Consider the following 144,179-nt stretch of genomic DNA (forward strand, 5'->3'; position numbering starts at 1 on the left):
CAGCACCCAAGAAGGTAAAACTGACAATGTCTGTCATCCAAGCAAAAATTACCAGGTAAGCAAAAAAGCAGGAAAAGATGACCCATCATGAGTAGAAAAACCAATCAATAGAAACAGACTCAGAAATGACACAGAGGATGCAATTTGTAGACAAGAATATTAAAACAGCTATTATACTCCCAGTGTTCAAGACCATAGAGAAAAATAGGAGCTTGATAAAGATAGACATGGGAGCTATAAAAATGACCCAAATTGAACTTTCAGAGATGAAAACCATAATGTCTGGGGTGAAATGATTATGCAGGAATAGAAAAATTAATTAGGATTTTCTGTCTTTAAGGGCCAAAAACAATCTAGTAGCACAGACACATTACCCATAAAAATGAGCATAAGAAGAGAAGCACCAGGAGAGAAGCCTCACTAACTCTTCCAGCTGAGGAGAAGTTAAATAGGGCTTCAGGGAGAAACTAGCATTTGAGTTTGACCTTAAGGGCTTTCAATCAACAGAGACAAGGAGCAGTGTGGGCATTTCCTATGGACAGATTCACATAGGCAAAGCACAGAAAGGGAGAAACCCCCAGCAGGTCAATTGGACTAGGAGGTAAAGAGATTCATGTCTAGAAGCAGTGGGAGAGCAGGTTGAAAAATAAAGCTTGCCACCATTTATTGAGCAATTACAATATGCCAGGCATTGCTCTAACTGCTTTATCTACATATGCTTGCCTATCCTTGGCAATGTTATTGTTCAGCCTCATTTTGCAGCTAAGGAAATTGAGACCCGGAGAAGTTAGATAATTTGCTCAAAAACACACTACTAGAAAGTGCAATCTGGCTCTAGAGTTCAAGTCCGAGCTCTTAGGCACTATATTCTTCCTCCAGTGCTGCTGATCAAATAGGTTTGGGCCGGATGTATTTATAATTTTTTGTTGTTTTTGTCGTTGTCGCTGCTTCTGCTAGGGGAGCTTGAATGCTAGGCTAAGCAAGTAAATTTTCTTCTGGGAGGATGGGGTCCCACTGAAGTGTCATGGGTAGGGCACAGCAGATCTGTGAGGCGCTTTGGGAGAGTTCTTTGAGCTCAATTGGAGGAGGGAAAGGCTCAAACTCGGGGAAACAATGCTGTGGGGTGGGGACTGCAAGAATCCAGGTGAATGGCAGGGAAGGCCAGAGCTAGAGGAGTGCAAGGGATGGGAGAAAGGGGATGGATGGGAAAGCGATTTTAAAGAAAGAATTCATCTTCTGCATGTGACTGGGATGAGGGTGTTGCCCAGGTCAGCAAGGCCTACATATGAATCAAAAAAGATGGAAGGTTGATGCTGTGTGACTGGAAGAAGACAGATGCTTGCCACGGGATTCAGGAAGTGGAGCAGCCTCGGTTAGGGGCAAAGATGAAGACTCTGAGGCTGGCAGGAAGAGTTTGAAGGGGTGAGGGCAGAGCTCTGGGGGCAGTGGGAATGGAGCTGGGAAGTGGGGGATTTGGGTGTCATCAACAGCACTAAGTAGAGGCTTTGAGGGTAGAGGAGGAGGTCTGCAGTGTTGAGAAAGTGGAAATAAAAAGGAATCAGGAAAGATGTGACGAAGGGGAAGACAATGCAGTGAAAGGGCTGTGCAGACATTAGCTGGCAGAATTACAGGGGAAACCAGGGGTGCCTTGTCGGGTGAAGAACTCGCGAAGAGAGTGAAAGGTTGCTGTCACTGTCCAGTGCTGCAGAGAGGAGCCAAAGGAAGCCAGGCACAAGGCCCCGCAAGGCCATTGGTGCCATCTGGGGAGCCATGTCAGTGATGTCCCTAGCAGTGAAGGATTGGAGAGTGATGGAGAATGAGAAAACTGGAAGCACCAAAATTCCTCCGGGAAGAAATGAGGAGGCTAGGTCTGTTCCTTTAGGAGTAACAGGCTCAGAGACAGCTTATTTTGAATTTATTTTGTTTTTATTGTCTTTTTCTCCAGGGCATTCATCCAGCTATTACTGCCATTGGACACTCTACTGGGCAATGCACAGGCAACCCTGAGCTTGTAGGAAGAGGCAGACAGGAATCTGGCCAGAATTGTTGGTTCACGCCTGTCATCCCAGCACGTTGGGAGGCAGAGACGGGAGGATCACTTGAGATCAGGAGTTCAAGACCAGCCTGGGCAACATAGCGAGACCCCCATCTCTAAAAAAAAAAAAAAAAACAGAGTCTCACTCTGTCACCTGGGCTGGAGTACAATGGCACCATCTTGGCTCACTGCAACTTCTGCCTCCCATGTTCAAGCAATTATCTTGCCTCAGTCTCCTGAGTAGCTGGGATTACAGGTGTCTGCCACCACGCCCGGCTAATTTTTGTATTTCTGGTAGAGATGGGGTTTCACCATATTGGCCACGCTGGTCTTGAACTCCTGACCTCCAGTTAACTGCCCACCTCCGCCTCCCAAAGTGTTGGAATTACACTCGTGAGCCACTGTGCCTGGCCAAAATTGGTTTTTTAATTAGCAGGGCGTGGTGGTGCATGCCTGTAGTCCTCAGCCTGGGCAAGAGAGCAAGACCCTGTCTCAAAAAAAAAAAAAAAAAAGGAGTTCATGGGGAGCAGGAGATAAAAGGAACACAAGCAAGGAAAAGGGGTATGAGATAGGGAGGGAGGGAGTTGTAAACCACAGGAGGGCTAGAGTGTTGCATCTGAGAATAGAAAAGTCTGCAGGACAAGGTGCTCGGAGTGGATGAGGAAGGGCCTCCATTGGTCCTGTGGGCTGTGAGGGTCTCTAGGAAGCCTTTCCTGCCCACTGGACTCGCCCTAGGACTGTTGATGGAGTCCTAAGCACGGCTCGCTGGATGTATGGCTGTGCTCTGCGTGAATGAATGACGTCACCCATTCAGCCCAGCCTGCTCCACACGTGCTGTTTGTTGTTCTCGGGAGAGAGGGCGGTATCCAGCCCTAAGGTATTCCAGGGTGCAAGGAAAAGGCATGTCTGGGGCTGGAAAGAACTTGTCATTGCAAAATTTTCCTTGGGACGTGGAATTAAAAACTTTTGTCACTGACAAGGGTTTGCTCCTAATTTTCCAGAATGACTCAAATGTTTGCTTCAGACAATGACAGAGTGTATCTTGCTTGAATCATTGGAGTTCTGTTATTTTTGTAAGATGTGGGTGGGCAATATGACTCAGTATTTTTCCAAGAGATGTGAAAATTATATTGCCTATTTTGGATCATTTCATACAGAGACCTGGAACATTTTTCTCAAATTTCAAATCTTGGAGCTTGGGGAATTTTTGTTTTTGCTTTGTCTTTCCATCATATCAGATCTTTTCCAGATACAATTTTAAAGGAAAATTATTTAGCAATAGCTCTAAGTTATGAAGTATATTTTGAATGATAATTTATTTTTACTCAGTTGAAAGAAAAGATGTGTTAAAGCTGGTGGTGTGTTTGCCATCCTAACAGCGAAAATATTAGAGAACGTGGGATTAGCTGGAGACTTGAAAGTCATCTAATTCAAAACTTTATCTGGTGTGTGAATGAATATCCTCAGACTAGTTTTCCAGCTTCTGCTTGGACAAACTGAGTTCCTTTTGAATGCGTCAGATGATGGAGAGCTTGTTCATGCCAAATTAAAATCTGCCTCCCTGCAGCTTCCAAACCTGAGTTCCAGTCCTGACCCCTATTCTATGTGAACCCCTATAGAATCATTCTGTAGCTGAATGATCATTTTTGAAATACAGCTGTATTTTCCTTCTTGATAAGTCAGCAAGGATTCTTTTCCAGCAGTTTTTTTGGGAGTTGTTTTTGTTTTTGTTTTGTTTGCCATTAGTGCTAGGACAAGAGAAGGATAGGGCCCATAGGAAAAAGAAAGATGAGGCAGGCATGGTGTCTCACACCTGTAATCCTAGCACTTTGGAAGGCTGAGGTGGGTGGATCACTTGAGGTTAGGAGTTGGACACCAGCCTAGGCAAAATGGCGAAACCCCATCTCTATTATTAATATAAATACAAAAAATTAGTCTGGTGTGGCGGCACAGACCTGTAATCCCAGCTACTTAGGAGTCTGAGGCACGAGAATCACTTGAACCCAGGAGGCGGAAGCTGCGGTGAGCCAAGATCACACCACTGCACTCCAGCCTGGGTGACAGAGTGAGACTCCACTTCAAAAAAAAAGAAAAAGAAAAAGAAAAAAAGATGAGTCTAAGGGTATAATTCTTTTCTGATAGGTTTTAGTTGATAATGGTATTGTGGTCATGTTTAGAAAAGAGTTCTTATCGGGCCAGGCACAGTGACTCACACCTGTCATCTCAGCACTTTGGGAGGCTGAAGCAGGTGGGTCACTTGAGGTCAGGAGTTTGAGACCAGTCTGGCCAACATGGTGAAACCCTGTCTCTACTAAAAATACAAAAGTAGCTGGGTGTGGTGGCACACACCTGTAATCCCAGCTACTCATGAGTCTGAGGCAAGAGAAACGCTTGAACTCAGGAGGCAGAGGCTGAAGTGAGCCGAGATCGCGCCACTGCACACCAGCCTGGGAGACAGAGCAAGACTATTTAAAAAAAGAAAAAAAGAAAGAAAGATGAGCCCAAGGGTGTAATTCTTTTCCGATAAGAAGCCTGGAAGGGAAAATGCAAGGTCCTTGCTCTGCACGTTTATTGGTTTCTGGAGCCTGCCAGAGTGAGCTTAGAGAAGCCACCCACCCCACTTTTCCCCCAACCCTTGGGCTCAACCCCAGGTAGGAGTCATTGAGGGGCAGTGGAAACAGCCAGAGAGTTCTAGAGCAGAGGCAGAGGCACCACCAAGCTAATGAAGCTTAGGTTTCCAGGCCTCTCACTTGCTGGGGCTTCTTCCAGTGTTCTAGGAGGGGTCCTAGCAATGAGGTTATATAATCTCATTAAAAAAAAAAATTCAAAAGGCAGCTTAACTGCCGTTGGCTAAAATGGCTCTCTCCTTCCAGTCTGACTTACTCTCTGTCACATTTATCCTCCTCTTAGCGCTGAACAAGTGACCATAGGAACTGTGCGCATCCAGCTAAGGAAATTCGAGTTGGGTTTCATTTTGTTTGGGTTTTGTGGAATGTATTTATATAGATTGTCATCAAATCTGTGTATAGGTATGTTATGGCTAACTGTCCTGGAGCAGGAATGACTACAAGGCAATGGTACACTAGTAAATGCTTCACAACCAGATCTATAGTGTTTGCTAATTTCCGTGGTGTAAATACTCCCACTGTGGCCTATTCCAAGCTGTCCATGGCCACTGAATATGAAGTTGGGAAGAGCAGCACACCAGGGTATATAGTATTTCACCACATGAATCCAGTAGAATGTAAGTAACCCCAGGAGCACAGTGACAGTAAAATGTAGTGAAATAATTGGGAAGAGATGAGTTTTGAGTATTTGTTATCTTCATTTTTAGTATTATTTAATTTTAACTTTACAAAATTTAATTAATAATGGCTATGTTTAACAACTGCCTCCCAAAATTTCTGAAAAGCTAACAATGGACCTTCATGAGCTAGAATGAGCCAGCTCTGGCACACCTCTGTAAGCCAGGACCCCTCCTCCGCTGTGGGATTCGATTCACCCATGACATGAAAGTGGAGGGCAAGAGTTTGTAATTAGAGTTAGCAATGAGTCATTAGAAATAAAGTATGTGAACAATGAAGCAGAAGCAAGTTTTTAAATGTACAGAGCCAGAAGCTCACCTGTGGGAAATCCTTTCAAGCATCAGGTATGTATATTTGTACACAGAGGGTTTGATTCTCATTGGTGCCTAATCAAATGGAAGTTCTTGCCCATCAAGATTTTGCTTGATAATTAATTCTAGTGTATAGAATTACAAATGCCCTATATATGAAGCCTTTTTTCTAATTCCAGCACAGATTATTTTTAAAATTCTGTCAGTGGTGTCTTAGTTATTACTATGGTTTGGATGACTGTCGCCTCCAAACGTCATGTTGAAATTTGACCGCCAGTGTTGGAGATGGAGCCTAATTGGAGGCATTTGGGTTATTGGGGCGGATCCCTCAGGAATAGATTAACACCCTCTCTGGATGGGGGAGTGAGTGAATTCTTGCTCTATTAGTACCTACAAGAGCTGGTTGTTTAAAAAGAGCCTGGCACCTCCCCACCCACTCTTTCCAGTGTCCTCTCTCAGCATGTGATCTCTGCACACAACGGCTCCCCTTCACCTTCTGCCATGAGTGGAAGCAGCACGAGGCATGCTTCTTGTACAGCCTGTAGAACTGTGAGCCAAAGAAACCTCTTTTCTTTATAAATTACCCAGCTTCAGTTATTCCTCTGTAGCAACACAAATGAACTAAGACAGTTATCTATTGCTACATTATAAATTACTCCAAAATTTAGTGATTTGAAACCACAAATATTTATTATCTCACAGTTTCCTTGGGTCAGGAGTCTGGGCATGGCTTAGCTGAGTCTTCCAGCTCAGGGGCTCTTGCAAAGCTGCTGTCACATGTTTGCTGGGGCTGTCGTTGGCTTGACGTGGGGAGTGGGGTTCTTATCCAAGCTCACTCGTGGTTGTTGGCAGGATTCAGTTCCTTACGGGTTGTTGGACTGAGGGCCTCAGTTCCTCACTGGCTGTTGGCAGGATCCTTCATTTCCTTGCCATGTGGGCCTCTCCACAGGACATCTCACAGTGTGGCTGCCAGCTTCTATCAAAGTGAGAAAGTAAAAGAGGAAGAGAGAGAAAGCAAGATGGAAGCCACAGTCTTTTTGCAACCTAATCTCTTGCCAACTTATTCAGAATAAAACCACAGTCCTTCAAAAGGCCAAAAAGCCTGCATGACCTGCCCATCCCCTTCCCTGTCTGACATCATCCCTTGTAATACTTCCCTTCGCTTTCTCCATTCCAGCCACTCTGGCCTCTTTGCTGTTCCTGGAACTCACCAGGCACACTCCTGCCCCAGGATCCTTGCACTTGCTATTCTGTCTGCAATACTCCCTCCAGATATCCATGTGGCCACTCCTTCATCACTTCCTTACCTTTAACCATTTAGTCACGTTCTTGGTGATGCTTTCCCTGGTCACCCAGTTTTTAACTACAACATGTCATTCTCCCACCCTGGGCACTCCTTTGACCCTTTCCCTAACTGAAATATCTTTAGGACTTAACCACCTAGGATGTCAGCTTTCTGAGCTAGGATGAGAGTTCTATGAGAACTGTTTTTTGTTTTGTTTTGTTTGTTAAACTTTATGGCTACACCCCCAGCTCCTAGAAGAGGGCCTAGGATGTGGTTGTGATTAATTCCGTTGATCTGCCGATTTAGCAACCAGGAGATCATGAAAGAAAGTCAAGTTCATCCCGCCATACTGTATTCTACTGATCTCTCTTTCTTGCTCAACTTAGTTTTAGTTTTAGAAAGAATGTGTGCACACAGAAAAATTAAAATGATGTAGAGAGGTATAAAATGCAAAAGAAACTTCACACTCCCCTCCCCAGATTCTTCCCTTAGTCCTACTTCCCAGAAGCTTCTGTTTTCAAGATTTCCTGTTTTATTTTTTTTTGGTGGTTATTATAGAAACTGAAATTTGCTTATACCTTTCTTTCTTGATTTATCAGTGCAGAATGTGTCTATTAATTCCCTGCTATGAAAATGAAGAATTTAGGCCAGTTGCGGTGGCTCACGCCTGTAATCCCAACATTTTGGGAGGCCATGGAGGGAAGATCACTTGAGCTCAGGAGTTGAAGATCAGCCTGGGTAACATGGGTCAAAAAAAAAAAAAAAAATTAGTCTGGCGTGTTGGTGCATGCCTGTGGTCCTAGTTACTTGGCAGACTGAGGTGGGAGGATTGCTTGAGTCAGGGAGGCAGAGGTTGCAGTGAGCTGAGATCATGCTACTGTACTCCAGCCTGGACAACAGAGTGAGACCCTGTCAAAAGAAAGAAAGAGGCCAGGTACAGTGGCTCACACCTGTAATCCCAGCACTTTGGGAGGCTGAGGCGGGCGGATCACGAGGTCAGGAGATCGAGACCATCCTGGCTAACACGATGAAACCCCGTCTCTAATAAAAATATAAAAAATTAGCCGGGCATCGTGGCGGGTGCCTGTAGTCCTAGCTACTCGGGAGGCTGAGGCAGGAGAATGGTGTGAATCCAGGAGGCGGAGCTTGCAGTGAGCCAAGATCACGCCACTGCACTCCAGCCTGGGCAACAGAGCAAGACTCTGTCTCAAAAAAAAAAAAAAAAAAAAAAAGAAAGAAAGAAAGAGAGAGAGGAAGGGAGAAAGGAAGGAAGGAAAGAAGGAAGGAAATTTAATGCATCTGTAATGACCCATTTTCCCTAATCAGTTTTTATTAGATATTTTGGTTCTTCTTTAGTTCTTCTTTAGCCAGCCAGCAGGTTAGGGAACTCCTCAATTATCAAAGTAAGATTTATTCTAGGGATTTATTCTAGGAGAATAGAACTTTAGTCTGTTTCTATCCTTGTCTTTTACTCCTCCTTCTTCTCTTCCTTTTTCATATTTTACAACTTCAAATAAAATACTAAGATTTTTATTTCTCAATTTATCAAATTCTGGCAGTTCCTATTAACTCTCTCCTAAGGTAGACAAAGCAGTTTGCATACTTTTATTTCTTTTCCCTTTCACCTGCCATTTCTTTATTAGACTTTTTTTTTTTACATTATCAAGGTTTATAATATTTACATTCTGTTCTGTAACCATAATTATATTTTCCTGTGATTTGACTATAGATTGATTCTAAGAATAAAAATAATCTTAAAAGCTATTATAATATTATAATTATTTAAATATTAGTCACCATTGAACCAATAATGACTGATTCTACAGAGAAAAATATAATCCAATGTCATTAAAACTTAGAAGTGTAAAGAAAAATCACTTAAACATTAATATCTAAATAGCTCCCATTTTCCTCTTATCGTTTTTTATTTCTAGGTCATTTTCAGGTACCACTGCTTCTGGTATTTCATGCCACATTCTTTCTTGGAGTCCTTATTCATTTTTCCAGAAACTGCCGAAATAATTTTTCAAGTAAATTTTCTAAATCCTTCAAGTCTAAAAATATCTCTCTTTACCTCCTTGCCTTGATGGATGGTTTGTCTGAGTATAGAATTCTAGCTTCAAAGTCTTTGATTCTCAGAACTTGGAAGCAGGGCTGCCTTCATTGGCATGAGAGCTGTGCGCTCCAAGAAAGAATGTGGCATGAAATACAACAGGCATTGGTGGCTGAGAATGACCTAAAAATAAAGGAGCAAAAGAAAATAAATGGCCCCATTCTTAGAAGGGCCCCATGCTTAGTTTAATGCCCTGTTGTTATCATTTTGAACTACTTAATAATTTTTGAACAAGGGGTCCCACATTTTCATTTTCATGGAGCCCTACAACTTATAAAGTAGCCCTGTATTTATTTATTTATTTATTTTGAGACAGAGTCTCGCTGTGTTGCCCAGGCTGAAGTGCAGAGGCACAATCTCGGCTCACTGCAGCCTCTGCCTCCCAGGTTCAAGTGATCCTCCCTGCCTCAGCCCCCCTAGTAGCTGGGATTACAGGCAGGCACCACCATGCCTGGCTAATTTTTTTTTTTTTTTTTTAGTAGAGATGGGGTTTCGCAATGTTGGCCAGGCTGGTCTCGAACTCCTGACCTCAGGTTATCCACCTGTCTCGGCCTCTCAAAGTGTTGGAATTACAGGCGTGAGCCACCTGTTTCAAACACAGCCTAAAGTAGCCCTATTTGAAAGACATTCAAGCATCTAGCTATGTAAAGGTCTGAAATAGATAACATGCTTTCTTCTGGAAACTTTTGATATGCATACACATAGATATTTTTAATCATTAGGATTCTGAATTTTCACTAAGATGTCCCTTGCTATGGGGCTTATTACACTGTTCTTGGCATTCAGTGGGCCCTTTTACTCTGAAACTATTCATTTCATTCTTAAGCTTAGGTATTTTTCCCCCTAATCCTTCTTTGATGTTTTATTTCCCTTCTCTGTTTTCTTTCCTTGTAGAAATAAAAGATAAGTGTTGGACTTCCTTCATCTTTTATTGTATCAATTTTTCTCTCATATCTTCCATTTCCTTGCTTTTTTGAGTTATGTTCTGGAAGATGTCCTTGGTTTTATTTTCCAAATCACTAATTTGGTCTCTAGCTTTGTTTATTCATTATTCAGCTCATTTGCTTTTTAAAAAATAAATTTGGCAGTCATATTGTTTAGGTTCCTCAAACTTTATGGAGAATGATCAAGTCTTCTTTTTCATAACAGCTTGTTCTTCTTGCTTGAAATTTGCACTTAAGTTTCTCTGAGGCTGTTCATTATAATTATGAAAACAAAACAAAACAAAACAATTACTTCTCTTACTTTCCTGGATCATGTATCTTCCAGGGTGAGCTATTTCTTATTGTGTCTGTTTTTCAGGTTGGTTCTTTTTTATGCTGCTGATTTTCCTCACATGTCTTTTTTTGTACTTTTGTGTTTATGATGTAAGTTTCTGCTTATTAGTATGTAGCTGGGTTGGGCTTTTGCTGCAGTTTATCAACATGATTCTTCCCTGAATGGGAGCTCTGATTATGGGATTTAGGTAAGTGGGTGAAGAGCATTTACAGGCATTTTTCTAGTGTACTACCTGGGAAGCCAGCCAGCAGGTTAGGGAACTCCTCAATTATCACAGTAAGAAGGGATTTATTCTAGGAGAATATAACCTTAGTCTATTTCTATCCTTGTCTTTTACTCCTCCTTCTTCTCTTCCTTTTTCATCTACTTGGTGTCTGTCATGGAGCCCTGGAGTTACCTTAAGCCCTGCTGTATTTCTCTTCCAGCTCTCAGCACCCTTAGGAGCTCCCCTCAGACACATTACCCACTTTCTGTAGAGAGCAGTTCAAGCCTCCGCCCAGACCAGTGTTTTCAGTGTGATCCCAGACCAGTGGCATCAGCACGACCTGTGAACTTAGCAATGTGAATTCTCTGCCTCTCTGGGCCCTCCTAGAACTCTTGGGGTGGAGCTTAACAATCTGGGTTTGAATAAGCCCAAGAACAAGACCAGTGGCTTGAGAACTGGCCCTGGACAGAGCCCACTGCAGCTACAGCAGCTGTTTCCGAGCTGTAGAGGGGAAGCACACTTGTGGATGGTTCTAGAAGAGCTGTTTAGTGAGCTACCTTGGTGCTTACCCTGTGGCTCACCCTTTGCCTTTAAGTTCATTGGCTGGAGCTTGATGTTTCTCTGAGGCTTTCTTTTCCTTTCTCTTCCTTTTTTTTTTTTTTTTTGAGACAGGGCCTCATTCTGTTGCCCAGGCTGGAGTGTAGTGGCATGAACACGGCTTGCAGCAGCCTCGACCTCCTGGGCTAAAGTGATCCTCCTGCCTCAGCCTCCCAGGGAGCTGGAACCATAGGCATGCTTCACCATGTCCAGCTAATTTTTAAATTTTTTGTAGAGACAGGCATCTCGCTATGTTCCCCTGGCTTGTCTTGAACTCCTGGGCTCAAGTGATCCTCCCACCTCAACCTCCCGAAGTGCCAGGATTACAGGTGTGAGCCACTGTGCCCAGCCCTCTGAGGCTTTCTTGAGAAGACTCACAATTATTTTGGTGTGGTTTTTCTTTCTTTTTTTTTAAATCATTCAAATTCCATCTGCTTTTTTAAAAACAGCAATTTAACCATAATAATATAAGGATATAATTAATAAATTCAATAGTACAAAATGGCTTATAATGAAAAAAGTAGTCTCTGTTTGCACACTGCATGCTTGCCCAGCCTCCCCACCCCCTTGCCACCCAGACTGACTCCCCAGTGGCACCTACTTTGAACTCCTTTAGCCATTTTCTTGTTATTTAACTCCATATTGCTCGATGAACTATTTATAGGGCTCTTTCTCAGTGTCTCAGTCTTGGACATTACCTACTGACTTCCAGTGATCGTTATTGAAGATTTCACTCTTTCATGCCGTCTTCTCTTTCCATCCCTCTCAATACAGTTATATTACATTTTTTGGGGTGTGGTTTAAATTCATAGCCAGATTTTAAATGGGATTCACTAACAGAACCCATAGTGTGCTGTGATTGTTTCCTTTCTCTTACAACTTTCATTTGTCCTAAAGTTAAAATTGACTTTTTAAAATTTGCTTATTTTTCTGAGGGCTTCTTCATTAATATCCCCCAAATGCTCCTATATATCTGTCACACTGTTGTTAGTTATTTTTTCTAATGTTAAAAAGACTATTTTAAACAATTTATCAGTATCATCATCATCATCATCATTATCATTATTTTGAGATGGGATTTTGCTCTGTCGCTCAGGCTGGAGTACCATGGCGTGATCATGGCTCACTGTAGCCTCAAATTCCTGGGCTCAAGCAGTCCTTCTGCCTCAGCTTTGCAAAGCACTAGGATTACAGACATGAGCCACCACACTCTGCCTGTTTCATTATTTTTTTAATTCCTGGAGACCCTCCTTTTGGAGCCTTCCATCCTCTCCAATCTGAGATATTATTCTCTAGGTCTCTGCTCAGCTCTCATCCTGGGGTTTCTTTTTACCATTCTCCCATGTTTCATGGATCTTTGCAGGAAGTATTTAAGCAGCTCAGCGTAAAATCGCCCTTCCTAGATGTACTACTAAGTCCTGACCTTCTGTCCTAATCTCTGTGAGTAGGTCATTGTTTTGATATGTACAAGACAATTTACACCTAGTACCTAACTTTGTTCTTTTCTTAAAAAAAACAAAAAACAAAAAAAACAAAAAAAACCCCAGCTGTACTGAGGTATAATTGATACACAATAAACTGCATGTAATGAGTTGGACAAGGCAATGAGTTTGGACATATGCATATTCCCACGAAACCATCACCACAATCAGGGTAATAGACATATCCATCACCTCCAAAACTTTCCTTGTGTCCATTTGTCCTTGTGTCTTCTTGCCCAGGGAAGGTCATCCTACCCCTAACTTCTAGCTCCAGGATGGGGACTCTCATTCCTGCTCACAGACTTCCTTGATCCCAGTGGGCACCTCAGATTCTTGAATTTATTGTCCCTTGGATTCCACATCACTGTGCCCTCTTCAGCATATAGAGGAAAAATATAGACTGTGAAGTCACCCAGACCTGCGGTCAAATCTCACCTGCTCCTCTTACTAGCTGAATAACCTTAGGCAAATGAAGTCTTATTTTCCACATTAGAGAAACCAGGGATCATAATACCACTTGCATGAAGACTGTTGTAAGGATTAAATGGGACAATATATACTAAACAGCTTGGAGAGCTCCTGGCACAGGAACTCTGTTTTCCATTCTCTATTATATTGTCTCTGATCCCATTGCCAACACAGCTTTTTCTGCGTTGTCATCTGGTTTTACCATTTCCTTTGGACAATGTTTATTTGTTTGTTTGTTTGTTTATTGACAGGCTTACCCTTCTCCATGCATCCGCCCCTGGGTCTGACTCTCCAGCCCCAACAGCCTCCACCTCTCCCATACTTTGATACTTCCCTTTGGCCTCATTCAAGAACTTGGTCTAATTTTTTTTTTTTTTTTTAGACAGAGTCTCACTCTGTTGCCCAGGCTGGAGTGCCGTGGCGCGATCTCGGCTCACTGCAACCTCTACGTCCCAGGTTGAAGCGATTCTCCTGCCTCAGTCTCCTGAGTAGCTGGGATTACAGGCGCTTACCACCACATCGGCTGATTTTTGTATTTTTAGTAGAGACCAGGTTTCACCATGTTGGCCAAACTGGTCTTGAACTCCTCACCTCAAGTGATCCGCCCGCCTTGCCCTCCCAAAGTGCTGGGATACAAGTGTGAGCCACCGTGCACGGCCTGGTCTAATTTCAAACAGAGAACTTTTCTAGTCTGCCTAATCCTGCTACAAATAAGTGGGTCAAATCAATACTCGGTCACATGTCCATCTTTTTTGGTAGAGAGTATTTTCTAGCTCAAAGATGTCCACTGATAAGAGAGATGAAAACAAAATAGAAATGGAGCAATTTTGCTTTATTATCCACCAGTATCACACCATCTGCCCCAAGCATCATGCCTACACCTCTCTTGTTCTTTCTTCTCTTTCTAAATATAGATTAAAGAGTCCTTTTAGTTGTCCTTAACTTATTTTGGCAAGGCCCGGCTCATCCTAGGCTTTAATCTTCCTGACACCTTTTCTACAAGTCTGTGCTGCAATTCTGCATTTGTTCTTGATAGAATGTCCCTTTCTCTAAGTCCTCTGAAAATCTTGGCTTTTCAGAGCTCCCTGTGTACTTCATGCTTAACCCTTTGCTCACTGTTTTACTAATCATTTTCTTTTTGTGTGTGTGTGACGGAGTCTCGCTCTGTCGCCCAGGCTGGAGTGCAGTGGCGCGATCTCGGGTCACTGCAAGCTCCGCCTCCCGGGTTCACGTCATTCTCCTGCCTCAGCCTCCTGAGTAGCTGGGACTACAGGCGCCCGCCACCTAGCCCGACTACTTTTTTTTTTTTTTTTTTTGTATTTTTAGTAGAGACGGGGTTTCATCGTGTTAACCAGGATGATCTCGATCTCCCTGACCTCGTGATCCGCCCGCCTTGGCCTCCCCAAAGTGCTGGGCACAGTGGCTCATGCCTGTAATCTCCGTCTCAAAAAAATAAATAAATAAATAAAATTAAAAAGCAGGAATGATTTTTGCCTTTTGTTTTCTTTTCCTTCCTTCCTTCCTCCCTCCCTCCCTTCCTTCCTTCCTTCTTTCCTTCCTTCCTCCCTCCTCCCTTCCTTCCTTCCTTCCTTCTTTCCTTCACTTTCCTTTCTTTCCTTCCTTTTTCTTTCTTTCTTTCCGTTGTTTCTTTTCTTTCCTTCCTTCCTTCCTTCCTTCCTCCCTCCTCCCTTCCTTCCTTCCTTCCTTCTTTCCTTCACTTTCCTTTCTTTCCTTCCTTTCTTCTGTGTGTGTGTGTGTGTGTTTGTGTGTGTTTTTTTCTTTTTTGAGACGGAGTCTCACTCTGTCGCCCAGGCTGGAGTGCAGTGTTGCAAAGTCGGCTCACTGCAATCTCCACCTCCCCCACCACGCTCGGTTAATTTTTATATTTTTAGGAAAGATGAGGTTTCACCATGTTGGCCAGGCTGGTCTTGGATTCCTGAACTCAAGTGATCTGCCATATCTTTCATTTTCTCCATGACATCCAGCATAGTGCCTTACCTGAAACAGACCTCCATAAAATCCTATGAATCCAGTTTATCTCTGTTACCACATGAAAAAGTTGTCCTTTTCAATGCACTTGTTAAAATATCTTTAAACTTATTCTTTCTCAAACATGTGGAAATACAAACTTCTCTCTCGTAACTACCCCTGAATAATAGGGCTGACTATATATTAATGATGATTTTTAAGTACTTAAGCAAAAGATAGTTGGGAATTCTGAATTCTATCTCCTATATTATGAAGAAATATATTAATATTTAGTGGTATTTTACAGCTTTTGTGCAAATTAGAAAAAAAGTGAAAACTTTGAATTCCTTTTGGTTTAATTTCTTAATTAGAACCTATAAATGAATAAATCTGTGAGGCAATAAAACGAAGAGATAGGACTCACAATTTAATTAAATCTACAGATTTATTAGGCCATAAATTAGTTATCCATGGGTAAAAAGCTTTATAAGACATATATGAGGATTTTAAAGACAATGTGCAATATCTGAAGTTATTACATATGTATTTAGTGCTGCAGTTTTCAAGTCACAAAAGAATTACTTGGCACAATGGCTTATATGTGTAATCCCAGCAATTTTTGAGGCTGAGGCAGGAGGATCGCTTGAGGCCAGTAGTTCAAGACCAGCCTGGGCAACATAGGGAGACCCCCGTCTCTACAAAAAAAAAAAAAAAGAAAAAGCTGAGCATGGTGGTGTGAGCCTATAGTTCCAGCTACTACTCTGGAGGCTGAGGTGGGAAGATTGCACCCTTGCACTCCAGCCTGAGCAACAGAGCAAGACCTTGTCTCTAAAATAAAAAAATAAAAATAAAAAAAAGAAAAAAGAATTATTCATCGTTTGGATTCAATATGAAAGAGATTCTTTGAATTTTAAAAATATTGGCCGGGAGCAGTGGCTGATGCCTGTAATCCCAGCACTTTCGGAGGCTGAGGCAGGTGGATCACCTGAGGTCAAGAGTTCGAGTCCTGCCTGGCCAACATGGCGAAACCCCATCTCTACTAGAAATACAAAAATTAGCCAGGTGTGGTGGTGCATGCCTGTAATCCCAGCTACTTGGGTGGTTGAGGCAGGAGAATCACTTGAACCTGGAAGGTGGAGGTTGCAGTGAGCTGAGATTGTGCCACACTCTAGCCTGGGTGTTGCTGTGAGACTCTGTCTCAAAAAAAAAAAATTGTTTATTGATCATAAGGAGTGACTGTTGATTACCATCAATCAAACAGGGATGAATCACCCCCAAAATAAGAATGGAAAAAAATTTACTAGAACATGCCCAGAATTTTCCATTACAGTATTTATCAACTTTTTCTTTATACTTATAATATTGCTAAACAGACTGCCTTCAGTGTTTAATAAATGTCTGTGGTTGTTGATATAGTAGGGTTTTTTCCACTGTCTCTCATTCTATCCCCTTTGAAGATACGTATCTCAACCTTATTTATTGATAAGTACTACCTTGATGATTTTGTTTGCCTCTTGTAATGTGAAAAACCAAACATCTAACATTAAATAAATCAAAAGAAGAATCTACTTGAGTTGGAAGTAATATTTTCTTACATTTCTTGAAAGGTAAAATTTTTCCTATTTCATAAAGGGAGGTGATGAAGGACACAGAATTTCTTTCAATGTTTTGTCCTTTAGGACATCCTTTAGGACATCCTTTAGGACGAAACATTTTCTGATTAGCCCCAGTCTGGGTTAGGTGTCCCTCCTCCATGCAGCTGCAGCTCTTTGTGTTTTTCTCCACCACGGTACTGAGTATATTAGGTTGCAATTTCATATGTAATTGTCTATCCCTTTTGCAGAATGGGAGCCCTTGGAGGACGGAGAATGTGTCTTTGATCCCTGTGTGCTTAGCAACTATCATATGTTTATAGTGGACAATAATGACAAATGAATGGATGGATGAATGCATTTTACTTTTAAATTTAGCCAACCCCTCAGGCTAATAACAGATACACATACACACACACACACACACACACACAGAGATAGAGAGAGAGAAAGAGAGACAGACAGACATAATTTTCTGGATTTAATCATTATTAAACAATATGTTATTTACCCTACCAGGAGTTTTTGTTTTTGTTTTTGTTTTTGAGATGGAGTCTTGGTCTATCACCCAGGATGGAGTGCGGTGGCAGGATCTCAGCTCACTGCAACCTCTGCCTCCCAGGTTTGGCGATTCTCCTGCCTCAGCCTCCTGAGTAGTTGGGATTACCGGTGCGCACCACCACACCCAGCTAATTTTTGTATTTTTAGTAGAGATGGGGTTTCACTGTGTTGGTCAGGCTGGTCTTGAACTCCTGACCTCGTGATCTGCCCACCTCGGTCTCCCAAAGTGTTGGGATCACAGGCGTGAGTCACCACGCCCAGCCTCCCACTAGGAATATCTTCCCAAGCTACACTAAAGTGCCACAAAATTCAAAATGGGAAACCACGACTAGGGCCCACATAACTATTTTTGAGTAACTGGGTTGGCATTTGGAACCCAGAGACTTTGTAGATAATGTATGGAATGGTGTTTTGATAGACCAAGGCAATATATAAATTCAAAGCGTTTATGACCATGGGACAACTTTAAGCGCTAGATCCCTGATAGGTAAAACTTAAAAAAAAAATTGAATAGGCTTTATTTTTAGAACAGTTTTACATTTACAGAAAAGAACATAGCACCGATGCACGTACCCAGTTGCCCCTATTGTTAGTGTCTTACATTAGTCTGATATATTAATATTTGTTATGATTAATAAACTGATATTGATACATGTTCATAACTAAAGCCCATAATTTATTCAGATTCTCTTAGTTGTAACCTAATGTCCATTCTTTTTCCAGGATCCCAACTATGACACCACATCACACTTGTCATGTCTCCTTAGGTTCTTCTTGGCTGTGACAATTTCTCAGATTTGTCTTGTTTTTCATGACCTTGATAGTTTGAGGAATACTGATTGGATATTTTGAGAATGTCCCTCTGTGGAAATTTGTCCAGAGTTTTTTTCATGGATAGATTGGGGTAAATGTGGAACTTTTTATAGGAAGACAGTAGTTCTCAAATTTTTTCTGCTTCCACACTGATCACAAGTGTAGCGTACTCCCATGAGTAACATGTCTCATTAGATTAGGGATAGAGGGATGAGAGCACAGCCCTCGGAAGATTTAGGAGACTCTCTGGGTATGTATATATTAGTCTAAAAAAGTACCCTCTCCATCTCCATTTAGAAGAACCAGCCAGGCGTAGTGGCTCACACATATGTAATCCCAGCACTTTGGGTGGCTGAGGCAGGTGGATCACTTGAGGTCAGGAGTTCAAGACCAGCCTGGCCAACGTAGTGAAACCCCATGTCTACTAAAAATACAAAAATTAGCCAGGCGTGGTGGTGAGCACCTGTAATCCCAGCTACTTGGGAGGCTGAGGCGGGAGAATCGCTTGAATCTGGGAGGCAGAGGTTGCAGTGAGCCACTGCACTACAGCCTGGGGGACAGAGAATCGTTTTAAAAAAAAATTTACATCCTTATTTCATGATCCATTTAGGTTATAAAACTTAACAAAATAGTGGCCCCATAACATTTTGATCTCTGGAAGACATGCAACTTTAGAATATAACAAGAAAATAAACTATTGAGGTATTCAAAATAGGAAATAATCAATTATGGAAATATGATTTATTAAACTTCTGGCCAGACTCAAGAAAAAGTCTATATTTTTAAAATTATTATTATGAAAAATGTCAAATAGTACAATAAACATCCATAGACATATAATTAGATTTAACAATTGTGAATATTATTGTTTGCTTAATTCATCTTTCTCCTCATCCTCTCCTTTTTTTGCTGAATCTTTTAAAGCAAGTGCTGACATCATTTAAAAGCTTCAGCACGAGTCTTCTAAAAATGTCATTCTTCTACAAACCATGATAATGTATCATGCCAAAGAAAATTAGTGTTTCCTTAATTTCACCTAACATCCAGATTATATTACAATTTCAAAATTATCCCTCAAAGTGTCTTTTATAGCTGATATTTTAGAATCAGGATCCATCAAGCTTCATGAATTGTATTATTTAGTTACGTTTCTTAAGACTTTGATCTAGAAAAATGTTCCTCCCCTCTCTTGCCCTCTCTCTTTCTTTCTTTCTTCCATGTTTTTTTTTTTTTTTCTTTTTCTTTTTTGAGACCAGGTCTTGCTCTGCTGCCCAGGCTGGAGTGCAGTGGCGTGCTCTTGGCTCACTGCAACCTCCTCCTCCTGGGTTCAAGTGACTCTCCTGCCTCAGCCTCCCGAGTTGCTGGGACTACAGGCATGCACCACCACACCTGGCTAATTTTTGTATTTTTAGTAGAGAAGGGGTTTCAGCATGTTAGCCAGGCTGGTCTCGATCTCCTGACCTCGTGATCCACCTGCCTCAGCCTCACAAAGTGCTGGGATTACAGGTGTGAGCCACCACGTGGCCATCTCATTCCAGCTTTGACCTCCCAGGCTTGATCTGCCTGCCTCTGCCTCCTGAGTAGCTGGGACGACAGGTGCGTGCCATCATGCCTGGCTAATTTTTATTTTTTGTAGAGATGGGGTTTCGCCATGTTGCCCAGGCTACACTCTTTGTTTTAAAAATGACAACTTTTATATAAACTAAGCTAGTGGTTTTGTGAAATGTTTCGTATTTTGGATGAGTCTTATTTCCTTGTGGTATCATACAACTTGTTGCTGCTCTATCTCCTGAATTTCCTGTCAACTGGAAATTAAGTCTTAAGGTTTAATTGTATTCAGGTTAAACATTTTTGGCAAGGATACTTCCTAAGTGATGCTATGTACTTTATACTGTATCCTTTGTAATGCCTGGCTACATTGTGATTCACTGTCCTTTACTAATGTCATTTATCTGCTTTGCTTTCCTTTATACTTTCTCACCACTTTTATTAACATTTGCACTTTGAATGTGTTCAACATGACAGTCCTCTTTAATAACATCTTAACCTCGGTCTGTCAGTTTAGAATTTCCCCAGCTCCTGGGGTAGAAGCAAAGAAAATCAGGCTGTGAACAAAGCTGCTAAGCTCCGTGTGTTGGGTCCTGCTTCCCTGACTGGACTCCACTCTTCTTCCTCCCAGAACCATGATGCACTCTTTCAAGATCTACTCTCCATAGGCAATCTTTTCCACTCAGACATTATCCTTTTCCCTCCAGCTCAGTAAAATCAAAATTTCCCTGTCTTCCTACCACAACTTTAGCCAGGCTAGTTAGTTTGTGTAGTTAATCCGTTTTGTTAATCTGATGAACAGGTTACGGGGAGGATCAAGTACTATGTAAGAACAAATCACTCTCATTTAATGCATGTCAGTGGTTTAACGTAGCATTCCCAAAGTACATTCCCAAAATATGTTTTTTTTTCTTTTTTTTTTTTGAGACGGAGTCTCGCCCTGTCGCCCAGGCTGGAGTGCAGTGGTACGATGTTGGCTCACTGCAACGTCTGCCTACCAAGTTCAGGCGATTCTTCCGCCTCAGACTCCTGAGTAGCTGGGATTGCAGGCACCCGCCATCATGCCCGGCTAATTTTTGTATTTTTGTGGAGACGGGGTTTCACCATGTTGGCCATGGCTGGTCTTGAACTCTTGACCTCAGGTGATCCATTCGCCTCGGTCTCCTAAAGTGTTGGGATTACAGGCGTGAGCCATTGCGCTTGGCCAGTATGTTTGTTTTCTAAGGAAGAGAACAGCAGATGCGGTTGTGGAGATAGACCAGTATAATTAGTAGTAGGAAGAATTGTTAGTTTGGAGCAAACATTCCTTGTCAGAGAAATGAGGTTATATGAACAAGTGGAGTGTTAAAAACAAACAGAACAGCCTAGATTTGATGTGAAAATTAAGAGAGATCTGCGAGTATTGGAGAAACCACAAAGGGGAAAGGGAAAGGGAGTCCCACAGTCATTGTCAACTGATGCTGCCATGGAGCTGGGTGTCTTTCTTTATTTTTCCTTTTGAAATTCTATCCCCTACTTGTTTTTGAGATAATATTCTCCTAGTCTTCTCTCCTACTTCTTCAGCTGCTCTTCATAATAGAGCTGTCCTCTCTATTATTATTAATGAACAAGTAGCAAAATAATTATTCATAATTACAGTTAGTAGCTATAAGGCTTATCATATACTAAGAATTGTGCAAAGTATGTTACTTTAATGCACACAGCCCTGTGAAGCAGATATGCTTACCATTCCCATTAAAATGAGAAAACTAAAATCCAAGTGTTAATAAGTTGTCACAGAGATAGTAGGTTGTGAATCCAAAGCCATGAGCTTAATTATGATGTATGGGGCTTGCCACTAAAATGGTGGCATTATCCAGAGTTCTAGCCTTAATCCCTTTCTTCTCAAGATCAAATCTTTGTGTTTACAATTTCTCGAACCTTTCCTTACAGATCTGTATGCCTTAGAATGTTTTTATTCTTTACTGATCTCTTCATGTACTTTTAAAACTAGCCGCATTTCCAAACTGGAGATTAATTAAACAGACTGGGCAGAAATGCACAAAGTGATGCTAGTATTCTCACCAAATCCTATCAGGTAGCACGTGATCTTGATTTGTCCCATTATTGATGGCACTTGATCATTTGATTAAGATGGTATCTGCCAACCTTCTTAACACTGAGAAGTTACTCTAGTTCCCTTTGTAATTAGGAAGAATTTTGTTGGGAGATACTTTGAAACTATGAAAATATTCCAATGCTTATCAAACTTTGAATTTATGTATTTCTTTACACAGGTATAGTTTCCTATATTATTCAATGGGTTATAGTACACAATTATTTTTAACGTTGAAGTACAATTTGTCCTCGATTTGGCTGGTGTCCTTTAGACATGCCTCATTATTCTTTGAGCATGTCCTTATATTCTGATGCTACAAGAAGCTCCAGGTTCATCCTGTACTTTCTCTTCTCCAGTACTGGAATCAACTATTCTGCCAAGAAGAAAAATGAAATGGAGATTGGTATTTAGAAGCCAAGACCTGGGCTAGCTGTTCTCATTGTTTTCTGGTGTCACTACTCCCAGATCTTCTCAGTGGACAGGGTATGTACATATACACCTATATCTAGTTCTACAAATGGTGATAGGTTGATACCTCCGTTACTAGTCCACCACCCAAGTTTCCTCTTTTCTTATTTGTAATTCTCTTCCTGAACATCGAGAAACCTGGCTCCCATTTTCCTTAACATATTGCCAGTCATGTGTTGCATAATGACATTTCCGTCAGTGATGGACTGCATATTATGATGGTGCCCCATAAGATTATGATGTGATATTTTTACTGTCCCTTTAATTGACTGGGAAATTTAGAAACACAATTTCTTACCACTGTGTTATAAATCCCTATGGAATTCAGCACAGTAGCGTGCTATACAGCTCTGCAGCCTAGGAGTGTGGGCTACCTCACCTAGCCTAGGTGTGTAGTTAGCTACACCAAACAGGGTTGTAAGTACAGTCTATGGTGTTCACACAACGATGAAATTGCCTAACGATGCATTTCTCAGACTCATCTCTGCTGTTAAGCAACAGGACTGTATTTTTCTTTTGAGATGGAGTCTGCTCTGTAGCCCAGGCTGGAGTGCACTGGCATGATCTTGGCTCACTGTAAGCTCCCTCTCCCGGTTTTGAGCGATTCTCCTGCCTCAGCCTCCCGAGTAGCTGGGAATACAGGCACATGCCACCATAACCAGCTAATTTTTTGTATTTTTAGTAGGGACAGGGTTTCACTGTGTTAGCCAGGATGGTCTCAATCTCCTGACCCCGTGATCCGCCCGCCTGGGCCTCCCAAAGTGCTGGGATTTCAAGCATGAGCCACCACGCCCGGCCAACACGACTGTATTTGATCAGTCCTCTTGTACACAACTGTATCAGTTTATTCTTTCGTTGCTATAAAGAAATATCTAGGCCAGGTGTAGTGGCTCACACCTGTAATCCCAACACTTTGGGAGGCTGAGGCGGGTGGATCACCTGAGGTCAGGAGATTGAGACCAGCCTGGCCAACACGGTGAAACCCTGTCCCTGCTAAAAATGCGAAAATTTGCCAGGTGTGGTGGTGCACCTCTGTAATCCCAGATACTTGGGAGGCTGAGGCAAAAGAATTCCTTGAACCCGGAAGGCGGAGGTTGCAGTGAGCCAAGATTGCACCACTATACCCCAGCCTGGGCAACAGTGAGACTGTGTCTCAAAAAAAAAAAAGAAAAGAAAAGGAAAGAAAAAAAGAAATATCTGAGGCCGAGTGCGGTGGCACACGACTGTAATCCCAGCACTTTGGGAGGCTGAGGCAGGTGGATCACCTGAGGTCAGGAGTTCAAGACCAGCCTGAGCAACATGGTGAAACCCCTCTGTACTACAATTACAAAAATTAGACGGGCATGGTGGTGGGTGCCTGTAATCCCAGTACTCAGGAGGCTGAGGCACAAGAATTGCTTGAACCTGGGAGGTAGAGGTTGCAGTAAGCTGAGATTGCACCACTGCACTCCAGCCTGAGTGACAGAGCCAGACTCTGTCTCAAAAAAAAAAAAAAGGGGCCGGGCGCGGTGGCTCAAGCCTGTAATCCCAGCACTTTGGGAGGCCGAGACGGGCGGATCACAAGGTCAGGAGATCGAGACCATTCTGGCTAACACAGTGAAACCCCGCCTCTACTAAAAAATACAAAAAACTAGCCGGGCGAGGTGGCGGGCGCCTGTAGTCCCAGCTACCCAGGAGGCTGAGGCAGGAGAATGGCGTGAACCCGGGAGGCGGAGCTTGCAGTGAGCTGAGATCCGCCATTGCACTCCAGCCTGGGCAACAGAGCGAGACTCCGTCTCAAAAAAAAAAAAAAAAAAAAAGACAGAAAAAGAAATATGAGACTGTATAATTTGTAAAGGAAATGAGCTTAATTGGCTCGTGGAGGGCAGGCTGTACAGGAAGCATGATGCTGGCATCTGCTTGGCTTCTGGGGAGGCCTCGGGAAACTTATAATCATGGCTGAAGACAAACTGCATCACATGGCCGGGGCAGGAGCAAAAGACAGGGAGGAGGTACCACATATTTTTCAGTGAACAGATTTCTTGAGAAGTCACTCATTACCAGAGGGCCAATACCAAGTGGATGGTATTAAACCATTCATGAGAAATCCACCCCCATGATCCAGTCACCTCCCACCAGTCCCCACCTCCATCCAACATTGGGGATTACAATTCAACATGAGATTTGGATGGGGACACAGATCCAAATCTCTCATTGTTGCTGCTACCTCCTCCTCTGCTTGGCTGCCTTCTTCACACCCCTGCCTAGTCCCTCCATGTTAACATAGCAAGGCCAGGTGGCCCCCAGAGGACATCCCACACGAGGCTGCTTTGGTGCTCTTTAGCCAGACTCCAATAAGAGAGCTTTGCCTGCCTTCTCTTCACTGCTGTATTGTCTCAACAACACACACCTTCTACAAAGTACATTTAAAAATACATCGTCTTTTTGCTCTTTATAAAACCTCTGTGAGGTAATGAAGGCATTACTATCCATAATTTTTATTTCAACAGATCATCAGGGATCTAGTTCAGGAGAAATGGAGTGACTGACCGGAGGTCACACAGCTTCGGGAAAGCAGGACCTGAGTGCATGGGTCTTTCCACTCCAGCAATATGTGATGCCAATGCCAACATTACAGTAACTTTTTTTTTTCTCCAGTAGAAATATGTTTCAAGCTTACTCAGTGTGTGGTCAACTATGATTTCCAGCCTTTCCTTTTCCTGCTATATATGTGCCAAACAGTGATGTGACAGAAAAACGAATGGTTGCAGAACTGAGAAACTTAAAAACTTCGGTTACAGCTCTAATATATGAGACTTCAGGCAAGTTACTAGCTTTCCTCAACTATAAAAAGGAGACTAGGCATGACGCGGTGGCTCACGCCTGTAGTCCCAACACTTTGGGAGGCCGAGGCGGGCAGATCACTTGAGGTCAGGAGTTCAAGAACAGCCTGGCCAACATGGTGAAACCCCGTCTCTATTAAAAATACAAAAATGACCTTGGCGCGGTGGCGCGTGGCTGTAATCCCAGCTACTTGGGACGCTGAGGCAGGAGTATCCCTTGAACCCGGGAGATGGAAGTTGCAGTGAGCCGAAATGGTGGCACTGCACTCCAGCCTGGGCAACAAGAGCAAAACTCTGTCTCCAAAAAAAAAAAAAAGAAAAAAGAAACAAAAACAAAAAAGAAAAGGAGAATTAGATCAGCGCCTCTTTGCCTGGGGGTGGGTGACAGAACAACATTTCTTCCTCCCCTAACAAAAATTACCTAGGGAGCTGTGAGAGCTTTCCCCACTGACAGAAATGCCAGCAGAAATTCAGCTGCAAATACTCAATTCATTAATCCTTAACATCACTTCCAATCCACATAGCTATGATTCCAACGCAATCTTTTCTATTCAGTATTTGTCAGCTGTTTTTATTCTTCAGTTTATCACCTCATATTTGGCTCTCAATTTCATCCATTCAAAAATTATTGATGGCCTATGATGTGCCAAGTACCCTGCGCTCCGCTTTTTGTGGTATCCCTCTTCCGAGCGAGAAGTCGCTTAGAATTTTACCCCTATCTTCCCCACTTGGGAATCGGAAGGGTTCATAGCTAAGTCTTGTTATTTATAAGCACGCCGGTTCTTCTCCATCCCTCTCTCCACCAACCCCATTTCAAGGTTGGTCCCTCCCAACGGATGACAGTGATGAATTCCTCTTGGGGACAGCCCTCCCGCACCTAACAGTGGCTCCGTCAACGCTCTGGTCTCCTTGCTGCTCGGTGGGAATCCGGGTGGGACGTTTTCCAAAGTTTGAGTGGATTCCACGGCACGTTCCTTCCCTCAGAAAGGCACAACCGGCTCGGCGTGTCAGCTCGGCGGGACCCACGCCGGTGCGGGGCCGCAGCTCCGGTTCTCGCTGGGCTGCTGCGGAGGGCTGAGCGATTCTCCCAGCGTCGCGAGGCGACCTGGGCAGGAGGAAACTTGCTCGCTTCCCCTCTTCGGGACGCGGCGCCTCATCTGCCCTTGTGCACTCCGCAGAAACTTCCCCCGGCCTCGGCTCTCGCTCCGAAATAACCGAGCCGGCTCCTCGCACGCTCCCGCCGTCCTCCTCCAGCTGCGGCCGCGCGCCCGCCGCCACCGCCACCGCCGCCGCCACCGCCACCGCCACCACCGCGCGTGTCCTCACAGGGCCTCGGCTCCCTCCGCCTCCGCAGCCGCCTGCGTGCCCTTCAACAGCTCCCTCCGCCCGGCCGTCGCGGAGAGGAGCGGGGAGCGCGCGCCGGGGCCAGAGACGTGAGCGAGACGCACGGCCCCGCGCCGAGCGCCGGAAGCAGCCGGGCCTGGGCCTCGCGCGTCGCGCGCGCCCCTTCCTGCCCCTCCGCCAGCCGCCGCGGCCTCGCGCGCGCGCACTGAGGCGCCGCCGCCGCCGCCGCCGCGGCTGCTGCAGGAGGCGGCGCTGGCTGGCGGCTGCGCTCGCTCCAGTCGGCGAGCGGAGCAGCGAGCGAGCGTGTGTGTGTTTTTTAAAGATGGCCGGAGCGGCGGCGGCGGTGGCCGCGGGAGCAGCAGCTGGAGCCGCCGCGGCAGCCGTGTCGGTGGCGGTTTCGGGCCGGGCCTCGGCGCCTCCGCCGCCCCCGCCCGTGTACTGTGTGTGCCGGCAGCCGTACGACGTGAACCGCTTCATGATCGAGTGCGATATCTGCAAGGACTGGTTCCACGGCAGGTAAATAAACCCCCTCCAGCCCCGCAGCCGCCACCGCCGGCCACCGACCAACCGCCGCCGCCGCCAGCCGCCCGCTACTCCCTCGGGCCGGGCCGCCGCGCCGCGCCCAGCTTTCAGGGGGCCCCGGCGCCTAGCCCCCCGGCCGGGCAACGGGGCGCGCGGGGCCCCGGGTTCGCCGGGCGGGCTCCAGAGGGGAGCCGGTGAGCTCGCCCGGCCCGGGCGAAGAGTCGCCACAACAAACACGAACAAAGAGGGCCGGCGGAGAAGTTGGCAGGGGGAGCCTGGGGCGAGGGGACGCGGCCGGGCGGGCGCGGCGGGGGCGTCGGGCGGAGCGCCGGCCGGGCCCGCAGCCCCTCGCCAGCCCGGGCCGCCGCCGCCCCGCCCCACCGCGCCCGGGGCTCCGGCCCGGAGTCGCCGGCCGCACCGCCGCTCTGCCCGGCCGGCCGACGCGCCTGCCTTCCTTCCGGGCGGCGATGGGCTCGCCCCGGCCCCGCGTCTCCTCTGCGTCGCGGGTCCCTGTCGCGCCCCCTTCCCCGTCTTTATCAAACTTCCTGGGCCGGTAGGACGGGGGCAGCGGCGGGCCCGAGAGGCGACCGCGCCAGCCAGCTTGGCGGGGCTCCGCGGAGTAAACAGAGCAACAGATGAGGTACTCGCTGTTGGGGACTTGAAAGGTGCCGGGGAAGTTGGGGCCGGGCCCCCGGCGGGCGGCAGGTTGACCCGGGTCGCGGCCCTGGGCCCCCGCACACACCTGGGTTGCCGGGACTGGGACAGATGGAGTGGGCGGCGGGGGCCCGAAGGGAACGCTTCTCCGGACCCCCTGCGTCGCCCTCGCGCCGCGGCTTCAACTTTACAAAGAGTGCAGTTGTCGCTCGAAGCCGGCGACGCCGGGACCGCCTGCGGCTGTGCCCTGGGCGCCGGTGCCGGCGAACTTGAGTCGGCCGGGCGGACGCTCCCGGGCCGGCTGGCGACGGCAGCGGCAACGGCGGACGCTGCCCTCTGATTCAGCCGCCGCCGCCGCCGCGCTCCGGGTTTGACGTTTGAGAGCTCGGGCCGCCTCCGCAGCCAGGCCGCCGACTCGTGTGTTTTGTAATCAAAGTGTGAGGCTAATAAAGGGCGGCGCCACAGCCTCTTGACTCCGGCGTGGGAGGGATTCACAGGCATTTAAACAAAGAAACTAGTTGGGGTTGGGCTCCGAAAGTCCTTATTTGGGTGTTGTGGCAAAGCCTGCGGTCACCTTTAGTTGAAGCCGGTTTCCCGGGCCGCGTTTGGTGTTGTCTCTCGGCGAGAGCACGCTCACGAGTAATAGCAGATATGGTGACTGTGATTGTAGGAAGTGTCTTTTGATTGACAGCAGGACATTTAAATACAGCCTCCGCTTCCCCCTCCCCAATTTTACAGAAACACTACACGACCAGGCCAGATGTCTTAGTCTCCCTCTACTGGTCCAGGAAGAGAAAACCATGTAAATCACAATGTTCTTTGCAGTGTTTAGTGCTAGGTGTAGCTAAGTTTTACTTAATTTTCAAGTACAGTTTTCTTTAATCAGTTTTCAGGCTAGCCGATTCTCACAACAGAAAACAAGACACAACAAATTATCTCTTTAAAAGAAAGGCAGCGTCCTTGTTTTGTATAATCTTTAGCAGTCTTGGATATCCAATTCTATTTCCACATCCTGTTTCCAGAACATATTTTACGCAACTAGAATAAAGATTATCCGAACATTTAGGTTATATGTAGAATAAAATCAGAATCCCTGGTGATTATGTAAATGCTTATTTTTTTTCAAAGAACTGATTTTTGAAAATTGAGCGGTTTAAACTGCATAAAAAATTTGTCTCGGCAGTCGCGGTGGCTCACGCCTGTAATCCCAGCACTTTGGGAGGCCGAGGTGGGTGGATCACGAGGTCAGGAGATCGAGACCATCCTGGCCAACATGGTGAAACCTGTGGCCAACATGGTGAAACCCGTCTCTACTAAAAATACAAAAATTAGCTGGGCGTGGTGGTGCGTGCCTGTAATCCCAGCTACTTGGGAGGCTGAGGCAGGAGAATCTCTTGAACCCGGGAGTCGGAGGTTGCAGTGAGCAGAGACTGCACCACTGCACTCCAGCCTGGCGACAGAGTGAGACTCCGTCTCAAAAGAAAAAAAAAAGAAATTTGTCTCATTATGCAATGCGGATTTGATAGGCTACCGAATTTTAGACTAGAATTGTATTTATCTTAATTTAGGTCACTTAACACTATAACCATGAAAGGTCCCAGGTATTTGATGGAGAATTTTGTAATACATTTAAGTATACACTTGTAAATAGGGAAATTAAAGAGGAAATACAGAGGGCTTACGGGAAGAAGGGAAAGTAAGGCCAAAACAAATATGCCCTCTCTGCTATGACAAATAAATTCGTGTAACTTCATATCTGTGGAAGTGAGTCTAAAATAGGTTTTTTTGAGCCCAGGGTCTTTTTGACCATCAGTCCTTGAAACTTTTATGTGGTTCAGACGTCAAAAGTTAGAAAATTTAGCTATATTGTCCTGCCCTACAAAAGCAGTATCTTTTTAATAAGTTTAATTCTTTTTTTTTCTTTTTTGAGACGGAACATTGCTGTGTTGCCCAGGCTGGAGTGCAGTGGCGCAGTCTCTGCTCACTGCAAACTCTGTCTCCCGGATTCAAGTGATTCTTCTGCCTCAGCCTCCCGAGTAGCTGTGATTACAGGTGCCCGCCACCACGCCTGGCTAATTTTTGTATTTTTAGTAGGGACAGGATTTCACCATGTTGGCCAGGCTGGTTTCCAACTCTTGACCTCAGGTGATCCGCCCCCCTTGGCCTCCCAAAGTGCTGGGATATCAGGTGTCAGCCACCGTGCCAGGCCTACTAAGTTTAATTCTTAAGTATTGGTAATTTGGACTCTGGATGTTTTTCCCGTGGTATTTACTCTGATGTTTACTGTACCATGAAATGAGTGATTATTTTTGGAACACAGCAAAATGTTCCTTTATATTAATTATTAAACAAATATCATTTGCTTCCATGAGAATTGACCTCTAAAGGACTAAGATGTATCTTTACCATGCTTAGATTTCATTGAACCAGAGGTGGTCCATCTGTAGAGGAGTAAGGAAGAGTGGGTGGGAGGTTGGATACAGAGAATTGCCATTGCCTGGGTAATTTCTTGTTAACTTTATTTCTTCAAGTAGAAGGACTATTTTTAAACTTGAGGAATCAGTGAATTTTGATATATATAAATTTTAGTTTACTCTGCCTGGCATTTCTGACATAACGAAATCTGAAAAGTTGTTGCCCTAATTTCTTGTGACAGGGAAGGAAGGCCTGTCCTTGATGCTATTCTGTCAGGCTGCAGGGTGGATGGAACCAGCGTCTTCCAGGTCTGATGCTGTCAAACTTGAGCTGCATACCAATTCCCATCTGTCCATCTGCCTAAGCCTTTTTGCAAGTGAGAAAAGAACACTTGCCAGGCAGGGTACAGTGTATAATTGAACTCTAGGTGCAATGAGTTGAGGAATTAACAGGATTTAGCTGGGAATGTTCTGTGTAACCTAGAGATACAGTTCTTTCTCCCTGAGTTCTTGGTGGAAGTACCACCGGGAACATCTTTCCTGATAAGGCCCCGCTCCCTTATCTCCAGGCTAGATGTCTTTCTGTGATACTTTTATATCGTCATATGCAAAACTGTCTCACTGCCCTAATTGAATTGTATTAGAGTTTCTGTTTTCTTCCTGTTAGAATGTAAACAGCGTTGTTTATTAGTCTTTAATCACATTTTTTGAGTTGATAAAAGCAATATATTATAGAAAAATTGGAAAGTACAGAAAACTATAAAGAATACGAAAGTACGCATGTCTTCCAGTGATTACCACTATTTTATTAATAACGTGGTATGTGTATATGTATATTCTTTTTAAAAAACGAAATTGAATTCTTTCTCTGCATTCCATGTTACCTTTTTTCATTAATGTATACTTTTTCCTATATCTTTAATGTTCTTTGAAAACTTTTTTAGTTGCTACATTGTGTTTGATTTCACAGAAGTACAATATATTTGGAAATAATTCCCGTTATTTACTTTGTTTACTACTTTTTCTTGTGTTTACTAATGATGATATGATTGACATCCTAAACAAATTATTGTGGCCATTTAATTATTTCCTTAGAATAAATAAAACAAGTTAATACATATAAAACAGAAGAAGACCTGGCATGTACAATTTCTAAATAAGAAATTTCCTTGAACTAGTATTATTGGTCAAAGGGTATAGATGCTTGTAGGCTTCTTGTGCCTATTGCCAAACTGTCCTCCAGAAAGGTTATGCCGATTTATACTCTTGCCTGCAGTGCCCACTTTCTAGTTCCCTGCATCCTCCCAATCTAAGGTATTGTTAACCAGCCCTTACCAAGACAAGCAAAAACTGTTAAACTGTAGATGAGTCAGTATTACCACCAAAAGACATACCTCAAGCCTGTTCATGGCAGCATTTTTCATATGGTCTCCAAACTGTAGCAACCTAAATGTCATTAACAGTAGATTGGATACATTATAGTATAGTCATAAAATGGAATACCAAGCTATTAAAAAGAACGCACTACGGATGCACACAACATGAATGGATCTCACACATAATAAAGTTGAACACAGAAGCCCAGTACAAAAGAGCATACTGTTTGGCTCTGTTTATGTGAAGTTCAAGTACAGGCATAATTGGGGCTAGGAGTCAGAATAGGGTTTACCTTTTTGGGTGGGTATTGACTGAGAGGGAGTTTCTGAGGTGCAGGACATATGTATATACATATATACACACACACACACACACACACACATATATATATAAAATATAGAGAGAGGTTTTTTTTTTTTTTTTTAGACCGAATCTTGCTCTGTTTCCAGGCTAGAGTGCAGTGGCGCAATCTCGGCTTACTGCAGCCTCCACCTCCGGGTTCAAATGATTCTCCTGCCTCAGCCTCCTGAGTAGCTGGGATTACAGGCGCTTGCCACCACGCCTGGCTACTTTTTTTTTGTATATTTAGTAGAGATGGGGTTTCACCATGTTAGCCAGAATGGTCTCCATCTCCTGACCTCGTGATCCATCCACCTTGGCCTCCCAAAGTGCTGGGATTACAGGTGTGAGCCACTGCTCCCCGCCATATTCTTTATCTTGCTCTTGGGTGGCGGTTGTATGAATGTGTACAGATGTAAAGATTTTGTTGAGCTGCATGTGCACTGAAGTCCTTTGTTGTTGTTGTTGGGGGATGGGGGTCTCAGTATGTTGCCAACCCAGGCTGGTCTTGAACTCCTGAGTTCAAGCAATCCTCCTGCCTCAGCCTCTCAGGTAGCTGGGATTACAGATGTGCCATGTACCCTAAAAATTTGCCAATTTGTTAACTGACACAGTATTTTAAGATTTGTTTCTTGTTTCTGTCTTGAATGAGATTACCTCTTGTGTTTTGTCATTGAGTATGATGTTGACTTGGCCAAGAGTTTGTAGTGTACCAGGTGCTAGGAGTATAGTGTATTTGTGCTAGAAATATAGCAATGAGCAAAACAAAGTCCTTGCTCTCTTGTGACTTACATTCTCGAAGGCAAAGAGACATAGATATCGAATCTCACTTATCGAATGTTTTACAAAGTGCTTGGCACTGTTCTAATTAATTAGATGTTTGGTTAACTCATTGAAGTCTCACAGTCACCTTGTTGAGTAAGTGCTATTATTATCATCCCCATTTTACAGATGAGGAATCTGAGAGTTTTAGGGAGTTCAGTAACTTTCCCAGGATGGAAAAGCTGGAAGGTGAGAGAGCTAGCATCTGAGCTCAGGCAGGCTGACTCCAGAGCTCATGCTGTCAAGGGGGTAGGTAGTACTGAGTCTCCTCTTTCTCCTTGGCTGCAGCCAGCTTCAGGAGGAGAATTAGATGTGACTTGTCTGTCTCTATCTCAGGGGTGCATAGGTGGGACAGTTGTGACACGGTTCTGAAGAGAGATGCCTATAAACATTTTCCTTTTTTTAAGTCAAACTTATTTTCTTTAATGTAAATATGTAAAATATTATTATAACTGCCTTGGGGACACAGTATTTATAAAATAATTATTTGAAAAGTTTTATAATTTAACTCTGCTTTTATCCTTGTTATAAATGGATTTTTTTTATTAGAGTGTATTTTGACTTCTTAAAATTGGTTAGGGATAGGAAATATTTTACAAATTCGTTTAATATACATTTCCCCTTCATGATTAGTGTCATAAACTTATTAGGTGAACATGTATCTTCCCGTAAGAAAACAAAAAGCTCATTTATTGACTTCTCAATTTCATTGTTTTGATATGATAGTTTATTATAGAATAATGAGTATTTGTGTGTTTCACTTACAAGAGTTTTATAATTTATACACAGTTTTGCTGTTTGAACCAAAAATGTTGTGATTATGGGAGGCTTATCTCAGGCTACTTGGAGGCACAGGACATAGTTCTCTCATAAACTTTTTAAAAACCATTAGTTAGGCTGGGTACAGTGGCTCACACTAATCCCAGCACTTTGGGAGGCCGAGGCGGGTGGATCACAAGGTAGGAGTTTGAGACCAGCCTGACCAACATGGTGAAACCCTGTCTCTACTAAAAATACAAAAATTAGCTGGGTGTAGTGGTATGCACCTGTATCCCAGCTACCTGGGAGGCTGAGGCAGGAGAGTCGCTTGAAACCGGGAGGCAGAGGTTGCAGTGAGCTGAGGTCACGCCACTGCACTCCAGACTGGGCAACAGAGCGAGACTTCATCTCAAAAAACAAAACAAAACAAAACAAAAAACTCATTAGTTTGGGGTATATTTCTGCTTGGAATGCTCTCCTGTTCTGTATTTTTAGGTATGAAATCTAGTTTTCTGATCATCCAAGGGGAGGAATGCTTTTATATTTGAAGATTTGAAGTGGAGGCTTGTGAGTAAGAATAGAACAGGTATAGAAGAATTTGGTTATAAAGTGAGCGTTGGTTGATTTGAGCAATTTAAATTTTGAGATAATTTGTGCAGCCTTTGAACAGCTAGTGCTAATCTTAACTACCACCAAGTTTCTGGTCTTTTTTGAAAATTACATTTTATTACTGTAGTGATTATTTATTTTTCCCATTAATGAAAAGGTTATTTTTCCCATTAATTGTAGGTTGAATTAATGGTAACTTGTATGATTTTTGTGTCTATATGTGTGAGCCCTGTTTCCTTTTTATTGGAGAATAGTGTTAGAAACCAAGGTCTAGCATTAGTGAGTTCATTGTTTCTAGGCCTTCTCAGAGGACAGAGCTAGGAAATACACTAATTGCACACATGCACACACATTGGTCTTTATTTCTGTCTGTATATATTACGAACTGTAAGTTTCATAATGATACCTTTGATTCTAATATAACACCACAGGAATCATTTTAGCTTTCCCCTTTCCTTACTTGTAACTTTTTTGTGCAGCAGTGAGAAACTTAGCTGTCATTATCTACAACGTATTTTTACAGCCCTATAAAGTACTCTAAGAATTTGCTAACCTGTATTTTTGTGAGAAACAAATTTGCCAGCTAGATTACGGTATTCGTGTATATAGTACTTCTTTTATGCCTTTGGCCTTAGAGTATCTAATCAAAATACTGTTTTTCAAAGTTACTTAGGTCAGTTCTTTTCACCGGACTTTAATGTATGTTATTTACTGACAGGTTCATTTGTTACTACTTGTATTATATTTTGATGCCTCCTACATCCGGTTTTTTTTTTTTTTTTTTTTGAGATAGAGTCTTGCTCTGTTGCCCAGGCTACAGTGCAGTGGTGCGATCTTGGCTCACTGCAGCCTCAGCCTCCCAGGCTCAGGTGATCCTTCCATCTCAGCCTCCTCAGTAGCTGGGATTATAGGCTTGTGCCACTGTGCCTGGCTAATTTTTGTATTTTTTTTTTGTAGAAACGGAGTTTCACCATGTTGGCCAGGCTGGTCTTGAACTCCTGACCTCAGATGATCTGCCCACCTTGGCCTCCCAAAGTGCTGGGATTACAGGCATGAGCCACCACGCCCAGCCTCGTATTGCTGAGATACAGCTTCAGGTTAGATTGCTAAAAGTAGGATTGCTTAGTCAAAAGATAAATGTATATGTTGTTTTATTAGGATTGCTAGATTTTTCTCTAGAATGGTTGGACCAGGTTGCATTCCCACCAACAGTGTGAGAGTGCCTTTTTCTCTAGATCCTTGTAATCAAGATGTGTTGTCATGTTTTTAATCTTTGTCAATCCATTAGATGGAAAATGGTATCCATGTTTTAATCTGCATTTGTCTAGTTATAAATGAGTTTGAACATTTTTTTTTCTTAGTTTTAGGACCATATTCTTTCAAGAATCATCTGGTTACATTTTTTTTTTTTCTGATTCTATCAAGCTTTTAGTCCTTTGTCCCTCAATATTTAAGCACTCTTTATATATTAGGGATACTAGCCATTCGTGGCAAATGTTCTAAATATTCTCTTCCAGCTTTCAATTGTCTTTTGGTTTTGTTTATGGTAATTTTTTTGCCATGCAAAAAATTTTTTAAGAAATATGTAGTCATATTTATTAGTCTTTTATTGGTTCTGGATTTCAAGTCATAATTAGCAATCCTTTTTCCACCTCAAGGTAAAGATAATTTTTTCCTGTGTTTTTTTCTAATACTTGTGTGGTTTTATTTTTTAAGTTTGTATATAGATCACTAATCCATTTGGATTTTATTTTTGTATATAATATGAAATAGAAATAGAATTTTTTCTAAATAAAAACAAATTGTCCAGTTGTCCCAGTACTGTTTATTGAAATGTCCATATTTGTCCCAGTGACTTAAGATGCCAAAACATATGTATATATAATAGTCGTATGTCAAAGATTCTATATATACTTAGGTCTGTTTCTGCACTTTGTTTTATTCCGCTGGTTGATTTGTTCATTCATGTGCCAGCACAACAGTGTTTTAATTACAGAGGCTTTTATAGTATGGTGTAAGTCTGATAAGACCTGTCCCATCCTTGTAGTTTATTGTATTTGTTTTCAGTGTTTTTCTGGTTATTCTTGCAGGTTTATTTTTTTATATGAACTTTAGTGTCAACCTAATTTCATTCAAAAGCATTGTTGGGATTTTTATTAGGGTTACATTGAACTTATGAGAGCTGATGTGTTTATAATATTGAGTCCTTCTCTCTGAGAATAGTATTACCTCTTTTATTTATATCTACTTTCGTGTCAGGTGTGTTTTGAATTTTTCTTTTTACAGATTTTACACATTTTTAAGATTATTCCTAAGTAATTTTCTTTCTTAGTATTATAAATGAGATTTTCTTTACCATTTATTTGCTATTGTTATTGTTTGTGTATATGAAGCCTGTTTTTTTAAATGTTACTTTTATATCCTACTACTTTGCTGAAAAAATTATTTGAGTTGTATTATCATTTAGGGAACTGATATATAATATGCAAATAGAGAATTTCAGTACTTCTTTGCCCACTCTTATGCCTCTATTTGATTTCACTTATATAATTGCACAGGCTTATACCTCTAGTATAGTGTTGAATAGTAGTAGATAGTGGGTATGCTTGCTTTATTCCTCATTTTAGTAGAAATGCCTCTAATATTTCCTCATTAAGGAAGATACTAGCTTTAGGACTAATTTGTCATATTAAGACAGTATTCCACCAGGTGCAGTGGCTTATGCCCACCCAGCACTTTCGGAGGCCCAAGGTGGGTGGATGGCATGAGTCCAGGAGTTTGAGACTAGCCTGGGCAACATGATGAGCCCCTGTCTCTACAAAAAATACAAAAATTAGCTGGGCATGGTGGAGTGTGCCTGTAGTCCCAGCTACTTGGAAGGCTGAGGCGAGAGGATTGCTTGAGCTTGGGAGGTTGAGGCTGCAGTGAGCCATGATCCCACCAGTGCACTCCAGCCTGGATGACACAGTGAGACTCTGCCTCAAAAAAAAAAAAAAGGAAAAAAGTATTCCTCAATTTTATTTAAGTAGTTTTATCATGAATGAATGTTGAGTTTTATCAAAGGCTCCTTCAGCATCTGTGCAGAGAATCATATAGTTTTCTTCCTTAGATCTATTAATATGCATATACAGTAGTGTCCCCTCGTTATCTGAGGGAGACATGTGTTCCAAGACCCCCAGTAGATGCCTGAAACTGTGGATAGTACTGAACTCTAAATATACCATGTTTTTGCCTTTACATGCATACCCATGACTAAAAGTTTAACTTGTTAATGAGGCACACGGTAAGAGATTAACAACAATAACTGAATACAATAAAACATTACAACAATGTGCTGTAATGAAACTTATACAGTGTGGCGGTAACTTTTGCAGTTTAAGGTGCAGCAGCAAAACTAGCATGAATTTCTTTTGCCTTCTTCACAATTTTATAGATAGAATTGTTCTTACCATAGATCTTAGGAACTCAACATACTGTTTTTTTTTTTTTTCCTTTCCTTAAATCAAGAACTTTTACTTTTACTTTTCACTTAAAGGAAGCACTTTATGGTTTCTCTTTGGCATATCTGCATTGCCAGCATCACACCAGCCTCACTGCTCTTGCGCTTCGGTGCCATTATTAAGTAAAATAACGGTTACCTGAACACAAGCATTGATACCCCGACAGTTGATCTCATAACTCAGAGACTTGTGGGCAGGTAGTAAAACAGTCTGGATACACAAACAGTGGGATGATTCACATCCTAGATGGGATGGTGCAAGATTTCATCATGATGCTCAGGATGGCAGGCAGTTTGAAACCTAAGAATCGTCTATTTCTGGAATATTTCATTTCATATTTTTGGACCTTGGCTGACCAATGGTACCTGAAACCTTGGAAAGTGAAACCACAGATAAGGAGGGGACATACTTTTAAGTGTAACATACTTTTAAGTGTAGCTTATCATTAGCAACTATGAAGAACAACCTGGTGGGAAAATAGCCCTAACTAACTACTTGGTTTACTATTGGATAATTAAGTTGTATCTTAAGGATGCTTTGTAGCTAAATTTTAAAATATTATTCTGTTTTTAAACTTTAAAAAACACCACTGGCTGGGGGTAGTTTTTAGAATAAAAGAAAATCGGCAAATATAAGTGACATATAGTAACAAACACTGAACAGGTAAATGTATATAATAGGAGTCTCTAGAGCATTAATGATCCAGGAATTTCCCCAAAGCAGCATTTTCTAACCTGTGTTTTGTGAACCCCAGGGATATAAAGTATCCTGAGGTTCACTTATTTTAATTTGTCTTTTAAAAAGATGGTGAGTATTTTCCTTTTAAAATCAATTAGTTTGAGAACTTCTGAGGGTATATGAGTAACCATACATGGCATTGTTGGTGGAAATCCGTCACCTGATTGATCTATCATTCAGTTGAATGTTGCCAGCCACCATAGTCTTCTCGACTTTTAATTTTTCTTAAAAAGAAAATACCGGCCGGGGCGCGGTGGCTCAAGCCTGTAATCCCAGCACTTTGGGAGGCTGAGACGGGCGGATCACGAGGTCAGGAGATCGAGACCATCCTGGCTAACACAGTGAAACCCCGTCTCTGCTAAAAAATACAAAAAACTAGCTGGGCGAGGTGGCGGGCGCCTGTAGTCCCAGCTACTCAGGAGGCTGAGGCAGGAGAATGGCTGGAACCTGGGAGGCGGAGCTTGCAGTGAGCTGAGATTGCACCACTGCACTCCAGCCTGTGCGACAGAGCTAGACTCCGTCTCAGAAAAAAAAAAAAAAGAAAATACCAAACATATGTAGACGTAGACCGAAGAGTATCCTGTGCTTCCAGGTTCCATAAGCCTGCTTCAGTGAGTATCAATTCACTGCCAGTTTCATTACTACCCCCTTTCCTGGCTACTTTGAAGCAAATTCCTGATGCTACATCATTATATCTATGAGTATTTCAGCATGTAAACCTAAAAGATAAGGCCTCAATTTAAAAAACCTATAATACCTTTATTATAATTAAAAATAGTTGATAATTTCTTTTTTTTTTTTTTTTTTTTTGAGACGGAGTCTCGCTCTGTCGCCCAGGCTGGAGTGCAGTGGCCGGATCTCAGCTCACTGCAAGCTCCACCTCCCGGGTTCACGCCATTCTCCTGCCTCAGCCTCCTGAGTAGCTGGGACTACAGGCGCCCGCCACCTCGCCCGGCTAGTTTTTTGTATTTTTAGTAGAGACGGGGTTTCACCGTGTTAGCCAGTATGGTCTCGATCTCCTGACCTTGTGATCCACCCGTCTCGGCCTCCCAAAGTGCTGGGATTACAGGCTTGAGCCACCGCGCCCGGCCGATAATTTCTTAATAACATCAATATCTACTATCCACATTTCTAGTTGTCTCAAAAATGTCGTAACTTTTTTCACTATTTGTTTGAATCAAGATCTAAATAAGGTTCACACATGTGATTAGTTGCTCCATCTTGTAAGTTTCTTAATACATAGCAGTGATTCTCAACTAGATGAGATTTTGTCTCCCAGGGCACACTAGTCAATGTCTAGAGACATTTTTGATTTGGAAGTGGTAGAGTGGTTGCTACTGGCAGCTAGTAGGTAGAGGACAGGGATGCTACTAAACGTTCTGCACTGGTTAGTCCCACAGAAAGAATGATCTAGTCTAAAATCTCTATAGTGCTGTTGTTGAGAAACCCTGATCTATAGGTTTTTCTTTCAGGTCTTTAACCCTCTCCCCACCCTTGCAAACTCCTTATTGCACAAAGTGGTTGTTTATCCTAAAAATTTCCACTTTCTGGATTTTGCTGATTATGTCCCTGCAGAATCTTTTTGCTCCTCTCTTTCCTATAAATTGGTAGTTGACTCTAGAGAAGCTTGATCAGATTCAGGTCCCCTTCAACCCCCAAAAATTTCATAGGAGAGTGGTGCAGATTTCTATCAGGAACCTAAGCAGAAGGCATAAAATGTCTGGTTGTTTCTCTTTTTGTTATATTGGCTGCCATTGATCAATGCCAATACCCATTCATAGCAGTTGCAGAATGGTACCTTTATCATTATAATTATAAAATTTTATAACTGATAATTATAAAATTTCTTTTTCATTTGTTACTTGTAGTACTTCTATAAAGAGAAAATTTTCTTTTATCTAGTCTTTGGTTATCTAGTTGTTCAGTGTAGGAGAGGCAAAATTAAATGCTTGATTCTTTTCCATTATCACTGACTTTTTAAGTTAATTGATTAATTAACATCCTCATTGTTAAAGGATGAGAGCTATTATTTAAAGGAATATAATTTAATGTGTAATATTGAGTAATACAAAGAAGTTGAAAGACAAATATATAGAAAGATCCATGTCCCCTTTGACCATACCAACTGCCATTAAAAAAACAAAACAAAGACAATCTGGTAAGAGGGCCAGGCACTGCCGCTCACACCTGTAATCCCAGTACTTTGGGAGACCGAGGCAGGAGGATCACCTGAGGACAGGAGTTTGAGACTAGCTTGGGAAACATAGCAAGACCCCCATCTCTACAAAAAAGAAATTAGCTGGGTGTGGTGGCATGTGCCTGTAGTCCCAGCTCCTCGGGAAGCTGAGGCTTGAGTGCAGGAATTTGAGGCTTCAGTGTGCTAAGATTGTGTGATCTTGCCACTGTACTCCAGCCTGGGTGACAGAGCAAGACTGTCTCTTAAAAAAGACCTGGCGCCGGGCTTGGTGACTCACATCTGTAATCCCAGCACTTTGGGAGGCTGAGGCAGGCGGATCATGAGGTCGGGAGATTGAGACCATCCTGGCTAACACGGTGAGACCCCGTCTCTACTAAAAATACAAAAAATTAGTCGGGCGTGATGGTGAGCGCCTGTAGTCCCAGGTACTTGAGAGGCTGAGGCAGGAGAATGGCGTGAAGCCAGGAGGAGGAGCTTGCAGTGAGCCAAGATCACGCCATTGCACTCCAGCCTGGGCGACAGAGTGAGATTTTGTCTCAAAAAAAAAAAAAAACAAAAATCTTACTTTTTGTTTATTAAAATAACCTGGATATCTTAGAGAGCTTCTCATATCAGCTTGTACAGATATCTCATTCTTTTTAATGGCTGCATAGAATTCCATTCTGTGGATTTACCATAATTTAACTGGTCCTCTCTTGATGGATTCTTGAGTTGGTTTCTCTTTTGTTCTTATTACTTAACAATGCTGCAGGATATATATTTTTGTGTGTATGTTTATCTTTATTCTTGGTGAGCATTTGGGTATTCTTAATGTAAGTTTCTAGCATTATCCATTTTGAAGTTGTTTTTATCTGTAGTCATATTTTAAAATTCATGTTCTGTTGATCAAAGACAAGTGTAAAGAATATTGATAATGAAATAGAAGTTTGAGCTTAAATATATTGTACAAATTTAAGATTCTTATTTACTGGGGCTGTAAGTTGCATTCATCTTGACACAAAAATCAGTGTCAGAGAAAGTAAAATGATCTTATGTCCAATTTATATTTTATTATGGGGAAGAGGGATAAAACACTCTCAGAATGTTTTGTTAACATCCTCTTCCTTTATAATTTAGAAATACCATTTTTACTTGAGCACAAAACATAAGAATTTCAAACATCTAATATGGACTCCTGTTTATCAGTTAGTAATCTTTTTTTTTTTTTGAGACAGAGTTTCACTCTTTTTGCCCAGGCGGGAGTGCAATGGCGTGATCTTGGCTCTCCACAACCTCTGCCTCCTGGGTTCAAGCGATTGTTCTGCCTCAGCCTCCCGAGTAGCTGGGATTACAGGCATGCACCACCACGCCCGGCTAATTTTGTATTTTTAGTAGAGACGGGATTTCTCCATGTTGGTCAGACTGGTCGCAAACTCCCGATCTCAGGTGATCCACCCACCTCGGCCTCCCAAAGTACCGGGATTACAGGCGTGAGCCACCGTGCCTGGTCTATCAGTTAGTAATTTTAAGTTTGACGTGTGCAGTAAAATCATGAAGTTGCGAAAGCTGGGGGATCTTACACCGTTATAGATGATTTGGTATTTTTAATGTGCAAAAACTGTTGTCAGGTGAGTATTCACTATTTCACAAAGAAACTGGAATGTGGTCCAGTGTCGACCTTTTGATGAATACAGTATCCCTTGAATACTTTAATATTAATAAATATTAAATGGCTCACACCTGTAATCCTAGCACTATGGGAGGCTGAGATGGGTGGATCGTGAGGTCAGGAGATTGAGACGATCCTGGCCAACATGGTGAAACCCCATCTCTGCTAAAAATACAAAAAATTAGCTGGGCGTGGTGGCACACACCAGCTACTCGGGAGGCTGAGGCAGGAGAATCGCTAGAACCCAGGAGGCGGAGGTTGCAGTGAGCCAAGGTCGTGCCACTGCACTCCAGCCTGGGTGACAGAGCGAGACTCCATCCCCCCCGCAGAAAAACAGAAAAATGAAACTAAAAAAAGAAAATAAAATGGTCATGGAGATGTGACCTGGAGATATTTCCGTTGTCTAGAACCCTACAGAATAGTTAAAAAAAAAAAAACAAAAAACCAAAGGTCAGAACATGAAACAGTTTTGATAGCATTTTAACTGACCTGGTCAGTGATGGTGTGGGACCACTGGTATCCTTGAAACAGGGGCTTTCTGGCCACTTTCCATCAATGGCTTTGGAAACTTTCTGTGGGGACCACATGGGAGCTTTCCCCTCCAAGGACTGGGTTTGTGGGTTCATGGGTTTTTCCTCCTCTTTGTGAACTGCTAGAGTGCCTCACCTGTCACATACGCTACAGTGTAGACGTGTGGTTAGTCTTTTTCACTTTACTACTTTTTGAAGGAATCATGGGGCATAAACTATATGCAGATTATAAGAATTTTAGTCTTTTTACGTAATCTAACTTGTCACAGGTCTGATTCATATTCCTCTCTTACATTCTTCCTATTTCGGTACTTTTTTTAAAGGATAACTTTGTGTGCCTGGTGTTTTGAGTTACTTTCTTTTTTGTGCTAGCCTGTCCTTATTTTCTTTATATCAAAGAATCAAAGTTTTCTTTAGAGCCCGTGGTGACTGGGTGAACACAGTCCCTTCTGTTTGGTTCAGGGACATTATTCCTCATACCTGCTTTTCCAACCATCCAAATGCCAAGTAGTTAGCGCTGGACTCTACTCCCTTAATTTTTCTCTTCTTATCTTTGGCTTTGTGGGCATCCAGCCTGTAGTAGGAGAGGTCATACCCCAATCTGAACTTGATTTCTCAGTTTTCTCATTCTTTATCCCTTAAGCAATTGATTATTCTCGAAAGCTCCAAAGTCGCACACCGCTCTTGCTCAGAATCACCTGTTGGGGCTACCCATCTCTTCAGGAGTGTTACCACCTCAGCCCCAGGGGAACTGCTACTTGATTTACCCATGGTATTACATCCTGATTAGCCCATCATAAAGTTGAAAAATCCTAAATTGAACCATTGTAAATTGGAGACTGTCTGTCCTGTGCTTATCTCTTGCCGGTCTGCAGAGTGTTTTGTTTTGCAGCCCTACCCCTCACCCCAGGGCAGCAGCTGCTGATTCAGTCACCACCTCAGACCTTCTGAGAAGACAGAACAAAGAAAGACCCTGATACAAGCTTCTTCGGACTTCAAGTAATGTTAGGATATGAGTCACTTTTCTTCTCTTTCCTTCCCTTCCTCTCCACTGCATCAATGATTTTTTAGTTTCGTTTGCCACCATCACGTGTCAGGCTTTCATTGGCCACTATCATAGTTTCTACCATATCAATGTAACACTTTTGATACTTAATATTTTCTTTAAAACTGCTTTAAATGGATTTTCGTTTTAAAAATTTAGTTGCCTTAAACAGAGGTATCTGCTAAATCGTGTTAGTGATGCTCACGCTACATTTTAATAGGTATAAGAAAATACATATTTATTGAAATAAAAAGTATTATCTAAAATGTGCACCTGTAAGATTGTCAGAAGGGTAATGATGATTGATAGGCTAGTAGACACAGAGAAAGGGTACAGGTTTTTTTTAATGGAAGTCAAGGATTGAAGAACTTAAATAAGCAAATGAGAATGGCTATACAAAGCAGGAGGCTCAGCAGAATTTGTCCCACTGCCAGGACAAACTTCCCTGGCCTTCAGTTTCCCATAAAGCTGCCCTGTTGGCAATGATGGTGCTGATTGCATCTGGATCCCATCAGGTCCAGCCATTATTGTGGTTAAGACAGGTCCTGAGGTCCTCTTGATTCCTCCCTGTTTTCCTGGTGACACTGCCTATTCCAGGGATGTCAGAAACTGCCCACAGCCTCAGGACGTTCCTCAGTATGAATAGCAAGATTGGGTGAATTGATGATCAACTTCTCAGGAATCTCATCTTCCTAGCAGGCCTCAAGCCTGCTTGAAGTCTGTTCCTCCAGATATGCATAACGCTACACTTTGGGCCAAAGTTTGCCTTAGTGTTGAAACGTGTGTTCAGATTTAGGAAATTCCTGGAAACAATTTCAAGAAGAAAAGGCAACTGCTAAGTCATGTAGATTGTGGTCTTTGGTGTAGTTGGAAATTATCTTTAGGTGTATTAGATCCCATCTACTCATCCATTCAAGGGCCTGGCTTCAACAGTTGTATCCCTACCTCATCATTTTTTTTTTTTTTTTTGTTAGCATGCCAATTGTATGCATATATCCTTTATTTTAATTTTTAATTTTTATTTTTTTTCCGAGATGGAGTCTTGCTCTGTTGCCCAGGCTGGAGTGCAGTGGCATGAACTCGGCTCACTGCAATCTCCGCCTCCCGGGTTCAAGCGATTCTCCTGCCTCAACCTCCGGAGTAGTTGGGATTACAGGTGTGTGCCACCACGCCTGGCTAATTTTTTTTGTATTTTTAGTAGAGACAAGGTTTCACCATGTTGGCCAGGCCAGTCTTAAACTCCCGACCTCAAGTGATATGCCCACCTTGGCCTCCCCATGTGTGGGATTACAGGCATGAGTCACCAAGCCCGGCCTGTATCTTTTATTAAAAAAACAAAAACAAAAATCCTTTCTTGACATCCCTTTTCAGCTGCAGCCCTGTTTCTTTGCTACCTTTATAGCAAAATTAATCAAGTTGTTCCTACTTCCTGTTTCCAGTTTTTTGGTTTTTTTCTTCTCCTAGGAAATGAGAGAGGCCCCATTTTCTCTTTTACTCAATCCAATCAGGCTTTCATCGTTACCACTCTATTGAAACAGTTCTTTTCAAAGTTATCAGTGAGCATCACCTAACTTGGTGTCTGGGGAACCCCTGTGCTGATTTTCCTTCTGCTTTGCTACCCCTCCTTCTCAGTTCTTAGTGCAATTCCTTCTCGTCTCCCTGATCTTTTACTGCTGGGTACCCCACGGTAACTCAGTAGTTTTTCCAGCACTCATCTGTTTTCTTTCGTAGCTCTCTCCCCTGAACTCTAGTCTTTTTTTTTTTTTTTTTTTCTTTTGAGGCGGAGTCTCGCTCTGTCGCCCGGACTGGAGTGCAGTGGCCAGATCTCAGCTCACTGCAAGCAAGCTCCGCCTCCCGGGTTTACGCCATTCTCCTGCCTCAGCCTCCCGAGTAGCTGGGACTACAGGCGCCCGCCACCTCGCCCGGCTAGTTTTTGTATTTTTAGTAGAGACGGGGTTTCACTGTGTTAGCCAGGATGGTCTCGATCTCCTGACCTCGTGATCCGCCCGTCTCGGCCTCCCAAAGTGCTGGGATTACAGGCTTGAGCCACCGCGCCCGGCCTGAACTCTAGTCTTGAATATAAATTGTCAACTTCAGATCTCCACTTGGATGAATAGTAGGTTGGCCAACCTTGAGTGTATGCAGAATCAAACCCCACAACTCCCTCCCTTCTTGATCATCACTGCTGCTCCTGTAGTCCTCTTCATTTCACTTAATGGCAGTCCTTCATGTTGTTCAGGGCAGGATCTTTGGAGTCATCCTTGATTCTTCTTTCATAATTTGCACTAAATCTTTGGCCAAATCCTGTTCGCTTACTTTCAGAATCTCACTACTACTGGTTGCCTTCATCACTATCCTTTTGTAAGATGGGCTTATTGAAGTAGCCTCCTACTGGTCCCCCTCCATCTGCCCTCCAGAAACCAGAGTGGTGCTTTTAACATGTAAGTTGTAAGTTAATACTTAAATGAACTTTAGTGGAACACTTGTCCTCTTGAGGAAAAAGTCTCTGAAAATTCCCTGCTCATTGCCACAATTTCTTCCTTCCTTTTTAAATAGTTCCTGAAGTACTTCTGTCTCTGGGGAACGTCTCTTAAGATAGCTAAAATATTTTAATCCCTTTTGCCGAAAAGGCTATTGCCCTTTTTCCACCTGCTTCAGCATTTCAATTGTTGTTATTATTTTTTGAGACAGAGTCTTGCGCTGTGGCCCAGGCTGGAGTACAGTGATGTGACCTCGGCTCACTGCAACATCCGCCTCCTGGGTTCAAGCAGTTCTCCTGTCTTGGCCTCTCGAGTAGCTGGGATTACAGGTGCGCACCACCACACCTGACTAATTTTTTTTTTTTTTAATATATTTTTGGTAGAGACAGAGTTTCGTCCTGTTGGCCAGGCTGGTCTGGAACTCCTGACCTCAAGTGATCCACCCACCTCGGCCTCCCAAAGTGCTGGGATTACAGGTGTGAGCCACCACCCCCTGTCTCAATTATTTATTTCTTTGTTTGTTAATTAATTAATTAGAGTCTTACTCTGTCGACCAGGCTGGAGTGTTGTTGCATAATCACAGCTCACTGCGGCCTTGACCTCCCAGGCTCAAGCAGTCCTCACACTTCAGCCTCCCAAGTGGCTGGGACTACAGGCGTGCACCAACACGCCCAGCTAATTTTTAAATATTTTTGTAGAGTCAGAGTCTCAGTATGTTGCCCAGGCTGGTCTTGAACTCCTGGGCTCAGGCGACCCTCCCTCCTCGGCCTCCCAAGGCCAGGTTTACAGGCATGGGCCACTGTGCCTGGCCTCAGTGTTTTATGTAATGGTCCAGTCTCTTAAGGGATTCATGGTAGCTGAGCCTACCCTAGTTCAGCCTAAAGCTGATGCCACCCTCAGCAGTGGGACAAAAGAATTCACCGATTTTATTCATGTCTTTAGAACTGTCACATAGTGAGTTGCTAGAAATAATTATTTTTCCCTCCGGAGAATTCCTAAGATCCAAAGATGATTCTTTTCCTCCTATACAGATCAATTGTGGATTTCCTCATCAAGTTGAACAATTTTGTTCTTGATCTTTGTTCAGTAATTAAGTATTAAATATTACCCAAGTATTATTTACTTAACCTGTACCTATTTACCTATAACTATTTATTATACCATTTTGTGTATATTCTTGTTCAGTGTTTATCCCTGAGAGGATGCTGGCCTAAGAGAATAGAGAAGATGGTGAGTATGAAGATAAGCATATCTCTACAATAAATGTGAAAGTTAAGGGTGTGTGCATGAGAAGTTTGCGAGACTAGGCTTGTACATATGCAGCAGGCTCTGTAGGAGCCCCACCCGGATCCCCTGGCTTTCTCTCTTTCCATCTTTGTCTCTGTCTGGGGAATACATTCTTCTTGCTCAAAGCACCTTATACTTGGCCTGAGGGCGTTCTCTGGCTGCAGGAGCTCAGCAGCTTGTACTTGAAGCAGGTCTGAAATGCTGGGGCATTATGCCTCTGGGATAGCCCTCATCCATTATCTAGTGGGAGATAGTAAATAAATCCCTAACTTCCTCTCCCTTTGGGTGGGACCTTTCTGAAGCCCCTTATACTTAGTCTTCCAAATGTCCCCAAGGCTACCTCCCTTTCTGTGTCTCACTTTTCCATTCACTTGCCAGTGCTTCCAGGGACTACTTCCCATGTGAATGCCTGCAATCCCATCTCAGGTTCTGCTTAAGGGGAACTCCAGCCTTAAACCAGTAGGTAAATTGTTAATGAAAAGAAAGATCATAAGCAAGAGATACAGGATTTGAAAATAGGGTTTGGATTTCATTGATAACAGATTTTTCACGTGATGATAGTGTTTGTGTCTTAATGCCTGTATAATTATATGATTTCATTTACCTATATCTGTGTGCAAAATGTGTTATGAACATGGCTGTCAAAGTCATTGAATAGATCTCTGGTCCTGCTACCTTCAAGATTATTTGTGATATGATTTTAATTTGAAGCTGTTTGTTGTTGTTTTATTTCTCCCTTCCTTTAGAATCCCTTCTTTTTCAAAACACTAGAAACCGCCCATCATGCTAAGTAACCTTTTGCATGAGAACTGTTGCAATGAAGTGTTAACATTTCGCAGATTAATTGACATATAAGAAAACTAGCAACCACTTTACCATCTTTGGGGAATGATATGGTCTACCAAAATAAGATTTTCCTATAACTGAAAGTTCTACTTGTGAAATGTAGCTGTCCTCAGAAAAATTACTTAGGAGATTAAACTGCTTTAAATAGTGTAGTATTCTATTAAGAGCATGTCTGTCAAAATCCTTCTAAAAAGAGTTGACATATAATTTCGTTGACTAAGTATCATGGACCTCAGTTATCTTCTGTGCCATATGGGCTGCTGGACTGTTTGTGCGCTAAATTGCCCCACACCAGTTGCCATTTATCGATAGTGTTTTATTTCCTTCCTTGCGATTCTTTTTTCCTGTTGCCTGTTAGTCTGCTTTGACCAACTTCCACTGTCTCCTTCTAATTTTGTTTTCTTTTTCTTTTTTTTTTTGAGACGGAGTCTCGCTCTGTCGCCCGGGCTGGAGTGCAGTGGCCGGATCTCAGCTCACTGCAAGCTCGGCCTCCCGGGTTTACGCCATTCTCCTGCCTCAGCCTCCCGAGTAGCTGGGACTACAGGCGCCTGCCACCTCGCCCGGCTAGTTTTTTGTATTTTTCAGTAGAGACGGGGTTTCACCATGTTAGCCAGGATGGTCTCGATCTCCTGACCTCGTGATCCTCCCGTCTCGGCCTCCCAAAGTGCTGGGATTACAGGCTTGAGCCACCGCGCCTGGCCTAATGTTGTTTTCTTAACTGGAGCAAAATAAGATTTCCACGTGGGATTAGGCAACAGGTCTTCTTAAATTACCCACTCCGTATTCTGATACACAGGTGACAAAAGGATGACCGTAGCCAGGAATGGAGTCAAGCTGTGCAAAAGAGATTTGGCAAATATCACTTAAATAAACCTGACAGGCAAGTTTGGAATTTTTGAAATCAGAGTGCATGTGGTGCTAGATTATAGCTTTGAATTCTTACCCTAGGATAGAAGCTATGCCTGGTGGGTAAGGGTAGCCCTGGCTTCCAGGTAATTTTATTTAGAAGAAAATCATATGGCTGGCTTGGAGATATGTTATATCTTGCTTGTTATGTAGGTCTTGTATTTTGATCTACGTAAGAAGATTTGACTCAGTCATTAGACTTCAGCCTAGAAAGTGCCCTACAAATACTTGTTAATTATGTTGTAATAAGGGTAATTGGAGACAATTTGTTTCTTTTGAGGTTAAAAAGATAGTTTTAGAAAGTTTTAGTGTGTGATCACTTATTGACTTCTTTGGTTCATATGCATTCATTAACATGCTTTGTTAGTATTCAGAAATGCTTGGTAATGCTGTCACCATTTTAGTCCCCTGTGTTGATAACGGGGTGGTTTTACTATACACTTGGTTTATTGGTACTTTGTACCAATTGTAAAATTGCAAAACATTAAAAATGTTTTAATTTTGTAAATTTAAATCATAAAATTGTTAACAGTTACAATTATAAAAACAAATTTATAATAAACTCTTCACAGCCAGTAAGTCTGAAAATTAGCTTCTAAGGCAATTTTCCAAGGTGGAAAATAATAACCCATGAAGTGTTTTGTGGGGGAAAAAATAAGAGAGAGAGAGAAAGACCTGAGGTTGGGTACAGTATTTATCACTTATGCTCGATCCCCATCATGGAAATTCAAAGTGCTCATTAACTTGTTGAATTCACTGAGAAGTATTGCTGGTAAATAAAGGTGATTCGATCTCAGCCCAGTGTCTCCCTTATGTTTCTCTTATGAACTGTGGAATCTTTTTTGTGAATAACTTTGACTCCTGCAGGACACTGTTTTTTGTCTTTTTTTTTTTTATTTTTTATTTTAAGAGACAGAGTCTTACTTTGTCTTACAGGCTGGAGTGCAGCAGTGTAGTCATAGCTCACTGTAGCCTCAAACTCCCGGGCTCAAGCGATCTTCCCACCTTAGCATCCTGAGTAGCTGGGGCTACAGGTATATGCCACCTATACCTGGCTAATTTTTTTTTTTTTTTTGAGACGGAGTCTTGCTCTGTCGCCCAGGCTGGAGTGCAGTGGCTGGATCTCAGCTCACTGCAAGCTCCGCCTCCCGGGTTTACGCCATTCTCCTGCCTCAGCCTCCTGAGTAGCTGGGACTACAGGCGCCCGCCACCCTCGCCCGGCTAGTTTTTTGTATTTTTTAGTAGAGACGGGGTTTCACCGTGTTAGCCAGGATGGTCTCGATCTCCTGACCTCGTGATCCACCCATCTCGGCCTCCCAAAGTGCTAGGATTACAGGCTTGAGCCACCGCGCCCGGCCTACCTGGCTAATTTTTAAAAACTTTTTTTGGTAGAGATGGGGGTCTCATTATGCCTAGGCTGGTCTTGAACTTCTGGCTTCAAGAAGTCCTCCCACCTTAGCCTCCCAAAGTGCTGGGATTTTTAGACATGAGCTACTGTGCCTGTCCAGGGCACTTAAAAAAAGAAATGCTTTTTAAGAGAATGCTATAGAGCCAGTCCTTGCTTTGCAAGGTTCTGGTGTGCACTGATTTCAGTTACCATTAGATAACATTAGTCACCCAGGATTCAAGTTTCAGTCACCATGGTCTGTTACCTATGAATGCATAAAGTACAGACGTTTCTGCCAGTTCTTCAGTATGCAGATCAGAAATCACTGCAAAAATAACAGGCACGCGTCTGTTCTTCAGTTTACACACAGACAGGAGAATGTGTTATGCTGCCTCCTTGTCTCTCAGTATAAACTTACATGACCTGTTAGCAAAATAGATAATCGAAAGTGGGAAGTGGCCAGTAAAGATGAAACAGCAACAAAGAAACAAAAAGTGATAACTCTGGAAGTAAAATCCCATTGAGCATAAATGGAGTAATAAAATAAGTAACTGACAATGGGAACGCTGCCACTGCCACCATTTGCGGAACTCTAGACAGGCAGCCAGAGGCACTTAGTGAAGGCAGGCTAAATGTCATAATGTTTTAAATTATAGTGTACTAAAGAAGTATTAGTTTTACTATTTTTTCATTTCTCTATATATTATACCAACAGTAAGAGAGTTCTTAATGCTTTGACAAACATTTTTAAAGATCCCCAGAACAATTATAATTTCCCCCATTTATTATTAAAATCACTTGGCGTGATTTCAGCTTGCATGGTTACTTTTATGGTCCTGCTCTACCATGCAAAGCAAGGACCGCCTATATTTTTCTTACATTTGCCAGTCATCGATCATGTGACCTTTCATGGAAGTTAAGAATGACAAAATGGCCAGCACTTTGGGAGGCCAAGGTGGGCGGATCACGAGGTCAGGAGATCAAGACCTTCCTGGCCAACATGGTGAAACCCCGTCTCTACTAAAAATACAAAAATTAGCTGGGTGTGGTGGCACATGCCTATAATCCCAGCTATTCGGGAAGCTGAGGCATGAGAATTGCTTGAACCCAGGAGGCAGAGGTTGAAGTGAGCCGAGCCTGGTGACAGAGTGAGACCCCGTCTCAAAAAAAAGGAATTACAGAATGGACTTTGAGGAACCTGTAATGACAGATTATCTTTTGAATGGATCCAACATGTGAATAGGTTAAAAATCCTTCTTACACTTCATGTACTTTACATATTGCCCTGACTTTTATGTTTTGAAATAGAACGGTACAGAGCTTGCTGTCGACCTTTCCTGGCAATGCAGTGCCACCTATTTTGCTATTGATAGATACTTCTGATTTGTAATTGTATTGGAATTCTTTTTTTTTTTTTGAGACAAGAGTCTCACTCTGTTGCTCAGGCTGGAGTGCAGTGGGATGATCTCAGCTCATACTGTCACCTCCGCCTCCCGGGTTCAAGTGATTCTCGTGCCTCAGCCTCCTAAGTAGCTGGGATTAAAAGTGTGTGCCACTACAGCCAGCTAACTTTTGTATTTTTAGTAGGGTTGGGGTTTTACCTTGTTGCCCAGGCTGGTTTTGAACTCTTGGCCTCAAGCAGTCTGTCCTCCTTGGCCTCCCAGAGTGCTAGGATTACAGGTGTGGGCCACCACTTCTGGCCATGCATTAAAATTCTTTGAGATCTCTAGGTCATATATAAATTTCCACGTAGGATATTTGTTACCAGTTATGACAAGATTTTTGTGGTTCAGACCCGTACTCTAACTCATTGTTCATCAAGAATGAAAAAGCTTGCTAAGGATATTAAGTTCTCCTTAGAATGCTACCTTAGTTTCTGTTCCAGCAGAGAGGCCTTTAATATGAATGCTTTCTCTTGGCTTGACTTAGCTTGGTTTGTAATGTGTTTATTCCCCTTAGATGCAGGCCCTGAAGACTATTTATGAGATGAGAAAGGTTAGTAGGAAAACCCGATCTACTTGATTTGCCTTAGCTGACTCTTGTCCATTGTAGTTGATTCATCACTAAGTGTCCTAGATACATGTTTTTGCTGTTATCTTTTATCCCAGGGTGTGATCTCTTATTCCTATATATATATTCAATCTTCTATAGGTTTCATTAGGCCCTAGAAAATGTAGTTTTCTCTTCTATACTTGCAATGGAAAATAAAACTATCAGCTGGATTGGAGTGTTTTAGATGATTATTCATTCATCTTTAAAGATCGTATTTATTTTGTTTATAATTCATTTGTCTTCTTCGTTTACTAGAAGAATGTCAGATTCCTAATGTCAGATTAAGATAGGGACATTTAGGAACTACATGAAAGGAAAAGTAAATGGGCATAATATATACATTTGTGATGAATAATAATACATTTGAATAATATATACATTTGTTTCTGTACAAGAGGATTATACTTGCCTGACTGTGTCCTTTTTCATTGAAAAAATGTGTGGACATTTCAGAATAAATTCTTGAAAGAAAAAATAATCAGTTCTATACTTTCCCCCTCACATTCATTTTCTATCCCTTTATATTTGCAAAATTTATATTTAAATGGTAGCTCAAACGAATGTCTCCCTGATGTTCTTGGCATTCCTGTTTTGTGTCAGTCAGTAAATATTTTGTGAGAATCCGCTGTGTAATCAGCTTTAGGTAGATCTGTGGGCAGTGGGAAATTCTGAATTAAATATTACCCGTCTTTAAGGAGCTTAAAATCCAACGAAGCTTTCATAGGAAGACACTGTAAATTTGGTGTCTCACTAGCCATTATGCTAGAGTTTTAGATCAGTAGTTCCTCAGTGCCGTTTCTCTGCTGAGATTGCTGCAAAAGAATCACCTGGGGAACTTGTTAAGAACAGAGATTATTGTGGCCTGGCGTGGTGGCTTATGCCTGTAATCCCAGCAGTTTGGGAGGCCGAGGCGGGTGGATCACCTGAGGTCAGGAGTTCGAAATCAGCCTGGCCAACATGGTGAAACCCCATCTGTGCTAAAAATACGAAAAATTAGCTGGACGTGGTGGCTCATGCCTGTAATCCTAGCTACTTGGGAGGCCGAGGCAGGAAAATTGCTTGAACCTGGGAGGCGGAGGTTGCAGTGAGCTGAGATTGTGCCATTGCACCCCAGCCTGGGCAACAAGAGTGAAACTCTGTCTCAAAAAAAAAAAAAAAAAAAAAAACACACACACACAGAGATTATTGGGCCACACTCATTAACTTTCCCTGTAGATCAAAGGTGGGGCTCTCAGGAATGTGTTTTGCTTTTTAAAAATAAACAATGTACACTGCTGATTTCAAAAGGTATAGAGAAGGTTCTATGGTGAAAAACAATTCTCTTCTCCATTCTATATCCATTCAGTTTTCTTTCCCAGAGGCAACTGCTGTTACCAATTTCTTGCATGTCCTTCCAGACATATACCTTGCATTTACAAACATAGGGATGGGGGGATCACATACAAACTGTTAATGCACCTGACTTTTGTTGCTTTACAGTAAGCATCTCTTGGAGATCTTTCCATATTCCTACTTACAGAGCTGCATCATTCTTTTGAAAGGCTGCCTTGTAGCAGCTTATAAAAGCTGTATCGGGGATTCTAACGGACAGCCAGGTTTGGGAGCCACAGATAGACTGAGTGTTAAAGGGATTTAGAAAGTTTTCGTGTTAATTTCTTTTTTTTTTTTTTTTTGAGGCGGAGTCTTGCTCTGTCGCCCAGGCTGGAGTGCAGTGGCCGGATCTCAGCTCACTGCAAGCTCCGTCTCCCGGGTTCCCGCCATTCTCCTGCCTCAGCCTCCCAAGTAGCTGGGACTACAGGCGCCCGCCACCTCGCCCGGCTAGTTTTTTGTATATTTAGTAGAGACGGGGTTTCACTGTGTTCGCCAGGATGGTCTCGATCTCCTGACCTTGTGATCCGCCCGTCTCGGCCTCCCAAAGTGCTGGGATTACAGGCTTGAGCCACCGCGCCCAGCCTCGTGTTAATTTCTTATGTCTTGCACTTCATGAGGAACTGGACTCAGTAAACATTTCATTGTACTTCTTGGTACTAACAAGTTTTGTATAATGTTTCTTCTTATAGAATTCGCCAGTCAAAAATATGTGAAGGTAGTAGGGTGTATTTATTTCCGACGAGACCCTGTGTGGTGGTCAAAGCAGCTAGAAACAGGAAGATTTTCCCATTTTCCATCTCTGGGCTCAAGGTGCTTAGTGCTGTTTCACCTTTCCTTAGTGTTAAGGGAGGTAGGAATGGATAGAGAAGAAGATAGAAAGCAGGTAGTAGGCCGGGCGCGGTGGCTCAAGCCTGTAATCCCAGCACTTTGGGAGGCCGAGACGGGTGGATCACGAGGTCAGAAGATCGAGACCATCCTGGCTAACACGGTGAAACCCCGTCTCTACTAAAAAATACAAAAAACTAGCCAGGGCGACGTGGCGGCGCCTGTAGTCCCAGCTGCTCGGGAGGCTGAGGCAGGAGAATGGCGTGAACCCGGGAGGCGGAGCTTGCAGTGAGCTGAGATCCGGCCACTGCACTCCAGCCTGGGCGACAGAGCGAGACTCCGCCTCAAAAAAAAAAAAAAAAAAAAAAAAAGAAAGCAGGTAGTAAATTACACCATAAAACTTGCTCTGCCAAAGGAATTATTTTTCTCTATGTGTCTTTCACTCTGATACCTATATTTAAGAGATGCATATAAATATTCACATCTGTTGTAGAACTTCACGTACATACTGTTAGGTATTTATATACTTCAGATGTATATTATGGATAGCATACTTGTTGCCTTTGTTAACTTAAAAACATTGCCAAGGAAACCTTTATGAAATTGATACTGTTAGCCGGGCGCGGTGGCTCAAGCCTGTAATCCCAGCACTTTGGGAGGCTGAGACGGGTGGATCACGAGGTCAGGAGATCGAGACCATCCTGGCTAACACGGTGAAACCCCGTCTCTACTGAAAATACAAAAAACTAGCCGGGCGAGGTGGCGGGCGCCTGTAGTCCCAGCTACTCCGGAGGCTGAGGCAGGAGAATGGCGTGAACCTGGGAGGCGGAGCTTGCAGTGAGCTGAGATCCGGCCACTGCACTCCAGCTCGGGTGACAGAGCAAGACTCCGTCTCAAAAAAAAAAAAAAAAAAAAAAAAAAAAAAATTGATACTGTTTATCATCATGGCAAGTTTTTTCTTCCCTAAGATGAGTTACAAAGTTCTTATCAAATTCTCACATCATACTCATTTTGGGATGACATTTATTTGCTGTATCACAGTTTATAAATAAAAGAATAGTCTTTATCTCCATGAAAATAGCAGATATACTGGGAACTGTTTGTATCCTAATTTCCTTAGTCTGTGTAGACATTCCTCATACCCAGCTAGCTAGGCAGAAAGTAGGCTGAGGAGTAAGAGAGTATTGACTTGAGAGGTTCACTGTCCTGTTCACCACAGGACAGTGAAAAGTAAATATATTTAGCTTCTTGAATATTTCAGAAATGTAAAGCACCTCCTCCTTCTTTAGAACATTCTAATAAAAATTATTACCTTCATGAAATAATGAGTTGTGCTTATTTGTAAGGATGCATTCACCATTTGCATTTGCAAATGGTTACTCTGTGTCCAAGATGTCAGGCAGTAAAGAGAAAAATAACAAGAATTTATGTACTCGAAGCAAATAATGTATCACCATACAAATCATACTGCTGTGTATATTTCACATATTCATTGTGGGACAAATTTAATTAGAAGCTTGTCAACAGGATTTTTAGCTTTTTGAGGGGTATGTTTTGTACCATTGAGTGCACATCTTGGCTCTTCAACCCCTTATTTCCTCTCATGTTCTTTGATCAATTCCTTTTTATGCTCTCTTTCTCCCTTCACCCTTATTAACATAGATTCTTTTAGTCAGCTGGTTGGAAATAACTCTGGAAGCCCTGGGACAGTTGGAAGCATGAGCCCTGCTGTTGGAGGTGGGAAAAGTGAACCATAAGTGAACCTTAAGAGATTATTGCGAACCAAAGGAATTTCGTTCAGAGTATGCATTTAGTTCAGACCCCTTAAGCATATAGTGTGCCACTAAATGGCTTTAATGTGTCAATTATATAATCTTCACAAAAGTGGAAACATGCCATAAAGAAGCATGCTCAGTTTATAAAGAAAGCATTTAATTTTGTGGGAACAGTTTTATGTCAGCAAGAAAATAATAGAAGTTGGGTTTTTCTGAGCCACACGTTTAATCGTACATTACCGGTTTGATTTTTCACTGGAAATAATTCATATAAATTATAAATTTTTACCTTAGCTGATATCTGGTAATGAAGTGATATATCTCAGGGTTAAAACATTGTATAAAACTATTAACAATTTAAAAGTGAAAATGCCAATTGGCATCCTAGTATTTTTAGTAAGAATGTCAACTTATTAAGCCGATTAGTGAGCCTTATTTTTACTGGCTAGCAAAATAAGATTTTTGGACAACAAAACCATTGTTCTATAGTTTCATTCTAAGCCTTTTATGTATATTAATTTTCGTAAAAATCATTTGAGGGAGTTGCTGTTACTATTTCCCATCTTTACAGATGAGGAGACCAAAAAAAAAAAAAAAAAAAAAAACCCAGATAAAGTACGTTACCCAAAGTCACACAGCTTACTAAGTGGGTTAGCTGGGATTCTAACACAAGCAGACTGACTCGAGAGAGAGAGATTTTTCTCAAGTCCACCATCTGAAATTAATTAAAAATGGAAAACAAATTCCCTTTTTTTTCTTGAAGCATAGCCATTTGAGCCTGGTGTGTGCTCTGAGGAGACATTATTGAAGAAAAAAGATATAAAGTCCAATCACAAAAGCCTAGTTCCTGTTTGGGTTCAAACCTCATAGCTAATAAACTGTTGATTAGGGCATTGTTGGCTGACTGGAACCTGGTAGAGCCATGGTAATAATAATAATAGCTGCTGTTTATGACTTAGTATGTTTACTGTGCCATTGCTTACTGTAGGCTTAGTCCCATGCTTTACATACTGACATACATTGTCCTGCTTAATCCCAGGGGAATGCCTGCTCCTCAGGCAGATGAAGAAACTTGTTCCAAGTCAAAATAAATAGAGCTGAAAATCAAGTCTTTCTAATTCTGCAATCTGTGCATCCCATTGAAGCCAATTGATACTTGTTTATCTGGTTATCACGGAAGTAGTAGACTGAGGAGACCTTGCCTCTCCTATAGCTGTTGCCCTAGACCTAAACTGACCCCAGAATCAAGATAGGAAAGGAAACATGAAGAGCAAGCTGTCGGCTATCCTCTGTATTCCCCAAGTTAATTCACCTCAAAGCCCACTCCCCATCCTCCTTTGTTAATAGGACTTTAGGGGTACACAATGACTCAGTCCTCTCATTATGTCACATGTCACAGTGAAGAAATTGAGTAGTTAGGTGCTTTGGATGAGAAGGTAAATTTCTGATACACAGGTGAAAACTTGAAGCAAAATTTCAGATGTATGAATTTCATTACCACAGCCTTCTACTATCTAAGGAAAGATGAAAGTTGTACTTTACATGTTGAAAGATCTTTCCCTTTTTATCAACTGTTGCCTTTAGTTCCTGTAGAAAATTCTTTAAAAAATTCAAACAGAATAGAATTTTAAAAAACTTTGCCACAATGTATTGGTTTTGAAGTAAGGATGCAGCACAGTTAATAGTCAACAAAAATGTACTGTGATCATCTGGTACTTGGTATTGAGAGAGAAATCTTAAGGAGCTCAGTTCAGGGAACAGGGTATAAAAATTGCTCAATATTAAACAGTGTTAGGCCATAAATCAGTGGAAATGTGTTTGTTTGTTTTTTCCCTACTCTTTTGTTTTGATAGGAAATGTGTATCAGTAAAATGTCAAAGAACTTTCTGTGGTGTGATTAAGTGAAGTATCATCAAGGAGGAGGAATTTGGGCTTTGAAGACTAGGTAGTGTAAGATTGTTCAGTGAAGAATGGGGAGAGTATCTGAAGCAAGAGGAATATCTAATGAAGTCCGCTGACAGTAAGATCTGAAGGAATTTGGCCACCCACTCTTCTAACACCAAGAGTAGAGAATATAAATGAGAGTATTATCCGAGAGGAAAAAAGAGAGTGTTTGGCTGATCCTAGGAATTTCGGTTAGTCATTAATTCAATTCAGTTCTCATCAAGTGTCAAAAAAAAAAATGCCAGCTTAGCAACAATTTCAGAAAATTAAGACAATGGAAAGTGCTTAAAGTTGTCACTGCCCCACTCACCAAATGGCAGTGAGGCTGTTGTATAGATGGAAGCTATTCAGCAAAGGTCAGATTGTCACCCTGTAGGAAAACACCTCCCTTGTGCCCTCACACACAAAGTGGTCTAATAATCTGAACATTTTGCTGTTAGGAAAAAGTGTGACAGTCTGTATATGAAGGAAAGTTTTACAAGAGAAATAAATGGAGTGGAAGAGACTGAAGAAGGTTATGTGTCAGGTTTGAAAGTGATTCTTAGAAAATTTGCTTTCAGAGTTGTGCGTTTTGTGTGTCCTACTGCATTTGCTTTTAACATATCTGTTATAGCTATCATGATTCTAGCAATTTTTTAGTAGGGAGGCAGTGAGTGAAGGGTGGAGTGGGTGATCTAGAGAATGGGGAGAAGTTATGCCTCCCTCTGAGAGAGAAACGGAAGTGTAGGCAGTAGTTCTTTTTGGTTCCTTTCAAAGACCTGAGGTAATTCTTGGTTTAGGGACGTTAACTTTCTGTGTTTAATTTTATTTTTTAAATTATATTTTGTATGGTTAATTTAAATGGACTGTTTTTCAGATTTACTGGTTTACCAGATTTACTGTTTTTATTGATACACCAAATTTACTATTGTGTTGAAATTCAAAATAAATGTAGCTATAAATGTTTTACCAGTTGATTAGAACTGACCCAAACCTGAAGCCTTCACTGACATTTAATAAAACATTATATAGGATGAGGTGGGATGATGAGTAGACACTAGAGAGAGGAACTCATACATCATTGAAGATTAATAGTCATGTTTAGCCTGAGGTATTCTTAACCAATTGAAATGTCCCTTTCTCCCCTTTTTTCCCTAACCCTCATGGGAGTCATTCTGATTTATGTATCTTAGATGTTCATGGAGAGTTTATGATATGCTGGTTTAGGTTTTTCAGGATACATCTAACATTTTTTTCTCTAATTCTTTTGGTGTTACAACACTTCTTAGGAGTGAGGAATGTGGCCATGGTCAAGGTGAGACAAGACAAACCAGGGGTTTCTATAGAAAACGTACCAACTTGACATCTTTTAACATTGAGTTTCTGTTTTAGTGGGAGTATGTAGCACCTATTTCTTTTGACACTTAATGAACCTTACATTTAAAATCAGGGAAGTTTGGTTTTGAACTTGTTTTATTGAATGCAGAGATAGCTCTCATGCATCTTTTCACTTATCTGCAGTGATCTTTTTGTTGCCTCACTTGAGCCACACACTGTTTCCACACTTGAATCTTATCACTGTTACAGATGATGCTACCTCAGAAATGCCAGATTCTGAACATTCTACTCTTTGGGCATAATCTCTCCTCCTTATAGGTCAGTTGCTCAAGCATGCCATGGACTTAGTGCTGGGAGCCATTGAGACCCCTCAGATCATCTCACCATTTTCTCACTACCTTCTGTCTTCACATCTTTTTTGACTGCTTACATTTCGTCATCCTTTAATTTCCTTGTAAATATCAGGAACTCCTTTTCTGGTCTTTACCTACAAAAACCCCGACTCTGGATGAATCCAATTTCCTACTCTGGGTCTGCACTGCATGGGTGAACATTGTTGAAAAAAAAATCACATAAATACATAGAAATGGTTTTAATTAGACTGTTTTTGCATCATTATACCTGAGGCTGAGTCATTTATAAAAAAGAGGTTTAATTGATTCTTGGTTTTATAGGCTGTACAGGAAGTACAGTGCCGGCATCTGCTCCTGGTGAGGCCTCAGGAAGCTTTCAATCATGGCAGAAGGCAAAGGGGGAGTAGGTGCACCCATGGTGAGAACAGGTGCAAGAATGGGAGGGAGGTGCTATACATTTTTAAACCAGATCTCATGAGAACTCACTGACTATCCCTAGGATAGCACAAGACATTCCTGAGGGAGTCTGCCCCCATGACCCAAACAGTTCCCACCAGGCTCTACCTCCAACATTGTGGATTACATTTTAGCATGCGGGGGATGTGTGTGTGTGTGTGGTGGGGACAGACATCCAAACTGTATCAGGTTTGGAATTCATTGTCTGTCTGGAATCTCAGGTGGATTTGGACTCTCAACACTAGCTAGCAATGTTATTGTGTTTCTTAGTCTTTCGTTCTACAAATCAACCCTTTTATACTTCCGTCTCTACCTTTTTCCATACTCAGCTGAGTGTCTCACACTAAACTTAGCTGAGAAAAATAGAAGCCCTTAGACTGTAGTATGAAGACTAGTTTATCTTCTTTTTCGTTTGTCCTGTGTGCTTTTGGTGTCAGATCTAAAAAACCATATTCTGATCCAAGCCCTTGAAGACTTACTCTTTTCTTTTTTTTTTTTTTAATTTTTATGTATTTTTTGAGACGGAGTCTTGCTGTGTTGCCCAGGCTGGAGTGCAGTGGCTCGATCTTGGCTCACTGTGAGCTCCGCCTGCCGGGTTCACGCCATTCTCCTGCCTCAGCCTCCCCACTTGCCACCACGCCTGGCTAATTTTTTGTATTTTTAGTAGAGACGAGATTTCACCATGTTAGCCAGGATGGTCTCGATCTCCAGACCTTGTGATCCTCCCGCCTCGGCCTCCCAAAGTGCTGGGATTACAGGCGTGAGCCACTGCGCCCAGCCGAAGACTTACTCTTATGCTTTATTTCAAGAGTTTTATAGTGTTAGCCCTTATCTTTCTCATCCATCTGAGTTAATTTTTGTATATGGTGTGTGATAGAGGTCCAAACACATTCTTCTGCATGTATGTTGTCCCATACCATTTGCTGAACAGACTCTTCTTTCCCCCTTGAATGATCTTGGGACTCTTGCCAAAAATCGATTGGCCACAAATGTAAGAGTTTATTTCTGGACTCTCAGTTCTATTTGGTATGTCTATCCTTATGCCAGTACCACACTGTCTAGATTACCATAGCTTTGTTAAGTATGTTTGAAGTCGGGGAGTGTGAATCCTCCGTCCAGTGATTCTTAACCTTTTCTTTGGGTTACAGGAAACTTTTTGAGTTTCTTCTAAGAAACTGTGGACCAAGGGAATTGTATGTAAAGATATATAAAATTTTGTATAACATTTATGTATTGAATTGGAAATTTATAGTCTTTCAGTTAAAAAATGAATTTTTAAACAATTAGCATATTCACCTTTTGCTTTCTATGGGAAAAGTGATGTAAGTCCATATTGGACAAATAAAGTAAACTTGTGTTCTACTCAAAAGTAAAATGTAATAGCTTGATTTAGTTACGTGGATTCAGTATTCAAGCAGCAATGTCATGTTATTTGTTAACATCTTTTGGTTTTGACCTTTTGGGATGGCGGCACGCTCTACTCAGACTCTCAAAGACTTTACAGTAGCAAGTGTCCTAGAGTTCTCTCAGGTGAGAGTGGGCTTGTTTTTGCATATCCGGAGGTCTCTGATATATTGCTCTTGATATTTTGTTGTGGTTATTAGATTAATACATTTCAAGATTTTTGCCTAATTTTTACATGGTTGTGGATAGAATTTTAGTTGTGAAAGTATTTAGTATTTTAATTGTGTATTAATTTTGTATTGTGTGTTTTTATTTAGTATTTTAATTGTGGAATAAGAATAGAGGAAGCATGTCTAAAACATACATCTAGAGTTTAATCAATAATTATAAAATACATACCCATGTAATAATCATCTAGAACCTCAGGACACCACTTGCCATCCTTTCTAGATGACAGTCCTCAGAGGAAACCACTGTCCTTTCAAGATCCATCTCTTCCTTGTTTTTTAAGATTGCTTTATTATCCCTAAACAGTATACTTCAGCTTTCCCTAGTTTTGAGCTTTCTGCGTTCATAGAATATACCATATGTACTCTTTTGTGTCTTTTTAAATTTTAACTCAATGTTGATTAACTTGTAGAATTCATTCATTTATTATGCGAGTTTTTTTATTTTTATTACCATATAGAGTTCCGTTATGAGAATATACTGTGGCCGGGCGCGGTGGCTCAAGCCTGTAATCCTAGCACTTTGGGAGGCCGAGACGGGCGGATCACGAGGTCAGGAGATCGAGACCATCCTGACTAACACGGTGAAACCCCGTCTCTACTAAAAACTACAAAAAACTAGCGGGCGAGGTGGCGGCGCCTGTAGTCCCAGCTACTCGGGAGGCTGAGGCAGGAGAATGGCGTGAACCCGGGAGGCGGAGCTTGCAGTGAGCTGAGATCCGGCCACAGCACTCCAGCCTGGGTGACAGCGCGAGACTCCGTCTCAAAAAAAAAAAAAAAGAGAATATACTGTATCCATTTTGTTATTTGTAGACTTCACAAATAATGATTCTATAAGCGGCTCTGTATAGGTAGGTATCCTGATGCACATGTGCCTGAGTTACTTTCAGTTGTGTTTACCTAAAAAAGGATTTGCTTCGTCATGGAATAATCATAGAGCATATGATTCTTCAGCTTTAGTGCAAAATTGTTCTCCAGCATGGCTGTATCAAACTCTCAGTTTAAAGTTCCTATTGACCCACATCATCTTCAACACATGGTATCATCAGGCTTTTTAGTTTTAGCGGGTCTGTTGGGTATGTCGTGGTATTTATTGTGCTTTTAATTTATATTTCCCCCAGTTATAAGGTTGTACACCTTTTTATGTGTGATTCAGCCATTTAGAGTTCCTTTTATGATGTGCCTATCCAAGTATTTTGTTCATTTTTCTGTTTTTTTTTTTTGTATTGATTTGTAGGAGTTCAGTATATTCTGGGTATAATTCCTTTAGTGGCCACCTGTATTGTAATGTCTTCTGCTGCTCTGGCTTATCATTTCAGTCTTTATAGTTTAATGAATTGGAGTTTATTTTAATATGGCTGAAGTTACCAGTTTTCACCTTTATGGACAGTGCTTTTTGTGTTTTAAGACAATCCTTCCTGTCATAAAGTCATAAAGATATTTTCTATATTACGTTATACAACCTTTGTACTTTGTGTTTTATGTGTGTTTAGGTTTATCATCTACTTTGGAATAATTTTTATGTTATGAGATAGATGTCTAATTTTATTTTACTTTAAAGAGATATATACATATCTTTTTTATATATAAATATATATCATTTATGGATATATAAAAATCAAGCATATTTTATACAAATATCTTTTATATAAATATCTTATGTGTATGTTTCTTTTTATTTTAACAAAGATATATATATATATATAATATTTTTTTTTTTTTTTTTTTTGACTGAGTCTCACTGTATCGCCCAGGCTAGAGTACAATGGTGTGATCTTGGTTCACTGCAATCTCCGCCTCCTGGGTTCAAGCGATTCTCCTGCCTCAGCCTCCCAAGTAGCTGGGATTACAGACATGCGGCAACATGTCTGGCTAATTTTTGTGTTTTTAGTAGAGGTGGGGTTTCGCCATGTTGGCCAGGCTGGTCTCAAACTCCTGACCTCAAGTGATCTGCCCACCTTGGCCTCCCAGAGTGCTGGGATTACAGACATAAGCCACCCCACCAGGCCAATATATCTTTTTTAAAATAAAAAGATACATGTATATAAGATGTTGATATAAAAGCTATATAAAAAGTGTCCAGGACCTTATATCGAAAAGTTTGTTCTTGCTGTATGCTCCTCCGTGCCCTCCTGTTACACATGAGTGCACACATATACATGGATCTGGTTTTGGGCACTGGCATCTGTTTCATATTGCCTTGATTCCCAGAGCTTTAAAATAAGTCTTGATACTTTGTAGAGTTTTAGGGTGGTGGGTTTGTTTTGTTTTTGTTTTTGTTTTCTGTGAATGCTTTGCATATTCTTGGCCCTGTACATTTCCATATTAATTTTAGAACCAGTTTGTCAGGTTCTACCTATCTGGATTGGAATTAAATTGAATCTATAAATCACTTTGAGGAGAATTAATGTCTTTACATTATTGAACCTCAAACCCATGGTCATGGTGTATATCTCCCTTTATTTAGGTTTTCTTTAAAGTCTCTCAGTAATATTTTATACTTTACCCTAAAGAAGCCTTGCATAGTTTTTGTTAAATTTATTCCAGTGTACTTGACTTTTTTTTTGAGATGGAGTCTAGCTCTGTTCCCCAGGCTGGAGTGCAGTGGCGCCATCTCCCTCACTGCAAGCTCCGCCTCCCGGGTTCACGTCATTCTGCCTCAGCCTCCCGAGTAGCTGGGACTACAGGCGCCCGCCACCACGCCAGGCTAATTTTTTGTATTTTTAGTAGAGATGGGGTTTCACCATGTTAGCCAGGATGGTCTCGATCTCTTGACCTCATGATCTGCCCATCTCGGCCTCCCAATGTACTTGACATTTTTATGCAGTTGTACATGGTATGTTATTTCACTTTTTGGCTTTATATTGTTGGTATATGGAACTAGGTTTTTTAATATACTAATCTTTAGCAATCTTTTTCTTGATTCTTATGATTTCTCTATAGATTCTTTTGCATTTTCTGCTTGCGTAACCATAGCATTTGCAGATGATAGCTTTTTTTTTCTAATCCCTATACCTTTTAATTCTTTTCCTTATTTTACTGTACCAGTTCCATCCTCCAGCACAGTGTTCACCGGAAGTAGTAATAGGAGGTGTTCTTGCTATTTTTTTTTTTTTTTTTTTGAGATGAAGTCTCACTCTGTCGCCTACTGCAATCTCTGCCGCCCGGGTTCAAGCAATTCTCCTGCCTCAGCCTCCCAAGTAGCTGGGATTACAAGCGCCTGCCATCGTGCCTGGCTGATTTTTGTATTTTTAGTAGAGATGGGGTTTCACCATGTTGGCCAGGCTGATCTTGAACTCCTGATCTCATGATGCACCCACCTCGGCCTCCCAAAGTGCTCGGATTACAGGCATGAGCCAACACACCCGGCCGCTGTATTCTTAATCTCAGAATGACTGCTTCATGTTATTTGCATAGGATGTTTTAGAAGTATCCTTTTCCACATTATGGAATTATCCTCTAAGCGCTATAAGAGGTTTTGTTGTTTACTTTTTTTTTTTTTTTTTTTGAGGCGGAGTCTCGCTCTGTCTCCCGGACTGGAGTGCAGTGGCCGGATCTCAGCTCACTGCAAGCTCCGCCTCCCGGGTTTTACGCCATTTTCCTGCCTCAGCCTCCCGAGTAGCTGGGACTACAGGCGCCCGCCACCTCGCCCGGCTAGTTTTTTTTGTAGTTTTAGTAGAGACGGGGTTTCACCGTGTTAGCCAGGATGATCTACGATCTCCTGACCTCGTGATCCGCCCGTCTCGGCCTCCCAAAGTGCTGGGATTACAGGCTTGAGCCACCGCTCCCGGCCTGTTGTTTACTTTTTAATCATACGTAAATGTTGACTTTTATCAAATACTTGTCCTGAATCTTTTTAAATGGTCATATGATTTTTTTTTCCTTTAATCTAATAATGTGGTAAGTTTCACTGATTAAGATTTTTAGTGTTAAAAACCACCTTGTGTTCTTGGGATAGACCCAACTTGATATTTGCATCTTTACTCATAAATGAGGGTGACCTATAATTCTTTCCAAGTTTTGGTACCAAGAACTTATGCTGTCAGGAAATGAGTTAGGGAGCAAATCCTTTTCTGCTACTCTCTGGAGTAAATTTGATATAATATTAGATTTATTTGTTCCTTGAATATTTGATAGAACTTGCATTTTTAAAGGTTTTTTGTCTATTCTTTTTGTAACTTCTTGAGGTAGATACATAGCTCATTAATTTCAGCCTCTTTGTTTCTAACAGATGCATTTAGAGCTATATGTTTCTGTTTACAAGTTCTTCATCCCACAAATTGTGTCATATTGTATTATTGTGGTTCACATTTTAATATATCTTTTGACTCATTTTATTGACATTTTATAACAGGTGACATTTACATAATGGTTGAGGATTTTATGACTTATTGTATTGTTTCTGATGTCTCTACTGCTGCTAGGAGAGAATTACTTTGAGTATAATATGTTCTCCCTCATGCTCACTTAGCAAGTTTGTAGAGAACAGAATAAAATTTATCTTTATATGTGTTTCTCTGCTCTACAAAAATGTGTTGGTGAGGCGGTTGTACATTTCTCAGCTAAATTCCATCCACTGTATTATAGTTAAGTGAATATTTTCAACTTACTTACATATTGATTTTGTTTTTCTTTGTCTTAGCTGTGTTGGAGTAGAAGAACATCATGCTGTTGACATTGACCTGTATCACTGTCCCAACTGTGCAGTTTTACATGGTTCCTCCTTGAGTAAGTACTAGGTGCTTAAATAAAAATTGACATTTCAGAAAAATCGAGATTTCAGACTTACATGTACATGTTAATACTTTAATGATACTTTGATGAGTTATATTATACCCATCAAGAACTGTAGGGAAAGATTTTGCTCAAGGTATTTAGGTTGTCGTTTTTGTCTCATTAAGTCAAAAGATTAAGGGGGGGAATGTACTGTCAGTCTTAATTGCCTGTGCAGAGTCCCCAAACTCAACTACATAGTTTGATATCTTTCAATTTGAGAAGTGTGGTTAAGTAAAATTTTTCTGTTTCTGGAATCTGATTTCGCTTGTTTTGCTCTCTTCACAAATAGAAGATCTTTAGTAGTATTTTGGGAGAGTATACAGATTAAGACTTTAATGCACTCATATGCCTTATATTTTAAGGAGAAAATGAGAGCGTTGATAAGCTAAAATATTACTTATATTTTCTGAATTTGGTTGCTATATTGAGTGTGGCCTGGAGTCCTGCCCAGCCATCCTCTCTGCCTGAAACCCCTTTCTGAGCTCTGAGGAAGTAGAGATACAAGGACACACCAGACCATGTTTCTGACCACACTCTTGTTCCTAAGAAGGGAGAGCAAAGCCAGGGAAGCCTCAGGCATCTTTTGAAGTGGACCAGCATCACACCTAAAATGATATCTATTTTCAGCTTTTTACAGATGCTTCAGAATCTTTTACAGATGCTTCAGAAGAATACATTGAAATATTGCTATCGTGCAAATATGAGAGAAAAAGGCTTGGATTATGTTATATATATATATATTTTTTTAAAATTTGAGACAAGGTCTTGCTCTGTCACCTATGCTGGAGTGCAGTGGCGCTATCATAGCTCACTGCAGCCTTGACCCCCTGGGCTTAAGTGATCCTCCTGCCTCAACCTCTGGAGTAGCTGGGACCACAGGCATGCTTCACCACGCCCAGTCAACTTTTTGATATTTTGTAAAGACAAGGTCTCACTTTGTTGCCCAGGCTGGTCTCGAACTCTGTCTCAGACTCCCAAAAGTGCTGTGATTACAGGCATGAACCACCACACCTGGCCTTTAATAACTATTTATTTTGACATTTTAGGCTGCAGACTAGCATTTTTATATTCACAAAATTAAAGGGAAAACTATAGGCTTTGTCATTTTAAAACCTTTGCCTGAACATACCTTGATATACACACTTGGGTTGGTTTTAGGTAACTTATATGACCTCTTTATTTTACATGCAGCTTTTTCCCCAGTACTTTTTTCCAATAGAGTAGACATTTATATAGAGTTACATTTTTTCAAAAGAGACTTACTGGCACCTGACTGCTCATTTGTTTTGTTAGAAATATTAGTAATGTTTCTAATGTCTTTGTAAGATACTTAAAAATTTAAGCTACTTGAATACATTAAAGTATTTCCTTTTAAAATAGAGGCTATTCCTTTTGTTAAGTATAGAGCATAAAACTTGAGGTTAGCAAATTGGTGGAACTGTTACATGTGTAATTGACTAGTTTATTGTCATAAATGTTTTTAAATGATCTTTGGCTGGCTGGCACTGAGTATGTGATATATAACTTGAAATAATTGTTGACTGGGAGTAACTCTTGGAGAAGGTAAATAAATAATATGGTGGTGTTATCTCAAGGGAGACTTAACTAAAATTTATAGCAGTTTTAGTTTAGAATTTAAGTATATAGTCCCAAAATGAAATTTGAATTTAAATTCTGTGAAATATTAAGTTACTATGAGGCAGAATAATGTGATATACTCCATTTTTTATTTTTCCTATATGATTTAATTTTGTAAAAAATGTGTTATACTTGCTAAATTGATTACACAATCCATAATGGATCATGACTTCACTTTGAATAATTATGCTTCAGAGAGAAGTTTGCCTATGCTTCTCATCCCTGAAGAACGTAAGACCAGGCATTGGCTATCTTCTGGGCAGACGTCCAACTCTGAGTACTTACAGGGAAAACGCCCAAAATCCAGTCATCTGTTTTATCTTGATTTAAGGCTCACCTTCCCTCCTCCTCATCTTCTACCCCCAACTTGGTTAATCCCTTTTGATCCCTTTCCCTCTGCTATTAAGCCTCTCTCTTTTTTTTTTTAATTCATTTTTTTATTTTTTGAGACAGAGTCTTACGCTGTCGCCCAGGCTGGAGTGCAGTGGTGCAATCTTGGCTCACTGCAACCTCTGCCTCACAGGTTCAAGCAATTCTCCTGCCTCAGCCTCCTGAGTAGCTGGGATTACAGGTGTGTGCCACCGTGCCCGGCTAATTTTTGTATTTTTAGTAGAGATGGAGTTTCACCATGTTGGCCAGGCTGGTCTCGCCTCAGGCTCTCAAAGTGCTGAGATTACAGGCTTGAGCCACTGTGCCAGGCCTATTAAGCCTGTCTTACTTGCTACCTGGGTTTCCTGTTGGTTTCAGAGATCCCCAGGAGTCCTTATTATTGATACCATTTAGCTAGTATAATAACTACTTAATATGGTGAATTTAGACTTGACCCTCTTAATGGGAATTAAGAACTGTATTTGAGGGCAGGTATCAAAAAACAGCCTACAAATAACTTAAATATATATTCTCTGTCTTGTTTAGGCACATGCAATCCAAACACAAAATTTTCTCCTTTCCCTTTAACCATTACTAAAATATTCCTTCACTGGCCTCCTTCCTTTAAGAAATTCAGTCAGCTGTTATACAGTGGCTGATTTTATGGTTAGCATGTTGACCCAACAGGACAATTGTATCCTTCTGTTAACCTCCTCCAAGTCAGCACATTTAAAAGGAAATGATAGTGATTGGCAGCTTATTATATGGTAGGCACTATAGTGGGTAAGTAAGTACTTGACCTATGTTATCTTCTTCGATATTTGTAACAACTCCATGTGAGAAATGAGAAAAATGATCTAGCTAGCCCTTTTATGTAGCTATTTGGCAGAGTTGGAGTTTGAACCCCTAGCAGTCTAATTCCAAAGCTGATGCACTTCACTGATTAATCTCTTCTGCAAAAATGAAAATTAACTACTGGGGTTGCTGAGGTAGGAGGATTGCTTGAGCCCAGGAGCTCGAGGCTGCAGTGAACTGTGATTGCGCCACTGTACTCCAGCCTGGGTGCAAGAGGGAGACCCTGTCTTAAAAAAGAAAGAAAATTTAAAAATACAGTATCATACTTTACCTATCAAATGGGCTGCTTAAAAAAAGAAAACAAAAAAAAAGTACTGATGCCCATTGTTTACCCAGGGGCATGAAATACACTTCTTATGTAATACTGGTAAGGAAAGTAAGTTACTAGTACCACTTCTTTGGAGGCAGTTTTGTAATATGTAGCAATTATCTTTAAAATGTTGATCTTTCTTCTAGCATTTCTTAGAATTTATTCTGAGGAATTAATCAGGGAAACAATATATACAAACATGAATCTCAACTTTGAAGAAAGATTCAGAATGAACTAAGTGCTTAAGAATCAAAAAAATGATTATAATATGGTATATCTATCTACATCTTAAAATTGTAGTCTGTTTTAAATATTTAATAAGGAGAAAATGCTCATGATATAATAAGAAAGATAAGCAGGATAAACATTGTGATCCCAGTTGAAGATAAAATGGAGTTATGGGCTGGGCTTGGTGGCTCACACCTGTAGTCCCAGCACTTTGGGAGGCCAAGGTGGGTGGATCACGAGGTCAGGAGATTGAGACCATCCTGGCCAACATGGTGAAACCCCATCTCTACTAAAATACAAAAAAAACACTAAAAGCCGAATGTGGTGGCGCACGCCTGTAGTCCCAGCTACTCAGGAGCCTGAGGCAGGGGAATTGCTTGAACCTGGGAGGCAGAGGTTTCTATGAACCAAGATCGTGCCACTGTCCTGCAGCCTGGCAACAGGGTAAGACTCCGTCTCAAAAAAAAAAAAAAAAAGAAATGGAGTTATGTATCTATATATAGCTGAAAAAAAATCTGGAATTAAATACACTCAAATTTTAGGTGTGATTTTAAATGAGAAAAAATAACATGCAAAGGATGCCTTAATGGAATTTCCTAGGAAGTTTGCTTTGTGATTCTAAATTTTTCTTGTGAGTTTTTTTGTTTTTTTCTAGTGGAACTTACCCTCTTCCATATTGAAGATTTGGCTGCCATAAGTTACTTGGGAATCTTGTTTTAGACTCTTAAGATAGGAATAAGCCTGATTTCCACCTTTGTTAATTATTGTGACTTCTTATCCACATGAGGACTCAATGTTGTTGTATTACTATGGTCTTTGTAAGGCAGGAAAGGTTTAAAATAACTTGGAATCATAAAGTTGTTTTCCCCAAAACATTATTGTTACGAAAATGTTCAAACATATAGGAAAAATTGGATGAATTTTACAGCAAGCACCTATAAGCCTTATCATCTAGATTCTACTGTTAACATTTTCATTATATGCTCTACCACATGTCTATCCATGTAACTATTCTGTCTACCTATTTTTTTTTTTTTTTTGGATGCATTTCTAAATAAATTGCAGACGTCAGTACATTTTCCAGAATCATAGAGGTTTTAGGCTTAAGAGTAATTTTCAAACTTAAAAAATAAAAAAACTGATTTAAAACTGAAATTGTACATTGATAGAACGAACGCACAAGAGCTGTAGGTAGTGCCACTCTGCTGGAAAGAGGAATGAGGTCCAGAGATCAACCCTTGGCTTCTTCTCCATCTCCCCTTTGTGAAGGATTCTTCCACACAGTTTGAAAATTAGCAGTTTAATCCACCCCTTAATTCCTACATTGAGGAATCTGGATCCAGCAGTGTTAAGTGACCTGCCCAAGGTTGCAGAGAAAGCTATTGGCTGAACTAGGAATCAAATCCAAGTCTTCGGATTTCGATTGCTGTGACTACTCAAGGTCATAGCCTTCCAGAGCTGTAGAATTACAGGGTCTTAGCATTGGAATGAATGAAGTTATTTATTTTGTCATCCTACCCGTCTTTCTTTAATTATGACTCAGTTACCTGCTCTTCTTTATGTCAGTGTAACTGTGCTTATTTGGGGAGTAAGTCTTCACATGAAAGAGGGAGGAATGATGCTATTAGAATACATTTCTGATGTGAGATCAAGGCCCTGTCCTGAGAAAATGATTTGGATTATCTGGATAATCATACTAGGACCTAATGTGCTGATGAAAATCATAATTGTATATAATTTGGAAATTGTATAGTATCTGTAAGTGTGGACATTATAAAAGGCTCCATCTGCTGATTTGAATTCCTTGCTTTAATTTTAAATATTTTGAAATAAAAAGAGTAGGTTTTAAAAATCCACAGTTAATTGTCTGTAATTGCAGCATTACATTGAGCAAAATTCTCAGGCCTGGAAATGCATTAAAAACTTGAGTGTTTTCAACCCCTCCATCCTCGAGATAAAACACTAAGGCATGGGGCTGGCTGCAGAGCAGCCTTAGGACCCTGGGACCAAGGGGCAGACCCTGCCCAAGGATGCAGGCCTAAGCCAGGCCTCACACTCACAGTGTAAATGTCTCTCTGGCCACCATGCGTTACATGTATCTGTGTAGATATGTGGGGAGGCTGTGCACACGAGCGAGGGGTGAGTGGCCGTGGCTTTGGGCAGCATACACACGGTTAGCCGTGCATGCACTTTGTGGCCCTTTGGCAAGGGTCAGAGGGTACTGGAAGTGGGAGGGGGCAAGGTCTGCTATCAGGAATTACTGTAAAAACAAGAACTGGAAGCTCGTGTTTCTGGTACTGGGTAAAATGATTCTACCCCTTGGGAGAAGGATCCACATTCGCCCTAGTATGATGGGCTCTTTCACCCCACTCCTAGTCCCCTGGGCGTGGGAGCAAAATTGTGGTCTTTCCTAGGAGTTTGAATGCCCCATATTTGTGTCCTCGCCAGCTCTTTGGCCACCTTTCAAGCCCCAGTGTTCAAGCTCAGAGGATGAAGGGGCATCTGAAGGGTCCACGAGATGGGGCCCTCACCAAACGCCTTGGCCGCCGGCCGGCAGCCCTCTGTGATGTGTGTGCAGAGTGAACAGAGGACTCAGGTTTCAGAGGAGCTAGTACAGAGCACCCTCACCCTGTAGAGTTCATGCACTCCCCATCCGTGCTACCTACCTCCCCATTTCTGTTTCGGTTTTAAGACAATGAAGCAGCATTCACTGGGTGTAACATGAAGGGATAAAAATGAAGGAGAAAGAGAGTTTGGGATGGGATGTCTAAGGCAGGAGTTGACATCAGGCAACCAAAGAAATGAATTTTGGGGAGGAACACAACTCCCATCCCAGTTTCCTTCCCATGGCTGCATGTTAAGATGGATGCATGGAGAGACCATCTGCCTGGCTCCCTATCTTCATTCTCCACGCAGCTTGGTGATGGCAGGTCTGGATTTGGATTTCAGAATCCGAGCTCCGGGCTCCACTCATGTGGCAGCAAGACTGCTTCGTTCCAGCGTTTAGAAACACACCTGTATTTGGTTCTCAACCATGGGAGCACTCGCTGCACTGGTGGGAGGTGGTTGGGAAAGTTGCAGGAAAACCTTTGTCTTGTATCCTTCTGACCCATGGTGGAAATTCATGCCATAGATTTTTAATGTTCTGCGCAGCTGGGAATAGACATGGTACTTACCTTAGAGTTTTTCAATTGATCTCAATTTGATATGGCTTGTGATTCATTTTCTTAAGCCAAATATATATAAACGTATGTGGTCTTAAAAAAAAACAAAAAAAACGAGTGTTTTTAATGTATTTACAATTGTTATTTCTGATTATGTTGGATATAATGATTAGAAAGCACATAGTATCACCAGTTACCAAAATCATTTTTTTAAAATCTTTTAAAAATCCAGTGAAAAAGAGGAGGAACTGGCACAGGCATGACTACACTGAAATTGATGATGGTTCCAAACCAGTGCAAGCTGGAACTAGAACTTTCATTAAGGAATTACGCTCTCGAGTCTTCCCAAGGTATGGAAACTTACTCTGATAAAAGAAAACGTAAGAATGTAAGAATATCGTCTCATAGAGTGATATTACGTAAAGGCAATGTTTTCAAACAAAGTTTTCAATGTTTTCAAACTTTATCCTCAGCCACCTTTTCACCTTTTTACTTCCTTAATGAAATAGAAAAGTATCAGTACATTCCAGGTAATAGAAGGAAATAAGTAAGCATATTTTCTTGGAACTTTTGTTACATGTATATGCGCACTGGGTCACCCTATAAAAACATTTAGGTGTGGGCCACAGTCCAAAAAGTTTGAAATACGCTAATCTGAGGGAGTTGTTCCCAGTACTTGATTCCTTATGATATGCAGCTGCTGCCTGTTTTTTTTTCTTTTGCCTCACCTTCTCCTGTTTTCCCAACTCTGCTTTTTCTCCATTGCTTTTATATGCATCTCTGCCCTAGGTCCACCAGAAGCACACACAACCACTGCAGGAGTGGGCTTTTTGATTTTTTAAAAAATAATGGAATATATTTGAGTTGTCTGGCTCAAAGAGAGTAGAAAGCATTATAAAGCATTTAATCATGCTAATTTGGATCATTTCCTGCTCACTGCCTGACATCTATTTCAAGCGATAATGCTTAATAGACTTTTACACAAGATCATAGCCAGGCTTGTTAAAGAGGGGAAGCACAATTTAAATTTAAATCACAGTATCACATGCAGCTTATTATGGAATTATTCAGATCCTGAAATGATAAAACCCCTGCTATTTCTCCTCAGTCTTTAGAATTCCTCTCTAGCCCCCTGCCCCTTAATCCTTACACAGAATCATATAATGATAAGCATCTACTGTTGGCTCCCTCAGGTCTGTTGAGAGATAGAAAGAACACATATTTAAAATGTAGTGTTTCCACATGGTTTTTGTGGTGTTAAATACCCTATTCTCAAATATTCTTTTTTATCAGTTTCCAAGTTGTAGGAGAAATGTTTGTGTGTTTTCTTTTTTATTGGCTCATGCTTGATTGGCACCTAGGCCCAAAGTTTTCAGTCTGGTTCTGTTGGTGGGCCTAAGAGAGGTTTGTGAGCTCCCTAAAATGAATGGTATGTATAATTTAGTGTCAGTTGGGAGTGTCCATTTCTCAGGGAGAGGAGCTATAGCTTTCTTTTTTTTCCAAATATGTTTCTGACACAAAAATGTAGTGTTAAAAACACTGGCCTAATAATTTATGTGACTTGACTGCCAGTGACCACAAATGAGAACAGGTTATAGAGATGATCACAAATGTCCAAAATGTAATTACCATTAGTTCAGGATCTTTGGGTTTTAATGCCATAAAGCTTTATATCATTTCAAACCATAGTAGAATAGCAATGATTGTTAAATTACACATACTTGATATGATTAACGCAGAAGCATATAAAATGAATGAGTTATCTTTCCCCTCTCCTATTTTAAGACTTAGTGTAAGTTTTTTGAGACCCTTTTCTACATAAAAACATTAAAACATTTATGTATATGGATGTATGGATATATATAATGTTCTTAAAATGGGATTATGTTATGCATAGTGTTGTACAATTTGCCTTTTTTACTCTTATATTTCATAGATATCCTTCCATACATATGCATAGATTTGCCTCACTTCCTAAATGCTGTGTAGTATGCAGTAATCTATAGGTACTATAATTTGCTTAACCATCCCCATATATATTTAGTTTGTCTCCAGATTTTCCTCTTGCAAAAAATGTACCTATATTTTAAACACTTGTCATTATATATGTTTGATCAAAAGAGGAAGTAAAACATCAAACATTTGAGATCAGGGAATACAAGTGATTTAAAATTCTCCTTTAGATTGAAATTGAAGGAATTATTTAATCCTCAGAGGTTGGGGGAAGGAAGGACAGTTGTGGATGCTTATTGGGGAAACTGAGAGGTAATACAGAGCTCCAGTTCAGAAGATGAGTCAAGTGAAGAAGAACAAGAATATCTAGGAGAGGACTCTCAGTTTTCTTAGACCTTAGACTTGCCCTTGCCTTATGGAAAGGATCGGAAGATCGGAGCCCAGTAATTCGGAGAAGCAGCATCTCCTTTTTCTCCTGTCTTCTTGCCACCTAGGCAGCAGATGACATCAGATAGTTAAGATCTGATTGTAGAAGTGGAGACTATTGTGTTTTAACCTTTAAGGCAAGTGTCCCACTTAATTTTGAATGTATAGCAGCCATATCCTGTGAGCAATTGGGAGATAAAAACTGGAATGCCCCATTGGAAGAGATCTGGTGGGCAAAGGGACAAACTACACTTATGTTAATGTAATGCCTGTAATCTGTTGGTCATCAGAGAGGGCAGCTGGAGATCCAACCATTCTTGGCTTAAAGTTATTACCTGGTATTAAGACTTACTAGGCCCAGTGCAGTGGCTCACGCCTGTAATCCCAGAACTTTGGGAGGCCAAGGTGGGCAGATCACGAGGTCAGAAAATCAAGACCATCCTGGCTAACACGGTGAAACCCATCTCTACTTAAAAAAAATACAAAAAAATTAGCCAGTCATGGTGGCAGGCGCCTGTAGTCCCAGCTACTTGGGAGGCTGAGGCAGGAGAATGTCCTGAACCCGGGAGGCGGAGCTTGCAATGAGCTGAGATCGTGCCACTGCACTCCAGCCTGGGCTACAGAGCGAGACTCCATCTCAAAAAAAAAGACTTAACTAAATACTGGTTGTAACGGATCATTTAAATCGGTAGTTTTCAATGGGAGCATTTTGGACACTTGTCTCAGTGGGCAGGGACCAGGGATGCTAGTCATCTTCCAGTATGCAGAGTAAGAATTAATTGTTCTATGTTCCATTAGACTTTAGATAGTTGTGTAGAATTTTATAGTCAGATAAAATCTGACTAGTTTTTGTTTTTATTTATTTGTGTATTTATTTATTTTTGAGATGGAGTTTTGCTCTTGTCACTCAGGCTGGAGTGCAATGGCGCAATCTCGGCTCACTGCAATCTCCGTCTCCCAGCTTCAAGCGATTCTCCTGCCTCAGCCTCCCAAGTAGCTGGGATTACAGATGCCCACCAACACACCCAGCTAATGTTTGTATTTTTAGTAGAGATGAGATTTCACCATGTTGGTCAGGCTGGTCTCGAACTCCTGACCTTAGGTGATCCACTCACCTCAGCCTCCCAAAGTGCTGGGAATTACAGACGTGAGCCACCGTGCCTGGCCTGACTAGTTTTTATTCTAATGCACACTCTACCTTTTCTTCTTCCAAATTTCTACGCAGCCTGTATCAAGTGGCTTCTGGTGTTTCACTTAACTTAAATCTAACCATTCATTACAACTAGTTGTAAGCATCCTATTATTTTATTATGTCTTCTAGTGTAGTTTACATACTGAAATACAGGTTGAGTATCCCGTATCCAAAATGCTAAGGAACAGAAGTGTTTCAGAAACGATTTCAGACTTTTTTTTTTTGGATTTTGGAACATTTGCATTATACTTAGCAACTGAGCATCCCTAATCTGAAAATCTGAAATGCTCCAATAAGCACTTCCTTTGAGCATCATATCAACGCTCAAAACATTTCGGATTTTGGAGCATTTTAGAGTTTGTATTTTTGGATTAGGGATACTCAACTTGTACATATTTTACTATAAACTAGGTTGGTTTTTTCTTTTTGCATTTAGAGGACTTTATATATATTTCTAATTATATGTATTGAATTATGTATATTATATTATAAATTTTAGTTTAGGATAGCAAAAGGAGATTTATAAAACATTTGTCGTTAAAAGAAGAATGAGATATGATAGGTTAAGATCCAGTGATATAGATAATCCAGTATATGAATTAACCCATCACCACAGTATTTTTTTTAAACTGAACTTACCAATAAAAATGACATTTTTATTCTTATGTTTTTCCTTAGTGCCGATGAAATAATTGTAAAGATGCATGGCAGCCAGCTGACACAAAGATATCTGGAGAAACATGGATTTGATGTCCCTATTATGGTCCCTAAATTAGATGATCTAGGACTCAGGCTCCCTCCACCTACATTTTCTGTGATGGATGTGGAACGTTATGTAGGTACGAACTTTATTTCTTTAAGTACCTGGGAAAACGTGGTAAAAGTAAAAATTATAGTCCTGGTAGTATTAAAGGTTAAATGAAGAAATGTCAATTTAGTTTAGTTTTCTGCTCAGAAAAGTGAGACTCAGTATCATCTATATTGAAAACAAGTTTTTCTCAGCAGACCTACAACTGCCAGAAAAACAGAATGACACATTTTACTTGTTCCTATTTACTCAGCCTCATCCTGCTGCTTTCTTTTGTGCCATTAAGTTTTCTGATACTTGCTTAGGGAAAATAATTACTGAGGGATAGATATAGATACCAGGAAGAAGATATTGGAAAATTGGATTGATTGTAGGCATTTGTAGAATACAGGTGCAAAATTCCCAGATCCCAGTATACCAGCTGCACAGTTAGTCCTCTATAGTCTGCTTTGTGACCTGCTGCTGCTTAGAGGAAAGGTGGTAAAAAGAGCAGATCATTTTTAATCCTGTTTTTATAGTAATGACTTGGTAAATATTGCCATTTAATGATGTCTGGACTTAATTTGTGATTTTGAAAATTTCCCAAAGAAACAGAAAGACATGAGAAATAAAGGGGGAAACCCTTTACTCCTTGCCACGTTGTTGACATTTTCAGTCATTTCATTCATTCTCATGATATTTATAGATAAAGCTGACTATATGTAGATGTTACTCCTTGTCAGCAGTAGATAGATAATGTTTGAGATTAGATCCCAAATCTATTTTGACTCAAAATTGTATATTTACTACATTATCTCCTCAGCATGGAATATCTGAGAACTTGTCCCTTTATTGAGCCGTTGGTTAACAATTCTCATAGATTATTGTTTCACTGAGGAAATCTATCTAAATATTATAACTTCACATTCAGCTAAATTTGAATATTTGACAAGTAAGAGGACGGGGCTAAGGATTAACCTGAAGCTATTTGCGTAGATAGCAACTGCAAAACAAATAGCTAGTGTAATACATGTGCAGGGAAGAAATGCTCAAACTGCTTGATAGCTAACTTTTTGGTACTGCAGAGCACTTCAGTTAAATACTATAAACAGAACCGTGTTACTTCCTGAAGATAAAGAAGTCTATAAGGCAAGACTTTCTAAACCTATATGAAGTTGCATTAAAGTAAGAAAATGGCATTTATTTGTTTTTTTATTTCAGATTGGTTAAGTATTGCCATATTTTGAATTCTACCTTATCCCATAGTCCATTGTCAAACGATTTGTGCTTCCTAGTGTAGCAGTGCAGTGGTCTGTAAACATTACCTCGTGGATTTATACGAAAACTGTAAATTAATCACAATTTGGAACTCAGGCCTTCAGACACTGGTACTAATGTGAACTGATTTTTGCTTCCCAATCACTGATTTTTTCTTGAAGGAGAGTATAAGAAGACAATACCAGGAGGGCAGAAAATACCCTGGTCAAGTTGTATGTTAATTCCCCAACAAGTGATGTGTTTTTTTTGAAATGATAGCCTTAGAATATTTTAAGTGTTACAAAAGTGAAAGGGAAAAGTCAGTCTCCCCACTTTATGCCTGAGAAAACGGAAATCCAGAAAATGTTGCACAATTTCTACATGCCAATGTAATGTATTTCTTGTCATTATGAGCTGTACACCAAGATACCATTGCTATACAGAAAGCTTTATAAGCCGTATACATTTTTATGTTCGGTGTAAATTATGCAACTCTGTCTTACTGCTTTCCTTTTCCTCTGAAAAATTGTCCCTTTTTTCCTGAAAGGTCCAATTGAACTTGAGAAACTAAGAGTATAGGGAAAATCTTTGTCTAGACTACGTAGTTTTATACTTGATTTAAATATCATACTAAGTTAAAAGATTTTTTGATTAAGGCATCTGCTGATGTAACTCTTAAGTCCAATAAGAAGACTGTAATTTTTCTCTGCAGGTGGTGACAAAGTGATAGATGTCATTGATGTGGCGAGACAGGCAGACAGCAAGATGACACTTCACAATTACGTTAAATACTTCATGAATCCTAACAGACCAAAAGTGTTAAATGTGATCAGCCTTGAATTTTCAGATACAAAGTGAGTAGTTCTGGGCATTTTGGTTTGGCATTCTGAGTGTTAGCTAAATGTAGTTTAATGATGTATTTATTTTAGGAAGAAACATAGTTGTGACTTCTAAAGTTGTCCAGTGGTAGCAGTGTTATAAATTTTGCATTGGGACGCTCAGAGATGTTTAGAAATAAGATGTATTTTAAACTTGTGGCTGGGCACGGTGGCTTATGCCTGTAATCCCAGCATTTTGGGAGGCCAAGGTGGGTGGATCGCTTGATGCCAGGAGTTCAAAACCAGCCTGGCCAACATGGCGTAATCCCCTCTCTACTAAAAATACAAAAATCAGCTGGGTGTGGTGGCACATGCCTGTAATCCCAGCTACTCAGAGAGGCTGAGGCATGAGAATCTCTTGAACCTGGCAGGACAGAGTTTGCAGTGAGCCGAGATCACGCCATCGCACTCCAGCCTAGGCAACAGAGCAAGACTGAGTCTCAAAAACAAAAAACCTGTGTTTTAAACTTTTAAGTGTTGTTGTTAACCTTAAATTCCATTTAATTATTTGGTTTGGGAATAGATGGGAGAAGCAGTTTTTAAGAATTTTTAATTGGCATGATGTGGGTATGTGTGTGTGTTTCTTTTTTAAAAGGATGTCTGAATTGGTGGAGGTCCCTGATATAGCCAAAAAACTTTCCTGGGTGGAAAATTATTGGCCAGATGATTCAGTCTTTCCCAAGCCATTTGTTCAGAAATACTGCTTAATGGGAGTTCAAGACAGCTATACAGATTTCCACATTGACTTCGGTGGAACTTCAGTCTGGTACCATGTCCTCTGGGTAAGATTGGGGTATTTTTTGTTCTCTCACTGACAAACAGCCCTAGTTTTTCAATGGTATAGTCATTTCTTATAAATGTTACTTGTAAAAGGGGAAGTTTTGTTTTGTTTTTTTACTTTTTAACCAGGAACTCTCACTTTGCCTTTAAACGTACGATTTTTTAAAAAAATCTCAAATAATGGAAGAGTCATGACTTCTAAATTTATATTAGATTTACTTTCTGCCCTCATCTTTTAAGTTGGTTTCTTTTAGCCTTTTGTCTCTTTTTGATTCTTTTCCCCCTGGTTAATCATCCTTTAATCTCTGAATTAAACGTCTATGAAGGAGCAAAATTACAGTAATAATTGCTTCTGGCCTTAATATTGGGCTAGGATAGCTTGTTGGATAAGTCAGGAATGCCATAAAAATACCAGTTCTTGGCTGGGTGTGGTGGCTTGCACCCATAATCCCAGCACTTTGAGAGCAGGCCAACCCAGGAAGATTATTTGAGCCCAGGAGTTCAAGACCAGCCTGAGCAACATAGTGAGACTCTGTCTCTAAAAATAAAAATAAAGTAGCCAGGCATGATGGCTCATCCCTGTAGTCACAGCTACTCAAGAGGCTAAGGCAGGAGGATCACTTGAGCCCAGGAAGTTGAGGCTGCAGCATGCTGTGATCACTCCACTTTACTCCAGCCTGGGCAACAGAGCGAGACCCTGTCTCTAAAAATAAAAATAAAAAAATTAGCCAGGTGTGGTGGCTCATGCCTATAGTCACAGCTACTTAAGAGGCTGAGGCAGGAGGATCACTTGAGCCCAGGAAGTTTAGGCCGCAGTGCGCTGTGATTGCACCACTGCACTCCAGCCTGGGCAACAGAATGAAACCCTATCTCAAAAAACTGAACAAACAGAAAACCAATTCTTTTCAATTTATATTCACCTTGCTTTATCTAGAGCTGCATTGTTCAAAACAGTTACCACTAGCCATGTGTGACTAAATTTAAATAATTAAAATGGAATGTAATTAAAAATTCAGTTCCTTGTTTATACTAGGCACATTTCAAGTGCTCAGTAGCCACATGTGGCTAATGACTACTGTATTGGTTAGCACAGATACAAAACATTTCCATCATCACAGAAAGTTCTATTGGAGAGTACTGATGTAGAAACTCAGTCTTCATCTATATCAATGCTTGTGCCTCAGCAATGTTCTGGGCTATATTTGATGCTGGGTCCTTGGGTTCCTGGTTTTTTTTTTTTTTTTTTTTTTTTTCATGAAGAAGCAAAGAATTAGTTTACTAAAGGAAGTTTATTTATAGATTTTTAAAAATAATCATTATACTGTGGATCTTAGTAGAAAGGGCAAAGCTTGCGGAGATGACCGTGGGCCTGTCAATACATATTTACTTCTCTACCAGACAATGAGAGGAGGCCAGTGGGATGTTTGTGCTTCTCTGCCCTCCTGTCTTGCAGCTATTTCTTCAACACTTTTTTATTGACTCCTTGTCAGTCGAGAAGGGGAAGCTTTAAACTTGAAAATGTTTACTAAGGGCAATAGCTACTGATCAGGTGTGTGAAATACGTCTTTTGAACCTAAAAACAGTCTGATAATTATCTAATTTAATTTGTATCCTTGTATTGGGAAATTGCATCAATGTAGGCTAGCCTAAGTGTGGCTTTTCCTTTTTCAAAAATAGTATGATACTTCCTTTTAGGGTGAGAAGATTTTTTATTTAATAAAGCCAACAGATGAAAATTTGGCACGTTACGAATCTTGGAGTTCATCTGTGACCCAGAGTGAGGTGTTCTTTGGAGATAAGGTGGATAAATGCTACAAATGTGTCGTAAAGCAGGGACATACCTTATTTGTTCCTACAGGTAAGGTTTTCATCCCATCCCCTACTCACCATGATTGATAGTCACATAGAGTTGGCTTTTAATTAGAACCTCTGATTTTAACATGTTTGGAAAGTAGTTTTTATCACATTTGTTAAGAAATAATTCTGATCTTGGACTTTTTAGGTTTTGTTCCTTAGAGGTTTTCTCTTCTAGTTAGGACTTCTTTTGGCATTGTATTTATATCATTTGCCTTCATTTTTATTTTTATTGAGAAAAAATTCGCATACCATAATATTCACCCTTTTAAAGTGTACAACTCAGCGGTTTTCAGTAGATTAATAAAGTTGGGCAAACAAATGTCATAAAAACTACTTTCCAAACATGTTAAAGCCAGAGGTTCTAATTAAAAGCCAACTACTAATTCCAGAACATTTTCCTTGTCTCAAAAAGAAACCCCGTACTCTTCAGCAGTTACTCTCCATTCCCACCTCCCCTGAGCCCTTGGCAACCACAAATGTACTTTCTGTCACTGTGGATTTGCCTCTTTGGATATTTTATGTAGATGGAATCATACAACATGTGGGCTTTTGCATCTAGCTTCTTTCACTTAGCATATTATCTTCGAGTCTCATCCATGTTGTAGCATGTATCATTACTTCATCTTTTCATGGCCCAGTAATGTTCCTTTGTGGGATATACAGGTTGAGCATCCCAAATCCAAAAGTCCAAAACCTGACTGCTCCAAAATTGAAAGCTTTTGAGCATCTGCATGACCCTCAAGAGGAAATGCTTATTGAGGCATTTTGGGTTTCGGATTTTCAGATTAGGGATGCTCAGCTGGTAAGTATATAATGCAAATAGTCCAAGATCCAAAAAAAAATCAGTACTTCTGGTTCCAAGCATTTTGGATAAGGGGTACTCAGCTTCACCATCTTTTGTTTATCCATTTACCAGTTGGTGGACATTTGGGTTGTTTCCACATTTTGGCTGTTTGAATAGTGTTGCTTTGAACATTTATATACAATTTTTTATGTGGAGGTATGTTTTCATTTCTCTTGGGTAAATATAGCTAGTAGTAGAATTGCTGCATTACGTGGTTTAACTACATTTAACTTCGTGAGGAATTGCTGACCCGTTCTCCAAATGGCTGCACCATTTTACGTTCCCACCAGCAGTGTATTTGGAGTCCAGTTTCTCCACGCCATCACCAGTGCTGTAATTGCCTTCTATTCTAGTGGTGTGATGTGTCATGATTTGGATTTGCATTTCCATAATGAGTAATGATGCTCAGCATTTTTCTTGTTGGGCATTTGCATATTCTCTTTGGAGAAATGTCTATTCAAACCCTTTGCTCATTTTAAAATAGGGTTATTTGTCCTTTTTAATTGTTGAGTTTGTAAGCATTCTTTGTTCTGTGTACTAGACCCATATCAGTATGTATGATTTGCAAATATTTGCTCCCATTTTGTGGGTTATCTGCTCACTTTGTTGATAATGTCCTTTGATGCACAAAAGTTTTTAATTTTGATAGTCTTAACTATGGTCAGCTCTCCATTGCTGTTAAAGACCAAGCCTGTAAGAATCTGGGCTGCTGTCCCAGGACAGTTAGGAGGCAAGGGGTGTGTCTTGAGAGACCCTCAAAGAAAGGATTGAGTATCAGTCTTAGCTGTAGTCTCAGGTATAGGTATCAAGTCTGTCATTTTGAGATGTAAATGAATGTAGAGTATAGACTGTCCAGACCAGTGGTTTTGAGAATTATATGCTGGTTTTGGTGACCCTAATGACTGTAGAGTTCACAGGGATCTGTCCCCACAGGCTCTGCTGAAAGCCTTGCCTCTGGTATATATAATAATAATGGTGTGTTGAACAAATGAAGACATGCCTTAGAACTACCAGAATATTTGCCTAGATAAGTATCAGTATTTTCATTGTGAATGGGCTGATTGACATTGTGAATGCCCCTCCCTTAAATCTTCCTACTTTTTGCTTTTATGTTAAGTATTTTGTTGTACCCTCTTCAAAATCATAAATTGACATTCATAGAATAATTTTTTTTATTGATTTAATATCCTAACTAGAATATAAAGAAGAAATTAAAAGGCAATTTATAATGAAATGCTATTTCATGTGCCTGTTTAGGCACGGCAGCATTAGAGAACGGAATGAAATGGTAATTGCATAAGGAAGGAAATCAATCTAGGTGTGTGTTAGTGGCAACACGAATTCTATCAGTAGCACTGGTGTAGGTACTGATACTTCCTGGAATATCAGAATCACCTGGAGGACTGGTTACAACACAGATTGCTGGACCTCATGGCCAAGGTTCGGATTCTGTGGAGCTGGAGTGGGCCTGAGAATGTGCATTTCTAACAAGTTCTTGGCTGATTCAGGTGCTGCTGGTATGGGGACCATATTTGGAGAACCACTGCTGTAGGCAAAGTGATTTTTTTCCCCAAGGTAGTCAGCAACTGACAAGCTTTCAAACAAACTACAGTACAGTTTTTGTATTTCAGGAAATTGTGCCAAAACCGTGAAAATATACTGTGTGTGCATGTCTGTATATACAGATATATATGACATATAATAATGGAGTTCTAATTTCTAGGCTGAGATAGTTAATAGGACAGGCTTTGTACCTACGTGAATGCGCAGGAAAATTTGACAGTCCCGAATGATGCAGGACAATTTCATTTTGTGTGGAACTGTCTCACATGTTGCACTCCTGGCTCCCACTCACAAAATGCCAGTAGTGCTCCCAGATCATTGAGACAATCAGAAAAGCCCCTAAACGTTCCAAAACATCCTGAACAGGCAGTACTGCCGCTATTGAGAACCACTGATGTGTAGGATTTGGAGTTGGCACAGACTTCTAATTTGTGGTTTCAACGTCAAGCTCAAGGCTTTGTGCCTTTGAGCACAGAAATGGGCACACTTGAAAGTGAGTCCTTTGAGGGTTTTTGTTTTGTGTTACAGTTCAGTGAGGGGTCAAAAGATGACAGATACAAAGAAAATGGGATTTGTGTATTTTAAAAGCTAATTTGCATACAAATATGTTTGTATATATTTATTTCTGGTGAAGTCTTTAAGTCTGCCAACACTTTTTTCAAAAGTTAGATGTCATGTCTTAGAAATGGTTCTCACTTTGTAAGCATTTGTATGGGAATACAAAATATCATTTTTTGGTAACACCTATATTTGTAGGACCATAACCCTTCATAATTAAATGTGGGTGATCTACCTTTTCCTTCTTACAGAGTCAGGTCTCAGGTTGACTCCTCTGATCCTCCTCAGCTTAGTCCTTTCAGGGCACTGATTTCAGGATGACACCAGGACAATGGAGTATCCCACCAATCCTCGTGTGTTCTCTAACGGAAAATGTGCTTTTCTAAATCAAACCAGATTTGGCTGGTCTGAGAGTAAAATCTTTAATATAAAATTGGGTTGTGTTTTTAAACTAAAAAACAAAAACAGGCTGGGCACAGTGGCTCACACCTTAATTTCAACACTTTGGGAGGCCAAGGTGAGAGGATCACTTGAGGCCAGGAGTTTGAGACTAGCCTGGGCAACAAACTGAGACCCCATCTCTATTTTTAAAAAGAAAGAAGCAAATACACTAAGAACTACAAAAACCTTCACCTTATTTCTCAAACTCAGCATAGAGCCTAGCATATAATAGGCATTTACTAAATATTTAATTAAATCTATGTATTGTAATAAACATTAACTTCTCTAGCACTGAAATATGAAATAAACTGATACTGATATTTTGAGTTACTTCACAGGTAGATATCCTATTTGTTTGGTTTACATATTGAAAAATGACTGCTTTATATATTTTTAACCATTTCAGGGTGGATCCATGCTGTGCTGACTTCTCAGGACTGTATGGCTTTTGGGGGGAACTTCCTGCACAACCTTAACATTGGCATGCAGCTCAGGTTTGTGTCAGCATTTACATGACCTTTTATCCTTTTTAAAAATAGGATAATCTTTTTTTTTTAACTTAAAAAAAAATCAATAGCATATTTTATTTGAGATTCCATGGAAATAGTCCCTGAGATATTATTAATAATAGGAGCTTTTAACAAAAGTAGTATTTTAAAATTTTGCCAGGAGGATACTTTGCATTTCAAATCTAAAGCAACAACAACAAAAAGGAACTTACTCAGATAATACTCCAAATTTCAAAATTTTGTGAAAATGTATGTGTTCTCCTTTGGCTATTTTTGCAATGAGGGAGATGAGTAAAATCTAGTCAGACTGAGATGTGACGTATGGTACTAGAAAAAAGCAACCCTAAGTCAGGACTGCTATCGAAACACCTGCTTTCATTTTGCTGCAGGAAAAGGATTAATAGCTGTTTCTCCCCTGTATGAGAATTTGACCTTTGCATAACTCTCTTCCCCTGATAGTCTAATGAGTGTTGACTTTTACTAGGTAACACTGCTTATGGTAAAAATGATTCCTGATTGATAAACTGCATCAGGACTGGGAGAACTAGAAGTACCTAGTAGGGAGCCATGTCTTTGGACTTGCCTGAATGTGGTAACTCTTGTAATTTGACACACTCATAGAGATCCCTAGAAGCTATGCATCTGTGTGTGGCGTTATTACAAGAGAGAGTGGCTCTTACAGGGCATAAGGCTAAGCAGCTTTAAACAGCTCCCACACCTACCAAGTGTGGATCTTGTCTTTTTGTACCTGAGCTGTCCCTGAGGGAGGGATGGCTCCTGTGTAATTCGTGCCAAGTGTGGTCTTGAGCTGGAATACCTAGTTGAGCCTAAATAAAACTTTTGGGTGAGTATTGCACTGTTGTGGATACATGGAGCTGTTTTCTGAAACACACAGTTTTATTTTTTGTAGTAGAACCCTCGTAAAAATCTCTTTTGTTAAAACTAGGATACAAATCTAAAGGTGTGATCTTGATCTTCTGTGAAGTCCATTACAATTCTTAAGTATACCGTCAAATTCCTTAAAGTCAGAACCTGGATAAGATCACAATTCAGTCTTGTCCACATGTGATGTTGCTAAGAAGTGTAAAATACTTCATTGGTCTTATAGATCATGACCTGCTTATTTTCAAGTTGGTTACTTTTATCTAACTTTGAAATGCTAATATTAATATTAAATATTTCTTCAAATTCATTTAGGTGTTATGAGATGGAGAAAAGGCTAAAAACACCAGATCTTTTCAAATTCCCTTTCTTTGAAGCCATATGTTGGTTTGTAGCCAAAAACTTGCTGGAAACCCTGAAAGGTAATTAATAATTTGCATATTTGTATATGATATGATGCATATTATTTGTCAGTTCGCTCATAGCCACCTTACAGAAAGAGTCCCTTTTCTAGTAGAGTATGGATGTCACTCTATTTTGTTTTTTAAATATATGGTTTTCCCCCATCCAGGAACCTTTTTAGCAAGTTAGAGTCTCTAGTCCATAACCTGACAATCTATGTTCTTAAAAATTTGTTATAAAAGACCTGAATCAGAACAATGTAGGTAATATTAGAAATGTTCATTCCATCTAGTACTCTAGAAGCCTGCACACATTATCAAGCACGTAACAGTGCCTAACTCTCAAAAATGCAGTTTATTTCGAGAGACTGTTACCTAACATATGTTCCCCAAATTTGCTTTTAAGAAAGCAAACTAGGCTGGGCACAATGGTTCACTTCAGTAATCCCAGCACTTTGGGAGGCCAAGGCAGGCGGATCACCTAAGGTCAGGAGTTCAAGGCCAACCTGGCCAACATGGTGAAACCCCGTCTCTACTAAAAAAAATACAAAAATTAGCCGGGCATGGTGGTGCATACCTGTAATGCCAGCTACTTGGGAGGCTGAGGCAAGGAGAATTACTTGAACCCAGGAGGCTGAGGTTGCATTGAGCCGAGATGATGCAATGGCGACAGAACGCAACTTTGTCTCCCCCCCCCCCCCCCCGCTCCAAAAAAAGTTCAGGTTATGATTTTGTAGTTGAAGAAAAAAAACCTTTTTTGAACTTGTCTTTATATTTGAACTCACTTTTTAAAAGGTGGAATTTCAGACTTTGATGTTTTAATATTTTGGTTTAATAATCTTTGAGCACTCAAGTTGGAGACTGATGTCACTTGCTTCTGTTTTCTGCTTTTCATCCTCTTGTGCTAGTGAGAATAGTTTGTCTGCTTTTTGTGTTGTCTAACTTTTGTAGTCAGTTTGTAAATAGTGCTACTATTATAATTGACAACTCTCAGAATAGACATAAACAGATTAAACAGTAAAGTTTATTCTGAACATTTGCTTCTTTTTCCATTTTAAAGTTAAACAAGAAGAAAAGGTAAAATGAAAAGAAATAACCAAAAATTTACTTCCCAAGATAGGCTGTACAGAACTAAAATGATAAAACTCATATAACAATGGTACCCTAAACCCCCCCCCCATAGCATAGCGCAGAGATGTCCTGGCAGCGCTTCTGGTCTGTGGAATGGGGGTAGAATCCCATGCATGAGAAGGGGACAGGTCCTTTCTTCACAAGACCAGTTTTTGCTCCAGAAATGAATCCTTGTCATGAATCGCCGACGCATTCCGTGTTTTCAGTTATTTTTCTTGGCTGTAGGAATGTCACAGTGGACTGTGGAGTTGTCATACGTAGTTTTCAGTAAAATACTGGACAATAGAGTTTATAGTCTCCTATTTAAGTGCAAGCCTAGACGGACAGGAACACTTTTATGTACTTATAAAAACACAAATTTCCTCGTTTTGTGGAAATAAATCCCAATTATTGAACATTCTGGTTAAGAGATTGGCAATTCTATACTTGGTTCAGGGTACTTTCTCCCCTCTTTTCTCTCTTCCTGTCCCAAGACTCCAAGTTCCTGTCTTGTGGTTAGCTAGGAGAAACTATCCACGAACACACACACACACACACACACACACACACACACGCCTGTACCCCTGGAGTGATGCACAGTGGTCTTTTTTCCACTAATGTCTAAGAGAAGCTCATTCTTTAACTTCTTAAAACAATTTAAGAGCTTTATCTGAAAGACAAAATCTTGCCATTGCTCGTGAAGCCATAGGAGCAATTTGCTTAGTCTTAGAACTGTTTAGTCTTTGTGTTAGGCCATCAAAAGTTCAGAAACATTGAGGTCTGATTGAAAGCATGACTCTGTACATTAAAGACTTTTTTAAAAAGGATTATTAGAAAAGGATATTTGTAGGTTGTTTTAAGATGTTTCATTTTATTAGCCAGATCAGTATAGAATACCTGGCAATCACAGTGATTCAGTCCAGTCTCATCAAGGCAAAAACGAAATGATCATTATAGCAATTGCCATCGTTTTAAGCATTCATCCTGGAAACAGGAATAGTGGTCTTGTGACCCCAAATTATGTTGTTCTTTTATCCGTAACCTTTTTACTTTACATTGTGGCCTATTGTTTGCCAGCTCTCAGACTGTTCTAAGGCTTATATGGTGGGTTAAATGAGGTTGAATCATCTGAAACTCTTTACTGTGTTTGATGTCAGTGATAGTAAAATAATGAACCAGTTTGGATTTGTGTAAGGAAATTAGCCTCTGTGCAGAAGCAAAATTCTTTGTTTCAACTTAACTGAATTTTGGACCACATCTAATATATTTTGTTTGTTTTAGATTATCGCAATTTGATTAAAAAACTCAAAACATTTTTGTTTATGTGTATTTATATTTACTTTACTCTGTTATTAAACTAGTTGATTATATAGATCACACACACGTTCATACTGTGTAAAGAATAAGGCTGTTATTACTCAGGTAACCACTACCCAAATTAAGCAAAAACAGCCTTGCCAATACCTTAGAAATGCTCTGTTACCTTTTCATTACACCTTTTTGCTTCCCTTCTAGAGATAACCATTATCCTGACTTTTGTGATAATCCTTTTCTTCAGTTTTACCAAACCTATGTTATAAACTAAAATAATTTAATTTTCAACATTTGTAAACTTCCTATGAATAAATTCATACTGGTATTCTCTTGTAACCTTTTACTTAGCATTGTTTGTGAGATTGATCCATGTTTTTGTGTGTGGCTGTAGTTCTTTTTCATTGCTAGAGTATTCTGTTGTATGAATATACTGTGATATATATATATATATGTTATATATATATATACACATACACTGATCTGCAAGTTTGACATTTTGGAGTTATTTTTGGTTTTTGGCAATTATGGAAGACGCTGCTAAGAAGTTCTTGTCTTTGTCACCTAGTGCAAGAATTGCTCCAGAAAACAGGCCTAATTGCTAGGTCATAGATAGAATTTAGTAGTTGCTGCCAAATTGTTTCCAATTCCCATTTCCATGGCAGGACAAGCAAGTTCCCAAAGCTCTATGCTCTGGCCAACACTTGGTATTGTTAGGTTATAATTTTTGCAAATCTCATGGATATAAAGTAGTATTCTTTGTGCTTTTAATGTGCATTTCCCTGATTTTTAATGGAATCGGGTAGTTTTTTTCATATGTGTATGGCCTTTTGGATTTTCTCTTTAACTGAAGGACAAAATTTCTTAAATGTAAAATAGCATTTTTTTCAACTTTTTTATGGTTAGTGCTTTCTGTGCCTTGTTTAAGTAGTTCTTTCTTATCCCTAGGTCTTGCAGAGATCCTTGTTTTCTAAAAGCTTTTACTTGTGTTTTGCATTTAGGCCTTTAACTCACTTGGAATTGATTTTTTCTTTTTCTTTCTTTCTTTTTTTTAATGGATGGTGGGAGTATATTTTCACTTGCTTTTGTGTAAATATCCACTTGTCCCAGCACCATATTTTGAGTAATCCATTCTTTTTCTGTTCTTCATAAACACCGGTCATCTCCTGTATCGTGTGTTGATACCTGTGTAGATCCTGGGACATACACACACATACTCACCCACCCTTCTGTTCCAGTGGGCTAGCAGTCTGTCTCTCCACCAAGCACACTATCTTATTAATCTTTGATAAGACTTGATATCTGGTAGGTCCTCCTTCTTCAAGTATGGCTTCGCTTTTCTTTCCCCTTTTATTTTTATATAAATTTTTGAGTTACCCTATTACAAGCCAACACCACCCTACCAAACGCAACCAAACAAGTAAATAATAACGTGGAGGTTTTTTTTGTTGTTGTTGTTGTTGTTGTTGAAGGTGTTAACTCTAGAGATCAATTTGGGCAAAATTTGATGTCATAAATACTGAGTTTTCTAAAAATGACATGGAACATCTCTGTGTATTTAGATCTTTAATGTCTTTTGGCATTTCTTATTTTTTCTTCATAAAAATTTTGCATAGATATCTCTTGCTAGATTTATTCCAAAGTAGTTCTTTTTGTTAGTGCTATTATAAAAACACATATCATTGTATTAGTCTGTTCTTGCATTGCTATAAAGAAATACCTGAGACTGGGTAATTCATAAAGAAAAGAGGTTTGATTGGTTCAGGGTTCCTCAGGCTCTACAGGAAGCACGATGCTGGCATCTGCTTAGCTTCTGGGGAGGCCTCAGGAGACATAACTATGGTGGAAGGCAAAGGGGGAACAGGAGCAAGATAGGGTGAAGGGGGAGGTGCTGCACACTTTAAAACAACCAGATCTCACAAGAACTCAATTGTCACAAGAACAACACAAGAGGATGGTGCAAAACCATTCATGAAGGATCCAGCCCCATGATCAAATCACCTCCCACCAGGCCCCACCTCTAACATTTGGGGATTACAATTGAATATGAGATTTGGGTGGGGATGCAGATCCAAACCATATCAGTCATTACTATGTATATACATATGGTTGAACTTACATGACATTTCTGTTTTTTACTTCAAATATAGTCAAATATTAGCAGTTTCATATGGTTAAACTTACTAACTATGTGATACTGGAATATAGAAGCAGTTACTTTTTATACTGATTTTAGCAACCTTGTTAAAATCTATTCTTTAATCATTTATCTGAGGCTTTTGTTTGCTTCTCTAATACACAGTCATATACATCCGCGTTGAATAATGATAGTCTTGTTCCTTCTTTTCTAATATTTATATCTTTTTTTTTTTTTCATTGCTTTACCGGGTTGTCTAGGACCTCCAGGGAAATAGTGAATAGAAATGGCAAAGGTGGGCAGCTCTGTCTTTGTTCTCAGTCTCAGAAGGAAAGCTTTCAATCTTTCGCCATTATTACCTTTGTTGTAGGCTTTTTGTTGATAACCTTTATCAAATGCTTGTCTATTCTAAGCTAGCTAAGAGGTTGTTTTTTTCCTTTCTTTTAAAAAAATGATCAGTGGTAGTTTAATTTTTATCAAAAACTTTGCCTGCGTATATGAAAAGCTCCACAATTTTTCTTCTTTAACCTTTTAATTTAGTGGTTCTATTAATTTATTTTCTAATATTAACTCAACCTATAATTTTTATATACCATTAGGTTAGTATATTGTTTGTATTCTATCTATATGCTTATATTTTATATATTCTATATATAATTATGTATTACATATGGGTGTGTGCATGTGTGTGTATTTGTTTGATTTTGGCACATGAGTGAAATTGACTTGTGCTTTGTTTTCTCAGACTGTCCTTGTTAGATTTTGGTATAAAAGTTATGCTAGCCGGCCGGGCACGGTGGCTCAAGCCTGTAATCCCAGCACTTTGGGAGGCCGAGACGGGCGGATCACGAGGTCAGGAGATCGAGACCATCCTGGCTAACACGGTGAAACCCCGTCTCTACTAAAAAAAATACAAAAAACTAGCCGGGCGAGGTGGCAGGCGCCTGTAATCCCAGCTACTCGGGAGGCTGAGGCAGGAGAATGGCGTAAACCCGGGAGGCGGAGCTTGCAGTGAGCTGAGATCCCGCCACTGCACTCCAGCCCGGGCGACAGAGCGAGACTCCGTCTCAAAAAAAAAAAAAAAGTTATGCTAGCCTTAGACAAAATGTTGGGATTGTTCCTTCTGTTTCTGATCTCTGGAGAAGTTTGTGTACAGTTGGAATGATTTCTTTTTTGAATGACTAATAGAACTCACTGATGATCTGGGTCTATAGTTTTCTTTGTGGGAAGATTTTTGACTACTGAGTCAATATCTTTAGTGATTAAATGACCATAAAGGTTTACCAACTAATTATTGAGTTCATTTGTATAAATTATTTTCTTAAAATATATCTAGAAATTACATCTAAAATTTGACATTTGTTGGCATAAAGTTCTTCATGTTATCCTCTTACCTACTAAATATCTGTGGCATTTGTAATGACATTATTTCTATTCTCCATACTGGATATTCGTGCCTGTTTTCTCTTTATATTAATTTTGTTGGTTTTTTTTTTTTTTTTTTTTTTGAGACGGAGTCTCGCTCTGTCGCCCGGACTGGAGGGCAGTGGCCGGATCTCAGCTCACTGCAAGCCCCGCCTCCCAGGTTTACGCCATTCTCCTGCCTCAGCCTCCCTAGTAGCTGGGACTACAGGCGCCCGCCAACTCACCCGGCTAGTTTTTGTATTTTTAGTAGAGACGGGGTTTCACCGTGTTAGCCAGGATGGTCTCGATCTCCTGACCTCGTGATCCGCCCGTCTCGGCCTCCCAAAGTGCTGGGATTACAGGCTTGAACCACCGCGCCCAGCCAATTTTGTTGGTTTTTTTAAAGAACTTGTTTGAGGCTCTGTTTGCTGCTTTGTTAATTTTTGCTTATGATTTTTATCCGTTTTTTTGGTATTAAAACTTTTTTGTGGGTCTTCAGTTCATTAATTTTCAGCCTTCTAACATAAATATTTAAAGCTGTACATTTCCCTGTATGTATAGTATACAACACATTTTGATATGTTTTCGTTATTTAACCAACATATTGTCTGATTTCCAGTGTTTTTCTTTGATCCAAATGTTGGTCTATTTTTTAATATCTGCATTTCTTAATTTCTAAACATAGAGGCTTTCTTTAACTTACCTGCATTATGAACATATATATGGTTTAGATCTTGGACTTGGATGAGACTTGTTTATGGTCCTAGAATATGGTTGACTTTTGTAAGTGTTCTGTGTGTGTTTGAAAAGAATGTGTATTCTGCAGTTGCTGGGTACAATATTCTGTTTATGGCCATTGAATCAACTTTATATTGTTCAAATTGAATATATGCCTACTGATTTTTTTGTTTTTGGTTCACTTTATCTCTTACCAAGAGAAATATTTGAAAATCTTCCGCTGTGATTGTGGAGTTATTTCCCCATGTAGTTCTGTCTAGTTACTGTTTTCTATATTTTCATATTGTGTTATTCAGTACAAATTCTAAGTGATTACATATGTCTTTCTGGTGAATTGAATCTTTGGTCATTATGAAATAACCCTTTGTTAATGACAGTTACACCCCCTTTCTTTTGGACTCTTGGTATCTTTTCCCCATCCTTTTATTTGAAACCTTTCTGTATTTTTAAATATGGTATGTATGCATATTTAGCTTATTTAAAAATCTAGCCAGATACAGCAGCTCACACCTATAATCCCAGCACTTTGGAAGGCCAGGGCTCGAGGACTGCTTGAAGCCAGGAGTTTGAGACCAGCCTGAGCAAAATACTGAGACCCCATCTCTACACAAAAAAATTAAATCCAGTGAAATGGTCTTTTAACTGGAGTATTTAGTAAATTACACTTAATGTAATTCTGTTTCTTTTTCTTTCTTGTCTTTTTGGATTGATCGTTTCATATTTCACTTTTTTATCTTTTTATTAATTTGGAAGTTGGATAGTTTTATATTTGGTGGTTACTCAAAATCTGAAGTTAATCCTTTTAACTTTAGAACATTTTAACTTTTTTTTCTCACCCCATTTCCATTCCTACAGAACTGAGAGAAGATGGTTTCCAGCCTCAAACTTACCTAGTACAGGGAGTGAAAGCACTGCATACTGCTTTAAAATTATGGATGAAAAAAGAAGTAAGTTATTTCAACAGTGAAATCACTGTGTTTTATGTTGCAAGATTAGGAAAACAGAGTCCTTGTGCTATTTTGGCAGCACATGTGAATGCCAGTAGTAGAGGGAATAGAAATCATGCTTTATATGCAACCTCCATTTTATTATTCAGTATATACAAATGTACTGGTTTCTGTTATGAGAATAAAGTATTTAGATATTTCTTTAATCTTTGATCTGGAAAAGAAAGCAAAGTATATTTAGGAAATTGACTAAGAAATGAACATATAGATATGGAATAATAATAATAAATAACATTGAGCTCTTATAGTTGTGCTGTAGTGTGCTGAGAGCACTGTGCTTTGTCTTTATACACATAATCTCATTTAATCCTCACAGCCAACTGTGTGAGGTCTAGGTGCTATTGGTACCACAATTCTACATATGGGAAAGCCAGGGTTCAAAGAGTTAAGTAACTTGCCCAAGAGAACTGGTGAAGTTAGGACTTAAAACTTAGATCTCTGGGACTGCAAATCCTATGCTTTTTACCACTCTGCTAGCTTTATGTAAAAGTGAAGGAAAGGAGAGTCCAGATTTCAAGCATGAGCTTTCCATTTTCATGAAAATATGAGCTAGTTGTCTGCATTTGAATCCCACCACCTCCAGATCTCCATTTAGAATTAGTGTTTCCTTCCCTTATGCATCCATGCTGTATTTCTTGTGCCTATGGGCTTAAAACAAATGTTTATAAAATAATATATTCGTGTTTCTTTCAACTGAGTCTGTGAGCTCTTGAACAGGGACTGTCTTTCTCATCTTTATTGTAACTCCATGGAACTTTGCACATAATACTTTAATAGGTGATACATGCATATGTGAGCTGATGAAAATACATGTCTATATTTTCTTTTTTTTTTTTTTTTTTAACAGAGTCTCGATCTGTTGCCCAGGCTGGAGTGCAGTGGTGTGATCTCGGCTCACTGCAGCCTCCGCCTCCTGGGTTCGAGTGATTCTCCTGCCTCAGCCTCCTAAGTAGTTGGGACTACAGGCACATGCCACCATGCCCAGCTAATTTTTGTATTTTTTTGTAGAAATGAGGTTTCACCATGTTGGCCAGGCTGGTCTTGAGCTCCTGACCTCAGGTGATCCACCCACCTTGGCCTCCCAAAGTGCTGGGATTATAGTCATGAGCCACTGCGCCTGGCTGTGTCCGTATTTATTTCTTGATTGTCCCCTTGAAATAAAAATCTTGCTCTTAAGAAATACTGGGAGACAGTAATTAATAGGTTACTGTCCCAATAATTTTATACTCCCTTTTCACTGTATTATCATTGCATCATATCTACCAGAGCACAACACTGTGGAAGTATTCAGGAAAATAAAAATCATGTCCTCCACTGTGAAAGACCTTATTGTCTAGGTGACAAGGAAAGCCATAAGCAAATTTAAAACTGTTTAACAAGATAAAAACAAAATAAAGCATATGTTGCCAAAACTGTATAATTTGTTTCCTACTGAAGGCTTTAGATGTGTGATTCTCAAATTTGTGACTTTATCACTTTATCAGAATTGCCTTTAGAGCTTTTTTTTTTTTTTTTTTTTTTGAGACGGAGTCTCACTCTGTTGTGCAGTGGCACAATCTGCTCACTGCAGCCTTTGCTTCCTGGGTTCAAGTGATTCTCCTATCTCAGCCTCCCGAGTAGTTGGGATTCCACACCTGGCTAATTTTTGTATTTTTAGTAGAGATGGGATTTCACCATGTTGGCCAGGCTGGTCTGGAACTCCTGACCTCAGGTGATCCACCAGCCTCGGCCTCCCAAAGTGCTGGGATTACAAGCGTGAGTCACCGTGCCCAGCCTTCCCCTTTCCTATTGATGGGATCTCTTCTATTTTACTTTTGCCTATTAAAAGAAAAAAAAGTACAAAAATGTATTCAAATTAGACTTCCCAAGAGAAACTAGGATTACTTTAGTGTCTGTGTTCTCCTTAAAAATCCTTATGCATTATGAATTAAATGTTAAGCTTAATTTGTTACTTTACTAATTAGTAGTAGTAGTTAGAATTACAGTAGGCTTTGAGGAGTAGAGTACAAGGTTACTACTCAATATAAAGCAAAATTAACTGTGAGACAAGTCTGTTTTTAACACAGTCTAAGAGGATTTTGTATGTTAATGAGAATCTCCTTAGAAGGCATTATACCAGCTACACGAACTCTGAAACCTGGCTTACTAGTATTTGGTGATGTCTGTAACAGTCTAGAGAATCCAAAAATTGGTTTAGTAAATTTGTTTTTACATATTAAAGTGTAAATAACTTTGGTTTTCTTATTTTTGTTAATCCAAATACAGCTTGTATCTGAACATGCCTTTGAAATTCCAGACAATGTTAGACCTGGACACCTTATTAAAGAACTTTCTAAAGTAATTCGAGCAATAGAGGTAAGAGTAGAAACTGTCATGTAAATGCTTGGTTATTATCTGCTTTGAGAAGCAAATGGATTTATCCCCACTCTGCAAGTGTTTCAAAACTCTTACACACTTAGAAGAAATATAATGAGCTGAGTATTTAGAGGTTTCTCAGGTTTTCAGGCTTCTGAAGTCCTTGAGAGAAATTTGTAATATTATATTCTCATGAAGTAATAAGGAAACAGTTACCAGGTTACTTTAGGATACTTAAAAAAATAAAAAATATGGAATATAAACAGTAGAACTTTTAGATCCAATTAATTTCAGCTACCCAGAGAGGAATACATGTTTGTATCGTTAGAACAAGAGAAGAAATGTAAGGTGAGTGAGTCAAGCTAGGGATGGAGAGAGGGATGATAAGCAGTAGAGTGGGGCAAGGAGATGCTTGGATAAATGCCCTTTAATAAAAGCTCAGAAAATCTGATTAGATATTTTAATTTATTAAGAGCTATTCTTGGTGTTTAAGAAAGGGTGTTGTAAAGTAATTCTTCAAGAAGGTTGTTCTGTTAGTGTCTAGCTTAAATTGAGAGGAAATTAGGTGGAGGAATGGAGGCCAGCTGATGATTTAACAGCTTACATTAAGGCTGTGTTTGGAGAATGAAAAGAGGTATACATTTACAAAATACTAAAATGCTTGGTTTAATATCAATGGATAGAATATGTAATTCTCAATGTGTTCAGATATAGGAGAAAAATATGTTCTGTTTTTAAAGTGTTATAGTAGTCACATTTAAATTGGTTTAGTATCAAAAGTCATATATCTGATCTTAAATATATATGTAAGTTTATACATATATAAATATCATGCATGATAACCAAAATGAAGAATAAACTTACTATGAAAGGTGTGATTCTATATAAAAAAAACTATAAATCTTTACTTATGGAAGTAAAACAATAGTTAAATAAATGGGAGTGTCATCTCTGAAAATGTCAATCAACTCTAAATTAGTATTACAAATTTAAAGTGGTAAAATACACTTGGAAGAATAATTAGACTGTCCCAGAGAGCAGCCAGTCCAGGATGGATCAGGAGAATGAAAGGATCCATATTTGTTATGACCTGAAATTCAAGTTTAACTGGGTGTCTTATACTTTATCTGGCAATCCTATCCAGGAAGGATGTCTCCAGAGAAAAATATAAAATTATTAGATCACCAAATGTGTTTGAATGTTTGTATTCTTCTAGTGGATAATTTGGGAATCAATTCGTGATTGAATAAGGGAATGTAATGACAATATGTTATATGTCACTGAGTTATCAATAATTTTTACTGAGTCCAATTTACTGAATATTGAAGGAATGGAAGGTATGTGTATGTTAAGAGAGATGTGTAAGGATTAAGACTTCATCTTGCATGATAGGAATTCAATAATATCTGAAGCTGAAAATAATATAAACATGTCATTTTATAATTTGGAAGCAAATAACTGGAGGGAAAACCATTTAGAAGAGTTGGAAGTCCTGGCTGTATACCTAAAAGAATTGATAGCAGGGACTCAAACAGGTATTTGTGCATCAATGTTGATAGCAGCATTATCCGCAGTAGCCAGAAGGTAGACCAAGCAACCCAGGTGTCCATCAGCAGGTGAATAGATAAAGTGTGGTACATACTCACAGTGGAATACTACTCAGCCTTATAAAAGAAGGAAATGCTGACTGGGAGGGTTCCAAGATGGCCAAATGGGAGCAGCTCCAGTCTACAGCTCCCAGCATGAGTGACGCAGAAGATGGGTGATTTCTGCATTTCCAACAGAGATACGGGGTTCATCTTACTGGGGCTTGTTGGACAGTGGGTGCAGCCCACGGAACGTGAGCCGAAGCAGGGCGGGGCATCGCCTCACCTGGGAAGTGCAAGAGGTTGGGGAATTCCCTTTCCTAGCTAAAGGAAGCCATGACAGACGGTACCTGGGAAATCGGGACACTCCCACCCTAATACTGCGCTTTTCCAGTGGTCTTAGCAAACAGCACATGAGGACATTATATCCTGCGCCTGGCTCAGAGGGTCCCACGCCCACGGAGTCTTGCTCACTGCTAGCACAGCAGTCTGAGATTGAACTGCCGGGCGGCAGCAAGGCTGGGGGAGGGGCGGCTGCCATTGCTGAGACTGAGTAGGTAAACAGAGCTGCCAGGAAGCTCAAACTGGGTGGAGCCCACTACAGCTCATGGAGGCCTGCCTGCCTCTGTAGACTCCACCTCTGGGGGCAGGGAATAGCTGAACAAAAGGCAGCAGAAACTTCTGCAGACATAAACGTCCCTGACAGCTTTGAAGAGAGTAGTGGTTCTCCCAGCTTGGAGTTTGAGATCTGAGAATGGACACACTGCCTCCTCAAGTGGGTCCCTGACCCCAGAGTAGCCTAACTGGGAGACACCTCCCAGTAGGGGGCGACTGACACCTCATACAGCCGGGTGCCTCTCTGAGATGAAGCTTCCAGAGGAAGGATCAGGCAGCAACATTTGCTGTTCTGCAATATTTGCTGTTCTGCAGTATTTGCTGTTCTGCAGCCTCCGTTTGTGATACCCAGGCAAACAGGGTCTGGAGTGGACCTCCAGCAAACTCCAACAGACCTGCAGCTGAGGGTCCTGACTGTTAGAAGGAAAACTAACAAACATGAAGGACATCCACACCAAAACTCCATCTCTAGGTCACCATCATGAAAGACCAAAGGTAGATAAAACCACAAAGATGGGGAGAAAACAGAGTAGAAAAGCTGAAAATTCCAAAAAGCAGAGTGCCTCTTCACCTCCAAAGGAATGCAGCTCCTTGCCAGCAATGGAACAAAACTGGACAAAGAATGACTTTTGACGAGTTGACAGAAGTAGGCCTCAGAAGATCAGTAATAACAAACTTCTCCAAGCTAAAGGAGGATGTTCGAACCCATCACAAAGACGCTAAAAACCTTGAAAAAAGATTAGATGAATAGCTAACTAGAATAACCAGCATAGAGAAGACATTAAATGACCTGATGGAGCTGAAAACCATGGCCCGACAACTGTGTGACGCATGCACAAGTTTCAGGAGCTGAATCGATCAACTGGAAGAAAGGGTATCAGTGATTGAAGATCAGATGAATGAAATGAAGTGAGAAGAGAAGTTTAGAGAAAAAAGAGTAAAAAGGAACAAACAAAGCCTCCAAGAAATGTGGGACTATGTGAAAAGGGCAAATCTACGTCTGATTGGTGTACCTGAAAGTGATGGGGAGAATGGAACCAAGTTGGAAAACACTCTTCAGGATATTATCCAGGAGAACTTCCCCAGCCTAGCAAAGCAGGCCAACATTCAAATTCAGGAAATACAGAGAACACCACAAAGATACTCTTCGAGAAGAGCAACTGCAAGACCCATAATTGTCAGATTCTCCAAAGTTGAAATGAAGGAAAAAATGTTAAGGGCAGCCAGAGAGAAAGGTCGGGTTACCCACAAAGGGAAGCCGATCAGACTAACAGCGGTTCTCTTGGCAGAAACTCTCCAAGCCAGAAGAGAGTGGGGGCCAATATTCAACATTCTTAAAGAAAAGGATTTTCAACCCAGAATTTCATATCCAGCCAAACTAGACTTCATAAGTGAAGGAGAAATAAAATCCTTTACAGACAAGCAAATGCTGAGAGATTTTGTCACCACCAGGCCTGCCTTACAAGAGCTCCTGAAGGAAGCACTAAACATGGAAAAGAACAACCGGTACCAGCCACTGCAAAAACATGCCAAATTGTAAAGACCATCGATGCTAGGAAGAAACTGCACCAACTAACAAGCAAAATAACCAACTAACATCATAATGACCGGACCAAATTCACACATAACAATATTAACCTTAAATGTAAATGGGCTAAATGTTCTAATTAAAAGACACAAACTGGCAAATTGGATAAAGAGTCAAGACCCATCAGTGTGCTGTATTCAGGAGACCCATCTCACGTGCAGAGACACACATAGGCTCAAAATAAAGGGATGGGGGAAGATCTGTCAAGCAAATGGAAAACAAAAGCAGGGGTTGCAGTTCTAGTCTCTGATAAAACAGACTTTGAACCAACAAAGATCAAAAGAGACAAAGAAGGCCATTATATAATGGTAAAGGGATAAATTCAACAAGAAGAATTAAGTATCCTAAATATATATGCACCCAATACAGGAGCACCCAGATTCATAAAGCAAGTCCTTAGAGACCTACAAAAAGACTTCAACTCCCACACAATAACAATAGGAGACTTTAACACACCACTAGTCAACATTAGACAGATCAACGAGACAGAAAGTTAAAAAAAAGATATCCAGGACTTGAACTCAGCTCTGCACCCAGCAGACCTAATAGACATCTACAGAACTCTCCATCCCAAATCAACAGAATGTACATTCTTCTCAGCACCACATCACACTTACTCCAAAATTGACCACATAGTTGGAAGTAAAGCACTCCTCGGCAAATGTAAAAGAACAGAAACTATAACAAACTGTCTCTCAGACCACAGTGCAATGAGATTAGAACTCAGAATTAAGAAACTCACTCAAAACCACACAACTACATGGAAACTGAACAACCTGCTCCTGAATGACTACTGGGTACATAATGAAATGAAGGCAGAAATAAAGATGTTCTTTGAAACCAATGAGAACAAAGACATAACATACCAGAATCTCTGGGACACATTTAAAGCAGTGTGTAGAGGGAAATTTATAGCACTAAATGGCCACAAGAGAAAGCAGGAAAGATCTAAAATTGATACCCTAACATCACAATTAAAAGAACTAGAGAAGCAAAAGCAAACAAATTCAAAAGCTAGCAGAAGGCAAGAAATAACTAAGATCAGAGCAGAACTGAAGGAGATAGAGACGCAAAAAAACCCTTCAAAGAATCAATGAATCCAGGAACTGGTTGTTTGAAAAGATCAACAAAATTCATAGACCACTAGCAAGACTAGTAAAGAAGAAAAGCGGAGAGGCAATAAAAAATGATAAAGGGGATATCACCACCAATCCCACGGAAATACAAACTACCATCATAGAATACTATAAACACCTCTACACAAATAAACTAGAAAATCTAGAAGAAATGGATAAATTCCTGGACGCATACACCCTCCCAAGACTAAACCAGGAAGAAATTGAATCCCTGAATAGACCAATAACAGGCTCTGAAATTGAGGCAATAATTAATAGCTTAACAACCAAAAAAAGTCCAGGACCAGATGGATTCACAGCCAAATTCTACCAGAGGTACAAAGAGGAGCTGGTACCATTCCTTCTGAAAATATTCCAATCAATAGAAAAAGAGGGAATCCTCCCTAAGTAATTTTATGAGGCCAGTATTATCCTGATACCAAAGCCTGGCAGAGACACAACAAAAAAAAAATTTTTGACCAATATCCCTGATGAACATGGATGCAAAAATCCTCAATAAAATACTGGCAAACTGAACCCAACAGCACATCAAAAAGCTTATCCAACATGATCAAGTTGGCTTCCTCCCTGGGATGCAAGGCTGTCCACCATACGCAAATCAGTAAACGTAATCCATCATATAAACAGAACCAAAGACAAAAACCACATGACTATCTCAATAGATGCAGAAAAGGCCTTTCACAAAATTCAACAGCCCTTCATGCTAAAAACTCTCAATAAATTCGGTATTGATGGAACGTATCTCAAAATAATAGCTATTTATGACAGACCCACAGCCAATATCATACTGAATGTGCAAAAACTGGAAGCATTCCCTTTGAAAATGGCACAAGACAGGGATGCCCTCTCTCACCACTCCTATTCGACATAGTATTGGAAGTTCTGGTCAGGGCAATCAGGCAGGAGAAAGAAATAAAGGGTATTCAGTTAGGAAAAGAGGAAGTCAAATGTGTCCCTGTTTGCAGATGACATGATTTAGAAAACCCCAGGGTCTCAGCCCAAAATCTCCTTAAGCTGATAAGCAACTTCAGCAAAGTCTCAGGATACAAAATCAATGTGCAAAAATCACAAGCATTCTTATGCACCAATAACAGACAAACAGAGAGCCAAATCACGAGTGAACTCCCATTCACAGTTGCTTCAAATAGAATAAAGTACCTAGGAATCCAACTTACAAGGGATATGAAGGACCTCTTCAAGGAGAACTGCAAACCACTGCTCAACGAAATAAAAGACAACACAAACAAATGGAAGAACATTCCATGCTCATGGATAGGAAGAATCAATATCATGAAAATGTCCATACTGCCCAAGGTAATTTATAGATTCAGTGCTATCCCCTTCAAGCTACCATGACTTTCTTCACAGATTTGGAAAAAACTACTTTAAAGTTCATATGGAACCAAAAAAGAACCCACATTGCCAAGACATTCCTAAGCCAAAAGAACAAAGCTGGAGGCATCATGCTACCTGACTTCAAACTATACTACAAGGCTACAGTAACCAAAACAGCATGGTACTTTTTTACCAAAACAGAGATGTAGACTAATGGAACAGAACAAAGCCCTCAGAATTAATACCACACGTCTACAACCATCTGATCTTTGACAAACCTGACAGAAACAAGAAATGGTTGCCTCTGGAGAATGAGAGTCAGGGATGAGGAAGAGGAGACTGCTATTTTTCATGATATGCTTATAGAATAATTTTTAAAACTACATAGATGTATCATTTTGTTTTAAAAAGTAATTAATTTATTCAAATATGTACGTGAAAAGAATATTCGTTGTTGGAAAGAACAATAGCCTAAATGGCTACCAGTAAGTATTAGGTCAGAAAATTAAGCTATATCCATACAGTAGAATGCAACACAGCCTTTAATAAGATATTGAAAATCAAGGCCCACTTCAGTGGCTAATTTAACACCTGTAATCCCAGCACTTTGGGAGGCTGAAGCAGGTGGATCCCCTGAGCTCTGGAGTTCAAGACCAGCCTGGGCAACATGGCAAATCCCTGTCTCTAAAACATTAGCCTGGTGCAGTGGCGTGCGCCTATAGTCCCAGCTACGTGGGAGGCTAAGGTAGGAGGATTGCTTGAGCCCAGGAGGCAGAGATTGCAGTGAGACAAGATTGCACCACTACACTGCACACACTGCAGCCTGGGTGACAAGAGCGAGACCCTGACTCCAAAAAAAAAAAAAAAAAAAATCAAGTATGTTCACAGTATATTATGTTGGAGAGAGAAGGGATATAAAGGTCTCAGCAAAGCTGTTTGAATCTTAGGGTTTAGTCTTTTTTGTGTTTATATGGTTAAACTGAATTGTTTTTGTTTTCTAAAATATTTTTATGGATGACTAGTTAGTCATGTATGTATGTAGTAGCCTTCTCATAAAAATACTCTGATTTTAATTCTTAAAGGAGGAGAATGGCAAACCATTTAAATCTCAGGGAATTCCTACTGTGTGTCCAGTTTCACGATCCTCAAATGAAGCAACTTCCCCATACCATTCCCGAAGAAAGATGAGGAAACTTCGAGATCATAATGTCCGAACTCCTTCTAACCTAGACATCCTAGAGCTCCACACAAGGGAGGTCCTCAAAAGATTAGAGATGTGTCCATGGGAAGAGGCAAGTATCATGTTTCATGACAACAAAAAGAAACTTGGCTGTTCCTTAAAGTCTTTAAAGGCTTAATAAGAGAATAGTCTGACTATTGTTGATATCTAATCTTGGCTGCAGCATTGTAGGGATCAACCAGTAGTTATGCCTGTGACAGGGAGCGGTGCTAAATCTTTCTAGGTTTTAGTGTAGAATTGGAATGAATAGACCTCATTTGATTGCTGATACGTTTATTGAGTCTTTATTAGCAAGTACCACTTCCTCTTCTAGGCTCTGGAGAACATTGTGAGCAAAACTTAAGTCCCTGCCCCTCATGAAGCTTCAATCCTAGTTCAAGCTGGAAGGATGGGGAGACAGAGACATATACTAAAATAATATAATTTCAGATGATAAGTGTTATTTTAAAAACCCAAAACAATAGAACAACAGAATAAAGAGGGATGAGGTAAAGCTGGCTGCTTTAGCTAAGGTGGTCAGAGAGTCTCTCGGGTTTGAACCGACAGCTGAATAACAAATAGGAAGAAGTCAAATGGTTACTTGGTGGTTGGAGGAATCACATTACAGGCAGAGGGAAGAGCAAATGCAGAAAGCGTCTGCTTGAGCCAGCAGTCAGCCTGGAGGACTGTTAGACTGAGAGACTGTCAGACGAAACTCTTAAACTTTGTGAAGTGCTGGCCTACTGGACAAAGGGGAAAGTGGAAGGCAGTAATGAGATCAGTGTAGCGCCTTTGCAGAACATGGTAGTGACTTTGTAGTGAGCTCTGCATCATCCATACTTTTACATCCCAAGTAGGGGATAAGCAACCATTTTAAATGAATAAGATCGAAGAACCAGGTGCTGTGGTGTGGGCCTGTAGTCCCAGCTGCTTAGGAGACTAAGTCAGGAGGATCATTTAAGCCAAGGAGTTTAAGGCCAACATAGCTAGATCCTGGCTTTAAAAAAAACAAAAAAACCCATATATATAAAACTTTCTTAAATATTTTAAATTGTATGTAATTATATTGTTTTAAGATTATGTTGTTCTAAACTGTAATCATCAGAGAAGATTAAGCTTATGAAAGGTTCTATTTATTATTAAGGGGAAAATCACTATGAAAAGGAAGTCTTTTTTATACATTAAAAACCAGCTACTACCTTTATGTCGCATGGTGACCCTTGTTCGTAGTGGTAGCAGTGTGGTAATCTGTAAGTTGCTGACTCGGTATTAGATGAAGGATTGGGTGAATGGAAAGGCCCAGTAGCTAGCACTTTAGCAGGAAGAAGCAAGGGGAAGAGAGCTAAAATACTCTGAGGCAGCACTTCTCCAGTTTTTCAGCTTTCTGTAAGAATGACATTTCTGGGCCGGACGCGGTGGCTCAAGCCTGTAATCCCAACACTTTGGGAGGCCGAGACGGGCGGATCACGAGGTCAGCAGATTGAGACCATCCTGGCTAACACGGTGAAACCCCGTCTCTACTAAAAAATACAAAAAACTAGCCGGGTGAGGTGGCAGGCGCCTGTAGTCCCAGCTACTCGGGAGGCTGAACCAGGAGAATGGTGTAAACCTGGGAGGCGGAGCTTGCAGTGAGCTGAGATCCGGCCACTGCACTCCAGCCCGGGCGACAGAGCGAGACTCCATCTCACACACACACACACACAAAAAAGACATTTCTTTGAATTCACTTTATGCGTATTTTATGTTTTACTTTCTAGAATGCATTTCATAGTTAATGGCCCTCCAGAAAGATGAGCCATACTCTTGCTTTGGCTTTAGGAACTCTGGAGTGCCATACTGCTGCATATCCCCAAGCCCAGGTGGCTGCCTGTGTCTTTGAGATGCAGAACCATGGGGGAGGTGGTGGTATACTGTATTCCTTCAGTCAAGCAGGGCTACCTGAGGGTGGATGGTAAGTAAGTTCTGCTTTTATACCTTCAGGACATCTTGAGCTCTAAACTGAATGGAAAATTCAACAAACATCTCCAACCATCTTCCACGGTACCTGAATGGAGAGCGAAAGATAATGATCTACGATTACTGCTGACAAATGGAAGAATAATCAAGTATGTAAAGTAAATCAGAGTATCAAATAGATTAATTTTCATTGGATTTCCTTTGTTCATTTAACCCAGTGGTCCTCAACCCTTTTGGCACCAGGGACTGGTTTTGTGGAAGACAATTTTTTCTCAGCCAGGGAATGGTTTTGGGATTAAACTGTTCCACCTCAGATCATTAGGCATTAAATTCTCATAAGGAGTGTGTAACCCTTGGACATGTATAGTTCACAATATGGTTCACGCTCCTGTGACAATCTAATGCTGCCACTGATCTGACAGGAGACAGAACTCAGGTGGTAATGCTCACTGGCCCACTAACTAACCTCCTGCTGTGCGACCCAGTTCCTGACAGGCCATGGACTGGTACCAGTCTATGGCCCAGGGGTTGGGGATGCCTGTTTAATCTGTAGTGAGCTCAGTGGCTCACACCCGTAATCCCAAGTTGATTTGGGAGTCTGAGGTGGGAAGATCTCTGCGGCTAGGAGTTTGAAACTAGCCTGGGCAACTTAGCGAGACTCCATCTCTACAAAAAACTAAAACTAAGTTAGCTGGGTGTGGTGGCCGTGCCTGTAGTCCTGGCTACTTGAAAAACTGAGGTGAGAGGATCGCTTGAGCCCAGGAGTTCAAAGTTACAGTGAGCTATGATTGTGCCACTACACTGCAGCCAGGGCAACAGAGCAAGACCCTGTCTCAAAAAACAAAAACAAACAAACAAAAAACAAACCTCAGATCCCTAGTACATACTATTGCACAGTTGATTGAAATATGGGGATAGTGTCTCCATTCTCTCCTCTTTGTAAATTAAGGGAGGGGGAATAAATACTGTTTGGCTACAGAGTCTTGCACTATATTCTAACTTGATTATTTTTCCTTCTTGATACAGAGATGAAAGACAGCCGTTTGCAGATCAAAGTCTTTATACAGCAGATAGTGAAAATGAAGAGGATAAAAGAAGGACAAAAAAGGCAAAAGGGAAGATAGAAGAGCGTTCAAGAATAGAGGGAATAGAAAATGAAGAATCTCAAAAACCACTGAACAGTATGTTTTAATGGTTATTTTAAAGATCTTTTCATTACTAATATAATATGTAAAGTAACTTGCTAATTTTGAAGTTCTTAAGTTTATAATAGCAGAAAAGTTTTGTGTCCCTAAAACTGTCTTGAAAAATCTGAAGTATGTCTGAGTAGTTCACCCATCAGAGAAGTGCTGAACGTGAATGCACAGAGAGGTGTAGTGGCCAGGCATGGTGTTCTCAGTGAGGGGGATGTATGTGGGTTAGAGATGCACTCCTCTAGTCAGTTTTTAAAGAGTCACTTGAAAGCTAATGCATGTTATAGGCCTCTACTCCCTAAAATAAAAGTTTCTAGTTTAATTTTATATATAAGTTCAGGTACCATGTATATGGTTTTCAGAATTAGGAAGTATATAGGATTAGCTAATCTGAAGCTGTTAGTAATCCATGTATTATGGTTTTAATTGATTACTTGTTGACAAGAAGGTCTTTACTGGGTTATTTAATTGGTTATCATCAGTATGGCAAAATAGTAACACTCCTTCTCCTTAAGGTCTTTCTTCTTTGAATTAAGCTTTAATTTCTCAACATATTTCAGGATCTCTGTATTCCTTTCTATTTTAAAAAGTAGTTCAAATAAATATTTTGGTACTTGACAAATAAATGTTTCAGATAACTAACATTTAATCCATGTTGAACACCCCAATTCCTGCTAATTTGAGTAAAATTGGCACTGCTGTAGTTGGTGACTCTGCCTTTGCACACATGCCAGGTGCTAATCAACAGGAATCCATCGAACCATTGCTCTATGTCCGTGCCTCATGAAAGAGAAAGCCCAGTTTATAAGCATGTTGAATTCACTATCTACGTGAATGCTTTTTATGTTTGGGAAAGTTATCTTTTTGTTTTCTAATGATACAACTAATGCAAAAGGAGAAGTGTGAAATGCATCTAGTAGCTAATTTTAGTTTCAACATTTTTCTTCTGGAAAGAAATATAAAACAGTCAATCTATCCAAATAAGGAATATATAATTATGGAAATACCACACTCAATATTTGAGAATATACTTCAGTCTGTATCTTGGCCAATTATGGAGAAAGACCTTAAGGGGAGAAAGAAATAAAGAAAATAAAAGTGAAAAAGGAAGGTAGAGCAAGAGATTGAGAGACATCACAAGCTGGGTGGACTTTAGATATCACTTTGTCACCTTGTTCATCGTAGTCAAATGACTTTCTCTTTTTCTCTCAAATTTTCATTCTTTTTCAGGGTTTTTTACACGTGTGAAATCAGAACTCAGGAGTAGATCATCAGGATATTCTGATATTTCTGAGTCAGAAGACTCCGGACCCGAGTGCACTGCACTGGTACGCCTGAGACCCCGTGGCTTGTACGTTATTTGATGGAAAGATGAGCATCACGTAACTTCTCCTGGAAGGAAGGCAAATGACAGCTTTTCTCAAAGCTTGTCTCTCTGACTTATGTAGCCCAGGGTCTTCTGTGGTGGTCAGTGTACACACACGCCATCATGTGACCATTCACATTTGAGACATAGAGCTTTTGTCTGATTTTGGAAAGGGTAGAGGGAGAGATTCCTTTGCTTATACTATTCTTGTTTCATATTTCTCATGGATTACATTTTATTTTACCTTAAAGGAAGCCTGTACTGTGTATTTTTTTAAGGTAGTATGTTCAACTAGTTAATAGAGATTATCATTTTTTTCCATGTGAAATACAGAAATAATTCCATGATAATTAAGATTCTGACTTTCCCTAGATGCATAAAATCTTTTTGGACTAATGTATACAGACTTGGTCAATTTCTTATGTAGCTTTGTTTCGTGTAATTATTATCTCAGAAAAATAACTTTACCACTGAAGAGTCTGAAAGTTCAGGTGATGAGAAGAAACAAGAAATAACATCCAACTTTAAGGAGGAATCTAATGGGATGAGGAACTTCCTTCGAAAGAGCCAGAAGCCATCTAGAAGTGAAATTCCAATTAAAAGGTAGGCTTGCTGATAGTAGTAAGTCTTATTATATTGTAAGATAAATACTATGAAAATTTTTTTTAGTTTTACATTTTACCAAAAATGTCATCAGAAAAAATAGACTCCGTTTTTGTGTCATCTCCTCTTTAGGGAATGTCCTACCTCGACGAGCACAGAGGAAGAAGCTATTCAGGGCATGCTGTCTATGGCAGGGTTGCACTATTCCACTTGTTTACAAAGGCAAATACAAAGCACAGGCTGCAGTGGTGAAAGAAACTCTCTCCAGGATCCCAGCAGCTGCCATAGCAGTAACCCTGAGGTTAGGCAGTTGTATCGCTATCATAAACCAGTGGAATGTGGTAAGAAACATAAAATATCCGTCTCTAAAAAGTCACATATGGTGCCCAACTTAATGGCTCAATAATCCTCATTTAGGTTAGAGATTATGAATAAGCATCTTTAGTTGGAAATGTGTGAAGAAGGTTGACCAAAAAAAAAGCACAATGCTGACATATCATGTAAGATGGAAGCAGAAGACCTCAAAATGTAAATTACCTGGGATTGACAATTGTGTTCACTAGCATCATTCTTCCATTGTTACTGCAAGCCAGTTAGTAGTATTTCCCTTTTACAGACAGGTTGATCAGAGTGGAAGGAGTGTTTTGGTGCCTTAAATGGTCAACTAAGCTTGAACAATCAGCCCTTTTTCCTTTTATGAGAGGAAAAACAAGTTTTGAACTGTTTCCTTCTGATTGAGGCTATTCTTTCTCCTACTTGAAAAGAAAGTATTAGGAAAAGAGAATGGACTCAGTGGCAGTGTTAGGCATGCCACATAGTGTTTTCTTCTTTGTGCCTTTAGAGAAAATGTTTGTGTCCCAAAAAGCCTGAGGACAACTGGGGAGAAGATAGTACTATATTAAAATTGAATGCCTATATAATAATTGTGTTTGATCCTACATAATTATCAATTATCAATTATGTACCTGAGGAGCCTGACATCCATTTCACTGAAATAATTTTTATTTATTTATTTATTTAAATTTTTTTTTGAGACTGTCTCACTCTGTTGCCCAGGCTGGAATGCAGTGGCACAAATATGGCTCACTGTAACCTCAACCTCCAGGGCTCAAGCAATCTTCCTGTCTCAGCCTTCCAAGTAGCTGGAACTACAGATATATGTCACCACACCTGGCTAATTTTTTGATATTTTGTAGAGACGAGGTCTCAACTATGTTGCCCAGACTGGTCTCCAACTCCTGAGCTCAGGTGATCCTGCTGCCTCTGCTTTCCAAAGTGCTGAGATTACAGGTGTGAGCCACCATGCCTGGTTATTTCACTTAATTCTTAAAACAATACTTGTAGGTAAAATTACTCCCATTTTACTGGTAAAGGAAATAAGACTTAATAAAACTAATTTAACTTAACTTGTCCGTACTTCGCATAGCTATTATTCAGTGGTATTGGAATTTGAAGCTAGGACCATCTGATCTCAAAGTCTTTGCTTATTGTATAAGAGGAAATTGAAGTTTGGAGAGGATAAATAAGTTGCCTAAAGTTGCGTTGGTAATGGAATAACTCAATTTCAGATTTGGGTTTGTCTGTTTTTCTACTGCACCATTTTGTCTTCCTTTAGTCCTTTGAACACTTTCATGGAAATACTGCAAAATTCAGGCAAATACCTGCCTTTATTCTACGTGGAAAAATGTACCATTTTTAGAGAGAATTATTGCATTGGTTTTACATATACAATAGGTGGCCATAGAATTTGATTTTATATCACTGGGCGCAGTGGTTCATGCCTGTAATCCCAGCACTTTGGGAGGCTGAGACGGGCGGATCACCTGAGGTTGGAAGTTCAAGACCAGCCTGACCAACATGGAGAAACCCCATCTCTACTAAACATACAAGAATTAGCTGGGCGTGGTGGCACATGCCTGTAATCCCAGCTACTTGGGAGGCTGAGGCAGGAGAATTGCTTGAACCTGGGAGGTGGAGGTTGCAGTGAGCCGAGATCGCACCATTGCACTCCAGCCCGGGCAACAAGAGCGAAACTCTGTCTCAAAAAAAAAATTTGATTGTAGATCTTCCAGCATGTAGCCCAAAACCCATTATATAAAGACGGTCTTTGAGGCTGGTCTGAGTGTGGTGGTGTTTATAACTAATTGATCACGAACAATTACAGATTTATTTGTTCCTTCTCCATGTCACTGCTTCACTTGTCTAGCGAATGAATGAATAAATGAAGACAGTCTTTGAGAGAATCAAAAGAATTAACATAATAGGTTATGAGCGGGTGACTTTTTGTTTTTGAGAGGGAAAGACATATAGTGAAGGTAAAGGCATGCAAATAAGTATCTCAAGAGTTAATGTGTTTTTAAGTAAAATGTCAACATAAATTTGCTTTTTTTTTTTTCACCCCCAAGATGGAATCTCACTCTGTTGCCTAGGCTGGAATGCAGTGGCATGATTTCAGCTCACTGCAACCTCTGCCTCCCGAGTTCAAGTGATTCTTGTGCCTCAGCCTCCCAAGTAGCTGAGATTACAGTCATCTGCCACCAAACCCAACTAAATTTTGTATTTTTAGTAGAGACGGGATTTCACCATGTTGGCCAGGCTGGTCTTGAACTCCTGACCTCAAGTGATTCACCTGCCTCGGCCTCCCAAAGTATTGGGATTACAGGCATGAGCCACCGCACCCAGCCTGCTTTTATTTTTAAACATTAGGTTAATTTTGTCATTTCGTATCGAGTTTGTGCAAAGTTAATTAAACTAAAACTTCTTTTTAGGATACCATGTCAAGACTGAAGATCCAGACTTGAGGACTTCCTCCTGGATTAAACAGTTTGATACTTCCAGATTTAATCCTCAGGTATAGTCAAAGTTTGAAACGTTAAAAGGAGATTTTAAATGGTCATTAACGTAGTTTTTGCTTTCTTTTTTAAAACTGTAGCAACCAGCTATCAACTGCTAGATCTAGGCAGCCAAAAAATTACAGTTAAATGCACATTTGAACAATTGTCCATTTTGAGAGATGCCAAAATGATGACTAACATAAGGCTCATGGATAGAATGCCATCTGGAAAAGAATAATTTATTCAAGGGAGCCGTTAAACCACTGGCTGCCAACTTTGCCCTGTAGGTTATATCCGGTTAGATTGAAATATTCAAGGAAAAGAAGAATATCATATCCTTTTAATCTCTGATCTGTTTCTTGAACAGTTTTGGATACCAAATTTCTTTGCGCATTTGATGAAAGTTACAGATTATCTTTCTGGCAAAAACATTCATGATAAACACAACTTTTGCTTACATTACTCACCATTTGTGCTACTACCACCCCCTCTTGCCCCACACCATTCATTGATTCCAGATGAAGAACCGTTGCTATAAGAGAAAAACCTGGGGAGGGGGGAGGGATTGCATTGGGAGTTGTACCTGATGTAAATGACGAGTTGATGGGTGCAGCACACCAACATGGCACAAGTATACATATGTAACAAACCTGCACGTTATGCACATGTACCCTAGAACTTAAAGTATAATAATAATTTAAAAAAAAAAAAAAAACCTGGATGTTTTAGGATCCCAGAATATTAATGCTTATGCCAAACAAAATGAGCCCAAAGTAGCAGTTTTGAAAAAACTAAAACTTTACCAGCAGCACCAAACAAGGAAAGTGATACAACCTTTTGCTGCAAACGTTGGAAAACGGCAACTAAAGAAAGAATCGAAGTTCTCATGTGGCATTGTGGGGCCCCAAACCTCTCTACCCTAAGCACACGTAAGAAAGAAAGTAAATCAGCAAAGGCAGAAATATTGCCTCTAGTTCTCCTTTAAGTGAAGAAACATTTGTGGGTGAGAAGGGAAGGAGGGAAGAGGAGACGGGAACTTGAGTCGACTGTTTAAGAAGTGAAGGGGAAATCTCTTGTGAATAAAGCTTTCACATAGCACTGAAAGACCTCAGCGGAAGTGAAAAGGGCCTCCTGGGTTTTGCCATCTTCCAGAGCCCTGGGTTGACTGGAGGAATGGACTAAAATCCCTGCAGGAGGAGATATCTGTATATATAGACAGAAAAGACTCTGCCCCTAAATATGGAACATCATTAATCTCTGAATAGTGGCATTATGGGTGGTTTTTATTAATTTTTTTTAATTTGGCTTATCTATATTTTTAAAATATTTAAGCAATTACTTTTATAAGAAAAAGAGGCAAGTTTTGTTTTTTTTTAAAGGAATAGAAGTATACATTCCAGAGTCAAAGGTCATAAGAAATCTCATTATACTTTTCAGAATATGATTTTATAGTGCCTCACTGTAGCTGGTGATAAAGTTTATCACTTATTAGCACTGTAGGATTCATTACATAATGTAAGCTATTATTTAAATCTGGCTGTTCTTTTTATAATTGTTTTTGAAAATAGATGAAAACATAGAGGATGGATGATTAGCATAATGAAAACTTGTTTCATGAAACATTCACACTGTAGTGTACTCTGTTCACATCTAGTCTGTTCCTTTCTCTTTTTAATGCTAATTATGACCCTCTCAGTTAATTTCAAGACTCACCAATCAGTAGCGTTTTTTTGCCCCCTGGAAGTTTACTCAATAGTCTTAAGAGACTGAAAGAGTGGTTGTAGTAAAAGGAAAACACCAAGCTTGGGACTCTGGATCTAAGGATTTCCTAGCAAAATAATACAGTGGAGATGAACCTGACAAAAGATAGATTCTAGAAAAGAACATGGCACATGAGAGGTCCAAGGGAGCTGTGACGTGTCAAGGAAGTGGGAGAACCGTTCCCCCAGCTCAGGGTCCCTGTGTGGCATGTGCTCACTGAGCGGAGTAGCAAGTAGGGCATGTTGCCTGTTTACATTGTTTTCTCTCACTCTCTCTTTTGCCTTCTTAACTTACAATGCACCTTCAAGACCCAAGTCCTTCAGAGCTACTGAGACGACATGATGCGGGAGTGGTCATTCTGTGGCTAATAGATGTTAAGAAAATCAGAATTCAGTAGTTTGTTTCTTCTGTTACTTGACTTTGCCAATGCATAGAGAGCTTAAATACCTCATTTAAACCCTAAAAATTCAGCCTCATTTCCTTCCTCCTCCTTCAGGATCTAAGTAGAAGCCAGAAATGCATCAAAAAGGAAGGTTCATCAGAAATTAGTCAGAGGGTACAAAGTAGGAATTATGTGGACAGCAGCGGCTCAAGCCTTCAGAATGGAAAGTATATGCAGAATTCAAACCTGACTTCGGGAACATGCCAGCTAAGTAATGGCAGTCTAAGCCCAGAAAGGCCAGTTGGTGAAACTTCCTTCTCCGTGCCCCTTCACCCTACCAAGAGACTGGCATCAAATCCACCACCTATCAGCAACCAAGCAACAAAAGGTAACTTTCACACATGTATAGAGGAAGTATATTTCTGACTGTATGTGATGGTCATCGTGGCAGTTGACGTGTAGTCTCTACACTCAAGTTGTTCAACATCTCACGCATCGTGATGGCAGTATACTCAGGCTACTACAGGAACAAAGAAAAAGGATCCCCAAATCAGCTCTGAGGAGCAAAAGACAGATCCTAAAATCAGATGCTCAGGGATTAGGCTGAATTGGGGAAAGTAACAAAATAGACAGCTTTGAAGGCAGAGGATCAAGCCTGAGGCAGGGCATAAAGGGGAGAAGCAGGATGTGGGGTATTTGTGAAGTGGTAGTCTGTTTTGTTGCCTAAGCATAGTGTAATGCAGGATAGGGAAGAACCCAGGCTGAAGAGCAGGTAGACCAGACTGTGGGAAGGCCTCGGGAGTCTCGTGAGGGCCTAGTGTGATGAGGTGGAAGGGTTTTAAACAGCGGAAGTCTAGAAGTACAACTTTGTCCATGCAGAACACCTAAGGGCTTACTTCTCATAAAGAAAGCTCCCCCCATAGTCTTCCAGGTGCTCTCTGAAGTGTGCTTTTCATTGTTACTGACACTTCTTTTGGTGTTTTATAGGTAAACGTCCAAAAAAAGGAATGGCAACAGCCAAGCAACGTCTTGGGAAGATCCTTAAGTTGAACAGAAATGGCCATGCTCGTTTCTTTGTGTGACAGAGCTGCTGTTGCAGCCTTTCTTCCCTTTGGAGGCCAGTCTAGGGGGGCAGGAGCCTGGAGCTTCCCCTGTCCCCTTGCCTGGAGCAGTTTGTGTGTATAGTAAGAACACTGCCCGAAGAACAGAATGAACCTGATGCTGCATTTTCACTGTGCCACACCCACTCAGCAATAACCATTTTGGACCTGGTGGGGGAGAGGAGGAAGGAGGGTAGAACCTTAAAAAGAGACCTCGAACTGGAAAGGGTCTCTTGTCAGGGCTTGAATTTTATTTTGTTGTTGGTAGTGTCTTGATGTATTTTCAGTGGTAGGGTAAAGAATTATCAATAATTTATTTAACAGATTTTTTTTAAAAGTTAACAGCTTTTAAATTCTTTTTTTAAAGCTATTTATTTGGAAGATTTCTGGAGAAATATCTCACTAATTTAGATGTAAGAATGTGAAGGTTTTTAAATTATTTTTGATAGTGTGTGTGTTACATGTGGGGAAGAGCCACGGTAACAGTAACTAGTCTGGACTCTTAAATTTGATATTCAGGTTAAAGTCTTAAACAGGGATTTGATGCATTAATTATTTTAAATTAAGATGTATATGAAAATCATTTTATTTTATATATTTCATGTGTTTTTTATAAGCTATTAGCTTCGCTTTTGCTAACATCCAAGGTGCATACTGTTATCCAGGTTGATTACCTTATATCCCACCTTCCCTCTGCACTCCCTATCATTTTGTGATGACCCAGTGAGACTCTTCTCTTTGCAGGGAAATACTTTCTTAGCCAATGTGTAAAAATTCCATAAAAGATCCCTCATTTCTCATTTCGTTTGACATTGTGATTTTCTTCTCAATATTAAAAAAATAGGCTTTTGCATTTTCATTTCTGCTGATGATATCTGGGTCCCAAAGAGAACAGCTTTAATACCTTTTTCCTATTTGTGGGAAAAGTATTATAAGTTTGGTTAAATTGTCATGTTTATAGTTTTTCCAAATACATTTGTAACGACAACAGGCCTTCTTCGTACTGCTGGTGTTGGACAACAGGACTGACACCTGCTGCGGAGGTTATATCTTATGATGCTTTTATTCTCCATACCTGATTTGTTGGAAAATGTTATTTGACTTAGGATATTCAAATCTGCATAATAAGCCGTAATATAATAGGATTAATACTACATTAAGTTGTATAGAAGCAAGCATGTTGGAATAGCTCTTTTGTGTGTATTTACTTTTTTTATTTCTTAATTTTCAAAGAATTACTTAAGATATGGATTTGGAGTAAAATAGGTGCTTTTGGCAGTTTCTTCCATCTATCCTAACCTGACCAGTGCGTATTGAGGTTAAGTATCTGGTTAAACTTAAGGTAACCATTTATTTCCTTTATGTATGATTTTTACTAAATGCCAGTTTTCAGTTGCTTTTAGTAGCTTCTCTTTTCCCTTTTTTCCCTCCATGGTATAAAAATAAGTGATTTCTGGGGGTGAGGCAGAAATGTTCCCAAGTCTGACAATAGAGCATTTTACAAATTCCTACAAAGAAAATATAGACAAATAGATAAAATTTATTTTTATGGAGAAGAAGTACGGCCGTATTGTGGATTTGTCTTTTTTTACTCAGCAAGATAGCAGGACTTACCCTTCTCTATTAAGTATCACTTGAACTGCTAAGAAGAAAAAAGTCTGTACCATCATCTTTGATGGTTGCATTCAAATGTGTATTTTCAAAGAGAAATACTTCTTAGTGTTCCCATTCCAAAATGTCATGGGATAAATATGAAATAGTTTATGAAGTAGCCTTTTTGGTTCAGAGTGACTGGACCAAAGTCTGAATCTTATCTGGGTATCAGGAAAAATAATTTTTATGGAAATCCTCAGTGTCTATAAACAACCCGTGTAAACCCTGTCTACACTATGCCAAAACCAGTGGAAAGATGGGTAGAGTCATCATCTCAGGATGTCAAAAATCTGGGTTTGACTGATTCTTCTACCTTCCCACACAGTGTATTCTTGTGATGTGTTGGTTTTCTGTAAATCCTGAGTTGGTGTTACAATAGTCATGTTTTTATTTTGGGTTAAGAAATAAGAGGTGTAAGAGCTGTAATTTCCTTTGCCTGTTATATCATGATCTGGGTTTTCTTTTTTCCTTTATGTTTTTCACAACTCTGAGTTTTTCAGTTTCTTTCTTTAGCCACAAAAATTAAAATGAAAATTTATTTTTATGAATTAAAATGAAATTTAATTTATTTTTATGAATTAAAATTGTGGCCAGTATCCACTGTGTCCTTAGGCTGAGAAGTACTAATTTTGAGTAGCCTGTATGTGGAATTCTAAAGTGAAGGTACTGTGGATTCATTTTTAGTAGTTTTAGCCCCTTAAGTGTGGCTAGGTTAGAAAACTTTCAGCAAAGTAATAGAAGAACTCGAATAGAATCCATGTATCTTTTTCTGAATTGGTGAAAATTCAGCCATTGATCCGGTGACTCTTAGTCAAGCCTCTTATAACATTACTGGCCGTGATGCATCCCTTTATCTCATGGAAATGACTGAACTTTGTGGTAACTGCTGCCAGTACCTGGGCTTAATTAACAGTAATAGAGAACCTCATTTATACCATACAGACACAGCAACTTAGGAAGACAGCATTGATAGCATTTAGCTAGTCGTAAGCAAATACAAATATATAAAATTGAAAATTATGATTTAACATATGCAACTTTAATAATAGTAATAGATGATAATTTTCCTGTATTGTTTCAAATAAGTGACTGTTCAGCTGGGATCCACTGGATTATAATTCACAATGTCACTTAATATGCTTTTCAATATTGATGAATGATGTAAACAATATAAAGTTGGCAGTTTGTAGTAGTTCAGTATCCTAGAAATACATTGAACTTCGTAAGTATCAGTTCATTTTTAAGCATACAGAATTAAAGATTCTGACTGAACTCATAAACTCAGAGGAAACAAGCCCATCTTTATCACTAATTACTTAGCTTGAATACTTTTCTATTTTTAAATAATCCTAATTATTGCCTTTTCAATATAGTCTACTGTATTTATTCATATGGGATCAACAGGTATTTATCAAACATCTACTGTGTGCCCAGCACTACCTAAGTACTGTGGGAGAAGATAAAGCTGCAGTTGTGGTCTCGATACCTTGAAAGTATCTTCTCCAGGAAATTAGTAGTATTATTTTCACTTCTAAGCAAATGTGAGCAAAAGAGGACCCCTGTTCATTAAAAAACATCCTGAGGGCTGGGCGCCGTGGCTCATGCCTGTAATCCCAACACTTTGGGAGGCCGAGGCAGGCGGATCACAAGGTCAGGAGTTAGAGACCAACCTGGCCAATATGGTGAAACCCCATGTCTACTAAAAATACAAAAATTAGCTGGGCGTGGTGGCAGGTGCCTGTGATCCCAGCTACTCGGGAGGCTGAGGCAGGAGAATCGCTTGAACCCGGGAGGCAGAGGTTGCAGTAAGCCGAGATCGTGCCATTGCACTCTAGCCTGGGCGATAGAGCAAGACTCCATCTCAAAAAAAAAAAAAAATCCTAACTTTTTTAGTTTCAACTGAGATATGCCACTGTAGAAGTGAAAGTAATTTCACAGTTTAAGAAATGCTTCAACTTGGTAATTAATATGGTCATACAGGGACTTGGTATAGCATGCAAGGAAGCAGAAGACCTGGGCTTTTGTCCAAGTTCTGCCACTTAGTTATCAGCTGTGTTGTAACCTTGAATAAGTCACTTACTCTTTCTGACTCTTAGTTTCCTCATTTGTAAATTTGGATTAAAGTGTTTATTATGATAATCAACTAAGAAAAACAACCTATTAACACTTCATACATACAGAGAACTTATCATTAAGTTAAAACTGGTAATTAATGAATGCACCTTTATATATATTTTTAAAGGAAAACTAATACTATTCATGGTGTTTATTTTATATCAAATATATGCCTAGAGGCATGCTACTTTAAAAATCCGAGGAATCTCCAACAAGGTGCTGGATTAAAATCAGATTTCGTGCTTGAAGTGGAAGAAAAATGAGGTTGTTTTTGGATAAGAGAGTGAGAATGTGTATCCTCAAGTACGTTAAGATGATTTAACTGAAAGATGGCTTCAGGTTTTTCTTGAAGAATTAGGAAAGTACCATCCCCACAGATTCTGCACACTCGTCAGGTACTGTATAAAGGTGAAGGAAGTCCTGGAATTAAAATGACTTAGCAACTCCCCAGGGAACTTGTAGGGAGAACGAAGTGGTTAGAAGGGTGAGAATGCACAAAGACAGCTGCTCTGGGTTGGGTACCAACAGCTTGCTTGGTAGAGAGAAGCCACTGTAGGAAAGGAGACTCCACCAGACGTCTTCAACAGACAAGATCCTTTCTGCCTCTTTCAAAAGATGCTTTCTGCAGCAGTAAGACTATAGATAGAGTTGATTGGAATAATCATGTGATCCAGTATGCTACTGCTAGGCGTAATTATCAAAAATTCATTTTTCTCATTAAATATTAGTATAGAGAGAAGCTAGAGCTCACCAGTCTTTTCCTGGTGTCCTAGACCTTCCTCTAAAGCAGTCTTGGGGAGCTTGAGCCTCAGATCTTTAGCCTAGACAGAGTGTCGCTGGTAAATAAAGGAGACACAGGAAACCCAGAGTGGGCATTGGTTTGCGTGGGGAGACACAGTGGATCTGGGGCCTCTGACACCTTGCTTCCTAATACAGTCCCCGGTTTGCGGCTTGCCCTATGGGATGATGTTGTGTGCTTCCTTGAAACCAGGTGGAAAGAAAGGGGAAGAATTAATTGTCTCATTCTGTTGCTGTTGAACGTAATGTAATCTTAGTATTGTAGCCTTCCTAGAAGCCCTTCCCTCTTTTCCATGCTATAAAGTCAAATATTTGATACCCTTAACATAAATTTTAAAAATTAAGGTCATTAGGAAGCAAATGTCTATTTCCAAAGCAATTAGCTTGTTGTGACTGACTGTGATTTTTTTCTTCTATAGTATTTTTTCCCTCATTTTAATTGAGAGAAAATAATACTCTTTTGCAATATCCTTAGATTCTCCCCCTCATCCTGGTGCCCCTTCTAGTGTCTTAAGACTTTGTCTTAACAAGTATAACATTACATTTTGTTGTTAAAACCTTTTCGAAACTATATTCAGTGATTCTTCCAAGTTTATCTGCTCTGCACTATTTCACTAATAAACCCTGGCTACCACGTAGCCCTTGACCTCCAAGTAGTTTACCTATGCAAGACCTGTGACACTCTGAATTCACTTCGCTTTCTTTCAGAAACTAGTCATAAATGGAGCTTAATTATAAAGGTAAAACTTGTCTCCAACCAGTTTTATTTTGACCAGTTCCTTTTCAAAATGTCAGCTGTTTTCCTCCAAGATTTTTCACCAAAACAATGATCATAAGTGCTCGAAAATATAATACTTTGCAGGCATAAAATAACCCAGACATACTCTCATATTTCTTTGATGTATTTTGGTTGGTAAAACTTACCAGCATTAAATGTAAAATATAATGAGGAGTTAATTCCTTACCTAGAATCATTTCTTCCTTCTCAGATTCATAAGTAACCTTTTATTTTTACCAAACTATGTATAACTTCCACATTATAGTCAGGGACCTGAGGTGTAACTTGCTAAGTGAACCCCAAGGTTATTTTATCTTGCAAAAGAAACCTAAACCAAACTAAGGGCCTTACAGTTTACGTTAGACTGAATCAAAAGCTATAACCTCAATTTTTCCAAAAACAGCTTCTGACTGCAAAAGCAAGTCATACAGTTGTTAGGTATGAAATAGCACTGATCAGGAAATGCATCTTCACAGATGGGATTTCCTTCAGAAAAGACTTTTTCTACTTTTAATATAAATTAAGCCATAACAGTTTCATGCTGTGGAAAGAGGGTGAAAAGGTTCATTTTAAGAGATTATATAATATAAACTTTCACATTTACTGTGAAATGTCTAACTTTGCCAGTGCTTCAGCAAGGTTTTTTGGGGGGTGATGGGGAGGGGTAGTATTGGTTTTAGGGGTTTCAAATCTGTGAAATTTGGAGAGGGGACAGTTGTTGGCTCTGGTATTTACTAGTTTTGTAGGAACGTTTTGCTAGCCTGACTGACTTTTCTTACTGGTTTTTATGCCCACGGTCTGAGGGGACTGTTCTCCTTGTTTGGGGTGTCTGCGGAATAGTGTCTCGTCTGTTTGTATAGGCAGTCAGTGTGTGTGACATGTGTCCTTTCAGTCCGGAAGCCCACTGTGTGACAATGGCGTGGGGTGTGGCTGGGAGGTGGGTTGCTGAAGCTTGAAGAGCATTTCTTTGCTGATTCATAACAGTATTTCCCATCTTTTGCCTGCAGGCAGGGAAAGTGTACAGTATTTATTTTGTTTCTATTTTACTTTAAATTTGTAAGTCTTTGAGTAGCTTACATTGATTATTATAGGGGAGGACAAGTGACTTGTTTAAAGTTGTATTTAGTATTCTTTCCAATTTCTGTATTTTAAAATATTGAAATTAAAATTGTATTACTTCTGTTTTGATTTTTTTAGCACTCAGTGTATTTTTTGCTCATTTTGTTTGAAAGTATAAATGTTGAAAATTGTATAAAATGCGTCCTTGAAAGAAAAAGAATCTGAATTCTATATCTAATTCTGACTTTCTGTTCCCTTTTTCTGCTTATTGAATCATGGGAAATGATTTAAGAATGTGAAAAACTGGGTTCAGCGTCTGCTCTGCTCCTTACTACTTCTGAAGACTTCAGTGTGAAAAGTAATTGTCTTATTTTATTAGCAGTATTGCTGGGGGTGAGTGATTGCTCAAAGAGAGGGAAGAATACAAAAGTGTAATTGGCAAGATGAGGCTGAAACATAGAAACGGATGTGGGTACTTGGTGATGAACACGCATCCCACAAATGTTTCCTAACACCTGCAGTACAGTAGGCACTGTTTTAGCACTAAGGCTGCAGGAGTGAGCAAAACCAAGTCCCAGGCCTCAAGGAGCTTGTGTGAGACACAAAAGGCAAGGGAGAGCCAGGGGTGTGGTGGCCTGGCTGGCTGGTGAAGGTGGGAGTGTTAAGTGCACCCTCCGTGAGGAAGATGAGTTCAGTTTTGGACCCAAGGTCTGAGACAGATGATAGGGACCAGGAAAAAGATCTGGCCTCAGAGGAGATGAGATGAGAGAGGAACTCTGGACTAGGAAGGAAGGAGCCCTGCAGGCATCACTTCCAGGGCAGAAGAAAAGCCTAAGAAGGAGACCAAGTGGGCAGGAAGTCGGTTCCCGAGGAGAAACTGAGCTCAGAGTCCCAGAAACCAAGTAACCAGAAGGACCAAAGACCATGCCCTCCCTCCCCCTAATATCTGCACAAGAACAGGGACGCCAAAGCCTGCACACCTAAACACACTTCCACCACTAGAACGGTATCCACAAAAGCAGTTTGCATCTCTTGTGTCTGTTTTCATGAAATTGGTTGAAACCTAAAGCTGAACAAATCTGCTCCTTTTGTGAAAATCCATATACTCTTTGTAAATCTGTGGGTTGTCTGCCCTTCCCGAAGCTCATATGTAATGAAACAGTGATCAGGACCTACTCTCCTTAGACTTTTCAGCTGATTTGTGTGGTTTCACAGCAGTGAGATATGGCATGAGACACATCACTGTGGGATGTTGATGATAAATGCCAATTATTTTAGAGTAGGAAGGATCAAATGCTATGTTACAGGCAGGATTAGAAACAGGAGCCCTTACTATCTTTTATTTCATTCCATTTGAGTACTTACTGTGTGCAAGGGTGTTTTTCTTTCTTTCTCAAAATAACCCGGCAAGGTAGGTACTACATTCTTCATCCTGCAGATGCATCCGAGGCTCAGAGGGGGTCAGTGACACTTCCAGGTTCGTATGAATACAGACATTTTCAGTCTTTTTGACTCTAAAGACTATTCTAAACTGTTTCTCTATGTATTTTTAACGATATACTTTTAATTAAGGAAGGAATAGATGGTCCTTAGGAATGGTTTGTGTTCTAAAAATTTCTTTGCAGGCGCAACCCACTTTGAATTAAAAATGTAGTTTCTTGTGGAGGTTTTTTGTGACTCAGCTAACCTCTCTGAGTCCACTTTCCCAGGATCTGGACACACTGAAGAAATGCTGGTCATCATGTAGAATTGAGCTCACCTTCTAGTGAATAACATAGGCTGTAAATAAGTGACATGTGAGAAGTGCTGTTAGGATACAGGAACCAAATGTGGATTTCCAGAGGCTCAGAGCTGGCATATGAGTAGAGGGCATGCGCGGTGCACCCCTTCTACCCCTTCTGCTGGACGTAACTGTGGCCCCATGGGGCAGCGTAGCAGCCTCCCTCACAGCCTTGCCCACCCAGGCCGCTCCCTGCTCTCCTACCCTCCACACTGAAGCCACATCCTGCCCCATCTTCTGCCCCAGCTCTGAAGGTGGTCAGCCCAGGTGAGGAGGAGAGGAAAAGGTCCTGCTCTGCCCACCATCTCTGATCCTGGGGTGCTGCCTTCCCCATCCACATCTTCCTCTTGATCCACTCCTGGGCTCAAGTCTCTCCTTCCCTTGTCCAGACTCTTCCCAGCCTCCATCTTCCAAAATGCCTTTACATAAAGTGCTAATTCTGAAATTTTATAAATTCAAAAGTTTACATAAATCCTTCTATGCCAGAGTTGAGAAAAGAAAAAATAAGGGTTCTACAAGTGGAAAGTAATATGTGTAAATTCCCTACATTTTTGTTTTGTTTTTTTTAAGGCAAATACAACCTGGGACAAAAGATTTGCAATAACAGTAAGAAATAGTATTTAACCCTCTCCTATGCTTATTTATTTATTTATTATTATTTATTTATTTATTTGAGATAGAGTCTCCCTCTGTCGCCCAGGCTGGTGCGATCTTGGCTCACTGCAGCCTCCATCTCCTGGGTTCAAGTGGTTCTTCTGCCTCAGCCTCCCAAGTAGCTGGGATTACAGGCGTGCATCACCGTGCCCGGCTAATATATATTTAGTAGAGATGGGATTTCACTATGTTGGCCAGGCTGGTCTTGAACTCCTGGCCTAAAACAATCCACCCACCTTGGCCTCCCAAAGTGCTGGAGTTGCGGGTGTGAGTCACCACCCCCAGCTTCCTATGCTGTTATTCTAGAAGCTGTCCTGCTGTTTCTGGGTGCCCTGGAGGAGTCTCGTATGTCATATATCAATCCCACCACCATCCTCTCACTTCCCACTTACCACAACCTCCAATTTCAGTTTTCCCATCCAACCTCTAATCTTTGCAAATTTTGGAGGTTTTTTCTGAGACAGGATCTTACTGTGTTGCCCAGGCAGGAGTGCAGTGGTGCAGTCACGGCTTACTCCAGCCTCGACCTCCTGAGCTCAAGCCATCCTCTCACCTCAGTCTCCCGAGATGCTGGGACCATGGGCGTGCACCACCACACCCAGCTAATTTTAAAATTTTTTTGTAAAGATGGGGCCTCACTGGTTGCCCAGCCTGGTCTCGAACTCCTGGGCCCAAGCAATCTTCCTGCCTTAGCCTTCCGAAGTGCTGAAATTACAGGTGTGAGCCACTGCACCCAGCCCAAATTTTTGTCTCTTACCCTTTGGGACCTGTATTAGGGTTCTCTAGAGGGACAGAACTAACAGAAGATGGATGGATGGATGGACGAGACAGACAGACGAATGGATGATAGTTTATTAAGTATTAACTCAGTATCACAAGGTCCCACAATAGGCTGTCTGAAAGCCGAGGAGCAAGGAGAACCTGTCTAAGTTCTAAGACTGAAGAAACGTGGAGTCCGATGTTCAGGGGCAGGAAGCATCCAGCACAGGAGAAAGATGTAGGCTGGGAGACTAGGCCAGTCTATTCAACGTTTTTCTGCCTGCTTTATCTTCTAGCCGTGCTGGCAGCTGATTAGATGGTGCCCACTAGATGAGGGATGGGTCTGCCTATCACCTTTGGACTTGTGAGTCTTCATTCTAACCTGTTAGACTCCATGGAATCCAAGGGCTAGGAACACAGACTGCAGTCAGTCAAGTGGGTTAAATCTGGCTCTACCTTTACTAACTGGTCCTGGGCAAGTTATATAACCTTGCTGTGCCTCAGTTTTCTGCGACATACTTATCTACCTCACTTGGCCGTTGAGGGATTAAATAAATGAAAACATATGGCGCACTCAAGGACAGTGCCTGGCACAAGGAGACACTGCTAGCCATCAGATCAACCTCTCTGTGATGCTATATAGAATGCCATCTGAGTTCTACCAGCTGCCAACCAATGTACTTATTCACATTGCTGCAACGAGTGTGAACAAGATTAGACTAAAGGCAGGGCATCCACAAGAGAGCGAAGAGGGCAGCAGGCTAAGGGGACAGAATCCTACTGGAGAAGGAAGCCAGAGTCCGGACATAAGCCTGAGAAAGTGCAGAAATCCTGGGACATGGGCTAGGGAGCCTGAGGTATATTTAAGTTTCTGGAATAAGGCTACCAGGTGGTTAACAATGGCTGGTTACCTCTGGGAGGATGGGAATCAGAAGGGAGAGAGAATTGAGGTTGGGGATTTTCACACTTCTTTTATGTTTTGTGTAATTAAGAGAGACAAATGTGTTCTACTGTGAGGTATGTGTTAACTGCGCCCAAGACACTAATCACACCATCATACCTTGCACAGCCCGCGAGGAATCTGCCTGCCCCTGAAGTGCTGCACTGACAGCCCGGTGGGATGGGGTGGGTCAGGGCTGGTGAATGGGGAACGGTAAATCCCAGGGAGCTTGGCTGCCAAGTGCTCCCTCCTCCCCTGCTCTCTACCGTGTTTGGCTTCTATTCCTCCCCTTTTCACTTTTTTGGTTACTTTTCCATGTTTCGTCCGTCTTTCCTACCAGCTTGAGTTTAAGGCTAGTACTGGTATTCTCTTATCATCAGCACTTCCCACTCAGTTTAGTACAAATCTCAAAGTAACATTGAGTAAACCCATGAACATGGATATTCCTCATGCTCTCTCCCTTTCCCCACCCCTGCACACTCTTCGCTGTCCCTCTGGCAGTCGTATAGGTTGGGGGGAGTGGAAGAGATAGGGTAAAAGAGAGATGGAGAACAACGGGGAAAGAACCCTTTACAATTGGAGAATTCTGCCAACTATTAAGAACTGTAGAAATTCACCAATATGGTGTTAAAAAGAATAAGTGTTTCAGGTTTCTTTATGAGAAAAAGGAGGAGGAGTAGATTTTCCTTTAATGAGATAAATTGTGTGAATGAGCTGGATTAAAAATATATACACCTCACTTAGAACCTAAAACTTAAATTTTTTATTGTACTTGCTTTGCAAACTTTATATAGGTGTGCTTCACTTTGAAAATATCAAATATAGTCATGGTTAATGCGTAAAACTGTAAAACAGATCAATATAGTGATACCAAGTTATGAAAGGACTTTGGCCACCTGCAGATGACACAGAACAGTATTTTCAGAGCTCATGAAGAAGACCTACATGGTTACTGGGCTCTGCTTTAACTTCTGGGCAGTGTGATGCTTAGGGAAGCAGTTGCTCAGTGGTGCGGGAGGGCTTGCCTTGTAAGACCACAGGCAGCCCCAGAGTGGACAAAGATGTGAGTCTGGTCTGGTCGGGGAGAGAAGCCTGGCAGAAAGCAGAGTGAGCAGAACGCAAGCTCTCGCCTTGGTTCCTGCAGTCCACCTGAATGGAGGCAGCTTGCACTTCGGTATCTGGTTCCAACTCCCCACCTTCAGTCCAAGATGTGCTTCCCTGTGAATGGGCCTCGACAATCTTTAGTTGCCCAGGCCAGGAGTCTGGGTGATCTCAGATCCTCCCTCTTCCCACCACAACCAGTGACTTTCAAAGGCCTGCTGGCTCATCCTCACGTGCCTCAGTCCGCCTGCTCCTGGCCTTGCTTCAGCTCTCACTGGAACTCTTGGGATCAAGGCCAAAATCCTTAATTTGGTGAATGAGTCAGATGTAGATTGAGCTGTGAGGGAGAGAAAACCCAGAACACAAATGGCTTAAACAAGATAGAAGGCAGGAGATAGGTGTTCCAGGACTGAAACCACTTCTGGAGGGAGTCAGGGCCAGGATCTCTCTGCTCGCCTGCCGTCGCTGGCACATGGCTTCACCTCACCATCCCAGATGGCTGCATGCAGCTTGCAGCCTGCAGGGGGAGGAAGGGTGACCCTGTAATCACTTTATTGTCTAATTTCTCCATTCTTGAGAGACTTAAAAGCCTAGACTTTGGAAGTCACAAGATTCGAGTAACCTAATGTCTGGCTGGCCTTGACAAGTTACTTCATCCCGCCTAATTGAGTCTTTCTTCAGCTCTGATGTAGGTATAATAGTAATTCATACTAAATATGGTGGTTATGAAAAGTAGATGAGATAATCCAGAGTTGAGCATTGTGCCTGGCACATGTGCAATAAATGTAGTCGTGATTTTTTTTTTTTTTTTTTTTGAGACAGAGTCTCACTCTGTCGCCCAGGCTGGAGTCCAGTGGCGCCATCTCAGCTCACTGCAACCTCCGTTTCCCGGGTTCAAGTGTTGAATATTTGATATTTGTCACCACGACGCGGTGGTTTGTCTGGGGTGGAGACACCGTCCCCCGTCCGCTGCGGGGTTTGCCTGCAGTGGAGACGCTCCCTGACGTCTGCTGTGGGGTGGCCCCTTGGCAGCTGCTTCCTGTTGCTCTCTGAGTCACCACACGCTTTACATCAGGTCTCTTCCTGGGGCTCTGCGACACTGCTGTCTGTGGTTCTGCCACCTCGCTGGCCGCAGGTGAGAGCAGGTGAGAGGTAGGAAAGGCCACATAGCTCTGCCTGCTCCTCCCCGAGCTCCCACGGTGCTCTCACAGAGTGAGGGTGCCAGGCCTCTCCAAAGGGTCTGAGCATTGAAAGGAATTGTGAGAAAATGTTTAATTTGTTCACTCCATCAGATGATTCCTCACAGTCTAAGGGAAAATGAACCTGCGTAAGAACAGCCCAGGCCCTGGCCTTCCTTCCATTTCAGGACCTTCTCTCTGTTTTTGGTCTGTTCTCTGCCAGGATACCCTGGAAAACGCAGATGGCACCTCCAGCTGTCTGTCTGGGGAGTTTAAGGTTATTTACAGGCTGGGCGCGGTGGCTCACGCCTGTAATCCCAGTGCTTTGGGAGGCTGAGGCCGGCGGATCACGAGGCCCAGAGATCGTGACCATCCTGGCTAACACGGTGAAACCCCGTCTCCATTAAAAAATATATAAAAAATTAGCCTGGCGTGGTGGTGGGTGCCTGTAGTCCCAGCTACTCAGGAGGCTGAGGCAGGAGAATGGCGTGAATCCAGGAGGTGGAACTTGCAGTGAGCCGAGATTGCACCACTGCACTCCAGCCTGGGCGACAGAGCAAGACTCTGTCTAAAAATAATAATAATAATAATAAAAGATTATTTACAATGGCCTGAGTGCAGTAGCTCACACCTGTAATCCCAGCACTTTGGGAGGCCAAGGCAGGTGGATCATCAGGTCAGGAGTCTGAGACCAGCCTGACCAACATGGTGAAACCCTGTCTCTACTAAATATACAAAAATTAGCCAGGCGCAGTGGCACGCACCTGTAATGCCAGCTACTCAGGAGACTGAGGCAGGAGAATTGCTTGAACCCAGGAAGCAGAGATTGCAGTGAGCTGAGGTTGCGCCACTGTACTCCAGCCTGGGCAACAGAGTGAGACTCCATCTCAAAGAAAAGATTATTTACAATGGAGTGAAATGGAGGGAGCAGGAGTTAGAGAAAGCAAAAAGGGATGGGGCAGCATCCTGGGGTTAGCAGCAAAGAGGAGCCCTTACCCCCACTGAAGGTCTGGGGAAGGGAGAAGTTACCAGAATGCTGAGGAAGAGCTGTGTGGAACTGGCCTCCGGACAGGAGCTGTGGCCTCTGGCACAAGGTTATGACCAGCCACTCAAGGAAAAGCCCGGGATCTCTGCGCCCATCCGCACTCTCCTCTCTGATCACCTGCCACCTCCTGGCATGGGTGGGTATCCGTGGAAAATAGCTGGGGATGCCTCTGACCCCATCCATCGAGGTCAGCCTCTGGGAACACCAAGCAGGGTATAGGAGAATGGAAAGTGGACCTAGAGGGGCAGATGGAAACTAAGCAGCACAAATCCTCCACTCAAAACCTCCACACCCACCTCTTAGGAAAACCAGCCCCTTCTACCAAGAAGTACTGATTCCACTCTACAACACAGCCTTCAATCATCAACCGCAATCACCTAGTGATTCCCCGAAGTCTGTTATTCAGTCAAGAAGAATAATGTTGGAGGGTGGAGGGCAGGAAGGTGAACTTTGGCCAATCTGCGGGGTAGGGGAGGGACCTTGGTACTCCAAAGACTGGTTCCTTCTCAGCTCTTCTTGCCAATGGGAGGTGAAGATCTGCCTGTTCTCTTCTTCCCATCTCAGCTCACTGCAACCTCTGTCTTCCAGTTCAAGCAATTCTTCTGCCTCAACCTCCTGAGTGGCTGGGATTACAGGCGTGTGCCACCACGCCTGAATAATTTTTGTATTTTTAGTAGAGATGGGGTTTCACTCTGTTGGCCAGGCTGGTCTCGAACTCCTGACCTTAAGTGATCCACCTGTCTCAGCCTCCCAAAGTGCTGGGATTACAGGTGTGAGCCACTGACTCTGGCCTAAATTTCCTCTTCTTACAAGGACACCTGTCATTGAATTAGGGCCCACTCTAATTACTTATTTTTAATTTAATTACATCTTTACAGACCCCCACCTTCAAATACAATTACATTCCAAGGTTCTAGGGATTAGAACTTCAACGTAGGAATTTGGGGAGCAGGGAACACAATTCCATCTCTAACACTACTGGCTCAAGTACATACATATATATTCCCAAGACTGACACTCTCAGGATAGTTGATAAAGCCATGATAAAAACAGAAGCCATCTTTCTTTCTACCACATTATCTGTGGAGATCCCCCGGCCACGGGAGTGATGGCCAGTGCATGAGAGATAGGGTTCCTTACAGAGCCATCAGCCTGCCCACGACCTCCAAACGATCGCTTTAACTTAGGCTAGATGCAATCTGCAAGCAGGGCTTCTAGCCCCACTCAAGTCCAGTGCAAGTCCCCAGGGATTAATATGGGCTCCACCTGGGTGGTGGGATGATGGGTGATGTTTGTTACTTTTTCTTTCCTCAAATATTTACTGAATATCAGGTACTGAACTAGGTAGGCCGGGAGTGGGGGTCCATGGGGAAAAGGCAGAGTCCCTTCTGTCAGAGTGGAGGTTACAGCAAAGGAAACAAGTAATGTGCTAGAGTCGTCATTGCAACAACTCTGAAGTCTGGTCCCAGGCGTCACACACTGTCCCAGTCCTGGCATCAAGCCTCGGGCAGCAGTGCAGACTTACCCTTCCGTCTGTGCGGATTATCTCCACCCATGAGTGATGTTCCTGTGACCAGACCCACAGAGCACACTGTGGACATCATCTGCTCTGTCAAGATGCCTTTGGGTTCCTTTTGCCTTGCGGGTATGCCTGTCTGCAAGTTTTGCTTCTAAGACCTACATCAAAACTCTTCAGAGACCTGCCCTTGGGCTACTGGATCCACTTTGTCCAGGTGCAAATGCGGGTGCAGAGAGCCAGAAGGACCTAGGACTTTACTTCTGCCCCCATGCACACTCCCCTACAGGCCTTTGCCATTGCTGGATGGATGACCAGTGCAATGATATGACAGCCTAGAGGAAGGACAAACTTCGGGAGATTTACAGTCGATCCCCATTATGTGCAGATTCTGTATGTGCAAATTTGCATAAGCATAAAAATTTATCTGTAACCCCCAAATCAATACGCATGGTGTTTTCACTGTCATTTTTGGACATACTCAGAGCAGTGAAAAAAATTGAGTGCACAACTCCAGTTGAGGTTGAACAAGGCAACTTTCTTGTCTTGTTTCAGCTATCATGACGAGTGTCCTTTTTGAGATCTATTTAGTGCTGCATTTCTTGCATTGTTGTGATTTTTGTGGATGTTTTTGCTGTTTACAATGGCTCCCCAGAGTAGTGCTGAAGTACTGTGTGGTGTTCCTAAGTTTGAGAAGGCTATGAGGTACCTCACAGAGAAAACACATGTGTTGGGTAAGCTTTCTTCAGGCATGAGTTATAGTGCCGTCATCCGTGAGGTCAATGCTAATGAATCAACACTATCTATTAAAGAAAGTGTCTTTAAATAGAAAAACACATGAAACAAGGTTGTGTATTGATCAGTTGACAAGTATGTGATCAGACACTCACAGGAACCTAGCCCTGTATTTCCCCTAGGAGCAATGGATCACTTTCACTAAGTGTCCACAGCAACTTTACAGAACACAGCAGCTACCAAAGAACAGGAATACACTATACATTCCAGAGGTCCCCTTTGTTTTCAGGCTAAGGCTGGAACGTTGCTTGTCTTCTCCCCGTTACCTCCCTGGCTTCTCCCACTCTTACACCAGCTTGTCCTGGGAGCACTTCCTTAATAGAGAACTTGCACAAGAATCGACATCTCAAAGTCAGCTTTAGAGAACTGGACCCGAAACAGAAAGGAAGCGTGCTTCTCTCTTTGCTCCCGGAAGTTCCTTACCCCTGTTAAAACTGACCCCTCCTCTTCCTCAGAGACCCGCCCTGTACAATGTGAGGTACTGGGAGGGCAGTCATGGTCAAGCTACAAAATAACAAGGTCTTACTCTGTGATCCTTCAGACAATAGGCTCCCACATTTGTTATGGCGGCCCTAGGAGACGAATTCAGCGTTCAGGAGAAGATATGATCTACTTGTCTCTGAGATTGGAAGAGTAGCATATGCACTAATACATAATGCACATAATACATAGTAAAGAGGGGTTCCACAGTGATTCCTCCCAGAACAAATAAGGTCCGCCCCAAGGTGACTGCAGTCTTTCCATAAACAGCACAGGGACATTTTTGAAACAACAGGTTCACTCCTTAAATAATGATTTAATTTCCTCATAAGCAAACTTGTACCACATTTCAAATAAACTCCGATCACCATCTTCTACCTCCAAACTCTTTTACTTTATATGTCTTCATTGTTATTTGTATACTTTTCTTAATAAACAATCTGTCTTTATTGTGTATTAATTTATTATGTATTGTGTCTTCCTTAGCTTTTCTGTACCACTGCAACCACGTTTTGATTTATTTCAGATTTCCAATCCCTGACCTTTCACACTGTCTCTTATACTTTCTTTGCCTTCTCTTTCCTTCCATGCCCAGACTGGTTCCATAATCTACTAAAACAATTGTCCCTTTGCAAAGGCCCTCAAAACATGCCTTGGTCTCCCTCCACTGAATGCAAAAGCCAGAACCCCAGTCCATGTTGAACCTAACTTCTTTGCAACTCAGAAGCAATTGACCTCTGTTTGGAAAAAACACCAATCACATAATTGACTGACTGCTTTGACTTTAATGTATGATCTTCAAACTTAAACAGGACTTACCATTGTCTGGTAATCCTACGTTTTGCTGGTAGAGTTGGTCTTTTCATCGGAGACAACTGGATCATATCTTCTCCTTTCCTACCCCTCACTGCAACCCCACCTGGCTGGTGATCTTCCTTCACATCTCACTGATAAAACAGAAAGCTGAATTAGTTACCTAAGGCTGCTATGATGGTTAATACTGAGTGTCAGCTTGACTGGATTGACGGATGCAAAGTATTAATCCTGGGTGTGTCCGTGAGGGTGTTGCCAAAGGAGATTAACATTTGAGTCAGTGGGCTGGGAAAGGCAGACCCACCCTTAATCTGGTGGGCACAATCTAATCAGCTGTCAGGGAATATAAAGCAGGCAGAAAAATGTAAAAAGGCAAGACTAGCCTAGCCTCCCAGCTTACATTTTTCTCCGATGCTGGATGCTTCCTGCCCTCAAGCATTGGACTCCAAGTTCTTCAGTTTTGGGACTCAAACTGGCTGTCCTTGCTCCTCAAGCTTGCAGACAGCCTATTGTGGGACCTTGTGACTTTTATATATAATATTTATATATAAATATAAAAGTATTAGCTTTTATATATAATACTTTTATTAAGTATTAACATATATATGACTAGAACTGTCCCTCTAGAGAACTGTGACCAATACAGCTGCTGTAACAAATTCCCATACACTGGGCTTGAAACAACAGACATTGATTCTCTCACAGTTTTGCGGGCTAGAAGTCCAAAATCAAGGTGTCAGCAGGGCCATTCTTCCGCTGAAGTCTCCAGGGAAGAATCCTTCCTTGCCTCTGCCAGCTTCTGGTGACTGCCATTGATCAGTCATGTTCCTTGATTTATATGCATCGTTCCAATCTCTGCCTCTATTGTCACCTGGCCTTCATCCTTTTTGCCTGTCTCTGTGCTCAAATTTCCTTCTTCTTCTAAGGCACCCATCATTGGATTAGGGTTCACCCTAATACAGGATGACCTCGCCTTAACTTGATTACACCTGCAAAGACTCTACTTACAAATAAGGTCACATTCATAGATTCTGGATAGACATGAATTTTGGGTGGAGGAATTTTGGGGGGAACACTAACCAAATATAAAGGCCCTCCCTCTTACCAAGGCTAGATACAAACCTGCTGACAAATACTATACCCTTCCTTTCTGTCTTACCTGAGTTGTGAAAAACACGGTCCTTACCAACAGGAGGACAGGTCCTTGTCACTATCAACATGAATCCCCCAATTTATGGGCAGTATGTTCCCTCTTTGTTGCTGCAGTTACCTCCTCACCTAACATCAACAATGTCCCCACTAGATCATTTCCAGCAGAATGAAACTATGCATTAAGGCGAAAGATAGGCTGGGTACAATGGCTCACACTTGTAATCTCAGCACTTTGGGAGGTTGAGGCAGACGGATTACCTGAGGTCAGGAGTTCGAGACCAGCCTGACCAACATGGCAAAACTCCATCTCTACTAAAAATGCAAAAATTAGTGGGGCATGGTGATGGGCACCTGTAATCCGAGCTACTCGGGAGACTGAGGCAGGAAAATCGCTTGAACCTGGGAGGTGGAGGTTGCAGTGAGCCGAGATTGTGAAACTGCACTCCAGCCTGAGTGACAGAGTGAGACTCCATCTCAAAATAAATAAATAAATAAATAAATAAATAAAAACAAATCCTTGACTTCACATACCCCTCTCATCAGTCATTCCCACCACCTTACCCTGCTTCCCTTTGCAGAAAAACTTACTACTAACTGAAGCAGAAGTTGGCAACTGGAAGACGGGTGCTGATGTAACAAAAACCTACAACATGTGACACTGGTTTTAGGCTGGGCTGTAGGCAGAAACCTGAAGGGTGGCCAGGGAACTGCCGGTGGAAGCTGGAATAGCAGTCATGAACCTTTTATTGCAAGCTGAGAAAGGGCGGCTTTTTTACAGAGACTGTCACCTTTGTTAACCTGGAAGATGGAAAATGTTGCAGAGAAACTTGTGGATCTGGCTAAAAAGATTTTTAGGCTTAAAGCAGAATAAGACAATTGCCTTCTGTTAGCTGTGTAAAACAAGGTATTGCAAGAAAGAGATGTTACAGAAAGAACTGTTTGGTTTTTAAGCAGAATTTAGAAAAAATACTTCCAGCGCTTGCTAGGTTAGAAAATAAAACTATTTTTATTCCTACCCCTCTGGCTGGCAAAAAAGTAAGAAGTGACCTCGGAAAAGATGAAGACCAGGGCCTGCCAGTAAAATGTGGCCTGACATTCAAGATCACATGAAGGGTGCAGCTATCACACCCTTGAAGACATCAGAAAGATTTAAGGTGGTATTTTATAGACTTTTCAGCTGAAGGACTTTCTTTTCTAGGAATCTTAATGGCATTCTAAGTTGTACCAACATGGAAAAGAAGGGATACAGGCAGTTCCAAAATAAAGAAAAATTTGCTCCCAATTTTCTATGGGCAGGAAGCAGGCTGAGAAATCTACTCAACTGCCAATATGAGCCATTTCTTGTAGGAAAAGGATGACTCTGAGAGTCAAGAGCTGACATGAAAAATGGAGAATCTTGATAAATGCTTGCACAGTGGGGCTTGTTCTCTTGGGAGCTACCTAACACCCTATAAAGCAGCTCAGGATGGAATACTGAATAATGAGAACCACACAGAGAGAGATTGTAGGATGAGAGACCATCTTGAAGGTTCTAACTGCAGCTGAGTTGCCAGTTGAAGGTAGCCACTGGAGTGACTTTTGCTATACCACATGACACAGAAGAACTGCCCAGCTGAGCCCAGTTAACACGCAGAATCATGAAAAATAAATCATTATTATTTTTAGTTACTAAGTTTTAGGGTGGTTGTTACGCAGCACAGACAAAACATTTCTCTATCTTTACTCAATCTCTTGATAGTGCACTCAATATAGCTGATCATCCCTTCTTATTGAAAAACTTAAATATCTGGCATTTATGAGTCCATATTCTACTGGTTTTCCTCCTACCCCACTGCCTTCTTCTTTAAACCTTAGCTCTATCAGTCTCCTCCTTCTCTTTTAGAGGGGCAGGTCCTTGGAGTTCTCATTTACTCTCTCTTCTAGGGTGATCTCATCCAGTCCCGCAGGTTTAAATATCATCTACATGTTCATAACTCTAGTACTGACCTCTTCTATAAATGTCAGACTCACAGATCCAGTGTCTGCTAGGTATTTTTCCACTTATATGTTTTTATAGGTATCTTTAAACTATCGTTCTGCCTTAAAATCCTTTATAACCTATGCTTTAAAAGGGTATCCAGGATTTTTTTGGTTTTGTTTTGAGATAGTCTAGCTCTGTCACCCAGGCTGGAGTGCAGTGGCACCATCTCGACTCACTGCAACCTCTGCCTCCCTGGTTCAAATGATTCCCATGCCTTAGTCTCCCGAATAGCTGGGATTACAGACACACGCCACCCTGCCCAACTCATTTTTTTATTTTTAAGTAAAGATGGGATTTCTCTATGTTGGCCAAGCTGGTCTCGAACTCCTGGCCTCAAGTGATCCACCTGCCTCCGCCTCCCAAAGTGTTGGGATTACAGGAGTGAGCCACTGCACCCAACCCTAGGATTTGTTTTAATCAGGTATACCAAGACACACAGACACAGAAATGACTATGATGAAATAAGTTTTTATACTCACAGATCTCTAGAAACAGGAAAGCAGAGCATGCCACACAGGGCCACACGGAGAGGCACCAATACATGTCAGGAGATGGAGACAGTGAGGAGAAAACATAGACGAGAGCTTCTGTTGTCGTTCCTGGGGTGAGGCAGGGTAAGCAAGCTTAGCATAGGCTAGTTTTAATTAGTTCAGTAGGCTCTGGGGTTATAGGGGCTGTCCCTAGTTGTTTGGTACATGGACCTGGGGCAATTAGGAAAACAGAATCCTGGCCTAAAGTATAAGAGCCCCATGAGAACGCTGATGAAGGAGGTGATTGGAGGTATGGACTCTGGGTTGGTTGGTTTGCATATGAAAGGAAAGCTCAGAGGCAAGTTATTAGCTATATTTAGGAATTAACTAGCCCTGGGACAGGTAGTCCTTCTAGTGTCGGGAAGGCCCCACGATGTCAAAGCATCAAATATAGAAACTAGAAAATGTGATCATTACACTTGATAATCCTTTCTATTTTTGTAAAGTCAGTAGTAATGATTCCTCTTTCATTCCTGATGTTAGTAATTTTAGTCTTCTTCCCCCCTTTCCTTTCCCCTTCCTCTTCTCCTTCCCTTTCCCCTTCTCTTTCCCCTCCTTCTCCTTCTCCTTCTTCTTTTTTGTCACTCTAGGTAAAGAATTATCAATTTTTTATCTTATCAAAGAGCCGATTTTTGGTTTTATTGCTTCTTTGTATTCTTTTTAAATTCTCTATTATATTTATTTCTATTCTAATCTTTATTATTTGCTTCCTTTTGGGCTTAGTTTGCTCTTATTTTTCTAGTTTCTAAGATGGAATCTTAGGATATTGATTTGAGATCTTTTTTCATGCAGGCATTCACAGATACACATTTCCCTTGAAACACTGCTTTCACTACATCTCATACATTTGTTTCCATTTTCATCTATCTCAAAGTATTTTCTAATTTCCCTTGGATTTCTTCTTTGACTTATTATTTAGAAGTATATTTTTAAATTTTACATATTTGTGAATTTTCCAAATTTCTGTTATTGACTTCTAATTTTATTGCACTACGGCAAGAGAATATACTTCATATAATTTATTTTACTATTCTTCAGACTTGTTTTATGGCCTATATCCTGGAGAATTTCCATGTACACTTGAGAAGAATATGTATTCTGTTCTTATTGGGTGAAGAGTTCTATACATGTCTTTCAGGTCTACTTGGATTATAGTATTGCCCTTCTACATCCTTGCTGATCTTTTGTCTAGTTTTTTATTCATTATTGAAAGTAGATATTAAAGCCTCCAACTATTATTGTTGAATTGTCTATTTCTTCCTTCAGTTCTGTCGATTTTTGCTTCATGTATTTTGGGACTCTGTTGTTAAGTGCATATAATTTATATTTATTATGAATTTTTGGTAGACTGATTATTTGATCATTATAAAATGTCCTTTATCTCCAGTAAGAATTTTTATCTTATGTCTATTTTGTCTGATATTAGTATAAGCACTCCGGCCCTCTTTTGGTTACCATTTGTATGGTATACTTTTTCCATCCTTTTACTTTCTTTCTTTTTTTTTTCGTTTAATTAATTATACTTTAAGTTCTAGGGTATATGTGCACAACGTGCAGGTTTGTTTCATATGAACACATGTTCCATGTTGGTGTGCTGCACCCATTAACTCGTCATTTACATTAAGTATATCTCCTAATGCTATCCCTCCCCACTGCCCCCACCCCATGACAGGCCCTGGTGTGTGATGTTCCCCTTCCTGTGTCCAAGTGTTCTCATTGTTCAATTCCCACCTATGAGTGAGAACATGTGGCGTTTGGTTTTCTGTTCTTGTGATAGTTTGCTGAGAATGATGGTTTCCAGCTGCATCCATGTCCCTACAAAGGACATGAACACGAACTCATCCTTTTTTATGGCTGCATAGTATTCCATGGTGTATATGTGCCACGTTTTCTTTTCTTTATTTTTTTTTTTTTTTGAGATGGAGTCTTGCTCTGTCGCCCTGGCTGGAGTGCAGTGGCCGGATCTCAGCTCACTGCAAGCTCCGCCTCCCGGGTTTACGCCATTCTCCTGCCTCAGCCTCCCGAGTAGCTGGGACTACAGGCACCTGCCACCTCGCCCGGCTAGTTTTTTGTATTTTTTAGTAGAGATGGGGTTTCACCAGGTTAGCCAGGATGGTCTCGATCTCCTGACCTTATGATCCGCCCGTCTCGGCCTCCCAAAGTGCTGAGATTACAGGCTTGAGCCAACGCGCCTGGCCATGTGCCACGTTTTCTTAATCCAGTCTGTAATTGATGGACATTTGGGTTGCTTCCAAATCTTTGCTATTGTGAATAGTGCCAGAATAAACATATGTGTGCATGTGTCTTTATAGCAGTATGATTTATAATCCTTAGGGTATATACCCAGTAATGGGATGGCTGGGTCAAATGGTATTTCTAGTTCTAGATCCTTGAGGAATCACCACACAGTCTTTCACAATGGTTGAAAGAGTTTGCGGTCCCAACAATAGTGTAAAAGTGTGCCTATTTCTCCACATCCTCTCCAGCACCTGTTGTTTCCTGACTTTTTAATGATCGCCATTCTAACTGGTGTGAGATGGTATCTCATTGTGGTTTTGATTTGCATTTCTCTGATGACCAGTGATGATGAGCATTTTTTCATGTGTCTGTTGGCTGCATAAATGTCTTCTTTTGAGAAATGTCTGTTCATATCCTTTGCCCACTTATTCATGGGGTTGTTTGTTTTTCTCTTGTAAATTTGTCTGAGTTCTTTGTAGGTTCTGGATATTAGCCCTTTGTCAGATGAGTAGATTGCAAAAATTTTCTCCCATTCTGTAGGCTGCCTGTTCACTCTGATAGTAGTTTCTTTTGCTGTGCAGAAGCTCTTTAGTTTAATTTATCAATTTCGGCTTTTGTTGCCATTGCTTTTGGTGTTTTAGTCAGGAAGTCCTTGCCCATGCCTATGTCCTGAACGGTATTGCCTAGGTTTTCTTCTAGGGTTTTTATGGTTTTAGGTCTAACATTTAAGTCTCTAATCCATCTTGAATTAATTTTTGTACAAGGTATAAGGAAGCGATCCAGTTTCAGCTTTCTACATATGGCTAGCCAATTTTCCCCGGCACCATTTATTAAATAGGGAATCCTTTCCCCGTTTCTTGTGTTTGTCAGGTTTGTCAAAGATCAGATGGTTGTAGATGTGTGATATTATTTCTGAGGGCTCTGTTCTGTTCCATTGGTCTATATCTCTGTTTTGGTACCAGTATCATGCTGTTTTGGTTACTGTAGCCTTGTAGTATAGTTTGAAGTCAGGTAGTGTGATGCCTCCAGCTTTGTTCTTTTGTCTTAGGAATGTGTTGGCAATGTGGGCTCTTTTTTGGTTCCATGTGAACTTTAAAGTAGTTATTTACAATTCTGTGAGGAAAGTCATTGGTAGCTTGATGGGGATTGCATTGAATCTATAAATTACCTTGGGCAGTATGGCCATTTTCACAATATTGATTCTTCCTATCCAAAAGCATGGAATGTTCTTCCATTTGTTTGTGTCTTCTTTTATTTCATTGAGCAGTGGTTTGTAGTTCTCCTTGAAGAGGTCCTTCACATTCCTTGTAAGTTGGATTCCTAGGTATTTTATTCTCTTTGAAGGAATTGTGAATGGGAATTCACTCATGATTTGGCTCTGTGCTTGTCTGTTATTGGTGTATAAGAATGCTTGTGATTTTTGCACATTGATTTTGTATCCTGAGACTTTGCTGAAGTTGCTTATCAGCTTAAGGAGATTTTGGGCTGAGACCATGGGGTTTTCTAAATACACAGTCATGTCATCTGCAAACAGGGACAATTTGACTTCCTCTTTTCCTAGTTGAATACCCTTTATTTCTTTCTCTTGCCTGATTGCCCTGGCCAGAACTTCCAACACTATGTTGAATAGGAGTGGTGAGAGAGGGCATCTCTGTCTTGTGCCAGTTTTCAAAGGGAATGCTTCCAGTTTTTGCATATTCAGTATGATACTGGCTGTGGGTCTGTCATAAATAGCTCTCATTATTTTGAGATACGTTCCATCAATATTGAATTTATTGAGAGTTTTTAGTATGAAGGGCTGTTGAATTTTGTGAAAGGCCTTTTCTGCATCTATTGAGATAGTCATGTGGTTTTTGTCTTTGGTTCTGTTTATATGATGGATTATGTTTATTGATTTGCATATGTCGAACCAGCCTTGTATCCCAGGGATGAAGCCCATTTGATCATGGTGGATAAGTTTTTTGATGTACCACTGGATTCTGTTTGCCAGTATTTTATTGAGGATTTTTGCATCCATGTTCATCAGGGATATTGGTCTAAAATTCTCTTTTTTTGTTGTTGTGTCTCTGTCAGGCTTTGGTGTCAGGATGATGTTGGCCTCATAAAATGAGTTAGGGAGGATTCCCTCTTTTTCTATTGATTGGAATAGTTTCACAAGGAATAGTAGCAGCTCCTCTTTGTACCTCTGGTAGAATTCGGCTGTGAATCCATCTGGTCCTGGATTTTTTTTGGTTGATCGGTTATTAATTGTTGCCTCAATTTCAGAGCCTGCTATTGGTCTATTCAGGGATTCAACTTCTTCCGATTTAGTCTTGGGAGAGTGTATGTGTCCAGGAATTTATCCATTTCTTCTAGGTTTTCTAGTTTATTTGCATAGACATGTTTATAGTATTCTCTGATGGTAGTTTGTATTTCTGTGGGGTCCGTGGTGATATCCCCTTTATCATTTTTTATTGTGTCTATTTGATTCTTCTCTCTTTTTTTCTTTATTAGTCTTGCTAGCGGTCTGTCAATTTTGTTGATCTTTTCAAAAAACCAACTCCTGGATTCATTGATTTTTTGGAGGGTTTTTTGTGACTCTATCTCCTTCAGTTCTGCTCTGATCTTAGTTATTTCTTGTCTTCTGCTAGCTTTTGAATGTGTTTGCTCTTGCTTCTCTAGTTCTTTTAATTGTGATGTTAGGGTGTCAATTTTAGATCTTTCCTGCTTTCTCTTGTGGGCATTTAGTGCTATAAATTTCCCTCTACACACTGCTTTAAATGTGTCCCAGAGATTCTGGTATGTTATTATCTTTGTTCTCATTAGTTTCAAAGAACATTTCTGCCTTCATTTTGCTATGTACCCAGTAGTCATTCAGGAGGAGGTTGTTCAGTTTCCATGTAGTTGAGTGGTTCTGAATGAGTTTCTTAGTCCTGAGTTCTAGTTTGATTGCACTTGCTGTCTGAGAGACAGTTTATTATAATTTATGTTCTTTTTTTTGTTTTTTTTTTTTTTGAGACGGAGTCTCGCTCTGTCACCCAGGCTGGAGTACAGTGGCCGGATCTCAGCTCACTGCAAGCTCCGCCTCCCGGGTTTACGCCATTCTCCTGCCTCAGCCTCCTGAGTAGCTGGGACTACAGGCGCCCGCCACCTCGCCCGGCTAGTTTTTTGTATTTTTTTTTAGTAGAGACGGGGTTTCACCATGTTCGCCAGGATGGTCTCGATCTCCTGACCTCGTGATCCGCCTGTCTTGGCCTCCCAAAGTGCTGGGATTACAGGCTTGAGCCACCGCGCCCGGCCAATTTATGTTCTTTTACATTTGCTGGGGAGTGCTTTGCTTCCAACTATATGGTCAATATTGGAATAAGTGTGATGTGGTGCTGAGAAGAATGTATATTCTATTGATTTGGGGTAGAGAGTTCTGTAGATGTCTATTAGGTCTGCTTGGTGCAGAGTTGAGTTCAAGTCCTGGTTATCCTTGTTAACTTTCTGTCTTGTTGATCTAATGTTGAAGTGGGGGTGTTAAAGTCTCCCATTATTATTGTGTGGGAGTCTAAGTCTCTTTGTAAGTCTCTAAGGATTTGCTTTATGAATCTGGGTGCTCCTGTATTGGGTGCATATATATTTAGGATACTTAGCTCTTCTTGTTGAATTTATCCCTTTACCATTATGTAATGGCCTTCTTTGTCTCTTTTGATCTTTGTTGGTTTAAAGTCTGTTTTATTGGAGAGTAGGATTGCAACCCCTGCCTTTTTTTTTTGTTTTCCATTTGATTGCTAGATCTGCCTCCATCCCTTTATTTTGAGCCTACGTGTGTCTCTGCATGTGAGATGGGTCTCCTGAATATAGCACACTGATGGGTCTTGACTCTATCAATTTGCCAGTCTGTGTCTTTTAATTGGAGCATTTAGGCTATTTACAATATTATGCTTAAACAATAATTAAGGTTAATATTGTTATGTGTGAATTTGATCCTGTCATTATGATGTTAGCTGGTTATTTTGCTCGTTAGTTGATGCAGTTTCTTCCTAGCATCAATGGTCTTTACATTTTGGCATGTTTTTGCAATGGCTGGTACTGGTTGTTCCTTTCCATGTTTAGTGCTTCCTTCAGGAGCTCTTATAGGGCAGGCCTGGTAGTGACAAAATCTCTCAGCATTTGCTTGTCTGTAAAGGATTTTATTTCTCCTTCACTTATGAAACTTAGTTTGGTTGGATATGAAATTCTGGGTTGAAAAATCTTTTCTTTAAGAATGTTGAATATTGGCCCCCACTCTCTTCTGGCTTATAGAGTTTCTTCCAAGAGATCTGCTGTTA

The 144,179-nt window shown here is 40.8% G+C and overlaps 2 protein-coding genes across 5 annotated transcripts; one reads left to right on the plus strand and one right to left on the minus strand.

Annotated features, from left to right (window-relative positions):
- Positions 1-21,797: 21,797 nt before the first annotated feature.
- Positions 21,798-27,977, minus strand: LOC117073662. 3 transcript variants are annotated; one of them, XM_033194858.1, is made up of 3 exons: positions 27,557-27,977; positions 25,831-26,053; positions 21,798-22,031 (listed from the first exon to the last, which is right to left on the minus strand). In XM_033194858.1, exons 1-3 carry the CDS (start codon positions 27,967-27,969, stop codon positions 22,023-22,025), a joined length of 645 nt encoding a protein of 214 aa, XP_033050749.1. In that variant the 5' UTR covers positions 27,970-27,977; the 3' UTR covers positions 21,798-22,022. The 3 variants fall into 3 exon arrangements, with proteins under 3 accessions (XP_033050749.1, XP_033050748.1, XP_033050747.1); XM_033194857.1 differs by having other exon boundaries at positions 21,798-22,026; positions 25,826-26,053; XM_033194856.1 differs by having other exon boundaries at positions 25,826-26,053.
- On the plus strand, positions 26,478-117,339 carry KDM7A (lysine demethylase 7A). 2 transcript variants are annotated; one of them, XM_033194854.1, is made up of 20 exons: positions 26,478-26,808; positions 66,719-66,804; positions 73,649-73,766; positions 77,666-77,826; positions 79,744-79,885; positions 80,505-80,691; positions 82,385-82,547; positions 86,359-86,446; positions 87,659-87,765; positions 95,300-95,391; positions 97,717-97,806; positions 105,149-105,358; positions 107,266-107,390; positions 108,268-108,422; positions 109,665-109,762; positions 110,255-110,403; positions 110,536-110,744; positions 113,172-113,254; positions 115,495-115,768; positions 116,368-117,339. In XM_033194854.1, exons 1-20 carry the CDS (start codon positions 26,615-26,617, stop codon positions 116,460-116,462), a joined length of 2,826 nt encoding a protein of 941 aa, XP_033050745.1. In that variant the 5' UTR covers positions 26,478-26,614; the 3' UTR covers positions 116,463-117,339. The 2 variants fall into 2 exon arrangements, with proteins under 2 accessions (XP_033050745.1, XP_033050746.1); XM_033194855.1 differs by lacking the exon at positions 26,478-26,808 and adding an exon at positions 27,223-27,454.
- Positions 117,340-144,179: the final 26,840 nt, after the last annotated feature.

The sequence above is a fragment of the Trachypithecus francoisi genome, unplaced genomic scaffold (assembly GCF_009764315.1).
Source record: "Trachypithecus francoisi isolate TF-2019V2 unplaced genomic scaffold, Tfra_2.0 Lachesis_group4, whole genome shotgun sequence".
NCBI lineage: Eukaryota > Metazoa > Chordata > Mammalia > Primates > Cercopithecidae > Trachypithecus > Trachypithecus francoisi.

Bases quoted from the DNA above. Each gene is read 5' to 3' on its own strand.
- KDM7A (XM_033194854.1), top strand. From the start codon at position 26,615: ATGGCCGGAGCGGCGGCGGCGGTGGCCGCGGGAGCAGCAGCTGGAGCC. The intron at 82,548-86,358 runs GTAAGGTTTTCA...TAACCATTTCAG, and splicing joins TACCTTATTTGTTCCTACAG to GGTGGATCCATGCTGTGCTG. The intron at 86,447-87,658 runs GTTTGTGTCAGC...AAATTCATTTAG, and splicing joins AACATTGGCATGCAGCTCAG to GTGTTATGAGATGGAGAAAA.
- LOC117073662 (XM_033194856.1), bottom strand. From the start codon at position 27,969: ATGCCTGTGAATCCCTCCCACGCCGGAGTCAAGAGGCTGTGGCGCCGC. The intron at 26,054-27,556 runs GTGTGTGCGGGG...CCTCCTGCCCAG, and splicing joins TCCCAGTCCCGGCAACCCAG to GTCGCCTCGCGACGCTGGGA. The intron at 22,032-25,825 runs GTGCGGGAGGGC...TCTTCTTGGCAG, and splicing joins GTTGACGGAGCCACTGTTAG to AATAGTTGATTCCAGTACTG.